At 37.0% G+C, this 144,179-nt stretch overlaps 2 protein-coding genes and 18 non-coding genes across 21 annotated transcripts; 19 read left to right on the top strand and 1 right to left on the bottom strand.

Annotated features, from left to right (window-relative positions):
* Positions 1 to 33,888: 33,888 nt before the first annotated feature.
* On the top strand, positions 33,889 to 33,970 carry TRNAL-AAG. Its single transcript has one exon. It is a non-coding gene; the product is annotated as a tRNA-Leu (tRNA).
* A 1,076-nt stretch (positions 33,971 to 35,046) lies between these two features.
* Positions 35,047 to 35,128, top strand: TRNAL-AAG. The gene has a single exon. It is a non-coding gene; the product is annotated as a tRNA-Leu (tRNA).
* Positions 35,129 to 35,607: 479 nt separating this feature from the next.
* TRNAL-UAG lies at positions 35,608 to 35,689 on the top strand. The gene has a single exon. It is a non-coding gene; the product is annotated as a tRNA-Leu (tRNA).
* A 495-nt stretch (positions 35,690 to 36,184) lies between these two features.
* Positions 36,185 to 36,266, top strand: TRNAL-AAG. Its single transcript has one exon. It is a non-coding gene; the product is annotated as a tRNA-Leu (tRNA).
* Positions 36,267 to 36,761: 495 nt separating this feature from the next.
* On the top strand, positions 36,762 to 36,843 carry TRNAL-AAG. Its single transcript has one exon. It is a non-coding gene; the product is annotated as a tRNA-Leu (tRNA).
* A 699-nt stretch (positions 36,844 to 37,542) lies between these two features.
* On the top strand, positions 37,543 to 37,618 carry TRNAL-AAG. Its single transcript has one exon. It is a non-coding gene; the product is annotated as a tRNA-Leu (tRNA).
* A 493-nt stretch (positions 37,619 to 38,111) lies between these two features.
* On the top strand, positions 38,112 to 38,193 carry TRNAL-UAG. Its single transcript has one exon. It is a non-coding gene; the product is annotated as a tRNA-Leu (tRNA).
* A 493-nt stretch (positions 38,194 to 38,686) lies between these two features.
* Positions 38,687 to 38,768, top strand: TRNAL-UAG. Its single transcript has one exon. It is a non-coding gene; the product is annotated as a tRNA-Leu (tRNA).
* A 493-nt stretch (positions 38,769 to 39,261) lies between these two features.
* On the top strand, positions 39,262 to 39,343 carry TRNAL-AAG. Its single transcript has one exon. It is a non-coding gene; the product is annotated as a tRNA-Leu (tRNA).
* Positions 39,344 to 39,847: 504 nt separating this feature from the next.
* On the top strand, positions 39,848 to 39,929 carry TRNAL-UAG. The gene has a single exon. It is a non-coding gene; the product is annotated as a tRNA-Leu (tRNA).
* A 493-nt stretch (positions 39,930 to 40,422) lies between these two features.
* On the top strand, positions 40,423 to 40,504 carry TRNAL-UAG. The gene has a single exon. It is a non-coding gene; the product is annotated as a tRNA-Leu (tRNA).
* A 1,443-nt stretch (positions 40,505 to 41,947) lies between these two features.
* Positions 41,948 to 42,029, top strand: TRNAL-UAG. The gene has a single exon. It is a non-coding gene; the product is annotated as a tRNA-Leu (tRNA).
* Positions 42,030 to 42,522: 493 nt separating this feature from the next.
* Positions 42,523 to 42,604, top strand: TRNAL-AAG. The gene has a single exon. It is a non-coding gene; the product is annotated as a tRNA-Leu (tRNA).
* Positions 42,605 to 43,108: 504 nt separating this feature from the next.
* Positions 43,109 to 43,190, top strand: TRNAL-UAG. The gene has a single exon. It is a non-coding gene; the product is annotated as a tRNA-Leu (tRNA).
* Positions 43,191 to 43,683: 493 nt separating this feature from the next.
* On the top strand, positions 43,684 to 43,765 carry TRNAL-UAG. Its single transcript has one exon. It is a non-coding gene; the product is annotated as a tRNA-Leu (tRNA).
* Positions 43,766 to 45,210: 1,445 nt separating this feature from the next.
* Positions 45,211 to 45,292, top strand: TRNAL-AAG. The gene has a single exon. It is a non-coding gene; the product is annotated as a tRNA-Leu (tRNA).
* A 12,374-nt stretch (positions 45,293 to 57,666) lies between these two features.
* On the top strand, positions 57,667 to 57,748 carry TRNAL-UAG. Its single transcript has one exon. It is a non-coding gene; the product is annotated as a tRNA-Leu (tRNA).
* A 555-nt stretch (positions 57,749 to 58,303) lies between these two features.
* On the top strand, positions 58,304 to 58,385 carry TRNAL-AAG. Its single transcript has one exon. It is a non-coding gene; the product is annotated as a tRNA-Leu (tRNA).
* Positions 58,386 to 71,782: 13,397 nt separating this feature from the next.
* Positions 71,783 to 101,018, bottom strand: LOC591275 (coiled-coil domain-containing protein 186). The gene is made up of 18 exons (XM_790844.5): positions 100,727 to 101,018; positions 98,256 to 99,602; positions 96,910 to 97,039; positions 91,660 to 91,788; positions 90,285 to 90,497; positions 88,445 to 88,564; positions 87,842 to 87,946; positions 86,593 to 86,691; positions 85,819 to 85,905; positions 85,345 to 85,487; positions 84,377 to 84,557; positions 82,416 to 82,490; positions 81,473 to 81,637; positions 78,877 to 79,069; positions 77,584 to 77,740; positions 76,358 to 76,427; positions 72,751 to 72,900; positions 71,783 to 72,124 (listed from the first exon to the last, which is right to left on the bottom strand). The coding sequence occupies exons 2-18, from the start codon at positions 99,539 to 99,541 to the stop codon at positions 72,029 to 72,031; spliced, it is 3,399 nt and encodes a 1,132-aa protein (XP_795937.2). The 5' UTR covers positions 99,542 to 99,602; positions 100,727 to 101,018; the 3' UTR covers positions 71,783 to 72,028.
* A 6,217-nt stretch (positions 101,019 to 107,235) lies between these two features.
* On the top strand, positions 107,236 to 131,692 carry LOC105443091 (carbohydrate sulfotransferase 15-like). 2 transcript variants are annotated; one of them, XM_011675908.2, is made up of 8 exons: positions 107,248 to 107,597; positions 117,714 to 118,031; positions 119,920 to 120,163; positions 120,702 to 120,848; positions 123,450 to 123,582; positions 124,047 to 124,191; positions 129,599 to 129,743; positions 130,565 to 131,692. In XM_011675908.2, exons 1-8 carry the CDS (start codon positions 107,463 to 107,465, stop codon positions 130,750 to 130,752), a joined length of 1,455 nt encoding a protein of 484 aa, XP_011674210.2. In that variant the 5' UTR covers positions 107,248 to 107,462; the 3' UTR covers positions 130,753 to 131,692. The 2 variants fall into 2 exon arrangements, with proteins under 2 accessions (XP_011674209.2, XP_011674210.2); XM_011675907.2 differs by lacking the exon at positions 130,565 to 131,692 and having other exon boundaries at positions 107,236 to 107,597; positions 129,599 to 130,100.
* The last annotated feature ends 12,487 nt before the right edge of the window (positions 131,693 to 144,179 follow it).

Genomic DNA, 144,179 nt, shown 5'->3' with positions numbered 1-144,179 from the left:
CAGTCGTTTTTTTTTTTTTGTGTGTCAGTATTATTCAATGCCTTGATAATTTTTAATAAAAAAAAAATATTATTATTTTTTTGTTTTCCTTTTTTTTTTGGTGAAAATAAATGCCCATTATGTGGCAAAACACAACTACCTAAATCTTGAATCCACCCTGGCATATAGTTGGTCTATAATAAAAGTATTGAAGGAAACTGCGTCTGTGAACATTTTAGAAATATCCGAAATAGGATAAGAAACTTCTCAATTTCTCAAAGTGCTAAAAATCAATATAAAAAGGGGAAGTCTGTGATTTACCTTGCGGGTACCTCTCCCATTACTTCTGTTCTAAAAAATTCTAAAAATGTTCTATCATCTCCGAAAAAAAAACTATTCGATTACACTCGTGTCCTAGATCTATCGTTGGAAACACATTTTTACAAACACCCTCTGTAAAATAGATTTACACCTTTCTTTTAAAAATATAACCAAGGAAAATTGAAATTCGTGGAATTTTATAATACAAAGCAAATGTGTGAAGTGCTACCAAGGCAAATTACAGAGCTGACATTTTACGTCTCGGTGATAACTCTACCAATCCATTATTTTTCTAATACATTTCGGATAATCGAATTTTCGTAAAACTCTCACTGATCTAGGTCTCTATATATTTGTCTTTAATTTAATCCATTCAATATCAGGGTGGGCTTCTTCTCTCACGGTCGTCACGGAGATACTGCTTCAAATACATATCCATGTATATAGTTGTGTTGTGTCTAGTGTAAAAGCCACTGGACTATAATGATCAAATGGATTACGGTTCGAGTCCCACCCGCAGGACATAATGTCTAATGGCAAGACATGAATCTACATCGCCTCTCTCCACACAGGAGATGATTGTTACATGAGAGGATTGCCGAAAGCTGATGTGACTGTTTTGCCCCCACATCCCTACATGCGTGCATATTAATGGTGCAAAACAAGTGGATAACTCCCAATGGAGTAGAGATGGTGCACACTGGTATGCAGGCTTAATATCTAGTGACCTAGTGATGATCATTAAACAAAAAAGAATAATACAAATAACTGTAATGTTGATGATACTACTACTATACTACTACTACTACTACTACTACTACTACTACTACTACTACTACTACTACTACTACAATAATTCGTATTATGTGCTCTAAAAATGTACATAATATAAACTTTACATCACCGAGAGTACCATTTTTGGACCAGAAAGTCAAAAATAGGCAGTATTGGGTTTATATCCCTCACATGTTACTGATGCCTAAATCTACTGATCAACTGATGACCATCTACATGGAACCATACATAGAGAAGAAAGAGAACAGAACAACAAGCAACCGAATTAAGAAGAATAGACACAAGAAAAAGCAAAACAAAAGTATTAAAAGCATCTCAATTATGAGGTTGCGCGCTCTCGTGAAATCATGTATGACCTATGTCTCTCGAGAATCAAACAGGTTTCCATCAGAAAGATAAAGTTTGGTTTTCCCTAAAGTGGACTATGCACCATCCCACAAGATCGACCTCTTTGAAACATGAGTCCTTTGTTTACATGAAATATTGTCGGAGTTTTCAGTAACATGGAATAATGTTTATCTTTCTCCTAATGTGGCGCTTGCGTTGAGCTGCAACATTACTCAATACCATAATTTGTTTATGTCCTTTGTTATCACTACATAAAACATTGATGTATTGAACCGCTTTCAAGTTGTGCCTAAAAATCAATCCATCAAAAGGATTTGCAGAGAACGATTCTGATGTATCATAATGTGTGATTAATTTCTAATAATGCCCGCATGTATGATTATGCTTAGCTCCTGCATGTGATTAAAATGTAAAGCTTCCGATTTTATCGCAATTAAATAGACTAATGTATTTGGGCCTTGTCTCTTTAGAGTAATTAGGAGACGGTTATCGCTAGGAAAACATAGACTTTGCTCCTAATCGTTCTGGCTTGTTGCTATCTGGACGAGTAATTAATTAATTGTATCCCGATTAATGCGTTGCAAAAGTATATCGGTCCGTATAGTTGATCAGTCATTCTGATTAATATGTGGCCAATTATATCTTAAAGCTTATCTGCCATAGTTTACAGGAGGGATTAGACCGCCCTACAAGGTCACTGGACAGGTGGTTATCTCATCAACTCAGCTCTCAGTTAACATAAGAAAAAGAGGATCATGGGGGATCAATGGTCACCGATTAGGCATTGTTTGTTATATAGAGGGCGCAAGTAGCTACAAGTAGTGCAGTGGGCCTTTAAAGGGAATTTTCTTCAAATATAGATTTTGAAAATATTCACAATCATGCTCCAATTACGTTTCAAAATGTTACCAGTCATGTTTGCGACTAACATGTAGTTAGATAAATGTGTATTTCCATATTATAATTAGAATCTCTGTCGATTCGCGATCCCGTTAATTTTCCGGCAATAATATTATTGTTATAATCATGACGTCAATTTTAAATAAGCACTGTTAACTATAGAACTTTGTCATTTCAAAAGTCCATAACGGACAAATATATACATAAAGTGTAGGCAGATTGGTATAATAGAGTCTTGTGGTTGCTATTAATCACATTGCAATCTTGTATCGATGTACAAGACCTGAAGCGGGACTTCGATTTGCAGCGTCCTCCCAAGAGTTATTAAAATTGATAATATACGGGTAAACGCCATATCTTATATTCGTAAGGAAGCATCAACCCTCCTGGCAAAGTTGTGACCTTTCGCCTTGGTAATGAAATAATGGCCTTCGCTTCTGTTTTGTTTTGGTTCTTTCTTCGTCTTCATATTCTGTCTCTTCATCCGTACTGCTCAGGATACAGGTTTATGAAAACATGAATTGATCAAGATCGAAGGTCGAGAGGAGTTCTGGACAAGTTACATAGTTTGAAAGGATCTATTTGGAAGTGTAGCTTTTGTAGTACATAAACAATTGTTTATTTTGAGCTTCTAGTATTATTAAAGTATTTGAAAATGATTTAATCCTACTGAAAATCACGATCATTGCAAATATCACAACACATAAAAACAAATTATATGTGGGACTATTCCGAAACCCACACACACACACACACACACACGCACGCACACACGCACACACACACACACACACACATACGCACCACACGCACACGCATGTGGATTGAAAGTTTGGTCCAAACAGTATTAATAATCATATACCCCATACTCCATATAGCCATACTCTACAGACACACTTCAAATGTCATTCCATTCGAAGAGCAATCCTCTCTGGGGCAAACAATAAATACTTCTTCACAAGAAAATAAAAAGGGAATATTAACGCTACTACAGTCACAGTTCACTCTTACCAGAATCAACCTTCTCTTTGATTGAAACACGCTCGTACCTCGGAAGCATCGTGCACTTGAACGTAATTGAGATGGCAATACTTTTTCTCCAATCAATTGAATCAAAGAAATTACTGTTTAGGGACTCGTATCATGAGAACAAAATCTCGCCCATATAATAAAGTTACTACGAATCATGAAACTCAATCGAGACTAAATTAGTATTAAGCTCCAGCTTCAAAGATGAAATGATTCAGAGTAGGAATTCAGTTCATACTTGACTTTATCAAGACTAGTCTTATGAAATAATCAAGATTGCCCCGTCAGACCTTTAATAGAAAATATATTAGGCCTGTATGTAGCTTCATTCTTCGTAATGGTATTGATATTTATCATCAATCAGTTATTAAAGCCGAATCGTATGCCAAAGTCGAAACAATCCGAGGGAGAAAGAAATTATCCAATTATTTAGAGTATATTGAACTGGCGACAGATGGCACTGAAGACATCGCTTATCTGCCCTATTTTTACCTTATCACAAACTTCCTCTTAAGCTCCCTAAATGATTACTATTGTATCTAGGCAAAGGTTCAGGACGGAGTAAATCGAAAAAAAGGAAGGTTAAAAAATATACCAAATAAAATCACGTTTTTAGCTGAAATGACGATATAATCTAGGGGTTTTAGTTTGAATTGTTGCTTTTTAGGGAAAATCTCGTGAAGACTATTACTTCAGTTGATCTCTCATAATGGAGCGTGCAATTTCTATTTATTTGACACTGTAAATCGTACTCTAATCACACATAAAAGCTACACACAACTTTGCGTTATGTTTTCCTTCGCTCTCTTTTTATTATACGTGTCTGTCTCTCCTCTTCGATTTGTCTGTCTGTCTGTCTCTTTTAAAAAAAATCTTTTCCTCTCTCTTTTCTTTCTTTTTCTGTCTTTAATGTACTTTAATCCACCGTTACTCTCTTGCAAACAATTTGAAGCGATGCAGCAATGCAACTCGCACATAGATTAAAATTCATAACCATTTTTTCATATTTTATTCAAAGTCGGGAAGAAGTAGAAAGTTGTTGATTAACAGTCCTTAATAAAAGTCAGAGTGATAGGCAGAGCAAGAGAGAAGTGAGATACAGAGATGGGGAGAAAAGAGAGACACGTATTTATGAACATAGAGAGCATGAAAACAATATGCAAAGTTATATGGAGCTATTTTGAAAGAAGTTAGTGTGAGACAGAGAGAGAGAGAGAGACTGAGAGAGACAGACAGGGAAATGGAGAAAGATAGATAGGGAGAATGAGACAGATTGAGAGATAGAGAGAGAGAGAGAGAGAGATGGTGAACGTTAGAGAGAGTGAGAAAGCTTGATATAGAGAGACAGAGAGGTGGAAAAAATAAAGAGCTTAAGAAAGATGGAGAGAGAGAGAAAGAGACGCGGAAAAGATAGAGAGAATGAAAAAGGGTGGAGAGAGAGAGGGAGAGAGATAGAGAGAATGATAAAGATGACGAGAGATAGATAGAGAGAGGTGGAAAAGATAGGGAGAATTAGAAAAGGTGGTTAAAGAGAGATAGAGAAAGATGGAGAAAGAAAGAAATTGAGAGAGGTAGAAAGAGAGAGTGTGATGTTCTCTAAGTAAATCAGAGGTAGATATGAACTCACTTTTTTGTTTCAATAATACAAAAGTTTCGCGAGTCATTTGCTGTTGTCTTTCTGTTTATAGTAGTCTAATTATCGCTACCCACGAAACATTCGTCGTTGCCGCAACAGTTTGTAATGCTTCAAAAACGTTTGTATGAGGCTTAAAAACCTCGAAAACCTTTTAAAGTATTTGTAAATGCCAGAAAACACAACCAAATGGCGATGGTTTTTTCCCTTCTCAATATAACATTATTAAATGCTCTAAAGCTAGAGTGTCGAGGCAAAAACGATTCATAATAATGAGAAAAAAAATCCGAGTCAAATACGCAAAAATTTATTGAAATAAAATGCTGCATTGATTATTGTCATCGAAATTATGAAATGAAGTTATGAAATGACAAATTACAAGCGTTTTTCCACTCATGGTGACTGACAACCGTTATTAGGCAATCATCAGAATAGTGTCAAATCACCCATTTAAACAAACTTATGCATCTTTAAGAACCTGTCAATTGATTAAATACACATGAGGCCATGCGTGTTGCTCGTTTGTTTGTTCGTTTGTTGTTTTTAAATCGAATTAATACCTTTTACGAGAAAACCTGTCTTTAGCGTAATGAAATGCAAATATGGGAGCCGGTTTTAACTGCTATTCATTGCTATACGTCGGGTGACGTGTTGCCAGTTAAAGTAATTAAGAAAATACTACTCATCACAAAGAGCTGATAATCCGTTTGTTTAGCGCGTCCTTGCTGCCTAATCAAATTGATTCCCTGTAAACAATGACGGCCTACCTCGAGAAGTCGGTGCCCTTTGCACTCTAAATTAACGATCACATCAAAACAAACGGCTTTACTCGGATTTGGGTCACTGGCTGAAGACCAGGTGTTCTTATTTTTTTGCAGATTAATTCAGCTAGCAAGCGCTTCGCATAACGATCCGTTTTCGTGTTAGTCGTGTTTTCGTAGACACATGAAAGTTACATTCATCCACGGTTTCTAATATGATCCACGCTCGTTGGCGACAAGTTGGCAAAGCCTTATAAAGTGAAACACCACCATGATCCAAGGCATTAGCTCTCTTATGGCGTTATGTTAAAAGTGTGTAGGTGTACTTTTTTCTTGGAGGTAAATTCAACTAGCAAGCGCGTCATATAATGGCCAGTTTTCGTGGTAGCCATGTTATGGTAGACACATTAAAGTCACATTCATCCATGGTTTATAATATGATCCACGCTCGTTGGCGACAGGTTAGCATGGCGTTAAGTAAAACACAACCATAATCCAATGACAAGGCTTTGCTGTCTTATGGCGTTATGTTAAAAGTGCAAAGGTGTACTTGTTTCTTGGAGATAAATTCGTCTAGCAAATGCTTCGCATAATGACCCATTTTCGTGGTAGCCGTGTTATGGTAGACACATGGAAGTCACATTCATCCACGGTTTCTAATATGATCCACGCTCGTTGACGACAAGGTGGCATAGCGTTAAGTAAAACACCGCCAAAATCCAAGGGCAAGGCATTAGCTGTCTTATGGCGTTATGTAAAAAGTGCATCATACGATCACGTGACCCCTAGCCAGTCACGAATGCTCTTTTTATGAGCGCCGCAGAAGAACCGATACGAGTTATGGTATACCGGCAAAGTATTGTCGTCTGTGGGATAGTGGCAGGATATAGATGTCATGAAGCGGAAAAAGTGGAATTTATTAAATTCATCTAGGGAACAACCTTACTTCATCTTACTTTAGTCCTTCTGATGCAACTCACTTCAGGCGCGGATCCAGGGGGGGGGGGGCCGAGCGTGCCTTGGCCCCCCCCCCCCCGCAAAAAAAAAAAAAAAGGAGAGAGAGAGAAGGAAAAGAAGGGAATGAGGAGAGAAAGGGGAAAAAAGAAGAGGAAGAAGAAAAGGAAAGAGGGAAGGAGATCGGGGGGAGGACCTGGCTCCCCCCTCCCCCCCCCAAATAAAAAAATAAAAGAGAAGGAAGGAAAGGGAAAGAAAAAAGATAAAGAGGAGATAAAGGGAAGGACAAAATAGGAAGAAGAAAAGAAAAGAAGGGGGATATCAGATGCAATTTTCCCGCCAACAAGTTGTGGATCGAGGGGGGGGGGGCAAAAGACCCTAGCCTTCCCCCCCCCCCCTCCCCCGTCCCCGCTAAAAAAAAGAGAGAAGAAAGGAAAAGAAAAAAAGGTGAGCTAAAAGGGAACAAAAAGAGGAAGAAAAAAGGAAAAGGGAGAAAAGAAGCGGAGATCAGTTGCGGTTAATCCCGCCAATAATGTGTGAAGCGGGTTGGGGACCAAAATGACCGTGCCCCTCCCCCTCCCCCCTCCAGCAAACCTAAAAGAGAGATAAGGAAGGGAAGGGAAAGTGAAAGAGGAGAGAAAGGGAAAGGAAAAAAAAGAGAATGAAGAAAGGTAAGGGATATCAGTTGCAATTTTCCTGCCAACAAGGTGTAATCGGAGGGGGGGGGGGGGTTTGGAGAAATAGAATTCAAACGTGGTTTATTTATAATTCCATAACGGTGGTTAACAAATAATGCTGAAATGAGATAATTTTCCTCACTTCATGGGCTTGTTGGAAAATGAAAAATTCCTAAATTTACAGCCAGGCAAGAAAATGCTTCTTGAGATGCCTACATATCAGGGCCCTCGGAACGGCGGGGATCGGGATCCTCGAGCCCCTCCTCCACACTTTCTTTGAAAAAATATATTAAAGAGAAATAGAAAGAAAGAGAGCGAGAAAGAAAAAATAGTTAACTGCCAGTGTCACATTATAATGGGGTATCAAAATATGCTCATCTGACCATGATTAAAATTAATGCCTAAAATCCTAAGGGCTCTGCCCCCTGGATTCCACCTAGGGCCTAAGGCGGGCCCTTAGATGCTCATATGACGGTCATTTAATGCCTAAAACCCTTGATTTCTGGGGGCTCTGCCCCCTGGACCCGACGCCAAAGAGTGTCCTGCTAGTGTCACAAATAATAAGGTATCAAAAATGCTCATCTGACCGTAATTAAACGCCTAAAACCCCTAAGCTTCTGGGGGATCTGCCCCCTGGACCCAACCAAGAGCCCTTAGGCGGGCCCCTCGATACTCATCTGACCGTAATTTAGTGCCTAAAACCCTTGAGATTCCGGGGCTCCGCCCCCTGAACCCCAAGCCAATTAGTGACCTGCCATTGTAACAATTAGGTATCAAAATAATGCTCATTTGACCGTAATTAAATGCCTAAACTCCTGAACTTCCGGGGCTCTGCCCCCTGGACCCCGTCTAGGGCGCTAAGGTGGACCCCTGAATGCTAATCTGACCATAAATTAAAACCTTAAACCCCTGAGCTTCCGGGGCGGACAAGGTATCAACATATCGTCCTTGTTTTCACGAAGTGACGGTAGTGAGGAAAATCGTAACGCAAAGTGAATGCAATTTTTTTTCACTACCGTCACTTCGTGAAAACAGCGATATGTTCATCTGACAGGAGGCGCGTAGCCAGGGGGGCGGCGGGGTGGTCCCCAAATAAACGCCGGCCAAAAAAGAGAGGAGTGTAAAGGAAGAGGACGTAGGAAGAAAAGGGAATAGACAAAGAACATATTTGAAATTCAGACAAGGATTAAGAGTCGAGAACGAATCGTCTTCTTTCTCTAATGAATTAATGAAACGTCAAAGCGGGGGAAGGGCAGGGGGAACTTAATTCAGACGAGGATAATTTTCGGGAACGGTACAACGAATCGTTTTCTTTCTATAATAATTGAATGAAACGTCGAAGCTTCCGCGCTTCGCGCGGAAGGGGGGGGGGGGGATTGAATTAGACAAGGATTAAAAGTCGAAAACGGTACGACGAATCTTCCTCTTTCTCTAATGATTTAATGAAAAGTAAAAGCTTCCGCGCTTCGCGCGGGTGGGAGAAACTAAATTATTTTCGAGAGCGAACAACGAATCGTCTTCATTCTCTAAAAAATTAATGAAACGTCAAAGCGGGGGGAAAACTGAATTTAGACAAGGATTAAGAGTCGAGAACGGTACAACGAATCGTCTCCTTTCTTTAATGATTTAATGAAACGTAAAAGCTTCCGCGCTTCGCGTGGGAGGGGGGGAAACTGAATTTAGACAAGGATTAAAAGTCATAACGGTACAACGAATCGTCTTATTTCGCTAATGATTTAATGAAAAGTAAAAGCTGTATTCAGACGAGGATTATTTTCGAGAACGGTACAACGAATCGTCTTCTTTCTCTAATGATTTAATGAAACGTAAAAGCTTCCGAGCTTTGCGCGGGAGAGGGGGATGAATTAAGACGAGGATTAAGAGTAAAAAACTGTACAACGAATCGTCTTCTTTTTCTAATGATTTAATGAAACGTAAAAGCTTCCGCGCTTCGCGTGGGAGGGGAAAAACTATTTTCAGACGAGTAGGCACGTACGGAAGGGGGGGAGGGGGTTAGGGGGTTGACCCTACCTCCTTCGGTTTTTTTATGTGTGTATTTTTGAGCAACCCCCCCCCCCCCCCCTTTTCTGTGATTTTTTTTAATTTATTTTTTTTAATTAAAAAAAAAAAAAAAAAATATGCCAATGGCTGACTTAAAAAAGGTGACCTCACCCCCCCCCCCCCAACGGAACAAAATGTCAAATTTTTTAAAATTTCGAGACCAAAAAAAAAAAGTGTCCTCTTCCCCCCCCCCCCCCCCCCCCCCCCGCTTATTTAGCGGCTGGCTGAGTCGTTACGATTTTTTTCGGACCAAAAAAAAAATGGGCCCCCCCCCCCCTAAGAAATCCTGGATCCGCGCCTGACTCACTTACGGAAACTGTAGTCAGAGTCTTGCCCCGTTTCAAAATGGGTGCTTTGACATCTGCTCTGGCGACCATCGGCGACAATTATATGTAATTTGTCAAAGGTTTAGTGCTAGGGTTAGGGTAACGATTGGGTTTTTATGTTGGGTCTAGGTTAATAGTTGGATATTGTCTGAGTCAAAGGTTGAAGTTATGAATTCAGTTTTTATAGCACATCGACGCAGAGCAGTTCATTGTCGTAGGAGTATTAAAGTGTAGCACAACCTCTATAATGATGAAGTCGTGTAAGAGTCTACTACATTGTACTATTAACTCCAGGGGGTGTTTCACAAATATCCTATATTGAACCTATCTCTAAGTTGGACTTAACAGTTAGGGAAAGCCGTTAGTATCTTTGAAAATATTATGTAAAAGTTATTTCAAAAGGCATAAAATGTTGATTCAAATCATTCATAATTTCTATTATCAAGGAGATTTCATGTTCTTGATGTGGAATTTATGAAAAGTCTAAAATACTTGAAATTTTGCTTTTGAATATACTTTTATTTAAGGCTACAAATGGCTCTCCATAATTTTTAAGTCCAACTTAGAGTTAAGTTTGACTTAGGATCTTTGTGAAACACCCCCCCCCCCCCTCCCCATTCTTCAATATATTGGCTACCCCACTCCAAAACAAAAAGTGGGCTACGCTTTTATAATAATAAGAATGGAAAGCCTGTCAGTGCGTTTTAGCGTATAATCATTAATAAATATGTAGAGATTGTATCTCCACGGTAAACATTCTGTCGACACATTGTTTAACATGCTTTTTGCACACGGCACCCTATTACTCTTGCTCATTTTGTCGAAAATGTTTGCTTGTGTTGCTGCTTCATTGTATAGAAGAAGTGAAGACGATCAATAATGTATGTCGCGGATTAAGTACGGATGAGGCGAGTCGCTTTATGATTGAAATTCATACTTAGTCATCATAAAAATCATACTACTCAACTATTAAACCCGCTTTTATTTCAAGAGCGAGCATATTTAATATCCCTGTAAAATCAAAATAATGGACCGACGTGAGTTGAATGCGTGACCTTGTATTTTTCTGCATATAGAAAGCGAAAGTTGTGTAGTAAAGTGGTTTTCGAAATATCAAATCTAAAATGTGGTTATTTCACCCTCCGCTTCTCTTGATGTTCATTATACGTTTATCAACTTGCGTCTGAAAAATGTCTTTAAAGTCACCAAGGCTATGGCAAACAGAATCGATTTCTACAGCATACGAATCAATCGACCCGATATATCGACAGTTAAAACCCGCTTTCATTTCGAGGGCGCGAGCATATTTAACATCCATTTAGTATAAAATAAAATATAGCATGGACCGATGTGAGAAGGACGTGACCTTGATTTATATGCATACAGAAAGCAAAAGGTGTGAAGTAAAATTGGTAAAAAGGATTTTAAGACAACCACACACGTTACGACCCTCCTGCGATCCGTTTTCGAAGAAATGACAACTATGTTACATATAGAAATCTAAACAAACATCATCTTCCCGATAAAGGTTCTAAATAATGATACGAATACTGACAACGTGAATCGTATAACATTTTACTCTTCTAGTACAAAAACAAATTAATACATACAAAACACGAATTAGCTTCAAATCATAGCCAATCGCACTTTCTGGTTTGATGTCACCACGATTCTCCTTCATGGAACATGGAATCCTTTGAATTTTAGACTGTATTAATCATACGACCATTCAGATAGTCGAATGCTCACATCAAATGCTCGTGCAGATTCTTCAAAAATCGGATCATAGTCAGATCGTATAGACTTTATAATCAATTTAAGCTCGATCACACAGTCGATTGTTTCTTGTCGCCTGTTGAGCCACACGTAATCATTATTTAGCTATGTACACACACAATCCCTTCGACAAATATTTTCAGAACTTTCAGCGAAGATATTAAATAGGACGTTTTGAAATTTAAATGATACAAATATTAAAAGCAGGAAGGAAGAGTGTGGATGTAAACCTCTGTGTCATATTAACATGATATGTTGTGCAGGCCGTGATTATGTAAACATACGACAAATATGTATACAATTTATGCAGCATGTAATACGTAAAACAATACATCAATCGGCTGAAATGCTTATGCATTATGAACATTTTTAACAAATAGTAAGGAATAAATTAAGTCAAGGTAGACTTCAAAAGTAGTATCAATCTGATTTATTTGCAGTAGAGTAGGAAGGGTATGCAGTGGTAGATTTAAAAATAAAGTGAATTGAAATAATTTCACAAAACATCTTGGACCCGATGTTGTAGAGGTCTTAATATTCAACTTATAGCACACAAACTAATGCTCAAATAATGATTAGAAGCAACATTTAGGCCTATGCAATAATTGCAATGAACTGTAATTACTCTATATTTTAGTTAACGCTGATTTTTGTTTTGTCGCAGTCAGTATTCAATTTACTTTGATGGAAGCTTTTCGCAATGCCAAAGCATATAAGGGCCTATATATGTCAATTACGATATGAAACTATTTTCATACAATAAATGCATTACGTAGAAGGTCTTTCAAATCATACAAATGCCATTTTGTAAACAAAATGCTAAACACACGAATATCATTAATAACAGGAAATGAAAAATTGATAGAAAATGATGAGAGATGCAAAGACTTTTGCGGATAATGATTTTTAAAATATCTGACACATTCATGGAAAGCGTGTGCTTAACTTACCGAACTACGTGTAAGAATCCAAAGGTTTCCAATCAAATCCAAAAAGATATCAGTGCAGCACAAAGAAAATCTCCAAAAATGCAAAGAGTAACAAAGAGCAAACCAAGAGCAGTCCCAGAAACACGTTTATATTATCTCGAGTCAACATCTGAGTGAGCGCCACTGAACAAGATGTGGGGCTGAGATGAAGATCTTTAAATCCGCGCCCGCACACATCTCCCAGGTCCGTCCGTAATTCGTGCGCTGTCTACCGTTTATCTTATGATCAAACGCACTGATATATTATTCATATATTCAGTCCTTTATGAGCGTGGAGTTTTCTAACAAAATGCAACAGATTTAAACGCATTGTCTTAAAAGTTTCGACGTGCTTGATGTATAATGCATTGGTGAGAAAAATGGCGAAACTTTTAATAGGTGTATTCCTTCGGGGTTTCTTTCTGTTGTTTGGAAGCGATTTGAAATTAGTTTGAATCGTAAAGCAAACTTTTGCTAGGTCGTTTATATTGTAACTTTGGGAAAGTTGAGCTGCCGTTGTTTTTTCTGACTATCATTTTGCATGAATAATTTGGAAAGCTTGTAACTTCTTCTGTTTCGGAAAGAAAATTGAGCTGCCGTTGTTTTTTCTGACTATCATTTTGCATGAATAATTTGGAAAGCTTGTAACTTCTTCTGTTTCGGAAAGAGAACTATACGTCATACATGGCCTTAAGGCAGTGTTTAACACTCATTTGATTTTGGGGCGGTGATTGACGACATGGAAGGGATATAATTTTTGCAAAATCTTGAGTCGGAAGAGTCAGACGATATAAAATGCAAACGACAATTCCCCTGGGACATTATCTACAAGGCGAGTCGACGACCGAATGGTGTTTTATCCTCTAAAATCACTTCGGCATCGTCAATACCGCAATGTTTGGCATTATGAATGCGAAAATATGGATAAATGATGAATTTTATGGATGGCGCCGGAGGGATGAAAGATGTAAAAAGCAATTCGCCAAGGAATAATCATGATAACATGACGATAATAATGGGAAGGATAATGACAGCATTATGACCGTGGGTATTTCTTCAATATAATAAAAAATATATTTAGCGCAACATTGATCACATTACAGTGTCTGAGTAGACAAAAGCAATCAATATTTATTAGATTTCATATATGACCATCTTAAAGGGGTGCACTGTTATAAAATGAAATCATTATTTCCTTCACAAATATGAGAATCATGGGCAACGTCTCTTTAAATGAATGACCGTTTCTCCCCTCTTCACTTTATCTTATGAATTACCTTTTAAATACCGTCAATACTACTGGGCCAGAAGGGATTAGACCACACAGCGAGGTCACTGACAGGTGGCTTTCTCATTAACTCAGCTCTCAACTAACATAAGAAAAAGAGGATAATGGGGGACCAACAAGCACCGATTGGGGAAGTTTTCTATATAGAGGGAGCAAGTAGCTACAAGTAGGACTGTGTGGCTTTAAGGGCTCTGAAAACATGTATGTAAGAGAGTTTTAAAAAAAACTCATAAAATTTACACTGCCGAACACCAAAATCCAGGTAAAGAATTAAGTGTGATTATATCCTGAAGTTTTCGTAATCGTGAGAAAATTTGATGCGCCAACAATTAGGAAAAAGGCGCCCCTCAAACGATCTTTGGAGATAATTGCATTTATACTAAAAAATATACAATTCCGCGATTCCTGCAGCAAAAAAATCACATGCATAAGTTCGAGGTCACCTATAAAGTACGCTATCCTATGAAAGATATAAGAAAAATATGGTTTCAACAATTGGAATTAAACTACCAATGAAGACCAGTTGAGTTGATCTAAAGTGTGTCGCCTCCTTTGTTAATGTTTTGCATTTTGTCAACGATTCGGTAAAGTTTTCTTCATTTTGAAAATGTTTTGCTAATTCAAACAACCCTATAGGATTCATGAGGAACCTTTTCTACCGCAGAATCTTCAAATTAGAACACATTCGAACATATTTATTCCCCTCGGCATACAGTCTTGTCACCAAAAACCCCTCAAGTGTACCATGGGTACATAGGACTGCATCAATTCTAGCTACCTAACGGAAAATTGGATTAGAAACGGCTGAATTCCCAATGCTCTTGTCATGTTAAACGAAACGTGTTTAAAGATCTTATCCACCCGTTCACCCTAAGGTATCTGGATGACGACTGCACACTAATGAATAAAGTACGTGCTCAGAATACGAGAGACGGTTGAATCCTGCTTTCTGGGTTGCCAAACATCATCACATGCGTATTTAAAGGAGCCTGGGGGCGGGGCATTTTACCCCTCCTGGTAGATTTCTGACCGAAACAAGGAAAAATAGATACTCTCCTTATACCAGTAGTTAGCAGTTTATGGAATAATTGTATTTAAATTAATAGTTGGAAGACGTGAAATAAAGAGACCTAAATTCGCAAAAGAACTTCTCTCTTAACAATTGTCTTGGGACACCCCCCCCCCCTAACTGCATTGGAAACCCATTGGTTTAAATGGGTTTGTGTAAAATTGTTAAATTTGAATAAGTGTATTTAAATTAATAATGGAAAGACGCGAAACATAGAAAACTAAGTTGTCAAAAAACCTACTTTTTCCGTAGACCATTCATTCTTCGCCACCCCTTCCCCTGCAACACAAATCCGTGGTCCTCGAATATTGGATTCTTTTCCTGAAAGTAGGATCGCGGTAAGCGAAATTGGTTTGCCCCTCCTGAGGCCAAGGACTGGCTACGTCACTACGAAATATACAAAGACCATTCGTGTCTACATTTGCACTTGTGTCTACATTTGCACTTGTGTCTACATTTGCATTGCGATACCGCGTTTGCTCTCTGTCTCTTTGGCATGATAGATTTTCGATTTGTTTTGGTCCTTGATCTGAACTGCACTTCACGTTTAAGGGGGGGGGGGCTAAAATATGAACGGATCCATTTTAAAGGAGGGAGGGTGAATAGTAGGTCAAGTAGGTCTCTGATCTATCGCAGCTTAAAGTGATCCGGTAACTTTGTCTTAAATCCTTGATTTAGCTCATGTTGCAATGATATTAATAAACCTTTAGGTCAGTCAGGAACCCCATGACTTTTACAAGCCGATCGCCTCTCTGATTCTCAAGATATTTATTATTGAAAATCAAAATCAAAATCAAATTTTGCGTTTGCCGAACGGTTTTCATAACACTACAATCTATTGGGGAAAACGAGTAGGGTGAAACCGGTGTCTCAAAGGTTTTTTCTTTTTTGAGGCACTTCTTGATCATTTTGAAGCGCAATTTTTTAGGGCTTCAATATAACACTATACCACAGACACTGATACCAGGTAGGGCCGTGCATTTCAGATTTAACATTGTTAAACGATGCTTTTAATGGAAGGGGGGGGGTACTCGCTTTTCCGAAGGTTCATTTCATTTACAGGAAGAGAAAATGGAGAACATGAAGACAAATGGTGACTATATTATGCATTACATGCAACCACAATTTATGAGTTAAATTGCATTAGAAATTAACTTTTAGGGTATAAAGTTTACTTTTCTTTTTAAAGCTCTTTCGCTTTGCTCCCTCGCACAACATTGCTTCAGGATCTCTTATTCTTATCCCTGTATTTATTAATCGCCATACTCTCGCAGCATTGAAGAAGTGTCTGAAGACAATTCTTTTACATTATAATTAGTCCTAATAATTTTACTGTAGGCCTTGTCCTGTAGGCATATGCCTAGTACGATAATGTATTACTGTTATTTCTTTGAAAGTTTTTATGTTGTATGCGCTTTTGAAATAAAGAAAAGGCGCTTTATAAATGAAATGTTAGTATAACTAAACAAAAAAATCTTTAAAAAATCTATTCCCATTGTATTAGGATTGGACAGAGGTTATAGTAACAAACTAAAGAAAATAACGGGAAGTTGACAGGATAATAAGGTCTTGAGAATGTATATTTTGCTTTCCTTTCAGAGTTCGCAGTAATGGATGTTTGATGCAGGTAAGTGTGCACTGTTTTCCACTGAATTTGGTAAAGTCCATCAAAATCTAATTGATATATTTTTAAAATGCATATAAATGGGCATTATCGTAGTGTAGCTGCAGTGGCGGATCCAGGGGGGGGGGGTTGGGGGGTTGCAACCCCCCCCTTGGGCGGCCAAAAAAAAAAAAAAAAAAAAAAAAGGGAAAAAAAAGAAAAAAAAAAAGAAAAAAAGAAAGAAAAAAGAACGCACGCTGGAGAGAAACCCTTTCAAGTGCAAATATTGTGAGAAGATATTCAACTCATCTGGTAACTTAACCAAACACATGATAACTCTGGATATAACTATGTATTAAACTGTTACTTGATTTAAAAAGACGTTATCATGCACTGCTTTTTATGGTCTCCATTGTGTTAATAGATGCCAGGAAAACATCACTTACGGGGTTCAAATAAACACCCCCAAAAAAATCGGCTCGCCGCTTCGCGGCTCGTGGACGATGCTCCGCATCGTCATTATTTTGGTCAACCCCCCCCTTAGCAAAAAGCTAGATCCGCCCCTGAGCTGTCATTGTTATGTACCGTAGCTCGTGTGTCTTTTTCTCGTTTTGATAAACCAACCTCCTTTGAAGGTGATCCCTAAGGATGCGGCGGAAATCCATCGTCTTAACATGCTCAAAGATAGACGATAGATTTACCACTTCTCAAATCCTCCCTGTAGACTTGAAACACTCAATCGTCAATTTATGTAAATGTGTGATGTTTTCCTTTATCACTTTTTTCCATCTAATATTCTTTTTTTCATTTATCCAGACATGTACCTAAGGATTTATAATATCTTTTTTTGTAGTACCTTACAATTTCGCATATGCAGATAAAAGCACACCTAGATCTATAATCGCACGAGGATTGAAAATTGTTCTGTTGACCTTATTGTATCAGCCATATTTCTTATAAAAGGAAAATGCCTTTTAATAATGAAGTGATAACCCCTTGTCATGGTACTATCGCTCCCTGCATTGGTGGTATCAATTGTTCCGTGCAGTGGCGTACGCAGGATTTTTTCAAGGGGGAGGGTGTTTTAAAATCGGGCCCAAAATTTCGCAACGACTCAGCTTTATTATTTTCCTCCCGAAAATGTGAAAATCGCGCCAGCCAAAAAGTTGCTCAGGGGGGGGGGGGGGGGGGGGGGGGGGGGGGGGTAATCGGACACTTTTTTTTTTTTTGGTCTCGAAATTTGAAATTTGACATTTTGTTCAGTTAGGGGGGGGTTAGGTTACCTTTTTAGGTCCCCCCTGCGTACGCACCTGGTTCCGTGTAATACGAGTTAGGACATTTTCATGGGGGAATAAACTATATCATTCGAGAAAACCATTGGTCTGGACAAATTTGCTATTTTCCGTTCAAACATGCTTGACATAATCGTTTATCACTTTACATTTCAAAAGGGGATTTCTGTTCACTTGGTTGAATATAAATATGTTGCGAATTGGCACAAAATAACATTGTGTTAAAGGGTGAAGTACTTTTTTGGGCTAGGCAGGTCATAAACGCGTAATTTTGAAATGGGGATGACGTCTCTTGTCTGATTATCGACTTTCCAAATTCCAAATTCTACACGTTGGGCGAACCGACCGAGCAGCGTTTTGACACAACTATTACAACAATGTAACTTGGTAATCAAAATGTATTAGATGAGATGTATGACGAATATCACAAAAAGCCCAACTGGCTGCCCGAATGTGAGATGATCATTGCCCGAGAATTGTAACTCCAAATATTATCTGAGAATGTAGACCTCTTTCACTTCGTACCTCTATTTGCCAAATAAAATTACCACTGTCTGTCTTTTTAAAACCTCCAAAGGTATTGGAAGAAAAATATCGCTATTTGCAATATATTGGCCTTACACCATTTAAATACCCCCTCTCACACACACACACACACACACGCACACACGCACACGCACACACACAGCACACACGCACAACAAAGTCAGTTTTAAAGTTAATTAATTTGGAACCACTGTACATTACGACTTTTGTATTCAATTTTTGTATTCAAATCATCAAATTACTTAAAACAATATGCATTAATTTTAATAATACTTAGTTTCATCGAGCTTCATTACATTTTCCCTTTGTTATCATTGTCTGTCATTCCTCAACACTCCTATCTTCCACTGTATTTGTGTTGCTGGAGGTGCAGGCAACGCTGAACGCTAATTCGTGTACAAATTAAAGTTAATTCCTTTGCCGGGAAGTCATATCCAACATGAAATCCATAGGTACAACCAAATCATCTCCATTTCCGAACGTAATTATTGTTGCTGCCTTGAGATTGTTTAGATCAATTTAAGTTGTAGAACAACATGCAGAAAATTAGGTTGGTATTTAACTCTTTAAATCACTCACTCCAACATAATACATATGGATCAATACATTTCGTGTTTAACAGTGATTTCTCAGACATAGTTTCGTGTTTTGTATTCACTCATGGAAAATTAATTGTAACAAGGTGGGATCCCTTAACATAACAAAATCACAATCAATTGAAGGTCAAATATAATAAATGATTATCTTAAACCAATTGAATTTGATTTAGGCGTGCAATATTGCTGTCTCATATTTATGAGCATAAGCATATGCGCATAAATGTTCAAATATTACTGGCCGTGAAATGAATTCAATATTAATTATCATATTGTAGGCAAACATTGTGAGATAATTTACATCATCATAGACGTGTAGTCATAGTCTTACACGTTGTCGCAACGGGGATGACGCCTCTTTCTCGGATATTAACATGTGTCCTATTCTGTTATTTACGAGAGAGTGAAAAGAGCACAGAGATTACCCTTTATTTTGGTAAAATCTTGTTCAGCAGAAAAAAATATCAACATTTTATATTCGGGCATCCTTGGATAAATATGAGGTGACGTTTGTCAAAATATTGAGGTTTCTCGAAGGCAGTGCAGCCTCGTAAGCTAATGCAAATGTTTCTGCCAATAAAAATATAGGAGTATTTCCGTTTCCTCTGGACGATAATGTTCATATATCTCCAATCTGTAGTAGATGTGGACACATTTAATCTTAAATTGTATTCAGCCTATTTCTGATATATCTGAATGTTGGAAATGTTGAATGTTTGGTATGTTAAGGCCAGGCTATTGGCGGTCCGGGCGATGAACGGTCCATGAGACCGACGAGTCGTCCTGTAAGACCGACAGTGGTCTTGTGACTCTTCTGACAGCAGTTCTGAGGATTCACGAGTCCGAAAATCCCGGATGTTGACAAGTCCGTATCGCAGTCTTTCGCTGAACCTCTATGTTACAGCCAGGCTTTCGTCGGCCCGGGAGACCAACGGTCCATGAGACCGACGAGTCGACCTGTAAGGCTGACCGTGGTCTAGTGAACCTTCTGACAGCAATTCTGAGGATTCACGATTTTAAAAAAAAACCGGATATTGACAAGTCAGTATCGCAGATCCTCTGATAATCTTTCAGAAGGTATAAGAGACCGACAACCATTATAGCGGGCTCTCGATCGGACTCTTTCTTGTTGATTGACGGTCTAATATGCCGAAGTGAAACTGTGCCGTAACTCTTTCATAACAGCGGCACGTCTGAGTTAATCCTGTTAATTAACGGATAACATTGGAAGAGGTTATTTACAAGGATGAGATGAAATGTCCGCAAAAGTCTAGCACCCGGATAAAATATCTTCATAATTCACTTCAATACTCAGGGGAGCCATTTACTATTTTGAAAGGCATGTTGATCGAACTAAATTTGCTGACAACTTTTCTGAATTTTCCCCCGCGGCAAGAATAAGCTTTGTCCTAATTATTTACTGACAAGGCGGGAAATGGTCTAACTTTGCATTCAGAAATTGTAAACCTGTTTTAGCAAAACACCAGATCGAGATTATTGAGATTTATGAAATGTACAAGATTTACATCGCAATTTAAAAAATCAATTCGGGCCATGACCTTGATGACGAAACCCTTCTCAAAAACTCAAACACAACCGTAGTGACGGAAGTGGAACCCATTACTAACTTTTAAAATATATTTGCAGTCATCTCTAACCGACTTCTTACGTTTTCATAAAAACGAAAGAGGAAACTAAGTGCCATACATATTTAGGGCACATTTATGCCACGTTCGCTCCAAGACCTTGAAAGCGGAATCGGAATGCATTTGCATTTCATCTTGTTAAATATGTACCGTGTGCCTTTCGTATGGTTACAAGAAGGTCAGTGCGCTCTGTATGAGAGTGCAGTATCTTGTTTTAAATTAAAACTTTTGCAGAACATCCGGAAAGAAGAAATCTTATAATAGATGTGCAGTTTATCGTGCGATGATTGTGGAATCAAGTTTCTCTAATTCTTCACTGTTTAAAGGCCTATTGCCAAGTGCCCCAAATGCTGAAAATCATTGCAAGATTCTATTCATTTTTGGATGCCAAACAACTTCTAGGAAAACATTCTGTCAAGATTTCGTAGGGGTTGCAAATTTCACAGCTCGAAACTAGGGGAATACAAGTTGGCATACCGATATCGGATAACTTGCTTTGCATCAACTTAAATCAAAGAGTCCGGTTAACTTATTTAGGGGTTTTTCAAGATGTCGTATGACCTTCAACAAGAGTTTGCACGAATTGTTATTGATTGACATAAATCATGTTCCTAGATTATACGTGTGGATGACAAATACGTCATACTAGATAAATTTACCTCTCTAATGTTGGGAATTTATAAATGGTGAATGTGACGTGCGGTGGAAACAGGGTTTTATCTTCCTAAAGTCAAAAAGCTACAATGACAACCTTTTGCTCAGAAATATCACTTGCCTAGAGACATTACGGTGACCCTTTTAAAGTTCTAATGGTTCATCTGTTGCTTCGTAATTTGATTGATTGGTTGAAATTCTCAATGATTTCATTCTGACGAATTACGATATAAAATGTTGTACGGTAGAATATAATAGACGTACAGTAATCATGGCAAAGAACGCGGTGACCGAAAAGCGGAGTCTGTGCATTGGAAAGCTAAGAACAAAAAAGAATATTGTTAGGACATCGTTGTATGTAAACATTTTATTGCATAGCAGGACTAATGAAATATCGTTGGCCATGAATGTTCAAATGAAGGTACCTGTATTATTATCATATTTCGTAAGGAATGACAAAACCCCTAATCATACTGCTATACACACTCCAAAACAACCGATAAAAAACAAAATATTTGCAATTCGAAGTAATGTAATTGTATGGTCGGGCTATTGTAGGTCCAGTGTCTATCTCACGTCGATGTGACTGGGATATAAGCGTGGCTACTCTAGAATATGGAGACCTTTCTACATGTCCTATGTTTGAAAATATGAGGTGATTCCGAGGTCAATCCAGAATGTGTTAACTACGAATTGTTCTATTGCTTCGGGATGATGTTTACATCCAGGGGAACGTCAATTACACCTCACACCCGCAACCCTAATCTTTCTAACCTAAAAAGAACTCATCAGAGAGATTGATGGTGCTGGATAAGAAGGATCTTTGCCCTTTCTTTTAGCAGCTTAAGCGAGATTCTGTTTTGTCACCATATCACGATGAAAGTAATTACAACAGGACAGAAAGATTTTGTGATCCATCATCACCGTGAAGATGAATTTAAAGGTGGAGTCCAATGTGAAATATGCTCAAACAGTAACTGAGTTTGTAATGTTGGCGAAAAAAATCTCAAAAAACATGCAATGAATGTTAAAGGTTAGAAAGAGATACATCCAAATAAAAAAAAAACGTTTTGATAGACGGTTTATAACGTCTGAGAAGAATGAGGACGGGGACATTAGAAAATGTAACCCACAGTCGGGTGTTTCTACATTCATCGACAATTTTCTGTATCTTGTAATAAAAATTTCTTATTTAGAAAGTCGCTTTCAGGAAGTAATAAATGGAGCAACCAAGCATTCTTGAAAAAAAGAACAGTTCTGCGGTGAGTTTCGGCCATTTTCTTTTCCACAAAGTTAATACCCTTAAAGATACTAGGTCCCTTTTGCAGCCAACATCAAATTCTTTAGAACTTTGCAGGAATTATGAATATGTCATGTATGTCCTATCTGTGAAATTTAAACATTAGCGGTGTCCTAGTATTCAAATTATTCAAGGAAACCCGTTAACCTTCTAGACTTCACTTTCAGACACTATTGAGTGACTGACTGACATGTTTTTTCTTTGGTAATAAAATACATAAAATGAGCTGTAACAGGTACATGATCATTGGCTACATCAATAACCCGCTACCAAAATTAAACTGATTGAATCTTTGTGCAGCACAAAACGTACCACCAATCGGTACAAGGGTCTAAAAATTAGACTACTACTTAGGGGATTGCAATCACTTCAGTCGATTCGACAACTAATGGTTTTTATTTCCCCACTAAAAGACATTGTCAAGCCCTTTCGTTTTGAGGGAAGTTCTAAATTAGTATTGTCTTTCAAATGCCATTGGAGTTTAACCTTTTCATTTTTTGGCCTGCAAATGGGACATAGTACCTTTAAACCAAGCTGATGACGTGAATGAAATGTACCAGAGAATTAGTAATATTACAGATCATGAGTAATGGAAAATATGCAAGGTAATTTTCCAGCTTGTAAAGATTTTCGATAATCCAAAGAATCTCTCCTTTTGATCAAGCTTTGTTGCATCATTGGTACACTTTCTATTATCCTAGTCTTTTTCAAAGAATTCACTCTTCAACGTTATATTTAAAGGTCCACTTTGTTAGGTTTTGAAACTAAGTTTGAGAACAGACCGAAACTTTTGACCTCCTTTGTATTTTTTATTAGGCGGAGGGGGCGTAATACTTTGGTGCCTAAATGAGCTATCTGTTGAAAATTTGAAACGATATGCGTTTCATAACACTATGTATCACGGCATAAAATCATTAAACGGAATGCAGGGTTCCTTTATCTGACTTTTCACATGTGAAAGTGGTGCCCCTTTATTGGTAAGCATTTAATCTTGGTTCGCTTCATGTGGCCTATTTAGCTGTCCATATCAGCTGTTCAAAATCAATTTAAATGCATCAGTTTTTGTTTTGAAAGAGAGACATCATTACCCACCATTTTAGAAACCTGATAGCTTCAAACTATCATACTACATTGGCGTAGTGAGGGTCCAGCCATTAAGGGGCACTGATGTCTTGGGGGCACCACATCGGTTTAGGTATATCTAACTGGGTTAGTGATATGAACAGGACATCGACTTTGGGAAAAGGAAAGACACGTCGTTTAATTTTGTTTTCACTTCCTTCTTCCTCTCTGTGAGTCCAATAATCTTTACAGTCGGAGAAAAATGCTGTTGAATATCAAGTTTAACTTGGGGGAGGGACCTCTCGAAAGGACTTATTTGTGCAGAGGTGTTGTAAGAGGGTTGGATGGGGCGTTGCCCTCTCATTCAAAAATGTTTGCATTCAAATTGATTTTTAGCCCACTGCTTTTAACCCCTGTCGACAATTTTGAAAGTAAAGATGTTGTTTGTTTATTTGTTTATTTTTTGTTGTTTTCTGCTTTTTTGCATGCATGTTTGTCTACAACGTTGGTCCGAAATCGGCATCGCCCCCTTTCATCCCAACTGGTGAAGAGACGCCCCTGATTGGGTAGGTGCTTACCTTACCGACCATCAGCTTAACGCTCATGTTACAATCAATCATGATGTCGTTTTTATTTTGTCCCTGATGAGGGCGGAAAAAGAGAATAGGGACTTTTAGATTTGCACAACAACAACGTGGATTGCTACGATCGACGTCCTTTTAATGCACTGCCTTGAATGTCACACGTATCAGTCCACGCAAATCTAAAAGTCCCTAATGACTGCCCACAAGCGCAATCATGTGACTTCCTCGGAGGATAAACAAGAAACAAAGACAACCAAGTACACGATACCTCGTGGAAAGGTTAAGCTTTCATTAAGTTTCCAGGAACAGATATTTTAGCTTTTTGTATTTTTTTCTTGGAGAAACTTAATACGAAAGAAGTACGGCCTGGAGTTAAAGTCTTCATTACATTATTAAGGAGGAAGTTGTATTGTTGTCAAATGCCCTCAGGCAGTGAAATCGATTCTTTTGTTTTCCTTCTTGCAGTGGCATATCAAGAACTTGTTAATTAGAGAGAGCTGATCTTCCACTAAGAGGGTGATGGTGCAAAATGATAATCCATGGATTGCTCGTGTGCTGTATAGATAATGGGTAAAATGGTACTAATTTAATTGAGGGCTTGTAAATGGTGGGCGCAGCACAGGATTGGCATCACTTGCCCGAATATGAATATTGTATGAACTAAATTTTTACCTCCTAGCGAAATTTGAATGAAAATGGAATATCGTCTATATGTAATATACTACATGCAGATATGATATCAAACCTATGGCTTACTTCGAATTATCGTGTCGGGTTTGGTCGGGTGTTCGTGTTACCCGACCTCTTGTGAAAACGTGCCCCTTAATTCACGAAATGTCAGGGGTAATGTTTGTAAATAAAGCCCTCTCATCTACAAACAGTCTGGTCCAACTTAACCGACAATTTGTGAAAACTCTTTGGCGAATCTACGAAAGGTCGAGTGATCTTCTGCATTCGTTTCACGAAAGGCCTTGTAACGCAACCACCCAATCAGACGTGATGATCCGATGATTCGGAATGAGCCAAAACCTATACAGACAGACCATCTCTCTCTGTCGCGATATTGACAATTGCCCAACTATCAAATTTCATCCCCTCACCCTCTGCCCCCCCCCCCAAAAAAAAACAACAACAACAACAACAACAACAACCTTATCCTTATTACGCCACAGAGTGACGTATCATATGCTGCATCTTTGGACAGGATTGGAACTATCTCCGCTTACTGTGTCAAGAAAGAAAACAAAGATCCTTATTATATGGGTTTTTAAAGTAAAGTTATCGCCTGCGGAGGGTTGCAGATACACACAGTATCGCCCTAGTTATACACCGACGTACCAACTATTAGCCGACGCCATTTGGGGGTAATGTACTTTGTGTATTCGTTCTGCTGTTGGTTTTCTGTCGGTCTTGTCCACATGACTGGGATAAGATTGATGCAATACCTCGATCGCCGGCCGTGCAGAAGTGTGGGCTACAGACCAACTTTCCTGTGAAAACACTTGTAGGGTCATTGGAATTCAGTTGACGCTATCGCAGTTATCTTGTACGCCATTGAGGATTTTTTTTTCTAGGAAAAAAAAGCAAACCAAGATAAATAACAACATTTATTCATTTTTAATTCTCCTGAGAGCACAAGCCCATTTTTGGAGGAAAATTGTCGGGTGCAGTAAATATGTTCATCGGCCCGTCGTAATAAATAATATTGTTTACCGAAATAAAAATGAACTGAATGAACAGAGGGTGAGAGGGAGAAGAGAAAGAGAAAGAGAGAAAGTGAGAGACAGAGAGTGCGTCTGTATTATAAATGCGACATCAGATAAAGGGAGTGTCTCCATCTCAGCTCGTATTCCAAGAAGGAATATTTCAACTCATAATAATAAGAATCGAGTTCACCTTCTCTTTTTTCTCTTTGAATGTATCGATGAACATGTACGTTTTCTCATTATAATTAGAACACCGAAGAGATTATTTGATCGTTGGCCTTCATTTCCATGTTTTACCATTCGCGGATGAGTAATAAATCTCGCATTCAACGCTCTCGAGGGAAAATGTTAAAAGTACCGTGAACCAAGATTTGCATCGAAGTTAGTGGAAGAATCAATGACAATAAAGGAATCAGAGACGGTTACGCGCAGCTAATTGAGTTCGTGTTCAGAAATATAAATGCTTAGTGGTTGGTTTTAAAGTACAAGTAACTCTCTTGGGTGCGCATCCATTAAATCTCTGACACGTGATAGGTTTAGACATACTAGAGATGAGCATAAAATATATATTTCTTTATATATATATATATTTTTTTTTTTGGTGTTTGTTTGCTTTTTAACAATCGTGCCTGTTTTTCAACAGTTACGCAGAAGGGTATCACGAATATTTTGTTTAAAATCAACCGTGATTGGTAAAGTCTTGGGGTAGTTTTCTGAAAACTATGCTACTTTATTAGTTGGTAAAAAAAAATTGTCATGACAAAAAAAAGTAGGGAAAGCCATCGGTTAACGTCTGCCTAAAGCTGGCTGCGTTCGCGTAAATGTACAGGAGAATTTTGTACAAGCACAAATGTTAAGCACCAATGTTAAGAATCAAATCGCGCGCAATTTTAGTTTAGTATGGCATTTAACAACGTTTTCCTTAACATAATCGACAACATAGTGTTCGAAATAATCATGGGCCCAGAGTTTCCCAAAATACATCAGCCAATATCATTATTTTTAATATTCATGAATCCGAAGGTAGAACCACATAAATATACTATGAGTCTCCTATACTATTTGTTCTGAAAACTGTTTATCAAAATCAAATCTCGAAGCATTTTCATCTACTCGAAAATTAGGCCTAGTTAGGATATGCATGTATCTTTTAAATCAAGTAGATAAAAAGTAACGCAATAAGGCAGTAACGACACACAGAACGAGCTAACAACACTTTACGCACACACATACACACACACACACACACACACACACTCGCACACAACAACAAAAACACATACACACCACACAATGATATTCCATTTCAAGGTTAAACGTGTTACTTGAAAACTATTCCAACTCAATTGATATGATACGACATTATTCATGTGGCGCATCGTGGCGACATCAATCGTCGGTGAAGTGTCTAGAGATGTAACGGGATACCACACTGCTTTGACAGCCGTAACCACGTAACGATAATCTCAGCCCTCTCCTGGTAATCGAATTTCTGTCTTCTCATATGACCATATGATCAACCACTTGATAATCCGTGACTAAGTGCTAAATGTTATAACCATGCAAAATACTACTGGTGAGTTACGAATACTTATTAAAACAGAAGGTAACAAAATATATCAGTTAGGATAGTTAGAGATCCATGTAGGGCGACAAGCAAGAGTCAACATAACGTAAACAAACACACGTGTAAACCCAAACACACACACCCACACGCACACAAAATTAAATCAACCATTTCAAGCTCCTCTTGATGCTTTGACAGCCGTAACCGCATAACGATCACTCCTGCCCTGGGAATAGAATTTATATCTTCTCATATGATCAACCAATTGATAACCCGAGACGAAGTGCCAATCGTTATGATCACGGATTTTTGACTTGATTCATCGAGACAGGCTGTATCATAACTATCGCGGTTATCATGGGAAGCATCTTCCTTTCTGTCTCAAGGTTTAAAAAAAACCCATGATACTCTCTCTTTCAGCGTCAAGGGATGAAACAATTATGTAACTCTTTGAATTATGTTGGCTAAATAAACACAGCGTTTTTCATCCGGGGTGCCGCAGGACATCTCCGGTGGTGCCGCGAGAAAAAAAATTATATATCTATTTTTTGATACATCAAACGTCAAATTCGTGAAAACAAATATATTAGAGACCGATATGTATTATCATGAAGAAATAATATTTTAATAAAAATTAAGTGTATTTTTTCCCGCACTAGTTCGCAACATTATGAAACAGTAAACTATGATTTCAGGCATTATAAAAGCGCCTGATTACCCATACAATTAGCCAATGAGGTTCCAAAATATCTCTTTGACAGTGAGGTACCCGAATATTGTCATATTCGGGCAGCAAGGTGCCCGAATATATCTTATATTTTGTTATAATATCAATATTAAATTGTGCACCGCGCTCGTTCGCTTTACTCGCTCAAAAGATGTAGAAACAAAATGGTTGAGCATCGAGGTGATGGCATATAATATGAATTTTGTATTCATATATTTGGCAGCCAGGTGCCCGCATACATAATATGTTATACTGAAGATCAAGAAGAGTCGAATACCGCCCTACAAACAAATTTACCCTTTACCCCTCTGTAACTACAAAGATAACACAGAAAAACAAACACAGATGTTATTTTTCGTTTTGCCATTAACTTGTTTTGATATAATGGGGTCGATAGAGCTGTAATGTTAATAACATTAAGCGATCACGCTTTGTAGGCATGACCCACCAATCCGGCTATCCTCTTTGCTCCAACTAATTGCTTCAACAGCACCAAAAATAAGAAGAAATCAGATTTACGTATGTAAAAAAAAAATCCAGAACCTTGCCAAAAGCGGCCTATCCTCGTAACAATTTCCCTGTTCTTAAAGAGAAGTTTAATAATCAAACCCAAGGGTATAACAGATTAATGAGAGACATATGCCTTCTATAAGCCGACTTTATTTATTCATTAAACTGATATCTGCGAAACAAACGAATAATTTTATTTATTTTTAAGATCAAGAGAGACATATTATGGCTTGTTCTATAAGCCGACTTACTTCATTAGATACAGTGACATTTGCGAAAAAAAACGTATAATAGCTGATTTATTCATATTTTTTAAGAATAATGGAAAATCGTAGTGACCGCATATGTTGTGATTTTTAGTAAAGTAATTTCCGGTTTATCATAATTAAGCTTCTTCAAAATGTTTACTTTAATCAAGTTTCTCTGAAAAGTGATTCCATAACTCAAGATAAGGGTCAATTCGTTGCTAATATCCCTCAGGGTAAAGTCGATATATTCATTATGGAGTGAGCAAACTAACCTCTTTCTGTTATGAGTAGAGTGCATGTAGGTTGAATATGCTTGGATATTTCTCAGTAAACCTAAAATTCTCTCTGATTAGTAAGACGACGCCGGGACATCATTCTTTACCTTCCTAATGATTCCTGCAGACGGACCAGACGAAGTTAATGCTTAACAGTATTCAGTAAAATCAATTTAGGTCAAGTTTCATTTAGGAACCAATATTTCCATTTTCATTACTTTCGACCAAACTCAGATCATTGGAAGATTCGTTTTAACGAACCACCTTCCTTTTTGTAATGCATTACCAATATTAGGCTTTATTTCAAACTCTCCTGTTTAACATACATGGTCATAAGTTTACAACAACAAAAAATCAAGTCAATAAAAACTAGTGCGACTTAAATACTGCACATGTTTCTAAAAATATCTGTGTTAAGTTGATTTGATTTTCAATTCAATTGTGTTTTCTTCTTTCAAACACCACTGCCGTTAGAAGTTCGTAGATTTGAAAAAGCATGGGGATCATCTTTGTCCTTGAAGGCTTCCGTCTCGCTTCTGCCCTTACCGAAATCTGGTTGTTTATGCGAGAATCCAATAACCTTTATATCCAATTCTTCGAATCGAGAACTACTTACTTGTTTTTTTTCGAAAAGGACAGGTATTAGATGATGTTGACCTGCATTCTATCCCTCTCTCGAGGGGATGTCTTCTTTTTTGAAGTTTCAAGAGTTTGTCTGTCAAGATGTCACAATTCCAGAAAGTTGTGAGGTCTCTGTACTAATTGTCTACGACTGGTGATCATATTAGATCATCGTCTTTGCCGGGGAGTCTTGTTTGATGTGGTATATCGTGAATTATGGTTTATGACGTCACGTTCCAAATCCTGTTAGACCGTTCTGTTGTCCTTGTGAATGTCTAGCATTGGTTATGCTGTTAAATGAGATGATGTCCTGGTTTATTGACGTATAATGACTAAGGTCTGTCAATATGTCACAATTCCCGTATATTGTGAGGTCCACTTATTAATTGTCTGCGGCTGATGATTATATTAGAAAATAGTCCTTTGCTTAGATGTTTTGTTTGTGCTTGAGTATTCCACTATGATTGTGTGTTTGTATCGATTCCGGAACGTCAGACAATTGTGTCACGTAAATATACCTACGATTGTTGATTCAATCATATTAGATGATGGTCTCTGTTGCATATGTCTTGTTTGTCGTGGCATTTCAAGAATAATTGCGCGCTTTTATCTATGCCATAGTGATCCAATCATATTTGATGAAGTTCCCTATACGGGTGTCTCGATTGAGGTGATACTCTATGGCCCGAATTCACAAAGGAGGTTTGTCGACAAACCGACGTTTATGTTCGTCATATGACGCGTTTTTACGCGTTTTTTTTTTTACAAACCTGGTTTTTAAAAACGCGTCGAAACGCGTCATATGACGCACAAAAACCAAGGTTTGTCGACAAACCTCCTTTGTGAATTCGGGCCAATGTGTGTGTCACGTTGCTACAATCCCAGATAAATGATGTCTTTGAAACTGTCTGCAATTGGCGGTTCAATAATATTCTTCGATCTTTTATGTTGGCATGTCTTGTTTCTTGTGATATATTCTGAATATATATTTTTCACGACGTTACAATACATGTGAAGATACAATAAGATTTTCAGGTGATTTTATTGCCCTTGCAATAGTCTTAGATTGATTATCCCTTCAAGTTAGATGATGGTATCTGGTGGGGGATGTTTTTTTTTCTTTTCTCACAGTATTCCGAGTATAATAATTGTGTGATTGTATCGATCCCAAAACGCCAGACGTTGGGATTTCTGTGTAAATACACCTAAGATTGGTGATTCCGTCAAAATTAATTATGGTGTCTCATTCGTGGTGACACCATCGTGTGCCATATTGCTGTAATCCCAGACGACCGCGTCTATGAGACTATCTACAAATTTGTTATCCCATCGTGAAAATGTTCCATGTGATTGATGTCGATGTCTGTTGTGATATATGTTGAGTATTATGCTTCACAACGTCACAATATTCTGGACACGCCGTGTGACGTGGTTGCTCTTTATATAGTATCTACGATTGGTTATCATGTCATCTATGTTGGGGATATCCGTCACGGTGTTTGTTGCCTGAGCATGGATTTATCTGTCAATGTGTCATAATTCCCGAAGATTGCGAGGTCACAGTCATAATTGTCGGGGCTTGTGATCATAATAGATCATGATCTCTGATGGGATATCTTGTTTGTTGTGGTTATTTGAGTATAATTGTTGTATTGTGTGTTTGTGTCGATTCCAAATGCAAAACGATTGTGATGTCTGTGTAAATATATCAATCTGTTTAATAATCATTCAACAGTGTTCTATTAATCAATAAAATCATAAAATTTTTACAAAGATTATCATGCTCAGATACAAATATTTATTCTTTAAATTAGATAATCTTATATCCATTCATTAATATGCCATCCCGGCGAAGCATACAACTCTGAGTTCAGATTGTAATCATTATTTCCAAAGATATTGCAAATGAATACACTGAACTTTACAGTAAATGAAGAATATCTTATATTCGATCCTTAAATCTTAGATTTCAGTGGACACTATTGTTAGTTTGATTTGAATCCAAGTAAAAGAAAATCTTGTGAATCCTCTTATCAATTTTCTATCGATGTACGCTCTTTATAATATTCCTAAAAGATTTGTCGGCGGACGTTCGAAATGCAACAAAAAGATACCTGTAAACTCTTACAAGCTCTTATTAACAGATAAATGGGACATGACCTCTTTCAGCATTACCTTTCTATCCGTTTGTTCTTAAGAGGTTGCCTATCATACAGTTTAAGTCTGCTATTGAGAGATATCTTCTCACACAAGTTATTTATGGGAGCCAGTGACGTAAACTGAGTCCTACGATTGATGGGAGGGGGTGATGTGACGTCGGGGAAAGGAAAGCATAATGGTATAACTATGTGAACGTAATGTGAGAGGACACGTCCAAAGATCCGGGGAGGATGTGGAATATTTTATTCGACCATTTCCTTTTTGGCAACTCCCTTTCTTTAAAATATTCCCCTCTTTTCATGTTTCTATTCAGAAGTTATGAGGCAAGAGCCCCATGCCCCCGTATCTATCCCACCGATGACAGATATCGAACTCCCCACGCCGACGTGACCTTAAAACGCTACGCCCTCAAGCAGTTTTAAAGACACCATTACAGTGCAAATATTTGATATAAAAATGGAGCTTCGTATATTGGACATCAAATAAAGTAACGGTTTCCGACGGTGTTAGGCCGGTGAAACTGACCAGCTGGCCAATAAAGAGGCCAAATATATCACCAGTGGATATGATGGGTTCTTGTCCTCTCGACGTGATTCCCGAGTTGAAACTTGATGCAGGTGTATCTAGAAATGAACATGTCTGAATGATGTTTTTTTTTTAAACTAAGTACAATTCCACTTTGCCCAAAAATCTACGTCTAATCTAAAATGACACCCAAACCTTGCGTGCGTGTTAAAGATTGAAAAAACGCCCTCTCTCTAGTAGTTTACTTCAACGGTAATAAACATCATACAATTATATGCTTCAGTACTTTTAGATGCTTAGGTAGGTCTGTATGCTTTACATGATTCTTCTACGTAAACTGAATACAGAAATCTATAGAAGACCTTATATTGTGATCCCAATTAAATTGATGGGCCCTGAATTTTGTTTGTTTTTCTTTATTTTCATTTTTTTATTTTACAGTGACTGTAGTCTTGGGTGGGTTTGAACGCAGGCACCTTGGCTGACATTAAATGTCCACTAGGTAAAGGAGAGTTTAATAGTACATTGCTGATATCACCAAGGAGTCTTGTGGCACAAGCAAATTCTCGTGAGTAGGTGCAAGACATTTCGAAGGCATTCATGCCGGGAGGTATCAGAGCCACAACATATCCTCGAGGAAAGCAACTTGATACCTTGTACCTACGGTTACTGAGGATTGACGAGGATAACGGCATAATTGCTGGACATTGAGATTTTAGAAGCTCTCAGGAGAGGTCAATGGCGCCATGCAAGATTGTTTTCTCATGGGAGATCTTTAAGTGCAACATTTGTCTTCAGAAAGTGCTGCTAGCCAGTGTCGTCAGACATAATAATATAAATGGGGAACGATAGTTTGCATTGTAAATGAGAAGGGAGTTACAAAAAGACATACATTTAGATGAAACAACGGGGAGATAGAAAAATGGAGAAAGACAAATTTAACAGTCCATTGAGTTACCATGTGCATAATTAAATTGAATATGAATACAGAATAAAACTGCTTCGTTGAACATATTTTGTGTACTGCTGACAATTTTCATGGAGGACAAATTTATTTCATGAAACAACATAACATACCGTCTAAGCATATGAAACATGGATGTTACCTCTGGCACCTACCTAGAAATGCATTAGATCGTAACCAAAGGGCCGACATTCGATATCAATAGGGACTTTTAGATTTGCGTGGACTGATACGTGTGACGTCCATTCAAGGCAGTGCATTAAAGGACGTCGATCGTAGCAATCCCCATTGTCTTCGTGCGAATCTAAAAGTCCCTAATACCTTGACACGGTCCGGTAACCACTAGGTCATGCTTATTGCGGGTCCATTAGGAAAGAGAACCGTCCGATTATAACCGTCCTTGGAATCATTCAACAAGGTAGCGTGGCCGAGCGGTCTAAGGCGCTGGTTTAAGGCACCAGTCATTTCGATGGCGTGGGTTCGAATCCCACCGCTGCCATATTATTTTAAAAACTGTTTGGAAACAAAATTCATTTAAAAAGAATCCAGAAATTTAATTATGTATTTCAAATAAATGAAAAGGAATTTCGATTTTCCCAAACTGTTTTTTTTTAATTTAGTGTTATTCATGTTGGTAGACTATTTATTAGTGATGTACCTGATGTTGCGACTGACTCTTTCATCTCTTCTTGGTAATTGATTTATTACAAAATATAAGTTTTTCTTTTTCATCAAAGAAATATTTAGATTTTTGTTCTGTAAAATAAGTGGTTATGTTAGAAATTATCATCTAGAGGTTATTTTGTAGTACTATAATACTAATACTTAATTTGCTCGATCTCACTTCTCCCCCTTTAACCTCTCACCTACTGTACTTTTCTCTTCTAAAGATTTAGCTTCCTCTGTTTCCAATATACTGTGTCACAAGATCAACCTGAACATTGCAATATGAGGTAACAATGAAACCCAAATGATATACATTTGTGTATGTGCACATCAAGGTAGCGTGGCCGAGCGGACTAAGGCGCTGGTTTAAGGCACCAGTCATTTCGATGGCGTGGGTTTCAAATCCCACCGCTGCCAAATTATTTTGGAAACAAAATTCATTTGATAGAATCCAGAAATTTAATTATGTATTTTAATTAAATGAAAAGGGAATTCGATTTTCCCAAACTGCTTGTTTTTGTTTAGTGTTATACATGTGGGTAGACTATTTATTTGTGATGTACCTGATGTTGCGACTGACTCTTTCATCTCTTCTTGGTAATTGATTTATTACAAAATATAAGTTCTTCTTTTTCATCAAAGAAATATTTAGATTTTTGTTCTGTAAAATAAGTGTTTAATATAAGAAGTTACCATCCATAGGTTACTTCATAGTACTATACTACTTACACTCAATTTGCTCGATCTTCACTTCTTCCCCTTTATACCCTCACTATAAATTGTACTTTACTCTTTTAAATATCGAACTTCCTTTCTTTCAATATTAGTGTGTCACAATATCAACATGAACGTTGCAACATGACATAACAATGAAACCAGGATGAGATCATTTGTGTATGTGAACATCAAGGTAGCGTGGCCGAGCGGTCTAAGGCGCTGGTTTAAGGCACCAGTCATTTCGATGGCGTGGGTTCGAATCCCACCGCTGCCAATATATTTTGAAAACTGTTTGGAAACAATATGCATTTGACATATAACAGAAATGTGATTGTGTTTTTTCAAAAGTGAAAAGCGAATTTGATTTTCCCAAAACTTTTTTTGTTGTTGGCGATATACAAATCATGTAGGTAAACTGTTTATGAGTGATGTACCTCAAGTAACGTATTACTCGTTTATCTCTTGTTGGTAATTATTTTATTTGAAAATATTAGTTTAGTTTTGTTATCAAAAGAATTGTTTTTAATTTTGTTGTGTGAAATAAGTGTTAAATGTGATTTCCTGATACTTATACTTAATTTGTTCGATCTTCACTTCTTCCCCTGTATACCCACACTAACAGTACTTTTTCTCTTTTAGAGATTTAATACTTTCCTTTCTTTCAATCCTAGTGTGTCACAATATCAACATGAACATTGCAACATGACATAACAGTGAAAGCAGAATGGAATCAGTTGTACATGTGCACATCAAGGTAGCGTGGCCGAGCGGTCTAAGGCGCTGGTTTTAGGCACCAGTCATTTCGATGGCGTGGGTTCGAATCCCACCGCTGCCATTATTTTTTGAGAACTGTTTTAAAACAATTTGCATTTGACATATAACAGAAATGTTTTTTTTTGTTTTGAAAAGTGATAGGCGAATTTGATTTACCCAAAACTTCTGTTGTATGTTATACAAATCATGTATGTAAACTGTTTATGAGAGATGTACCTGATGTTACGTCTGACTCTTTTATCTCTTTTCAGTAATTGATTTATTAAAAAATATCAGTTTACTATTTTCAAAGACATATTTTGAAGTTTGTTCTGTAAAATAAGTGTTTCATATGAGAAGTTACCATCCATAGGTTACTTCATAGTATAATACTACTTACACCTAATTTGCTCCATCTTCACTACTTCCCCTTTATACCCTCACTAATTGTACTTTACTCTTCTAAAGATCGAACTTCCTTTCTTTCAATATTAGTGTGTGTCGCAATATCAAATGACATTGCAACATGACTTAACAATGAAGCCAGAATGAGATCATTTGTGAATGTGCACATCAAGGTAGCGTGGCCGAGCGGTCTAAGGCGCTGGTTTAAGGCACCAGTCATTTCGATGGCGTGGGTTCGAATCCCACCGCTGCCATAATATTTTGAAAACTGTTTGGAAACAATTTGCATTTGACATATAACAGAAAGGTTATTATGTTTTTTTGAAAAGGGAAAAGCGAATTTGATTTTCCCAAAACTTTTGTTTGTGTTGTACAAATCATGTAGGTAACTTGTTTAAGAGTGATGTACCTGATTTTAAGTCTGACTCTTTTATCTCTTGTCAGTAATTGACTTATTAAAAAATATCAGTTTACTATTTTCAATGAAACATTCTGATTTTTGTTCTGTGATATAAGTGTTTAATATGAGAAGTTACCATCCATAGGTTACTTCATAGTATAATACTACTTACACCTAATTTGCTCGATCTTCACTTCTTCCCCTTTATACCCTCACTAATTGTACTTTACTCTTCTAAAGATCGAACTTCCTTTCTTTCAATATTAGTGTGTCGCAATATCAACATGAACATTGCAACATGACATAACAGTGAAATCAAAACGACATCATTTGAGATTGTCGACATCAAGGTAGCGTGGCCGAGCGGTCTAAGGCGCTGGTTTAAGGCACCAGTCATTTCGATGGCGTGGGTTCGAATCCCACCGCTGCCATTATATTTTGAAAACTGTTTGAAAACAATATGCATTTAATATAATCCAGAAATTTAATCATGTTTTTTTAGTAGGTAAGAAGGGAATTTGATTTTTCCAAAACGTTTTTTTGTTGGATTATACATGTAGGTAGCCCTAAACTGTTTATGAGTGATGCACCTGATGTTTATCTCTTCTTGGTAATTTAAATATTTAAAAATAAACGTTAACTTTTGTCATCACGAAATATTTAGATTTTTGTTCTGTAAGATAAGTGTTGAACGTGAGTAGTTATCATCTGTAGGTTATTTCGTAGTACTATGATACTAATACTTAATTTGCTCGTTCCTCACTTATTCCCCTTTATACCCTCACTGTTACAGTACTGATACTGGAGAGAATAAGTTTCTTGTGTTCGTAGCTGAAGTTTGGTGCTCCTCAAGGTAATTATAATGTGTCGATATATATATATATATATATAAATTTGATAAGTATATATATATATATATATATGTTTGTGTAGAAAAGCAAAGGTCGTAAGATCAATAGGAAAAGATCTATTTCCGTTTGAGTTTGCGAACTAGGAAATAATACTTTTTCCTTTCCGACATTGAGCGTCCGTTCATTCAACCCTGGAGTGTCATAATATCAACATGAACATTGCAACATGACATAAGAATGAAACCAAAAAATGAGATTATTTGTAAATGTGGATATCAAGGTAGCGTGGCCGAGCGGTCTAAGGCGCTGGTTTAAGGGACCAGTCATTTCGTGGGTTCGAATCCCACCGCTGCCAAAATATTTTGAAAACAATTTGGAAACACAGTTCATTTGATATAATCCTGAAATTTAATTATGTATTTTAAATAAATGAAAAGGGAATTCGATTTTCCCAAACTGTTTGTTTTTGTTTGGTGTTATACATGTTGGTATACTATTTATTAGTGATGTACCTGGTGTTGCGTCTGACTCTTTTTGCTCTTCTTGGTAATTGATTTATTAAAAAATATCACTTTTTCTTTTTTATCAAGGAAATATCTTGATTTTTGTTCTGTAAAACAAGTGGTCAATATGAGAACTTATCATCTATAGGTGATTTCGTAGTACTAATACTTAATATTGCTCGATCCTCACTTCTTCACCTTTATACTCTCACTAACAGTACTTTTTTCTTTTGGAGATTTAGTGTCCGTTCTTTTAATCCTAGAGCGTCACAATATCATCATGATCATTGCAACATGACATAACAGTGAAACCAGAATGGAATCATTTGTTAATGTGCACATCAAGGTAGCGTGGCCGAGCGGTCTAAGGCGCTGGTTTTAGGCACCAGTCATTTCGATGGCGTGGGTTCGAATCCCACCGCTGCCATTATTTTTTGAGAACTGTTTTAAAACAATTTGCATTTGACATATAACAGAAATGTTTTTTTTTGTTTTGAAAAGTGATAGGCGAATTTGATTTACCCAAAACTTTTGTTGTATGTTATACAAATCATGTATGTAAACTGTTTATGAGAGATGTACCTGATGTTACGTCTGACGCTTTTATCTCTTTTCAGTAATTGATTTATTAAAAAATATCAGTTTACTATTTTCAAAGACATATTTTGAAGTTTGTTCTGTAAAATAAGTGTTTCATATGAGAACTTACCATCCATAAGTTATTTTATAGTACTATACTACTTACACTTTATTTGCTCCATCTTCACTACTTCCCCTTTATACCCTCACTAATTGTTCTTTACTCTTCTAAAGATGGAACTTCCTTTCTTTCAAAATTAGTGTGTCACAATATCAAATGACATTGCAACATGACTTAACAATGAAGCCAGAATGAGATCATTTGTGAATGTGCACATCAAGGTAGCGTGGCCGAGCGGTCTAAGGCGCTGGTTTTAGGCACCAGTCATTTCGATGGCGTGGGTTCGAATCCCACCGCTGCCATTATTTTTTGAGAACTGTTTTAAAACAATTTGCATTTGACATATAACAGAAATGTTTTTTTTTGTTTTGAAAAGTGATAGGCGAATTTGATTTACCCAAAACTTTTGTTGTATGTTATACAAATCATGTATGTAAACTGTTTATGAGAGATGTACCTGATGTTACGTCTGACGCTTTTATTTCTTTTCAGTAATTGATTTATTAAAAAATATCAGTTTACTATTTTCAAAGACATATTTTGAAGTTTTTTCTGTAAAATAAGTGTTTCATATGAGAACTTACCATCCATAAGTTATTTTATAGTACTATAATACTTACACTTAATTTGCTCCATCTTCACTACTTCCCCTTTATACCCTCACTCATTGTACTTTACTCTTCTAAAGATCGAACTTCCTTTCTTTCAAAATTAGTGTGTCACAATATCAAATGTCATTGCAACATGACTTAACAATGAAGCCAGAATGAGATCATTTGTGAATGTGCACATCAAGGTATCGTGGCCGAGCGGTCTAAGGCGCTGGTTTAAGGCACCAGTCATTTCGATGGCGTGGGTTCGAATCCCACCGCTGCCATAATATTTTGAAAACTGTTTGGAAACAATTTGCATTTGACATATAACAGAAAGGTCATTATGTTTTTTTGAAAAGGGAAAAGCGAATTTGATTTTCCAAAAACTTTTGTTTGTGTTGTACAAATCATGTAGGTAACTTGTTTAAGAGTGATGTACCTGATTTTAAGTCTGACTCTTTTATCTCTTGTCAGTAGTTGACTTATTTGAAAATATCAGTTTACTTTTTTCAAAGAAATATTCTGTATTTTGTTCTATAAAATAAATGTTTAATATGAGAAGTTACCGTCTATGATCTGTAGGTTACTTGATAATACTATCCTACTTACACCTAATTTGCTCGATCTTCACTTCTTCCCCTTTATACCCTCACTAATTGTACTTTACTCTCCCAAAGATCGAACTTCCTAAATCTTTAAATATTAGTGTGTCGCAATATCAACATGAACATTGCAACATGACATAACAGTGAAATCAAAATGACATCATTTGTAATTGTCGACATCAAGGTAGCGTGGCCGAGCGGTCTAAGGCGCTGGTTTTAGGCACCAGTCATTTCGATGGCGTGGGTTCGAATCCCACCGCTGCCATTATATTTTGAAAACAATTTGGAAACACAATTCATTTGATATAATCCTGAAAGTTAATTATGTATTTTAAATAAATGAAAAGGGAATTCGATTTTCCCAAACTGTTTGTTTTTGTTTGGTGTTATACATGTTGGTATACTATTTATTAGTGATGTACCTGGTGTTGCGTCTGACTCTTTTTGCTCTTCTTGGTAATTGATTTATTAAAAAATATCACTTTTTCTTTTTTATTAAGGAAATATCTTGATTTTTGTTCTGTAAAACAAGTGTTCAATATGAGAACTTATCATCTATAGGTTATTTCGTAGTACTAATATTTAATATTGCTCGATCCACACTTCTTCACCTTTATACTCTCACTAACAGTACTTTTTTCTTTTGGAGATTTAGTGTCCGTTTTTTTAATCCTAGAGCGTCACAATATCATCATGATCATTGCAACATGACATAACAGTGAAACCAGAATGGAATCATTTGTACATGTGCACATCAAGGTAGCGTGGCCGAGCGGTCTAAGGCGCTGGTTTTAGGCACCAGTCATTTCGATGGCGTGGGTTCGAATCCCACCGCTGCCATTATATTTTGAGAACTGTTTTAAAACAATTTGCATTTGCTATAATCTAGAAATGTTATCATGTTTTTTTAATAGGTGAAAGAGAAATCGATTTTCCCACACCGCTTTTAGTTCTGTTGTACATGTAGGTACCCTGTTTATGAGTGATGCACCTGATGTTACGTCTGACTCGTTTATTTCTTGTTGGTAATTAATTTATTTGAATACAAGTTTAGTTTTTTATCAAAAGAATTGTTTTGGTTTTTGTTCTGTAAAATAAGTGTTTCATATTAGAAGTTTTCATTCTAAGTTACTTCATAGTACTATACTACTTACACTTAATTTGCTCGATCATTACTTCGTCCCCTTTCTACCCTCATTAATTGTACTTTACACTTTTTAAGATCGAACTTCCTTTCTTTCAATTTTAGTGTGTCACAATATCAACATGAAATTTGCAACATGACATGAGAATAAAACCAATATGAGATTATTTGTTCATGTGGACATTAAGGTAGCGTGGCCGAGCGGTCTAATGCGCTGGTGTAAGGCACCAGTCATTTCGATGGCGTGGGTTCGAATCCCACCGCTGCCATTATATTTTGAAAACTGCTTGGAAACAAAATGCAATTTGATTTAATCCAGAAATGTTATTGTATTTTTTGATTAAGTGAAAATGGAATTCAATTTTCTCAAAACGTTTTCATCATGTAGGAAAATTGATTATGAGTGATGTACCTGATGTTACTTCTGACTCTTTTATCTCTTGTTGGCAATTCATTTGTTTGAAAATATAACTTTACTTTTTTACCAAAAGAAATATTTAGATTTATGTTCTGTAAAATAAGTGTTTGATATGATAAGTTATCATTTTTAGGTTATTTCATAGTATTAATACTTAATTTACTCGATACTCACTTCTTTCCCTTTATACCCTCTCTTACAATAATGATATTGGGGAGAATAAGTTTCTTGTGATCGTAGCTGAAGTTCGGTGCTCCCCAAGGTAATTATAATGTGTCATCATATATATATATATATATATATGTTTGTATAGTATAGCAAAGGTCGTAAGATCAATAGGAAAAGATCTACTTCCGTTTGAGTTTGCGAATTAGGAAATAATACTTGAGTGATTCACCTGATGTTACGTCTAACTCGTTTATCTCTTGTTGGTAATTGATTTATTTGAAAATAAAAGTAATATTCTGATTTTTGTTCTTTAAAATAGGTGTTTAATGTGAGAAGTTATCATGTATAGGCAACTTTATAGTACTATAATACTAATACATAATTTGCTCGATCTTTACTTCTTCCCATTTATACCCTCACTTATTGTACTTTACTCTTCTAGAGATCGAACTTCCTTTGTTTCAACATCAGTGTGTCACAATTTCAACATTAGCATTGCAACATGACATAACAATGAAAACAGAATGGAATCATTCGATGTTGTGGACGTCAAGGTAGCGTGGCCGAGCGGTCTAAGGCGCTGGTTTTAGGCACCAGTCATTTCGATGGCGTGGGTTCGAATCCCACCGCTGCCATTATTTTTTGAGAACTGTTTTAAAACAATTTGCATTTGACATATAACAGAAATGTTTTTTTTTGTTTTGAAAAGTGATAGGCGAATTTGATTTACCCAAAACTTTTGTTGTATGTTATACAAATCATGTATGTAAACTGTTTATGAGAGATGTACCTGATGTTACGTCTGACGCTTTTATTTCTTTTCAGTAATTGATTTATTAAAAAATATCAGTTTACTATTTTCAAAGACATATTTTGAAGTTTTTTCTGTAAAATAAGTGTTTCATATGAGAACTTACCATCCATAAGTTATTTTATAGTACTATAATACTTACACTTAATTTGCTCCATCTTCACTACTTCCCCTTTATACCCTCACTCATTGTACTTTACTCTTCTAAAGATCGAACTTCCTTTCTTTCAAAATTAGTGTGTCACAATATCAAATGTCATTGCAACATGACTTAACAATGAAGCCAGAATGAGATCATTTGTGAATGTGCACATCAAGGTATCGTGGCCGAGCGGTCTAAGGCGCTGGTTTAAGGCACCAGTCATTTCGATGGCGTGGGTTCGAATCCCACCGCTGCCATAATATTTTGAAAACTGTTTGGAAACAATTTGCATTTGACATATAACAGAAAGGTCATTATGTTTTTTTGAAAAGGGAAAAGCGAATTTGATTTTCCAAAAACTTTTGTTTGTGTTGTACAAATCATGTAGGTAACTTGTTTAAGAGTGATGTACCTGATTTTAAGTCTGACTCTTTTATCTCTTGTCAGTAGTTGACTTATTTGAAAATATCAGTTTACTTTTTTCAAAGAAATATTCTGTATTTTGTTCTATAAAATAAATGTTTAATATGAGAAGTTACCGTCTATGATCTGTAGGTTACTTGATAATACTATCCTACTTACACCTAATTTGCTCGATCTTCACTTCTTCCCCTTTATACCCTCACTAATTGTACTTTACTCTCCCAAAGATCGAACTTCCTAAATCTTTAAATATTAGTGTGTCGCAATATCAACATGAACATTGCAACATGACATAACAGTGAAATCAAAATGACATCATTTGTAATTGTCGACATCAAGGTAGCGTGGCCGAGCGGTCTAAGGCGCTGGTTTTAGGCACCAGTCATTTCGATGGCGTGGGTTCGAATCCCACCGCTGCCATTATATTTTGAAAACAATTTGGAAACACAATTCATTTGATATAATCCTGAAAGTTAATTATGTATTTTAAATAAATGAAAAGGGAATTCGATTTTCCCAAACTGTTTGTTTTTGTTTGGTGTTATACATGTTGGTATACTATTTATTAGTGATGTACCTGGTGTTGCGTCTGACTCTTTTTGCTCTTCTTGGTAATTGATTTATTAAAAAATATCACTTTTTCTTTTTTATTAAGGAAATATCTTGATTTTTGTTCTGTAAAACAAGTGTTCAATATGAGAACTTATCATCTATAGGTTATTTCGTAGTACTAATATTTAATATTGCTCGATCCACACTTCTTCACCTTTATACTCTCACTAACAGTACTTTTTTCTTTTGGAGATTTAGTGTCCGTTTTTTTAATCCTAGAGCGTCACAATATCATCATGATCATTGCAACATGACATAACAGTGAAACCAGAATGGAATCATTTGTACATGTGCACATCAAGGTAGCGTGGCCGAGCGGTCTAAGGCGCTGGTTTTAGGCACCAGTCATTTCGATGGCGTGGGTTCGAATCCCACCGCTGCCATTATATTTTGAGAACTGTTTTAAAACAATTTGCATTTGCTATAATCTAGAAATGTTATCATGTTTTTTTAATAGGTGAAAGAGAAATCGATTTTCCCACACCGCTTTTAGTTCTGTTGTACATGTAGGTACCCTGTTTATGAGTGATGCACCTGATGTTACGTCTGACTCGTTTATTTCTTGTTGGTAATTAATTTATTTGAATACAAGTTTAGTTTTTTATCAAAAGAATTGTTTTGGTTTTTGTTCTGTAAAATAAGTGTTTCATATTAGAAGTTTTCATTCTAAGTTACTTCATAGTACTATACTACTTACACTTAATTTGCTCGATCATTACTTCGTCCCCTTTCTACCCTCATTAATTGTACTTTACACTTTTTAAGATCGAACTTCCTTTCTTTCAATTTTAGTGTGTCACAATATCAACATGAAATTTGCAACATGACATGAGAATAAAACCAATATGAGATTATTTGTTCATGTGGACATTAAGGTAGCGTGGCCGAGCGGTCTAATGCGCTGGTGTAAGGCACCAGTCATTTCGATGGCGTGGGTTCGAATCCCACCGCTGCCATTATATTTTGAAAACTGCTTGGAAACAAAATGCAATTTGATTTAATCCAGAAATGTTATTGTATTTTTTGATTAAGTGAAAATGGAATTCAATTTTCTCAAAACGTTTTCATCATGTAGGAAAATTGATTATGAGTGATGTACCTGATGTTACTTCTGACTCTTTTATCTCTTGTTGGCAATTCATTTGTTTGAAAATATAACTTTACTTTTTTACCAAAAGAAATATTTAGATTTATGTTCTGTAAAATAAGTGTTTGATATGATAAGTTATCATTTTTAGGTTATTTCATAGTATTAATACTTAATTTACTCGATACTCACTTCTTTCCCTTTATACCCTCTCTTACAATAATGATATTGGGGAGAATAAGTTTCTTGTGATCGTAGCTGAAGTTCGGTGCTCCCCAAGGTAATTATAATGTGTCATCATATATATATATATATATATATATGTTTGTATAGTATAGCAAAGGTCGTAAGATCAATAGGAAAAGATCTACTTCCGTTTGAGTTTGCGAATTAGGAAATAATACTTGAGTGATTCACCTGATGTTACGTCTAACTCGTTTATCTCTTGTTGGTAATTGATTTATTTGAAAATAAAAGTAATATTCTGATTTTTGTTCTTTAAAATAGGTGTTTAATGTGAGAAGTTATCATGTATAGGCAACTTTATAGTACTATAATACTAATACATAATTTGCTCGATCTTTACTTCTTCCCATTTATACCCTCACTTATTGTACTTTACTCTTCTAGAGATCGAACTTCCTTTGTTTCAACATCAGTGTGTCACAATTTCAACATTAGCATTGCAACATGACATAACAATGAAAACAGAATGGAATCATTCGATGTTGTGGACGTCAAGGTAGCGTGGCCGAGCGGTCTAAGGCGCTGGTTTAAGGCACCAGTCATTTCGATGGCGTGGGTTCGAATCCCACCGCTGCCAAACTGTTTTGGGAATTTTTTTGTTTCTTTTGTAAATTTGATTTTTGTTATTGGAGAACTTACCGAGATAAGCTGCTTTGTCTCCTTTTTATAAAGAATGCACCACATTGAGATTCACCTTCCATTGTGGTATTTTTTTTTAAATCAACTAACTATTGTATCCGAATCATCATTTACACTGTGTAAAATGTGGTTCAATACGAGTTGCAATTTTTCTTCAAGATATCTTCGTTCGGAAGTGTCAAATTTTAACACTCAATACCAACAAAATATAATCATTCTGAATATTTGTGTTGTGCCATCTAGAACTTATCTTTATATCTTTAACAAGAACCTATAATATACATGCTTTGCTTCTTAATAGATTCCCCATATTTCACAATTTTATTTTTCTATGTTACATGTCTATCATTGTTTTATTATAGATTCTCTTGTTAAATCCTATGTGTAAGACAATCTTGTTGTGGAATGTGGAACAATAAAAAACCAAAATATTTACATTAACAATAAATAAATGAAGACGAATTAAATCTGAAGAATAAATCTGTTATGACCCGGTTCGTGATTTGAAGAAAAGATCCCTGCAACCCCCAACCCCAAAGACGGGATGATCATTCATTTCAAAAAGCGGTGGAAGATACCCTCATACCCAATCCCGCGTGACGATTCTAATAAGAAACCGTCGCTTAAGTTTATCATAGAAGAAGAAAGAAAAAAAAAATCGTTCCAATTATTCTAACACACGCCTCCCTGTTGGCAATACGCTGAACCAAGCAAACCGAATAACCTAACATGAGAAAACCCGTCCGTACATGCCAAGTAATCCTAAATACCTCGCCTCTTCTTCTTAGTTGTTTCCCTTTCTCTTAACTTGACCATCGCGTATCAGATGGAGCATGGATGAAAGCTGATTCAGGAAGATGTGACGTCACTCGGCGAGAGTTTATGTTTGCAGTCGTGATCGGAATCTTGTGGCATCAGGAAACATCATCGATTTTTTTTTTTGGGGGGGGGGGGGGGGGAGGGGGGGATTTTTTAACTTGACCACCGAGAAATTTATTGTGCAGATAAGAAGTGGAAATCAAACACTAACTTACTCCAATTTGTCAGCGATGCTATGGTTCATGAAAATGAACAGAAAATAATCAAGGGACTATACATAAGGTTGAAAGAATGGTATTCATCATTCCTTATTGATCGAGAGTTCACATGGCATAATGGAAAAGAGTTTACAATTATTATGAAATTGCCGAAGTTCATATGACGTGAGGAAAGTCCCTTTCAAAAAACCATGGTGATATTAATCAAAACTTTAGAAAACTATAATCGCTGTTTCTGTCTCAGCTTGTTTTCTCTACCTTGCCTTTTGCACTTAAGATCTCTCTTCCGCTCTCCCCTCTCTCTCTCGCTCTCTCTCTCTCACACACACACACACACATTCTCTCTCCTCTCTTCTATATCTCTCTTCTCTCTCTCTCTCTCTCTCTCTATCCCTCTCCACCATCTTTCTCTCTCTCTCTCTCTTCCTCTCTCTCTCTCCCCTCCACCATCTCTCTCTCCCCTCCACCATCTCTCTCTCTCTCTCTCCATCTCCCTCTCCACCATCTCTTTCTCCATCTCCCTCTCCACCATCTCTCTCTCTCCATCTCCCCCTCCACCATCTCTCTCTCCCCTCCACCATCTCTCTCTCTCTCTCCATCTCCCTCTCCACCATCTCTTTCTCCATCTCCCTCTCCACCATCTCTCTCTCCATCTCCCTCCCCACCATCTCTCTCTCTCTCTCCATCTCCCTCTCCACCATCTCTCTCTCCATCTCCCTCTCCACCATCTCTCTCTCCATCTCCCTCTCCACCATCTCTCTCCCTCTCCACCAGTCTTTCTTTATACGTTTTCCTCTCAACTATCTACCTCCCCTCGTGTTCCCTTTTCTCCCAATCCATTTCTTTTTCTCCTGATATCATGTTTTTATCTCTTCCAAATTATGCTGATAACCTTCACGAAGTCATGTTCGTACGTGTAACTGGGGGGAAAGGGCCGGTGGGGTTCAAGGTTTTGAACAATCCCGCGAGCCTGATATAATTACATTTATAGATAGCAAATATCCTTTGAGGGCGAAATTGAAATATCTAGCACAGACTAATACTATAAAGAATATGATCAAGAAATCAAGAAATGCATATTTTAATGCGAACAATAGTTAGCATGAGTAAAATAAAAAATTATCATGGCTCTGAAAGAGGCCTCAAAAGAAGAGAGGGGGAGGGTAGTGGTGATGTCAATTGACATAATACAAGTTGTTTTCACTACTTCCTCCCCCCCCCCCCCCCCCCCCCCATGGCATGGGAAACATCATTGATTGTATGACTACATTTCCACGGGCTTCCGGGAGGACAACCCCTAATAATTATACTCATGTTTATCATATTTCCGGGGAAAAATTATGTCCTAAATTTTCCTGGCTTTAAGAGGAAAATCCTGCTCACTACATAACTATCTTCTGTAAGTTCGTTTCGGAAAGGAAACAGACTGCTAGTTTTTTTAATTTTTTCTAATTTCTAAACACTTTCTTTTATATATTGTGAGTTTCTCATGTTCCCTTGAAGTGCTCACATTAATATACAAAGAAAAGGAACCAAGGGCCTGTTTCATAAAACGTGTTATCAATAAAAAACAAGTTAGAATAACTTTTATAATCTACTGAAATCGTTGCATCTGATTGGCTGAGATCAAATATGTCATAGACATTTAGCATTTGTTATTGAACTTATTGTATGACACAGGGCCCAGGTCAGTTACTTCAAAAGTGCAATACAACGCTGATCATCATCATGTTTAAAAATACTCAGGTTGGACGGGGACACTCCAGCCTCCTCCTTTCTCGCTCCACACATCCATAGTTATAATGATCTTGTCGTACATAACTGTGAGAAACACAGTCATGTACACATTAATTTCGCTGTAAAGCGATATCATAATATTCCTTAGAGGCTTAGACAAATCGTTTTACACTGAATAGATGAACTATCATACAACAATGTGAGAGTCTGTGTGAAGTATTAAATATGATATTGAAAACAAGCAAACTTGGTTGTGACTGGCATAATTTACAGAAATGTACACAAAATATATACATGTATACAGCAGGAAGTTGTTCCACACTCATGATCGACATGTTCGATGGCGAGTAATTTTTTTCTTCAGAGATCGGTATTCTTAAGGAAATCTCATTCACACCAAGTGATTTAAGATTTAATTATGTTAAACAGCCAATGAGACAATGAGCAAAACCCTTAATTTTACCTCGAATTATCAATATAACTCATCGTGTAATGTTCCAAGCTATGTCTTCAAAAAATATACTATTACCCGGTCATTGGATTCATTGCTTGCCCGAACACACTGTGTGCAAAATCTCCACTCCTTGGGGAGCATTCCAGCTAGGCGTTACAATGACACTCAACAACTGCTTGACCAACAATGACGGTCGCATCCTACCGCGTACCCATTTGATACCTGGGTGGAGAGTAGCAAGAGCAGGTTAATATAAAATGCTGTTGTAAATTCTTCCCCAATCGGATCGCAGTCAGATCGTGGTGTGTTAGCTGAGCCTTAATTAGAGTAATAGGAATTCAGTAAGAAGAAACCTTTAAATGCTGAATCCCTTATTCAGCAAATATGAAACGATACAGTTGCAGTCATCGTGATTGCGATCCTGATATTGTAAGAAGAAAGCAAATGCCGATACAAGTACTATAGACATTTGCATCCAACCATGTCATAAAGGGCCCTCACACCACGGGGACACACGTTAAAGGCATCGTTTAACAATGGTAAATCTGAGATGCACGGCCCTACGTGTTATCAGTGTCTGTGATATGGTGTAATATTGAAGACCTAAACAAATTGCGCTTTAAAACGATCAAGAAGTGCCTCAAAAAAGTAAAAATCTTCGAGTGACCAGTTTTATCATACTCCTTTTCCCCAATAGACTGTAGTGTTTTGAAAACCGTTTGGCAAACGGTTTTTAAAATGTGTTTTTCCAATCATAAATATCTTGATAATCAGACAGGCGATCGGCTTGTAAAAGTCATGGAGTTCTTGACTGACCTAAAGTTTTATAATTATCATTGCAGCATGAGCTAAATCCAGGTTTTTGTTTCAGAATATGAGACAAAGTTACCGGATCCCTTTAAGTCTACATGATTGCCAACTATGTACCGATTCTCTTACAGATTTTGATTTCAATGTATACCTTCTAATAGAAACAAGAACAACAGCATCTACAACTGCAATGATAATGGTGATGATTATGAAAACAATAACATTAGTTACACTGACAACGATAATAATAAGTATAGCGATGAAAATGGTACTGATGATGGTGAATAAGAATATCGAGAAGACAATTATGATGATAATAGTAAGTAGTAGCGCGATTTCACTACTACTAATACTACTACGACTACTACTTCTATAACTACCACTATTACTATTGCTGTCGCTACTACTACTACTACTACTACTACTACTACTACTACTACTACTACTACTACTATAACTACTACTGCTACTACTACTACTACTACTACTACTACTTCTACTACTACTACTACAACAACTGTTGATAATCCTGCTACTACTACTGCACTTCTAATACTACTATTACTACTACTACTACAACTACGACTACTACTACTACTACTACTACTACTACTACTACCACTTTGATTACTGATAACCATCACACATATATCTATATTCCTACATGACTGCTATTCGTTTGGGATCAAGTCATTCGTCCGTAGATTAATTGTCAGATTTTTGGTCAATTTGTACCAGAAATAATCTTGTCCTCTCACGTCCTCAGTCCAGTGGATGTAGGGTCTGCCATCACTGAGGTACAACCTCGCCAAGAATGGCATTTCATCATCCGGGATGTCTTCGATGAAAACCACGACTACGAATTCCGTCAGAGTGTCACTCACGTGGTCCATGGCCGTCCGGAACTTGAGTATGAACCAGTGGTCGTGCACAGCAGCTCTGCTAAGCACGATGATGGTCTTGTAACTATGGCTCACCACGTAATCGACGGAATCTAAGTAATGCATACCTAGTACAAGGTCTTGGTCACCAAAGACGTTCCTTTGAAACTGTGGAAGTCGTTCTTCGAGAGCCGGTCGGAGCTGTTCGCGAATCCATTCTTCGTCATTGTCGTAGAAAATGATGTTCACATAAAATTCGAAGTCATTGTGGTCTCGAGCGTCCCGCATCTCTTTATACCCAACTGCAGCCAGTTTCAAGAGAAATAGTTTATACCTCAGTTGCCAACGGTAGTGAAACAAGAGCACGCTGATTACAACCAAACCAATGACGGTGAGGGGAATCAGAAATAATAGACCATTATTCGTGTTACAGAGTTCATTTAGATCAAAATCAAGCAGGGGTTTCTCACGAAGAGGCTCCAGAGATGCTGACGAACAAATAGTTTTTTCCTTGTTTTTCAGGCGTATAGGTTCATTTAACCAATCAATAAGCCACTTTAGATCACAGTTGCAATAAATTAGGTTCATTGATAGATCAAGTGATGAAATAGAGGAAAGGATCGGCTGGAAAGTGTTATGATTAAGGCGTGTTAATCTGTTGTTGGCCAAGGACAGATTTGTGAGCTTACAGTTATTTGAGAACATTAGCTCCTCTAAGTATTCGATACGGTTTCCTTCAAAGTTGATACTTTTTATTTGACCCAACCCCGACAATACATCATCGGGAATATGACGGATCTTGTTTCCCTCCAATCTCAACTTCTGAAGCGATTTCAACCCCGAGAAGACAAGAGGATGTAGATTGGTAATACCGCAGTAGGCTAGATCTAGCTCTTGTAAAACAGAGAGTTGCTGGAATATCCCAGGCGGTAATTCATCTATCAAACACAGCAAATGGTTACTACTCAAATCCAAATGATTAAGGTCCAATAATCTATCGAAAAGAGACGCGTTTGCAGTTGCATTCCATATGTCCCACATGTCAAGCCGAGAGCTTATTATGTTTAAATTAACAAGGGATTGTAAATATTGAAACGATTCTCCTAGTCGAAAAGGAAGCAAGTATGAACCAAGAGCGTTAAGAGAAAGTGATTTTAATATTGGAGTGTTCAATTCAAGAACAGTTACACGACTTCCCGTCAAATCAATGGTTTGAATACTGTCAAGTCCCGAAAAGGCCGTCAGCTCAAAGACAGAAAGGTATTCGTTATAGCTCATGTCTAAGACAGTTAAATTTTCTAAACCAAGAAATACAGATGCAGATATTGCTGTAAACAGATTACTGGATAAGTAAAACTCTGATAAGTCCACTGTCCAAGTCTGATTGCGAGGATTTATATGTCTAACTTGGTTGTGTTTGATTACCAGTATTTTTAACGCATTCATGCCGTCAAAAAAGTCTGGTTGAATTTCGTCTATGGGAAGATCGTTATAACTTAAACTGAGTTCTCGGAGTTTTGTTAAGTTTGAGAAAACTAAAGGATAGAGGCTATTCAGTTTGTTGTATTCTAAGTTCAGAACAGAGAGAGAAGAATCGCGCAGTGGATTGAAGAAACCTTTAGGAAACGCACCAATAGAACCTTTATGGATTGTGAGCTGTTCGATGTTTGATTTTGATATTCCGAGGATGATGTTCGCTAACACCTCATTGCTCAACGGATAGCCACCTAACTTAAAAATGCGAACACGTAGTGATGCGATCACATCGGGGTCTACTAGTTGGATAGGGTTTACTCTAAGATCTAGAGTATCAGTGCGGCACACAAAGGTGAAATATCTCGCCGTGATGTATTGTAATCGATTAACAGTCATGCTTACAGTGTCGGCCATGCCACAAGAACTTACATTGATGAAGGAGAGCCGGTTGTTGGACAGATATGCTTTATGTAGATGAGAACTCCAATTAAGAAAGTCATTGGGGAGCGACCTCAAGTTTGATGACTTTAAATCGAGAATGGAAAGCTGTGGAGACATCATAAAGACGCCTGTTGCGGGAAGCACAAGACGCGGGTTATGTGATAGAGACAGATACATTAAGCTCTTAAGGGGGTAAAAAGCGGCGGATTCTATTGCTCTTACATCGTTACGGGAAATGTCCAAATGGTTGAGTAGAGAGTATACTTCAAACGAGGAGTTGAAGAGTTTTGTGATATTGTTCTGAGACAAGTCAAGCACCTCAGTATCCTCAGAAAGATTCTGGGGAACCGTGTCCAGGTCTTTATGGTGGCAAGAAGCTTTTTTCAGTTCAAGAATCTGATCGCATCCTTGGAAAGATTTGTCCATATCCAGTGTTAAAGATGTTATCGCCGAATCTATATCGTGTCGATGTAAAGATTGAAAGGACGAGCCGACGAGGAGACAAGCGACAAGCAATGGGTACAAGATTGAGCCGTTTGCCATGACGTCAATATATCACCTCTGAATAAAGAAAGGTACACCTTTGTCGGATGACAATATATCGCTCTTGATTATTATACTAACGCAAGCTCATAGAAGCATAAACAAATTGTTATCCTTTGCTGCAGACAGTCAGCCTCATTTTGTGAAAAGGCGCTCAGATTATTTTTCCTTAAACAATTGTGGTTATCATAATTATTTTTAATTAGCAATCAAAACTAAAGTATAGGTTTGGGAAACAATTATGAATGTTTTCAGACGAAACCGGAAATCATGTTTTATTTTGGATAAACATATTAACACTAACCAGTAATAAAATCACATGCGAAACCACTTGAGATATTCTAACGGTTATGTATTAGAGAACAAATGGGGAAATATTTGATTTCAAATGGAAGATAACACAGACATTAAACTTCTGTGCACTTGTATAACATGCCTACTAGTGTACTCACAGGTGGCTCATTCCTTTGTAATGTCGACAATTAATATCTCAAACTCTTTATTCAGAAATCGTACAGAAATGCCAATATCATTACACGCTCTTTCTGTTTTCAGTTATGTTAAAGTTTTTTATTGAAATACCAAATACACAAGAAATCGCAGATAAGAAATGACGGAATTTACGTGATTAATATGATAGAACGGACAAAATGTCTGAAGTAGGCGTTCTCGTCATACGCTCGTATGACCTACCTGATCATGCCGATGAAGGTTAAAAAAGAGTATAATTGTGAGAAAGTTGTGATACGGTGGGGAATTATTCATAAATACCATGAAATAACTATCACTACCACCCCCCCCCCCCCCAAGTGCAAAGAAGTATAAACAAAGTGTTATCTTTTGCTACAGATAATCAGCCCAATTGGGAGCTGTGAAAAGGCGCATGGATATTTGTTACTTAAAAAAGTGTGGTTTTAATATTCTAAATTAGTAATCAAAACTAAAATACAGGTTCAAAAAACAATTATGAATATCTTTTAACGAAACCAAAAGTCATATTGTGCATTTTCGGTCAATACATTTAAACATTTACAAGTAATATCATTACCCTCAAATCTTTAAGGATTTATGGCAAATATTTAAAGCGACAAAAATGAACAGGAAGTCAGAGCAATTAAAAAAACTAGTCGATCCTCATATCTCCCCAAATCAGCTCACTTTTTAGACAATAATCATACCCTTATTAAACATTTCATTATATATCAGACGAGAGCTTTTCAATAAATCGATGAAAAGTGGTTGCTCGTTCTGGCTACTTGGATTCCGCGTACGAAAATAATATAGCGCAGACTAGTAAAGTATAGGAATTGCCCACATATTGAAAAGCTGCTACTAAACTTTAACGTTACAACTCCAAAAAACTGTTACACAATTTATCCTGGTTCAATATGCAAGTTCAAAAAATTATGTGCCTAAAATTAAGTTTTATTGAGTTAGATTTATCACATAAATGAGTCATATATAAACAATTAATGTAAGGCAACATAAGGACAGAGCTGAGATTTATCATAAGGTTTCTGATGGGCAAGGCCAAAATGAACGTCATCTTGGAAATTAGAATTTTAAAAGGATTACTCTGCCCAACCAGTTCGTGCTTACAAGTAGCTAACACACGCGCTCTCAGCTTGCAGAAGTGCATATGATCCGTGTGATCGTGGACCAAGCGTCTTCTCTTAATCCAGGGACGTGCTCTGATTGGCTACTGTCTTAAAGATCACGTGGTTAATCAGGCACCGCGGGTAGGCTTGCTACGATACGCCGTGGTTTACACTACGTCCAATCAGCTAGTGCGTTATGTGATTTATTCATTGCAAACAGTACAAATCTTGAGATGTCATTTATATTTATTTATGTCAGATGCTCCCAGATTGTAAAAGGGGGGAAACATGTCGTCAACATCTATGATATTACAGTGAAATATGCATTCTTCCGATTTAAATTAAAGTCCCTAGAGAAGAAGAAGAAAAAGAAGGGGAGAAGATATTAAGAACATGTTTTATTTCTACCCCATCTTATGCTCTGCCATTATCTCAATGATGTTTATATTGTGCATATTCCAAGGTTTTAATATAAATTTGTAAGCTATTGATTGGAAATGTATATTTAATGTTCATTTGTGTATATAAGATGATTGCGTGATATTCAAATTTTTAATGAGGTTTCTAATGTTGTTTTTTTTATAATCTTTTTGCTTGCATGGAGATGAGTAGGAGTTTGATACACTCATGTATTTTGTTGATATATCAGGAAAGAGAAAGAAACAGTGTAAAAGGAGAAAGAAAATATGCATGAAGAGAGATGGGTGTATAAAGTTAGAAAACAAGAATGAATGGATTAAATTAGAGAGGTAAGAGAATTTGTTAAAGGTAGAAGGAGTAGCAGGAGGAGATATACAGTGTATATATTTATGTACATACAATGTATACATATATATATATATAGAGAGAGAGAGAGAGAGAGAGAGATAAAAAGAAGGCATGGCAGAAACAGGATAGAGAAAGATGGTATAGAAGTCTAAAGAAATTTTACTTGGATATCTTAGTTGACAGCAGTTGAATAAAGAAGATAGTAAAAGAGTTATTTTTGGACTTCTGCTATTCAAAGTCAAAATATTTTTTCTTTTCTTTTCTGTGTTATTCACAAATTTGGCGTGTGCAGCCCCGCTCCCTACCCGACCGCCTCCACACACACACACACACACACACACACACACACAAACACCCACACACACAAACACACGCGCACGCACGCACACACGCACACACACACGCACACACACACACACACACACACACACAATAACAAAGAGGCACAAATCGCGGGAGAGGTATTATTTTCATTTAAATACTGCATGTGTGTACTAAAGACAAACCAGATTAAGTTCGGCCGGGGGTTACGTACGTTCGTCGTACCCTTTCCTTTTCCGTGATATCCCCTTGATCCCTCTCTGAAAGAACCGATCATGCAGGGCGTAATCCAACCAGACAAACCAAAAGACAAGAGGATTGCCTAGGGTCGTTATCTATTCGAAGCGAGTTTGTTTGGTTCCCATACTTCCGACGCAGGGGAATCGATTCAACTCGATCTTCAAGTAGGTGCTCCGGTATAATAAATGCTCCGGCGACGATTGCTCCGGGCCTTATTTTGTCAAAGATGTAGAATTAAAGTTCATGTTGCCAATGAGTCTGCTTTGAGTTTCGTGTGTAGGTAGGGAGTAATTGGTGTAGGTCTGAAGTCAAGGATCCTTTTTGTGTGGGTAATTAAGCCCAGAGCAATATTATTGTCCGCGGAGCATAATTCCTTAAACCGACCATATAAGATTCAGGAAGATCAAGCCTTCTTCAATACAACGGATATATAGGATAGGTAGCGCGTGGGATCGGGTGGGGTCGGGCGGGGTGCAATATCCAATTCAACAGAATCATAGATTACAGGGCACACTAAACTGAGGGTGCATGGTCAAATCATATAATTTCTTTTCACCTTTGAGTGTATCTTCTTCCTATTTGTTATTGTAACAGAATGTCTCGGACATTTTGGGGAGTATGAACTCATTCTATATTAATACTGAATAGAAATGTATTATCGTTATATATTCTCCGATTCCACAAGATAACGGGGGAGGGGTGTAGTGAGCACTTTTTTTTCTTTTTTTTTCGTGAGAAAATATTTAGCGGCGACTTAACCGGCCATTTTTTTTTACTCAACACCCCCCGCCCCCCTCCCGCCCCCTTTGAGCAACAACAAAAAAGTTACTTTTATTCTTTTTCTTTTGACAGGGGGCGTTTTTAAACCAATTTTGTTGGCCAGTGAGGGAGCCCAACCCTCCGGGCCCCCCCCCCCCTGGATCCGCCCCTGACCTATTAGAAATTTCATTTTCTATTTGTTTAAACCGCAGCCATGGGGTGGCACAGTCATCATTGAGGCAACGGTCTTGCTCGTTAAGAGAATGGGGCCATCGAGAGAGGGGGGCATATTTTTTCCACGTTGCCTTCCTCCTCACTTTCTTTCTTTCCCCTTCTTCTCCACGTGCAACCATACCCCCTATTCTACGCGACTGTCTGAACGTAAATTTGATTATTCAGGAACTAAAAGCGGATGTTTGGTATCCTGGAGTTGAACATCTATAAACTAACTTTTTAGTGCACTTTAAGCAGTTTGAACAATAATTTTTATTTTTTGTGCATTATTTAATGTATACAAACAATACAACGTGATAGGTTATTGTATTGCTAATATATTTATTTGTAACAGACTTGTGAACATTATATTATGAAGAAAAAACTACTGTGACTTAATTTAACCGCAACAATTAACTTTTACTTTTAATAGTTTTTTTTCCGGTACTTTCAGTTTTTAAAACATTTAACAATGCTTTATCGATGCCAAATATTGAAATACTTTCACATTCGACTGCAGCAGCTCCATAAGTACATGTAATATGTTATGGAGAGAACATAAAGCGAGTGTAACTTCATTTAAGACTAACAAGTTATATAAAATATATGTTTTACGGCACATTCTTCCTTAAGAATATTTGAAAGGTACATCAAACCTTGCATATATACATAAATGTTCATACAAATAATTTAATTCGCAAGGTAGTGCGATGTCATTTGAGGTATATTTCATTTGACAAGAATAGATAATAAAAAATGAGATGTGAAACAATTGTCGCTATTCTTAAAAGGTGAAACCGCAAAGGAAAAGATCTGGTTATTCAATCATTTAAAAAAAATGAACTCCCGTTTTATGATTTGCAAATCTATGATACTAATTTGCTCGATCTTCACTTCTTCCCCTTTATACACTCTCTAACTATACTTCTGACTTCTTTTGTTCTAATGTTAGTGTATCACGATATCAACATGAACATTGCAACATGACATAACAGTGAAATAAGAATGAGATCCTTTGTGAATGTGCACATCAAGGTAGCGTGGCCGAGCGGTCTAAGGCGCTGGTTTTAGGCACCAGTCATTTCGATGGCGTGGGTTCGAATCCCACCGTTGCCACTATATTTTGAAAACTGTTTGGAAACAAAATTTATTGTATATAATCCAGAAATTAAATTATGTACTTTAAAAAAATAAAAAAGGAATTAGATTATCCCAAACTGTTTGTTTTTGTTTGGTGTCATACATGTTGGTATATTATTTATTAGTGATGTACCTTGCGTCTGACTCTTTTATCTCTTCTTGGTTATTGATTTATCAAAGAAATATTTTGATTTTTGTTCTGTAAAATAAGTGGTTATGTGAGAAGTTATCATCTATAGGGTATTTCGTAGTACTATACTACTTATACTTAATTTGCTTGATCTTCCCTTCCCCCCCTTTAAACTCTCACTTACTGTCCTTTTCTCTTCTCAAGATTTAGCTTCCTTTGTTTCAATTTTACTGTGTCACAATATCAACATAAACATTGCAACATGCGTAACAATGAAACAATGAAACAATGATGTTCTACCTTGCACATCATGTTGATATTGTGACACAGTAAAATTGAAACATTGCAACATGACATAACAGTGAAACCAGAATGGAATCATTTGTCCATGTGCACATCAAGGTAGCGTGGCCGAGCGGTCTAAGGCGCTGGTTTAAGGCACCAGTCATTTCGATGGCGTGGGTTCGAATCCCACCGCTGCCATAACATTTTGAATGTCAATGTTTGTTTTGATGTAATTAGATTTGTTTACAAACAGTCTTTTTGCTCTCATGGCCATGGTTTTCTGAATTTTTGTTTTGAAAAGAAATATAATTTGAGAAGGAATGGTAACCATCAAGTAAAAACAATTGTACTGAATAATGGACATACAATACAATGGACATGCTGGATGAGGAAAATGAAGCACAATTTAGAAATAAAGCTCGATGCAAACTTTGAGTGCACAACAAACATTTATATCCTGAAGTAAAACTATCTGCAAACAGATCGAATTGACGGATCTAACAATGCAATTTGACCCATGATATATAGTTTTAACAAAATCAATAATATGATTATACAGGAAATATCGTGTTATTGATTAAAAAGGACTCATCCTAATATGTACAGAGAGGGAAAAGGTTCCAACTTCCATCTTCCTTGGATTTACCGTTCAAGACGAATAGTTCCACATCGCCTGAAGAGTGAAATATAAACTCCTTCAAATTGTCAAGCTCCGGGGTCAGGATGTTTCAGACAGATAGATGGAGTACATTTTAGTCGACCCCTCATCTCAATTTTGAAGAAGGTTCGTTGCTTGTTCTTCGTACTGTGTCGTATTGATTATTAGCTCCTTCTAAAATATTCCCTTTTAATCCTGCGTTGCGTCTAACCATGCTTTCAATAATAATGATAACATTCTAGTGATATAATTTACTGCGGAAAAAAAAATATTCTGTGGCATTTTAATGATAAAGGTGGGGTAGGCAGGAGCAGATATGGGATTCTGGTCTGAGGGGTAGGGGCAAGAGGCGACGCAACGCCACGTGGTTTTCGACAAGCAAAATTATTATCACAAATTTCGTTGTTTCAAATTTTCAATTCCATTTTGCATCTAAATTTGAAAATGGAGCATTTTTTCTTGCGTGTACTGGTTTTGTTATGTCAGTCTATAGAAAATGTTATAAAGTACCAATTTTCCTGGTAGAGTCGGATTTCGACCATAATCTGATCAATATCATATTGTGAGAACATAATATATAAAAATGCACTGATATCAAAAGTTAGAGTGCATGATACATCACAGAGTCAGATTCTCATGAGGTTTGATCAATCGACCAATTTGGCGCCTCTCGTGTCGTTCATCACTAAAGGTCAATAGGGCACTCTCATCCGACCACGGTCCCCTGGTCGTCGGTGGTCAATGATCTCCTAGTCGAATCACCGTACGGGTTAAAATTTGATGTCATTGATTTAAGGTGAACAAGTACCCTGATTATACAATGAGAGATAGTGGCGTAACATGAATCCGGATCTTGAGGGGGGGGGGCACCTGGAATCGTGGGGGTAGGGGCACCGGTCATACTCGTTTAAATAGGCCCCTTGATGAGGGGGGAGGTAGGGGTCTATCATTTACGTTCATATTCCATTACTCTTTCTTTTATCTACCTCTCTCTCTCTCTCTCTCTCTCTCTCTATCTCTCTTCGAGGAGGCGCGATAGCTCAGTGGATAGAGCAGTGGTCTCGCAATCCGGTGACCCGGGTTCGAAACCAAGGCGATGCGCTAGTGCCCTTTGGTAAGGCATTGATCCTCACTACCAGGTCCCTCGGAGAGGACCTAAAGCCGTCGGCCGTCTGGTTGCCTACTTACAAGCAGTTATGCTTTCTTAGCAGTCAGGTAAAAATAACCATCACTAACTATCACTTCTCTCTCTCTCTCTCTCTCTCTCTCCTTCTTTCTCTTAATGTCTCTTCCTCACACTTTCTCTTATATCCTCCGTGAAAACTATATATCCCATCCTCACTCCGCGCTCTCTCTCTCTCTCTCTCTCTCTCTCACCCTCTCTCCCTCTTCAGATCTATTTGAATTGCAAATGACCTGTATATGTCACATTCAACAGAAGATCGTTTAACCATCTAACAATCGCCTAATTGCTCGTTAAGAATCGTACTTAGACGGAAACTGTGTTGTGCATGTCAAAAACAAGGCCTTAATGGGAACATAAATCACATGATGACCTTTATCTTGAGATAACCCATTTCAAAATGGGACTCAAATGGCATCCACTTCTTAAAATGCCCGGATTGATGGTCCCCTGGCGCTGATGTACCTCCACGACCTGATTACATGAGTATCGTGTGAATATAGAGTTTAGGGGATTAAAGGGGAAGTCCACCCGGATTGTCATCTTGGTTTGAATAAAATCAGAGAAATGACAGAAACCAATTCGTGAAAGTTTGAGCAATATCCGATTAAAATAGGAAAGCTATGAATTTTTGAAGTTGTCATCAGTGAAACATAATTTGGCGATACCGTGACGTATTTTGGAAGCTCCTCTCAAATTTGCTCTGTACAGAAATATCACAAAGTTTCGTTATTTTAAATATCAATAACGGAATAAACTTGTTTTATACAGGGGTCTTTAAAAAAAAAAATTGAAATAATTATAATTACTTAGGGTGAATATAATTATGTTTGGAAATTTAGTTTTTGAAGATTGTTAGTACAGTGCAAATGGGAGAAGACCTCGCAAAATACGTCACAGAGTATACAATTTGTGTTTGATTGATCGCACCTTCAACAATTCATAACATTCTTATTTTTAATTTAAAAAATTGCTCAAACTTTCACTGACCTGTTTATCTCATTTTTCTGCTTCTATTTAAACCAACTTAATGTGAGGGTGGACTTCTCCTGAAAGGGATTGGGTAACTTTGTCTCAGATTCTGAAACAAAATCCTGGAGTTAGCTCATGCTGCAATGATAATCATAAACCTTTAGGTCAGTCAGGAACCCCATGACGTTTACAAGCCGATCTACTGTGTGATTATCAAGATATTTATGATTGAAAATCGAAATCAAATTTTGCGTTTTCCTAACAGTTTTCATAACACTACAGTCTACTGGGAAAACGAGTATGGTAAAACCGGTCACTCAAAGATTTTTATCTTTTGAGGCACTTCCTGATTACTTTGAAGCGCAATATTACACCTTATCACAGACACTTACATGTATAACACGCAGGGCCGTGCATCTCAGATTTAACATTGTTAAACGATGCCTTTAAAGAGGCGACATAGCTCTTTAGGGAAATATACCTTTTGGCATTTGCATTAGGAAAACGTAATCACACTCATTGGAATGATCGACCACTACGGGAAGCAAAGTGTACTGAAAATCGACAGAAAAGCCCGAAGACGCCATCTGGATGCTTATTTTTCTTCAACAACTATATCCGTTTAATGGTTTTCCTTTTATCGTTAGTTGTTATAAATAAATTTCATGAAGCATTGTTTAGTTTCCTATCAAGATCGAGCGCTCTTGGTGTTAATTCACTCCCCCAGGGTCAGCACAAAATAGTTATCCGACATGATTGTGCTATGGCACCAATTATTGCTCCAGGTTTTACTTCGACAAAGATATAAGGCTAGAGTGGGGGTTTTCATAGGATTTCAATTTAGGTTTAGCGTTTGGGTTAGGGTTAAATACAATATTTGGTCCGGTGCTGGAGCCGTGCATTTGATAATTGTAGGAAATTTATTGCGGAGCTATTGTTGATGGAACATATTGGATAAGCCTACAAACCGATAGAATCTGTTTAAATTTAAAAAATGTATAAATATACTAAATCTAGAGTACATACACTGGCGTCAAATGGGTGTCATACTGTCATATGATCACTCTTAGCAAGTCAATAGGCTATCTTTGATTGTTTGCCTGCATATATGTGACAACATTTTACAGTCTGTTTGTGAAATTAAAGCTTCTAAGATTTTTCCTATCAATAATGACATGTTGAAACTTTTAGTGTTAAAGATGAAGTTGAGTTCTGGTCATGCGATTGCATTGTGAAAGAAACGGTGTGGAATCGACAAGAAAGGTTGGTCATCTAGCATATAAGAATGTGTATTGCAAGGTTCTGGAATCATCAAAATGATAAGAAATTTGGCCAAGTCTTGGTAAAGTTACAAACACTGTACACAGAAAGATGTATATGGGACTACACGAACACGTGGCGTAAAAATCCTACCCTGGATTGTTACGATGTTACATGACATATTTAGAATATGAAGGCATTTGAAGAGCTATGCTTTTCAGGGAACATGTCTTATCTGATGTTCTTCCACACTTGCATAATAAGAATGATAACGCTCACAAATTATTGTCCACCTCTTCCCAGAACTCAACTTTCTCTTTAAACTTTGTAGTACAAAATAAAGATCAGAGGGATCTTTTTTTTCGTACCGGGAGCGGACTCATCACCTTTCTCGATCCATTTAACTTGTTGGGAAATTAAGCTAATGTGTCTGTGCCTGTGGCTGTGAGCACTGTGAATATTTGGCGAGTCAATTACCCGTATACTAAATGAAAAAGGTATCATCAATCGTGTAGTAAAGCTCCTGCAAATGTCAAAGAGCCTATAACCATTTCATGGTGTGCCATTTCTGCTTCAAAAATATTTAAAATGTGTAACATTTTAAGAACATATTATTTGAATGACAGATTTCTGTAAATTTTGTTAAATAAAACTTCATAACAAATTGAGTTCAAGCAGAGTTTCCACCACCAAAAAAAGAGATTATTCAAAGTTATGATTGCAAAAACGTGTTGTCACCATACTTCTGTGACCAGGGGGTCTCAATATTTCAGGAATTCCAAATTTTTATTTTTGTTTTGTTTTGTTGATATTTTGATTCGATCTCTTGTTGTCCTAAATTTGTGATAAAAACTGTTTCATTGAAAAGAGCAGAGCATAGTCACATATTCAATAACCTCATAAACTGAAATTATCTGTAATTCAGAGAAAATATCACAGAACGTGGAAAAAGAAGTTTGTAACAAATTCTCTAAAGGAATTGTATTAAATGACAGTTAATTTCACAAGATACAAGAAAGTGTGTTACCGGAAACTACTATCTATAATCAAGGAGAATAGAACACGTAATCATGGTATAAAATGGCAAATTTTGTCTTTTGGATTTGTATTATAAGTCTCTGAATAATAGCTGAAACCAGCTGACAGAGAAACACCTCGTGAACGAGGTTTACATGTATTTATGTAAGTATCATGATGTATTGAAATGAATCTACTTTGTCAATTATGTATTCCTTCCAATTATTCATGGTGTTACATATCTGACAGAATTATTCCTAGCAGTACCCTTTGTTATACACCAACATGTCAGACAAAATGTCAGACGTGATTAAACTTTAATACTAGAATACTCTAGAGTTTGACTAAAGATGTCTTTCCTGATAGCATGATTCTAGCCAGAGATTGATTACGCAATTTCTATCTAGGTTTCAAGAGCAGGCGACGTTGTTTTTTTCAAATGTAACCCAGTTTTCTTTTCTTCTTTTATAAAGATAACACGGATCGGGTTTTCCCGCTCAGCTGGTAAACTAGATCATGTCATGGAAGAGGAAATATTGTTCGATGTGATAACGATACGGGCACAATATCGCTTGTGGGGGAAGGGGGGGGGGGGGTCTATTGCCCTAATATCAACTTTGATGTAGGCCTATTTACAATTTATAGTGGGCGAGCGAAGCGAGCGAGTAAAATATACTGACACTTTCTGCGAAAATCTTGTCATAAAATATGTTAAATGAAGAAAAATTAGCAAATACATTGCTACTCGAATGCGAGGTGACGGTTGCTTGAATAATGTTAAATCCAAAAATTTCGAGGGGCCGCAGCTAGGTTCACAGGCCCCTCGTCCGTCTCCCCGTAAGCCTGTGTTTACAGTAAGTTTTAAAAATATGACTTTATGTTGCTAAGTTTCTCTTTTTATAGGCATAACAATTGATTTTCATTTTCATGAAGGGGAATTCACTAAGGTAACCATGAAGGATGCATACATTTGAAATTGGGTTAATTATCAGCGTGGAACCAACGATGACGTGCGTGTGTGAGTGCGTGTGTGTCTTTGTGAAAACTGTGTAAAAACTCAAATGTTATGCTTTTGATGGAAATATGTTCATGTTTATTCAGGGCCCCATGGAAGACCTCTACCTATCGGTGAATGGGCTACCCTGACAAAAGATTAGAAATAAATAAATAAATAAATAGATAAAACATGGAGGTCATTTGGGAAAATTTGATTATTTAATACATAAGAAAGGTCATATATTGTGAGGTTTGGAAATCATCCACGAAGAAGAAAAAAACAAATCAATTTTTTCTGAAAGTAGCATACACTGCAAACAGAAATGTGTATAATGGACTACACACAGTCATGTGTCGTGAAAGTTTTGTTCAAACACTTCAAGTATTTCCTGCCTTATTTCGAATATGAGAGCATTAGAAGTGAAATAGTTTTTCAGGGGACATGCATTCTTTCAAAATGACATAAAGGCAATCAGAAGGCTTGGGATTTTTTCTACTGACTTAAACGTACGGATTGTAGATGATGCAATTGACACCAAACTTATGTCACACATCGCCATGATGGAGTGCTGAGACAGGTTTTAATGACGTCATTGACGAGGTCAAGACACTATTCTTGGAGAGAATCCAGCCAACCTCCTCTTCCAGTTAACCAAGGATCATGTGTTTAAGAATGTCTCACTTCTGCTGATTCCTTTCTCATCATGATGGATCATGGACGCAGGAGTAGAGGGGATAATGGAGGGTGTGCTTGAAGTGCTTGAAAGGGTGCTACAGGGGTGCAGGGTGATGACTGGCACGCCCCCCTCTCCTTGAGGCTTTTGAAGGGGTGCCGTAGGGGCAGGCGCGTACGCAGGATTTTTTCAAGGGGGGGGGGGGTTAACATTTATAAAACGAGCCGAAAATTTCGCAACGACTCAGCCAGCCGCTGAATAAGCGGGGGGGGGGGGGGGGGGGGGGGGGGGGGGGGGGAGGGTAAGAGGACACTTTTTTTTTTGGTCTCGAAATTTGAAAATTTGACATTTGGCTCCGTTGGGGGGGGGGGGGGGTAAGGTTACCCTTTTAGGTCAGCCATGGGAATAATTTTTTTTGTTTTTTGTTTTTTAATAATTAAAAAAAACAAAAAAAATCCAAAAGGAGGGGGGTTTAGGGGGGTTACGGGGGGGGGGGGTTTAACCCCCCCCCCCCCTGTGTACGCGCCTGCGTAGGGGTGCTGCAGGGGTGCAGGGTGATGACTGCCACCCCTCCTACTTGAGGTGCTTGAAGGGGTGCTGCACGGGGGTGTTTCAGGAGTTTGCAAGGGTGCTGGGTCTTTATTTTTAAAGTAAGAATTCTTTACACTTTGTTTGAATTGAGTCTGATTAAAAGTTCTCACCTCTTTTGATTCCTTCCTTATCATAAGGTTTCATGGACGTATAGGTGCTGGTGTAAAGGATGGTGTGATTGGGGTCCTTAAAGGAGTGCTACAACAAAGGTGCTGGGCGATGAACCCCGTTCTCCGAGCGCTGGATATATAGAAATGTTTTGCAATCTGTTTTATTCAGTCTGAATTCTACATTCCGAATTCCTCCTCCCGATATTTCGTAAAATTATCTTCTCTCTGTTTCACCTCAACCTTTTTTCTCTGATTACCACACCGTTTCTCGTCTCTCCCGCTTGCATTAATGAATTTCACTTCTCGCATGTAAAGTGGCTCGGATTTATTTCCTTTTTGCTCATTAAATCATAACCATGTTCAGGTAATCTTGACAGACACATGCACCGTAATATATAGAATTCGTTGCACAGTTTGCTGAACCCGCTTTTTACATGCTTGTACTTTTTGGCATCCACTCAATGCCCATAGCCCATTTTGTTCACCATTAGACACTATGTGAGCCTCTTCTTTCATATTCAGAGAATAGTAACATGGTATTTTATCATTCCACACGGGTTCACTGCCCATCCACACCCTTTTAGAAATGCGCCATCCCCTCTCGGTGGCTTAACCAGCCATCGAGAGGGCACTAGTATTATTAGGGGGGGGGGGTAATGTGGCACCTGTATTCCGACGTGAATAAAATGTGAGAGAAGAGAGAACAAGATGTTGAGAGCGACTGCGTATCAGAGTATGCCTCCGCCTGTCTGACCTAATGAAACCTACTTTTGGTTTAATCTGTCCATGCTCGTACATATATTACTTGACACCAGTTTGGTCGACAATTATGTAATAAGATATTTTCAGGGAATTCGGACACTTTCATGACCCTGTGATCTTCCGCGTTCGGCCTCTTACACCCAAAATCCAATCAGTTCATCCTTACATGCTCATTACACACCTGATCCAACCAAGTTTGGTTAAAAATCTGTTCATTAGAAAGAGTTGTCGCGGTAACGAAAAACGGGAATGATGACGGACATACAGACGGACAACCACAAAACATATTGCCTTTGGCGGCACGTTAAAAAAGGCAATTGTGTGGGAGTTGTCGTTTTGTCTTTTTTCACTTTGCCTTTCCAACCCTATCTCTCTCTCTTTCTCTCTCTCCCTTCCTCCTCTCCCGGCCCCCACCTCTCTTTCTCTGCCCCCTCTCTCCTATCTTATATCGTTCATAAAATAAGACCAAAGGGCCTCAAAATGGCTAATTATGTGCAACTATTTAGCACACTGTGGTCTAGCATAACTCTCTTCAATCTGGCATGACAATCCAGATTTTTAGAATTCTGTTTATCATTTATTTATCATTTTTTGTAGGATTCTTCTTGTTGTAAGCGCTTTGGGCCCGCTCTGGGAAAAGGGCAGTATATAAATAATAATCATAAATTAATTAATTAAAAACATAGAGACGACCGAAACGAAAATGTAGTTTATGGTTTATTTTGAATCTAGATCATTTAATGACTAAATTCTAACATCCATGCATGTTCAGAATCAATACAGATCAATACATGTATAATATGTATACATCATTAAATTATGGTCTTGATAAATCTATACATGGTTCACATAATTCAACTATAGCTCATTCATGTATAGTGTACACATTCCTTCATTTCAACAAGGATGGAAATTTTGTTACAATCGTCACAATTATCTAGACAGGTAATACATGTACTCATCACATCGGAACTTTCCAAGGACTTTATGAATTCAACCGAGAATGAATAATTCAATTTTCGAAATTCCAATTTTATATTTCTTTGAAGGGTCACAGGTTTGGAAAATGCGGAATGGTAACATGTGAAAATCAATACAAGAGGACATAGATGTAGTTGTTTGAAAAAACTGGTTCTTCTTCCTCACAATAATTTGAAAACTGCATCACTGAAAAAGCCATGTACATGTACACTGAAGGATTCTTTAAGTACATATGTCTCACATATGATGATATGAATGAAATTTCATAAGACTGTAATATTTACTGACATTATTGTAGCTTTGTTACTTATGAATCATAAACTTCCTGAAGAGTTGAGCATCAAAATTGTAATTAATGTAACAAATAAACCCTTGGTTGTGCAATCGGTAAAGTAGACAACTTGCTGAAAATGCGCGCAAATCTGCCATTCAAGGATCTAGGGTCGGCCTATCTTGCTCTACTACATGTACATATAAGCCATGTCCCGCCATAACTTGATTAATTTCAACTGAGCCCCATACTTCAGAAAACAGCCAACAATTCAGCATTAACACTGTTATTAATGCAATTAAGGCTTCTGGCCTTCTCTCATTTAAAAAAAGCAAATGGTCAATGAATTTGCAGCTTGCCTGGGAGAAAATCTAACATGAACATTTGATATACCGGTGGACACCTGCTGAACGAATATCATAGGCTTATAATTAGTAAAGAAATTTTCTTGGCAAAAACATCAGACTTGAGTTAGAGAGGAATGCAGAATACCTCAGTCTGACCATAGGGACCAAGACAAGACCGACAAAAATACCAACTATCAATCACATACATGTAAATTTAAATGGCCAAGAATATGGAGGTTTTGGAGTCTGTTTGGTAGCTAGTCTTTGGTATGACCAACAAAATTCAAATTAAATGAAAATATGAAAAAAAGCATGAGTTAACAACCACATGAGATTCTTTTCCATATCATTATGGGAACGTACAACAAAAGAAATTCAGCAGTCGGTGCTTACGTGCGACAATGCCAACCTACCAAGTCTTTCATCTTAGGCTAAGGAAATTTTTACATTTCTATTTCCATCAACAATCAAGGAGTCAACCGTTTCCAGGACCTGACATTGAACACTTTAGGGTCTTCATGTTTAGGACATATCCCAACGACCAATGATGACATTGCTGCATCACTAACAAATAGTTCTTTTATGCTATAGTTTAAATTAAATTGACATTAAAACATTTAAGACAAACTCATAGTGGTTTATTATGATACAGAACCCTGTCACTGCCAGTGAGCAACCTCACAAAAAATTAAAAGCGAGAGGGAGACGTTGTCACCAGGCATATTATAAATAAATTGAGGAGAAATTGAAGAAAATAAACAACTGAAGTTGGATTCAAGGTACCGGACTGGTTTATCACTAAAAAAGAAAAGTTGCCAATTAGTTCCAACATAGCTTTCAAAATTATAAATACATTTCTTAATTACTACAAAGAAATCTCCTTTCATCATAGTGATTATATTGCTCAGCCAAATACCTTAGAAAAACATTTCACCATTAATGAACCCATCATGCAACTATTTGGTAAAAATTGTTCTCTCGAAAGAATATACCGGTATGAGGAATACATAACACAAACACATACAACATTTACAAAGTAATTCTGACAATAATGCACACATCCCAAATATAATCAAATCAATGCCGAGTCATAAGTTATCAAAAGAAATTGTGGATATCAATTAAATAATACATGAAAGTGGGTACATAATTTCTATTATTAATCATAAGTGTTATGTTTCATTTTTAGAACTCACCAAATTATACATGAATCCAATGACCGGGGTAATAGTATATTTGTAAAGCGCTTAGAGACATTGTATTAAGCGCTATATAAAAGCTAAATATTATATAATTATTACATCACAAAGATACATGCATACACCATTTTGCATGCATAATCACTGTAGATTACATCTTCCAAAACAAACCAGAAAGAAGAAGGAACATGTGTACATAGTCATACTTTTCAATTTGAGTAATAATAATAATAATAATAATAGCTAGTTCTTATATAGCGCTTTTCAGGACCGAAGGCCCTCTCAAAGCGCTTTACAGATATATATATATAGCAGGATTATGAGTAGACCAGTTAGGAGAAAGCACTTGTACAGGAATAATAGTGGTGCCTCCCAGAGTTGGGATGAATGACAAATACCTAAATACATTCTAGCTGCGGGCCTTCACTCTAACACCTAATCACATCATGAATTGAATACTGAAAAGTGACCATTCAATGCCACATAATAGATGGTCTCTTTGAGCAGATTGAACAACCATTAAGATTTCAGTATAGCATCCAACCTTGGGTGGGGGCAGAGCTAAAACAACATTTTAAAACAGATAATTTGTCCATAAGTACATCACATTACAATAAACTAAATATATAGAATATAAATTTACAATACCAACTCTCATATGAGATTTGCACATATTCAACCAAAATATATATTTTCTTTGATAGTGGTTCAGAGTATCTACTTTCATTTAGCAATTTGGGGATAAATTTGGTAAAAATCCTAAAGCACACTGTTCAATACTTTCATTCATAATGACTTTATCGCTACATTATTTACTCTACCTAGATAACCCGACAAAAGAGTTTCCCATCTGTATTTACGTGAACTGAATTCTGACCGTTCCAGTACCTTCATTCTGTCATTAAACAATTGAAAAAATAAATATACTGTACAAAACTGGTACCAACTTCCTCAAAATTTATCATCTAAAAAAGGCCTCCTCTCTAAAGTACCAGGTGCAGCTAAATATTTTGTACATATCAACAAATAATAAAATTTCATAAATGTAATGCTTCCTGGGAGAAATTTCAATTGTTTAAACATATTTGAGGCTTTATACAGATCGATCAATCAATCTTTATAATACTGGGTGTAAGCCAATAATAAACAAATAATATAAGAAATAAGAAAGATAACCAACAGTCTTTTTATGACTATACCAACAGTCCTTTTCAGTGCTAACAAACCCTCCAGAAAGATTACCGAGAGTCCTTTTCAGGACTCCTCAATCCTCCCTCTCTCTCACATGGTGCACCCGCAAGCCTACTGTATAAATAATACAATGTTATCAAAGACTATTCACTGGACAACACTCAACATTTCCTCATATAACTTTGTATTAACTTGTAGGCCTAGTAGATGAATGTAAATTTAAAAAGATAAAGAGTGATATTTAAGGACAATCTGATAAGCCTCAATTAGTACTGTGTAGAAAAACATAAATCGTTCTCGTTAATTTTATGGGAGTTTTTATTGACCGATATTACAGATCTGACTTGCTGCAAAATGAAAAAGACAGTAACATCTGCCCACTCAGAGAAAAGCAGATTGAGAAAAACATATTTTATGACACTAGCTTAAACAAAAGAGCGGTATAAAACAATTCCTTTAGGGGGGGGGGAGGCGCTGACAGGTTTAATGATAGAAGAATGGACTTTGTGTTAATGAACGCAATACATGTAGATTGTAATAGTACATATACACTATAGTTAATGCATGAACAGAAAAGGCATAATAAATAATTACATGTATATAAGCAAGCAGGTTAAAGGAACATACAGTAGTGTATTCAAGTGAATAACCTACTTGGAATGCTACAGATAGATTTTAAGTCATTATGTAGATATACATGTCTGAAAGATTTTGCATGGAATGAACATTTTATTTGAAGTGCGAAAAGGCTAATCGTCCTTCGTGTCCAACCTATTCATAACATTCATAATTGCAGGGGAAAGTGTTCCTGAAACATGGTACAGTCAAACCTGCTTTAGTGACCACCTGTCTACAAAGACCACATTTTTGGTTTCCCTTGAAAACGGTTTCTCATTGAGACATGTACTAAAGGAACCTGTCTACAAAGACCACTTTTTTAGTTTCCCTTGGGTGGTCGCTATTGACAGGTTTGACTGTACAATGATAATATATATGATATATAATCAAAATATATGATGTACCATCAGGCCTCATCCAGATACGATGCAGTTTTTGTATGATGATATAAAGTTTGATACACATCACATTTCTGTATCTTATAACACAGAGTTCAGTAAATATGCACAGAAACCTTTGTTGCGCGAAGCTGACAATCATATTACACATTAAATAAAGCCGTGGCTGTTTAATGCCTCATATCTGAACGAACCCATAGTGTAAAGACCGCACAGACATGCCCACAAAACCTCTTCATAGTACACACTGACTATTCAAGGTGGCCTCAGGTTGCATCATGTAGAGCATTTCTCCTTTTTAATTTCACGATTTGCCATTGCCTGCTGTTTAAACAGGTCGAGCTTGTAACTCTTGTTAAGGAAAGGCTCAAACTTGTAAGATTTCTGCATCTTTCCCAGCCGGACATAATTTGGTTTCGGTATGAAAAGTATTCTCGTAGACTCCAGCAAACATGAATCTCCCTGACTTACATGTCGCATTCTATGGGTAGATCTTCTTGACCGACCATACACATGAGGGGTGAACTTCTGAAGGACTACATTGACTCCCACTGGACAGTGTCTCTCGACTACCCACCGTTCTTGAACGAGACCAAAAGTAGTTGATTCAACTTCATTTTCTCCGACCAGCGTTGGGGCGACGACTTGATTTGAACTGTGCTTCCTCAGACAGTCTGGCTATCTCCTGGCCAAGAGTGTCAATGTTTTCCTTCGATGATGAATTCGAAAAAATAAATGAAATTGAGCACATTCTTAAATCTGAAAAACTTCTTATACATATGTGTATATTTTGAAATACATACGTACATGTTTAGTAAAGTCATCTATTAATGATATTTTGTTTACTTCAAACCGAAAGTGAAAACTGAAAATGATTTAAGTGTATGTAGGTGTTTTTCTTTCATTGCACTATACATCATTCATTGCTTTTCTACATGTATCTAGACAAATAAAGCTTAGTTTATATTAGCATACTTGAAGGAGGGGCAAGCGGGATGGGGGGGGGGGGGGCAATTTGCCCCTCCAACCAAGAAAATAAATTTTCAACCAGTTTTTATATTCCAGTACTTAGCAGGTCTGGAAATCATTTTGAATGTCCTTCGTTGTCAGATTGCATGTGGAATCACTCAAAGTTCAGATATACAGTATTCTCCATATGTACATATTTATTCACTTTCTTCCCCAAGTAAGTCATTTTGGGCAATACCCCCTCTGTTATGAAAACCAGTGCTCTTAAAAGTGGTTCTATTTAATACTGAACTACATGGATCACATTAATCTAAAATATTTTGCCCCTGCTACATAGGAAAGGCTTTAACACTGAATTTGACTCACCTTAAGGGTAATGTTTTTGAGGAGTGTATCCTCTAGTACTGTTTGAAGCTTGCGATTGATCTCTAACGAGAGGTCAAGGGTCATATTGGGGTCAACTGAATGTGATCCGTAGAGGGAGGACATGATGCCACTCTTTTTGGACATCTGAGCCTGTCGGATGAAAAAAGGGGGAAAAAAGAGAAATGATGTTATGAACGAAACACGGTCAGAACCATGGAAGATAAATATCATCTCTAAATATAAGGTTATCCCCTGAAATGCAAAGATTGCATTTGTGTATTCAGTAAATACATCTACATGCAGTTAGGGTTCGCTTCCCTTAATCCTCTGGGAAAGCATAGAGACATAATGTCACATGCTTAGAGAGGGGAGGGCGAAAATACACTTTGATACCGGTACACAGTTCATGCCCCTCTGGTTCAATACAAACAAACAATACCACCCTGTATATCATTAGACAGTATTATAGTGTGATTTTCACAACACAAAACAAATACTCATATGCATTGAAGCTGTAGGATGTTGTGCAAAAATATTGAATACATAAATAAGGGTCAAATATACCTATAAAGCCCTTTCATTTCTTTTTTAAATCAAAAAAGTATTGAAGCGGCTCAAGTTAATCAATCATTAGATGATGACGTCTTGATGCAATAATGTACAATCATGTTTTCCTACATAATAGAGCAGCTTTTCAGGATAGAATATTTCAGGTTCAAGTAATTTGACATAACTATACTGTAATATATGGCTTGTTGAAGTACAATTAGTACATTTCACAGCAGCTAAACACACACAAAATAAATTGAAACAAACATAATGTAAAACTGACACTGCTCTGGATAATCAAAAACTAATTATACATGTACATGTAAAGTACATCAAACCATCCCCAAGAAAATTCAACTATTTCTACAAAAATATTTTTTAAAGCATTTATGAAGTTAAAAGAAATGTTATAAATTAACATTGTATCTAATTATCTATGTCATCATAGCTGTTTTCTGGTGTACCATAAATTTGGAATCACTCTAACACTGCAAACTTTCTATCTAAAAATATGTCAATTACTAAAAAAGAGAAACAGGAAAACAACAGAAACAAAGTACAAGAAAATGGCACAAGTGAAGAAAAATAAATACTATGAGGTTTGGTATATAGACAACAAAGCTATAGAGGGCAACACAGAGAGTCATCAGACAAGGAAATGTACTACAATGCAACATGCAAATATTGAAACATTTTCAAGGCTACTCAAAAAAAAAAATTATGACTTTTTAAAAAGGGGATGATACACAGCCAGACGTTTTAAAGGGCAAGCCAATTCAATATTTAGCAAGATTTGGACAGATTCTGCTTTTGAACATTTGGATGAATTGATGTTTGAAAAGAAAATAGGGAAAATGTTATTTTTTTTATGTGAATTGCAAAGCCTGTGATTCTAATTTCAATAAACAGCTGATTATTGTTGGAGCAAGAATATTAGAAGTAGCACTTTATGAAAAACCATGCAAGCTGATGCCAGTGCTAAAAGATCAGGTCTGCTCATACAACAACAAAAGTTATTCTTTTCAAATAATCCTGTTAATTATGCATTAATTTTCTTCTTTTTTCATGATATGATCTAATATTTATCCCAAATGATGCTACATAAGATTTTCTGAAACCTTTAACCTTTCTTGATAAAGAATAAATAATCAACCATATATAGTGCAGTTCAAAAATTGAAAAAAGAAAGAAAAAAAAAAATAAAGGAAAAAAAAAAGAGATATCATATACATTCATCATGAACCACTTAGAATCAATGAAATGAAAACAACAAAACATTCCAGGAACTCAATAATGCAAACAAAAAATGGGAGAAAATCAAATGAAAAATGATGATTATTCCTGCGTGACCTTACCATGGTTTTCCGTACAAGTTTTTTCTATGGCAGGCATGGTAAGGAAATGAATGGAGAGAGTTAGGGAAATAAAAATATGATAAAAAAAAGAAGAAAAGATAGAAAGGTGATGATGGTACAGGCATATACATGAGCTCCGAAATCCTCCTTATGTCAAGATTATATACACACTTGATCATGCTTTTAATGAATCTATAATCATCCTCATTATTGACATTGACTTACAGTCCACACAAATTGTGGACGTTTGCATTCAACCAGCATTTTGGAATAGTGTGCACAACAATATATATATATTTTTTTAATTTTGAATACTTTGGGACTGTTCTGAATGCATGAACTGTTTTGTACGATCTTCCAAATTACGGTTCAACAGGGGTCAAATCTGCCGCAGTAATGTTAAACATGTGGACCTGTCCATAATATATTATTTGTAGGATGACAATGTAAATATGACTTGGGTTTATGACAGTACTTGCAAGAAAGAATATTAGGCTTGAGAGCAGCACTGGTATTTAAACAAAGTATAAAGCATTGCTGTGCACAACTGGCAAAATAGAATCATGCATTAATTTAGTTTCCATTCAACTTGCAAGGCTTTCTGGGGAATATAACAATCAAATTCTTTAAACATGACATGACATATGAATAACAAGAAGTAGGAAAGCACATAATGGAAGAAGAACATAACAACCTATTAATTTTTACCCATAAATTCTTGCTATATACTAATGCACCTAATACTCCACATTGTTGACTTTTATATATTAATATCTTATTAATATTAGTTTCCAAAAGCCTTCCCAATGAATTTATATACACACCAATCCTTCCCCAAATGATGATGAGCAAATAGATGTAATATGAAAATGAATTTGTTAATAAGAAGAATATTTATTCTCAAACAATACACAAAATAAATATTTTCTCTCAATGCAGATTCTATCTTTTGCTGTTGGTCGAGTTAAGACCTCTACAGCTATTAAAGGAAAGTATTGATTTGCAGCATGCTCATATGTTTTTTTAAATATTTATATCAGCTTGCGGATAGCTGAAGCGTGAGCGGTGCTTAAAGATAAAGTTGACTTCTGGTCATGCGATTGCATTGTGAAAGAAACGTTGTGGAATCGATCAGAAAAAGTTGATCATCTAGCATGTAAGTATTGGTGTGTACTGCAAGGTTCTAGAATCATCAAAATGATTGGTAAAGTTACGAGCACTGTACACAGAAAGATGCATATGGGACTTCACGAACATGTGGCATAAAAATCTGTCCCGATTTTATGACGTTACATGCCATATTTAGAATATTAAGCATTTGAAGAGCTTTTCAGGAACATTGTTTATCTGATGTCCTTCCACACTTGCATAATACAATGACAACGCTCACAATTTTTTTTCCACCTCTTCCCAGAACTCAACCTTCTCTTTAATTATTGCAAAGTCATTGTGAACGTGCACACTCCATGTAAGATGATGACATCAAGTTCAAATGTAGTTTTTAGGTCGACAACTTCCAAATTTCAAATCTTTAGATCTCGAGTTTTTAGAGAGCTGTTACTCCTCAAATAGACCCTAAAAATATCATATATTTATATCATTGTGAGCTATTTTTTACAAGCTTTCTGTTGATATATAAATCATCTATTACATTTTAAGCTTCTAACAGGGTCTACCGGGGGATACAACATGAGAGGGCTTACTTTGTTTTCATCGCTGATGGCTGGTATGAGGGCACCTACTTCTTCTCTCATGATGTACTGCTGAATAATCCTGCAGAAAAAGGAAAAAAAAATCATTATCTCATTATTATACACAGCTCAACACTATAATAATCAATCTACATTTGCCACTCTCAACCCAGGTGTTGGATGGGTACCAGTAGGAAGGAATTCCTTGAATGCTGTGTGAGCGCCGAAATCGGCAGCCTAGCACAGCCGGGTAATATTGGAAGGCCTTGAGCACCTTGCATGGTGAATATGTGCGCTATATTTATCCAATATTATTGTTATCATTCTTATAAAGGGTGAAGGTGAATGATCCTCTAATTTCTGAAGTACCCCCACATTTTATCTCCATGTGTTTTTTTTTCTTCTAGTGATATAGCTACTGTATGTTCCTTATTCATCTTTCAAATACATGTATGTGCAATATTCTTTAAAATAATCCACTTTATATAACAACAGGTATGGAATGTAGTACAAGTGTCATAGTAAGATGGTTTAAAAAGAAGACTGGAGATATAACAGGCATCCTTAAGCATTTAAATTGCCGTTTACAGATTCATAACTTTCTTATTCTTCAGCAAAATTTTCTCAAACTGTATACTTCTCATCTCTTTCCATCAGTCTTCTGTATGCTTTTTTTAAAGCCAACTTACATGTCATATTAGAGTAGACTTCCTTGTTATTAACCTAACCTGATCTGGCGCACAAACATGTACGTTTCTTTAGATACAGATGGACTTTGTATGAAGTTTTTGCATCAACTTTCAAATCCAATATTGTTTTCACCACCCAGAACAGATTATCTTAACAAGCAATCCAACCCTTATAATAAGTTCATTTTTATGAAAGCATAATAATAAGAAAAACAGAATGGCGAAAGTTGGAAATAAATCGGACGAATCATAAGTTAAAAATATTTGAAAAGACCCTCCTGTGTCCTACTCTTTTTGAAAAATTGAAATTTGTATTCATTTTATAAGTTGAAACAAATGGGGAAAGTAGTCCACCACTATATCACAGAGACATTGTCCATTGAGTCAATTTGAAGAGCCTATACCTATAGTGATTAAAAATTTAAACAAATCATAACTTTCTCCATCTTTGTGCGATTTCATTCAAAATTTCACCAGTAACATACTTCTCCGACTTTTAATACTCTGGAGCAGTTTGTTATCAAAGCTGGATTTCCATTTAAATCTTACTTGGATTTCTTCTGTAATTCTTCAATGAGTTGACAGTTGTGTTCCTGGAGAAACTCAATTTTCTCTGCTTTCCTCTGCATCTGCTTCTGAAGCCTGACGATTCGATCCACCAGCATGGCCTTGTCGATACCAGGGAAGTCGTTACCCCCGGCTATCGCTATGGTGTGGTCCTGCAATCACAAAGATAGCAAAAGGGCACAACACACACATGTACAGTGTAAGGTGGTGAAATATAATAGACTCAATATATGTACATGGCCGGAATGCTCCTCAGGGAGTGGAGAATGTGCATGCATTGTGTTTGATTAAGCCTGAATCAGATGACAGGGGCAATAATATGTACTGCGCCTAGAAACAAAGTATTAGGTGCATTATAAATGTGAGTTATTATTATTTATTATTACATGTATATATGGTAGTGGTAATATGGGCCCTGTAATATAAAGAGTTGCAATTGATATTCAATCACAACTCTTAATAAGATGGGGACCTGGCCTGTTTTATCTGTTTTCTTGCTTGGTTTCTGTATGACAGAAAGTAAAAGCAGGAGGTAATATTTCATTTTAAATGTTTTGAAAGGGTTTGAATATGTTGCGCTTACTATAAATGTGCACCATGACAGGAAGATGCAAGCATTTTATAATTTATAAAAGTAAATCTCTCATTATACAAAATAGATTCTTCAATAAAGGATTATCATAGTTTAAAAGGAAAGTTTTGAAAAAAAGTAGAGGCTTACGATTTTAATACTGTGATTTCAGAACTTCATTTTACAGAAGGTCATAGACTAAAAGCAAACTAATCAAATGAATGCATTTGTTCTTTATACAAAGAATTTTGTACTCTCAATGCCTATTAAACACACTTTTTTTTCTAATATTATTATCTAAATACAACACATAGGGTGGTATTCTCGCAAGCGGACTAACATTAGTCCATGGTTTAATCCTCCGACTAAGTATGGAACGCTAAGTGTCCATTTGAATATATTTTTGAATAATTTGATGTCCCTAAATTACCATGATAACATAACTATTTCATAGTTATATTGTTGTTTATTAACTACAGTATGTTATTAAATTTCATTTTAATTTAGTGACCGATGCAATTATTCAAAAACGTATTCATATGAACACTTGGCATTCCATTACATACATAGTCGGTGTATTAACCATGGACTAAAGTTAGTCCGCTTTCAAGAATACCACCCATAGGGTTTTGCTTCTTTTGCCATCCTTCGCACCTGGCCTGATTGAGGGGAATCATCCTGCCTGCCGACGCTTCCTCCCCCACTGCTCCCTGACGAGATGTTTACTGTACCACCGTTGAGGGCGCTGTTTCCCAACGTATCCAGGGATCCCGTGGAGCTGGTCCTGGACTCAGAGCTGAAGTTCTCCTTGTTGCCTGGAGCGCCGCCGCCACCGCCACCGTCGGACTCCAGGGCTTCTATCCTCTTCTTTGCAAGGTGAAGCTGACGAGTTAGATCCTGAGAAGGAGTCGAATTTTGAATTGGATTTGGATTTGGATTTGGAATTGGAATTGGATTTATAGTTGGATTTGAAAAGGTATTTATTAAAAACCACATGGCAGCTCAACAGTTGAATCGAATGGAATTTACATCACAAAAAATTCAAATAAATGCAATAAAAAGTAAATATGATAATATTTGACATCAAGACTAATACATAAACAACTAGATGGAATTCGACTGCGCGCAGTCGAAAATGATGCCTCCGTCAAAGAGCAATTTTACAAACCAAAACAGAAGAAATTTTTCGAATTCAAGTTCAATTGTAATCTATTGAGAGGTTCTCAGAATATCGTGATTACAAGCAATTTCTCATATACATATATGACCCTTTGATCTTTGACCTCATGACCCTAAAATCTACTCAGTTCATTGGCTCTGCAAGATGTCCTGAGTTAAATAGTAATCCATCTGTCAGTTCTAATGAGAATGTGTTCACAAGCTATTTTTGCATACATAATGAGCCCATGACCTTTGACCTTTGACCTTATGAACCAAGAATCTACTCAGTTCATTGGCTCTGCAAGTAACATACATGACCTAATTTTGGCAGGAATCCATCAATCGGTTCTTGAGATAACGCGATCACAAGCTGTTTTTGCATACATAATTTGCGCTGTGGCCTTTGACCTTTGACCTCATGACCCCTAAATCTAATCAGTTCATCGGCTCTGCAAGATACATACATGACCAAAGTTTGGCAGGAATCGATCAATCGGTTCTTCAGATAACGCGATCACAAGAACGGGACGTACGTACGTACAGACGTACGTATAGACGTACGTACGTACGTACGGACGGACAATCCAAAAACATAATGCCTCCGGCTACTTCGTAACGGAGGCATAAAAAGAAATACATCTTAGGGATAGTAAGTAAATCAAGATAAAATAAGGTGGATTGAAATCAAAGAGAGTAAAAATGCAGGTTATGTGACACATGCTCTTATGATAATTGTCTCCAGTCAATTTTGTATACCAACCAATTTCCTAACTTTGACCCTGGATCCAAGACAATTATCAAATCTAGGCTAACTCTACACCTCATCTAAAACCAAATTACAACTAACCTCTCAACACAACTCTTTGTCTTTGAAGAAATAAGTGCAGCGTTTATTCATACGATGTACTTGCCAACCTTTCATAGCAAAAGTTATTAATCTCTCAAGGTAAAATTGTGAATACTCTCTACACTCTATTTTGTATACCGTACTGTTCACACAGAATATCTCAGAAAGAAAGAGGATCTAGGGTTCAAAAGAATAACTTCCAAGAAAACAAAACAGTAATCATTCCTTCAAAAATTGGAATGGTTGGCAGCCATGCTAAATGTTGCAAGATGAAATGTTGGATCATCATTTTAGAGCCAACATGTACAAGAAACTACAAGGAATAATTTGGCATTTCCATGATAAGACGCAGGGCTGTGATGAATTAGGTCCTGAGATACAGGTGTAGGTGGCATCTGTATGTCTCAATTTCACAATCTTATTTTGTGCCTGATTTGTAAAGTATTAGTCAGGAGGTGTAAATGACTAGTGGCTGGTAGTCCTAGGTGATAGGTGTCCTAGAATTCTTGTTTGCAGCTAAATGCATACCAGCCAACAGTTGAAAATGAGAATTAAGAATTTTTAGCACAGTATGTCTTTGAAAATAAGAAATCTGTACCCTTAACAGGCGTTCGCACATGCAGCGGCAGTGTAACTGGCAATACGCGGTAAATCTGTGCAAAAAAGCGAATACAAATTCGCTGCTCAATCATGCAGCCCTTCAACACACGCAATACGTGAACTCTCACATCGCGGCATATGATAAAACAAGCTTAATTTGGCTTAAGCAACACACACACAAAACAAAAAAAACAACAAAAAAAAAAAAAAAAAAAATCAAAATTTTGAAAATCCGGGATATCCCGCATTTTGGGGTCCTAAAAATCCAGAAAAACAGGATATTCCAGATTATTTGGGAGGGTTGACAGGTATGTAAATGTAGAAAGAGATATTTGTGCCATTTCATGTTATCATAGCAGGGGGGTTTTTCACAAAGATCCTAAAGTTGGACTTAACAATTATGGAAAGCCGTTAGCATCTATAAAAATATTTTGTAAAAGTTATTTTAAAAGGCATAGAATGTTGACTTGAATCATTCATATTTTCTATTATCAAGGAGATTTCATGTTCTTGATGTGGAATTTATAAAAAGTCTAAAATACTTGAATGTTCACCTTTGAATATATTTAATTTTGAGGCTACAAATGGCTGTCCATGATTTTTAAGTCCAACTTAGAGTTAGGTTTGACTTAGGATCTTTGTGAAACACCTCCCAGGACAGTAGACCAAAACGTAAAAAACATCACACACACCTTGAGATTTGCAGCATTTTTTCTCTTGAGTGTCTTCGTCTCATCTTTGGCATCGTCTAGTTGAACTTTGACCTGATCCAGAGTCTTGGTCTTCTCACTGAGCCGAGCCGACAGCAGGGCTGCCTCTCTCTCACGGTACTGCTTCTCTTGGTTCAGGTCAGCAGTCTATATGCAATGAATAGAACGTGACCAAAGTTGAATCGAATATGGCTTTAGATCTTCAATGTACAGTCAAACCTGTCTATAGCTATTGCCCAAGGGAAACACAAAAAGTGGTCTTTGTAGACAGGTGGTCACTTAAGCAGGTTTGACTGTACAATGAAACATGCTTCAGTAACCACCCGTATAGGAAGGCCACTTGCCTATAAAGACCACATTTCTTGTTTCCTTTGTGTAGTGTTTCTCATAGAAACTTGTACCACAGGAACCTGTCCGTAAAGACCACCTGCCTACAAAGACTGCGTTTCATGGCCCCCTTGAGTGGTCTTTATATACAGGTTTCACTGTATAAGGGATTTCACAACAGACATGACAATGAGGGTGAATCACTCTGGGTTTTACTGTATGCAGATCAATTCTCAGTTCAGGTGTTTCAAAATAATATTTTGCATCGTATCTTAGTGACTGTTTGAGATGGGTGAATATTAAATTACTTTGGAGACTTCTATAAATTTAGGTCATTATTCAATATTGTATACAGTTGTACATTTTTGTAATCATGAGAGTTTATTTCTCATAAGACATCTGTAAAATAGGAGACAAGTAATGCTTTAATACAAAGTAAAGAACTTAACAAACAAAGAAATTATTAACCAAAGAAATACTTAATGTTTTAATTCCAATTTTGTTATATTTTCTTCTTTGAGTATAAGACATACCGGTACGCTTCCCACAAAGTCATATCATAATATAGCCAGGAATAAATAGAGACAGTTCCGCTTACCAACTGTGAGACCTGTGACTTTGCTTCTTCCAATTCTGAAGTCAGGTTTCTGCATTCTTCAGTTAGCTTATCAACCTGACAAAGTAAATTTGAATAAAAGTACAGATCTAAAAAGCGAAGACAAGGTGAACTCCTACACATTGAAGGGAGGCTCATGAAGTTGTTGCATTATGAAAGTTTAAGCAAACAAGGGAAACGCTCTCGGCAGTCTCGCCTGCATAACGCAATTCAATATGATAAACCAGAACGTCAATGACGTAGCGCTCATCCGCATCTCACAACAACAAATATCATAAATTTTATGTAGTACACTTTTGAACTGGTCAAAAAATTAAAAAATTTGATGCCCTGGAAGGAAAGTAATTCCATTTCATTTGCATAAAGTACCATAAATAATCAATGGAGCAAAATCTCACAAATCTGTGTAGAAGTTTAGTGTGCCAAATTTAGCTCTACCAGATAAGGCAAACCAAATCAAAATCGGTCAAGAAATGAGGGAAAAGAAGCAATTTTAGTTATTTTTTAGGAATAAATTTGCATAAATTACCATAATTAATTAATGGAGAACAATTTCAAAATTCTGTGTAGAAGTTTAGTGAACCAAAGTAAGTTGTACGATATAAAGCAAACCAAATCAAAATCGGTCGAGAAATGAAGGAGAAGAAGACTTTTTTGTGATTTCGAATAAATTTGCATAAATTAGCATAGATAATGAATTTCACGATTCGGTGTAGAAATTATAAATCCCTTTCCTAGCTCTATCATATGAAACAATCAGAATCAAAATCGGTTGAAAAATAACGAAGAAGCATTTTGAAAATCTTGATGTTGATGCCACAACAAAGTCTAAGTTTGTTGACCTTAAATGACCTTTAACCTTAACTTAGTGACCTGAAATTCTACTCACATAATTGGGGCGACTTGATAACCCTATAGTCCAAGTTTCATTGACTAAGAACTTATACTTTCAAAATTATATCAAAAATTCAAAAACTTAACCTTAGGTTAAGTTTTCGATGATGATGCTACAACATAGTCCAAGTCTGTTGACCCGAAATGACCTTTGACCTTGACTTTGTGATCTGAAATTCTACTCACATGATTGGGGATACTTGATTACCCTACAGTAAAAGTTTCATTGACTAAGAACTTATACTTTTAAAAATATATCAAAATTTCAAAAACTTAACCTTAGGTTAAGTTTTTGATGTTGACGCCGTCGCCGTCGCCGTCGCCGTCGCCGCCGCCGTCACTGGAAAAGCGGCGCCTATGTCTCGCTTTTTGCTACGCAGGCGAGACAAAAATGGGGAAAAGTGTATGGATGAATTAACATCACCGAATGCTCCTGTGTCTGTAATGATAGGGGTATACAAGGTCTGTCATTTTTTCTTCCAATAAGTGTGCAGATTTTGTGGGTGAGTCGTGGTATAGTGATTCATTCACTTGAGGCTCAACACAAGGGTTGAGGGTTCAAATCCCAAACCAGCTCTCATTGTCCTCTGGCAAGACATTAATCCACATTTGCACTTTCTACCCAGATGTAAATGGGTACCTATTGATCCAAAGGGCTACATATTTGGACTCTCAGCTATGATTTGATTAATAATGTTGGAGCACCAGGGGAGTGTTTAACCATGGAAGGCCATTCATGCCACTGGTTGCTCTCACCATTATGATCTTTCGATAATATTTTTTCCTTCAATAATGAACTATCAAAAAATGTTAATTCTGTAGATTTGTGACCTTGATTTGTAAGTCCTTGAGAGACCAATGCCAGTATTATGGTGAGAGAAAACAGCGGCATGAATGGCCTGCCATAGTTAAGTCCAACTTAAAATTGATCTTAGTCTTTATGAAACACCCCCAGAAGTGTTTAGTTGTGATAGAGATGTGCACTATGTAATTAAAGTAGACATCATAATATTAAGTCCACCTTTTCGTTCTTCCATCATGGCGGTTACCTTGGCACTGAGTACGTTATTATCCGAGTGAAGACCGGCATTCTTGGTGGTCATCCTCTCTGTGAACTGCAGGAGCTCGGACTCCTTGTCCCTGCTCCTCTCCAGCTCAGACTCCAGGTCCTTCTCATCCTCCTTCCTGGAGGCGATCGTCTTCTCCAACACCCCCACGTTCTCCTTGGATCTGTAGGAAGAAGGGTAGTGGGAATGAGGCAAAGAAAAGTCGGAAAATGAGACAAAGCCAGTGAGCACCCAAATCGGTAGCCTAGCAGAGCCGGGGTAATATTGGAGCGCTTTGAGCACCTTTCAGGGTGGATATGTGCGCTATTTAATTATCCAATATTATCATTATTATTATGTAGCATTCAAAAGGCCATACCCCATCCTTTTTGAGAACTTGATTATCCTGTGAAATCCTGTGAGATGCTTTTATGTGACATATTGTATTTGTTATTGTTTCACACAAAGTCCGCATTGAGCATTTGATTTCAAGTGGGTTCAGTGCCTTTATACAAATCTTGTACATTATTATTATTATTATTATTATTGTTATTGTTATTATCATTATTGTTGCATACCAGGCATCATTTGCCCGATGTGAATGTCTTTGACACTCTGTGTGGGAGTAACAGTGTACAAAAACAACTGCAAAATATACAGTGCAAACACTGATTGTGTTAACTCACTGCAGCATCGGCTCGTTACCTCCAGAGGCTCATTTAGTGCATGCAATAATGAAAGTGAAATATAATGCCTTGCATGCACAGGCATGAGGATACGCCATTAAAATCTGGGCCCTGTTTCATAAAACTTGCTACCAATAACAATACTCATCTTCTATGACAACTTTGCTCTCAGCCAATCAAATGCCATGATTTCAGTAGCTTATAACAGTTATTGTAACTTGTTATCGATAACAGGTTTTATGAAACAGGGCCCAGGTTTGACTGTAAATGCAGGGTTTGACTTACTCGTCTAGTTTTCTCTTGATTGACTTGAGATCATCCATCTGTCTTGTGAGTTTCCTGTTCTCTTCCTTCTGTGAGTTGAGGAGACCTTTGAATTGGGCCAGAAGGCCCTCGGTATGCAGTCTCTCATCTTCTAGACATGTAGCCTGAAAGAAATATGTAAGCAATATTTAGATGTTATCATTATACATGTATAGTTCCTTTCATTTGTATTTATAAGTATTTCTAGAATATTGTGTATGATTCTTCTTTAAATTTATATGTTTTTAATGTTTTGAATTCTGTGAATTAATTTGTAATCTAGCCTTTGCTGCAATGAGTGAATAAAATACCTTGAATTGAATTGAAGAACAACTGCATGGAATAACAGCATTTGATGATGATGATTGTTTTAACTGCCTGCTATTATAGACCGACTAGTAGTAGTTTTCACATTCATCACAACATGGATGTTATTGCAACACAACTCTCATTTACCTTGACTTTCAATGAGTCCAGCTCTGCTAACGTATCGTGATGAGACTTCTTCAGTGAAGTCAGCTCCTTCAAACGTGTGTTATGAAACTGGGTATGGAGTAAATGTATTAAAGCACAGTTATATATTAACCATTTACTTGCCACGAGTGTCAATTGGCACACTGGTAGGTGATGGTAGGATTAACTCATGGTATTGATAATTCAACATCTCAAAAAGATGTGGACCTTGAAAAACACACATCTCAAAATATGTGGTAAATATTTGTTGGAATTTTTCCATCAAAAAGATGATGTGGAACACAACGAGTTGAGAAGAAATTATAACACATCTTGATTAACTATTAAACTCTTTGTATGAAATACAATGTATGTTATATAATGCCTAAATCTGAAAAAGCATCTAAACCACATTAAACAAAGCAGAAAACCCACAGATATTGTATAGGCTAAAATAATTAAAGCACAATCGACATTCTCATATTTTTTTTAAAAATCTAATTAATAGAAGTATACAACATATCATCACACAAAACATCCTGTAGGGAACCTTGAAATATACTTCACAGAGTTGCCAATTTGTGTTTGATTGATCGCAACTTCAAAAAGTCCACAACTCTCTTATTATCAATCAGATTTTGCTCAAACTTTCACCGGCCTGCTCCTCTCGTTGTTCTGCTTCATTAAAATTAAATTAGTATCAGGGTGTACTTCTCCTTTAAGAGTTAGAGGGGTCATTTAGGGAGGGATTCTTATTTTGGGGGATTTTAAAAGTACCTCCATATGGTCCTCTTTTTCTTGAAAGTGTATTTTGAGTTCCTCTTCCTTCTCCTTGAGTTGTATGTCAAGAGAATTAGATCGGATCTCCTCAGATTCCTGTAAATAGGTCAAAGTTGTACATAAAAAATTGATCACATTGACATACATCATCAACATATCCACACACAAACTACAAACTACAAACTACATTTGCCACACTCAACCCAGGTGATGTAAATGGGTACCTGGCAGGAATTAATTCTTTGAAAAGAGCGCCGTAATGGCAGCACAGCTAAACCCGAGGTAATAATCTCCAAGTTTGGAAGCGCTTAGTGATTGTAATAAGGGTTATATAAAACTGAGTATTATTATTTATTATTTTGTATAAAACCAAATCTAATGATTGCACCATCTTTGGGTGAATTTAGTTCATGTTTCAATCAGAAAAACTGATCAAGGTATTAAAATATAGAAGAAAAAAAAGTCTCAATAGACACAGAGTTTCTTTACAGACAGCCACTAAAGCAGTTTCCACTGTATTTTGTTTTGGTTTAAAGTTGAGTTCTGGTCATAAGATTGCACTGTGAAAGAACGTTGTGGAATCGATCAGAAAAGGTTGATCATCTAGCATATAAGTATTGGTGTGTATTGCAAGGTTCTGAAATCATCAAAATGATAAAAAAATTGGCACAGTCTTGGTAAAGTTACAAGCACTGTACATAGAAATATGTATATGGGACTACATGAACATGTGGCATAAAAATCTGTCCCGATTTGTATGCTGTTACATGCCATATTTCGAATATTAAGGTATTTGAAGAGCCATGCTCCTCTGGGAACATTTGTTATCTGATGTTCTTCCCACTTGCACTATCTACAAGGGAAAGGTGGGCCTAAAGCAAGAAGACTACATACAAGTATCAACAGGGTCAAGGTCAAGAAGAAACCACCAACACTCAATAGAAATCCCCTTTGCCAGACTTATATAAATACTCCTTTTTCCCAAGAACTGGAAGAGCATGTAACGCCCTCGACCAGCAGTCTGTAATAGCCACATCTGAACTTTAGAAACACACTTTAGCATGCATCACCTGCCATACAAGTTAGCGACATGCGGAATACCGCCCTGCTGACTCCAAATTCAGAAGGATAATGCTCACAAATTATTTTTCACCTCTTCCCAGAACTCAACCTTCTCTTTAAACATGGAGGTCCTATTAAACACCGATGTCGGTTGCCATGGAAATTGATGATTCCTTTTTCCTACCTGGTAAGTACGAATCATCTCCTGGCAGTTCTTCCTGATCTGTTCAGTCTCTTCCTTGGCCTCCTGAAGTCTCTGCTCAGTCTTGGAGAGCTTCACCTTCGTTTCCTTTTACACAAAATGAAACAAAAATATTAATAATAAAAATAATAATATGTCTTCTTTACCCGAGGAAGCCTCATCAGTATCAATACTGTTCTCCCCGAGGGCCCTGCAATCGTATTATTACAACGGAAAGAAATTTTATTTTTTCCCTTAAAATAGAGTTAGAAGCAAATGAGAGGTTGAATTTTGAGATTAAATGATATGATCTTCATAACCTTGTTTTTTGTTGCTGTTGTTTTAGTTGTTTATTTCTTTCTTTTTTTCTTTCTTTCTTTTGAAATTCACTGTCTAATCTATATGCAGTGGTTAATAAGTGAATGTTCATCATTTGTTTATTTAATTATAATACATGTATATCTAAAGATTGACACGATACAAATGTACCATTGTATTTCTGCATTATTGAAAATCATGCTAATCAATTGAATAAGAGTCAAATGTAACATACGATAAAATGCATGGTGAATGAACATCAAATAATCACCACTGACAGTTCAATACCTTATGACTTTCTAGCTCTGTCTTGAGTTTATTCTGAGCCCATTTGACCTTGATTCCTACTGAGGAGACATCATCCTCCATCTCCTCCTTCTCCTTTTGAAGCTTGGTAATCTCCATGTCCTACAAAGAGATACAAAAAAATGAACATTATATTAGTGTGCCATCCTCACTAACGTAAGTCACGAAAATCCCACCGCTGCCACCATGTTACATTATGCTTAAGGGGTTTATTTAAACCCACTCTGCACTACTTATAGCTACTTGCTCCCTCTATATAACAAACAAGGCATAATCGGTGACCATTGGTCCCCCATGATCATCTTTTTCTTATGTTAATTGAGAGCTGATTTTATGAGATAACCACCTGTCCAGTGACCTTGCAGGGCAGTCTAGTAATCCCTCCTGTTTACAGGTGTTTTAACATGTGAAGAAAGTGTTTATAACAGGCATGAGGGGTTTATTTAAGTGTTATTCTTGACTCGAACGGAAGAGAGCTAAATACAGGTGTTTTAACATGTGAAGAAAGTGTTTAATAAAAGGCATGAGTGTGCCCTCTAACTGAATATACATTATAGTCTGTCAGTTGACTAAAATAACATATAAACAGGATACTGTTACATTACAAATACATCAAAAATTTAAGAAAAAACATGGGGTAGTCTCGATAAATGAATCACACTTACATGTATTCATGTTTGACAAAGCATTTGGTTGGGTTCTAGGAGTGAGTTGTATGTACTACAAACTAATTGAATCACAACTCATAGAATACTGAATTTTATGACTTGCAAAAATTTGTTCCATGATAATTGCTTTAGTTTTTCAATTTTGGCATGTTTCTGGGTTTTTTTCTTCAATACTTATCAGGAAAAAAAAACACACTGTACCATCTGGCCGACAAATTCACAAAAATCTAGCATCTGCCCAACAGACACATGCAACTACCTGGACCACTGGCCAGCAACCTTGGTTCTTGGTTCTTGGTTGGTTGGTTGGACCTCCAAAATACTTAACTGGAGGTGCGGGTAGGGTGTATAATTTGTACCTTCTCAAGTAACAATACTATCCCCTCCCCAGCACATTCCCCTACAGTATTTTTTCTTTTAATTGTAATAAAACTGTCCCTGGGGTACATGTTGTTATCCTAAGAGGTGGCTTTCTCGGGGAGAACTTGTCTAGGAGATTGTAGTCGAGGGATTATTTTCCTAGTATCTTGAAACAAGACTGGTAGAACAGTGGAAAAAAGGTTCAAAGGATAAAAAAGATACCTCAGAATCCCAATGGATTCTCATTTTTTTGACACCCCTCCCCAACAACAACCAAGATTGCCTAAATTCACAACCCATATTCTGAAAAGGAATTACTTCTGCACACACATAAATAGGAGTCATTGAACTCATCATTTGTTTTCTTGGTTGTCTTGCAGTCTGTACATGTACAGTGTATTTCTTCCAACTCATTCGGTGTAATATTATTATGGATCTTGGACAATTTCCAGTATAGCTGATAGGTGTTATTCATTTCAGTCTGGCAGTAGAGGTCAATCACATCAGACACGATGAAAAGCAATGTCATTGTAATTCAAGAATTTAAGACCTTTGGAATAGATTAAAATCCATTGTGTGGCATTGTTTATATCTATAGTTCCTCAGAAAGAAGATCATATCGAGGGTTCAGCGACACAAAGTCTTAACTCCACCCAACACTCCATTGAAGTCAATGGCTAGTGAAACATAGACTTATCTCCTTAAGGCCCAAGTGCTCAGTGACACATGAACCACTTTTTCTCAAAAATGGCCAAAATGGAGTTACGTCAAATCAAATCTTAAGATCAGTTTACCTTTGCATCCAGATCCCCTATGAGTCTGGTCCGTTCTGCTTTGAGTTGCTTATTGTGTGTCGCGATGACCTCTAGCCCATGACCCGCATCTCTTCCCTTCTTGTCTAACGCCTCCTTGGCCTTCTTCAAGTCCAGGTTCTCCTTCTCACTCTTGGCATAGCGGATGACCATGTTCTCTTTCTCCTTCACAGAGTCTTCGTACATACGCTTCACCTGAAGGTACAAAGGCAAGGGGAAGAGAAGATATTAAGACCGACGTGAATAGAATCATTTCCTATTGAAATAAATAAAAGATTGTCATGCTTATCAATCTTGTAAAGCATACATGTAGGAGTTGTGTTGAGGCTATCTCCCACCAACCATTCAATGAATCTGGATACAGACAAACAAATACAGGTAAAAAAAGGGGAAAATCCAAACAATTTAAGGTTCATGTAAACTACAGACAATTAAAAGACAATGATGTTTAAAATTAAACCAGTCATTTTTTTTTCCTAAATAGATAACATCTCGGCTTTAAAAAAAAGTATGGTTTCAAGGACTCCAGCTCATACCTTCAATCCTAGAATCAATGATTGAGAGAACTTAATTCTTCATTAATTCTGAAGAAATTAGAATAAACTGAGGTCTTTAAATTGAAATCTAAATGTATTCAAAGGAGCATGTACAGTAGTTGTATTTGCGCGTGTAGTAATCTTGTCCTTCAAATGTTGAATAAAAACAATAATTCCAGAGATGCATCTCGTTCAATTAAAGCAGGACTGCACTACTTGTAGCTACATGTACTTGCGTCCTCTAGCAAACAATGCCTATGATCCCCTTTAAAGTGAGAGCTAATTTGATGAGATAACCACCTGCCAGTGACCACACAGAGAGTTCTAATCCCTCCTGTCCAAACTGGTGCAGATAGGCTTTAAACACAGAGTCAATTCTTCAGATGAGTCACTTCCTATGGACTGAAATATATACAACCATGACCTACACATGTACAACTGACTTTTGAAAGGCTACATTATTTTATTTTAAAGGTAGGAAGAAAATGTCCCCTTGACAAAAAAATACACTGAATTTTCATGTTCATAACATATACTGCACATACATGTACAGTATACATGTACGTACAAAACAAGGTTTGAATTTCAATTAACTTAATTCTTCAATTTGGATTCAGGTGAAGCCATTTCCTCAATTTCCCATGATTCTGATTCATAAAAAGAGAATGACTCTAATCATCGGAGCTTGCGCTTTTTCTCTCACGAGGGAATTTGAAAATGAAAGTTATCATGTCCTGTGTTTGACAACAGCTACAATTTAATTTGAGAAAAAGTAACAGGAAAAAGGACAAACAACGAAAAAGAATAACCATTGTTTATACCTGGTCGACTCTTTGCACCATCTCATGTTGTAGTTGGTTGATAGCTTTCTTGGCAGCTGAATCATGTGATATTTGCCGATCCCTGGCAGCAGCAATCTCTTTCTTCCTTTGCTCCGCTTCTTTCTCAAGCTGATGGACAGAAAGTAAAATGAGAAAGAAATATATATTGATTTTTGTAAATATACCATTACTTTAATACTGCATGCATACAAACTGTACATGTACATGTACAGTACAGTATGCCTGTGACACATGTACCTGAAAATGTACTGTATGAGACAAGTAAAATGCACATGCATGACATGAATACTGTTTGTCTGATATTTTTTCCAGACATTATCAACATATATTCATCAATTTTATATTCCGATGCAGATCAATCAACTATGTAAATAGAATTACTTAATTATTTAACTACATACGTACATCATTGCTTTGAAAAGTAATTGTCACTGTTCTACCTCATCATGCATTCCCATATCATTATCATTGTACAGTTATTATAGAAATAATTAAATGCAGGAGGCTCGCATAATTTTTTTTTCTTTGTATCACTAGATACAACACTATTTAAGCAATGTTCTGCATGCCCCTCCATCAAATTCTCATCTAGAGAATTTATTAGTTACGAAAGTATGAAATTATTTCTGGAGTATCCGGACTCCACCACTGAGTGATCATGTTGATATTTTTAATATATCATTGCTTAATTAACCCTCTCTTAATTACTGAAAGTGAAACCAGATATTGCTATATTTGCAAACCTTGTTGATTCAAGACTTAAGTGATCCCTAATTGATACCTATATTAGCTAAATTAGATTTCCATGAAAGATCAATTTACAATGTTTCCATTACCACATGTAATATATTAGTCCACAGGCGTTTGTGAATACAATGTAGGCTTTATACACATACAGTAATATGGAGCATGTTATAGTTTATAGTGGATTGTGTGGAGCTGTATACTGTATGTGCATGCTAATTAAATTGCCACACCATATTTTTTGCATCTTACAATGTAAAGGTTATTTTACAAACAAATATGGTTCTTAAAGGTAAAGACCAGTATTGGAAACGCCCCAATTTCAAAAAATGAAATGCAAGCTCTTATTACCATATCATGTGAAAGAATATATTTTTGGAATAATACATGATGATAAATATGTTGACGGGAAACCGCCTACTAATTGATATATTTGGTAAATTAGTGGATCTCTCGCCTGCTGAGAGATACAAATGCATGTGTCGCGCACGTGTGTGTAGTCCCATATACATCTTTCTGTGTACAGTGATTCTAACTTTATGAAGACTTGGCCGAATTTCTTATCATTTTGATGATTCCAGAACCTTGCAGTACATCTATGCTAGATGATCAACCTTTTCTGATCGATTTCACAATGTTTCTTTCACAATGCAATCGCATGACCATAACTGGTCTTTAGCTTTAAACAAAACAAAATCAAAAACATATTTGATACAAAATCAATAACACATGAAGACAATTTTGCGCGAAAGGAATACAAATGGTCATGACCTGTACAGGTGTATGTTAAAAAACTGTACCAATACACACATGTACTTTATGTACATGTAGCAGGCCTGTAGTACTACTTCTACAACTATTATTTATTTGACTCATCATGCTCATAACCTGCTATTATACACTGTGCATGCAAACATGTTATATTGAGGTGACCTTGAGCATACAATAACAAATACAACTGGATTCTCAAGTTTAATCTAGCACTGGTTGCTTTAACATTTTATGTTGTCCAATCTTACATGTACATGTATATAAAGTAGAATGCACAGTTCTGAAAGTTGCTAAGTTGCTCTGATGTAAAATTTTAAAGAAAACCTCCAAATTTATATTACTAGGCTTATAAATGTTAAATAACATGAGCTTTACAGAGCAATCGCGGAACTCCAAATCATCAATGGGCATAATAATACAATGCCTTGTCTGGTCTAAAGATGAAATCATTGATTAACTTCAGTTATCCTTTTAACTAGTTCGCACCAATCTTTTGTGCAAACACTACAGTCACACACACACATCAGAATTTGATCTTTCCAAATATGCATCAACAGGCTATATTTACTTTGAAACAAAGCTAGCTGTACGGCATTCCAACGTGTGAAAGAAGACAAAGGTGTTGAGAATGATTCTCATAAGGCCAAATAACTAAAACAATGTGTTTCTCGTCCAGACTTTAAAAAAAAAAAGGAGGCGGCAGGGCATTACTATTTACTATATATTTTGCAATTTTTGCTATTTTTCCAAGATGAATGCTATGCTAATCAAGGCTGGCCAACCCTATTTATTCAAAGATATTGTGCTACATGTACATGAGAATTATGAAATATTTGGAATAATGAAAACAAGCTTATTTACATGTACTGTAATATGTTCATATACAATGTATGTCAAAATAGGCTAACATTGGCACTTGCTAAATGAATATTACTTGTAGAGTTTTACATTACAATACAGTTTATACACATACAGTACATGTACAGTGTATGGACATGAATGTACATATCAAATGTCATCTCTTTTTTATGTCAAGTGTCTTCAAGTAGAAATCAGGTGAAATTGAACACAGGGGTTTGAAGTGGACAGGCTTTTATTTCGTGTTATGTTACTGTTGTTTGTTTGTTTGATGCTTTTTTTTTTTTATTCCTTCTTCTTTAAAAAAAAAAAAAATCTATTTTGACCTACCTTCTTTTTAAGTTAATTGTGCTGTTAAACATGTACAGTACATACAGTGTAAATAATTAAACAAATTAACATACACTGTACTTATTATGTTTGTAATGATGTGCAGTTGCTTTTATTGTAATGTGTATTTTTTTCTTGTATTATGCACATGTACAGTAAAACCAGTAAAATAAGAATTCCTGAATGCATGGAAAATAAATGGCAATTCAATTCGATTAAAAAAAAACTTAAAAATTATTAAATTATAAATAAAAATAAAAATAGAATTAGAGCTGATCCCGTCCCCTGTACATGTATGTAAAACAATCATTTGTGAAGTTGTCATCTTTTAACACATTGATTTAACACATAAAACGAGGACAGGTTAACACCATCATACAGTACATCATAGTAGCTCATAGTACAAACTAAATTTACTGTCTACTGTATACAAACATGTACATGTACGTTCATATTGTGCATACAGTGTACATACATGTACATGTACATGTGTACACTGTAGGAACTGAGTACACACATCGGGCATGTGTACAAGATTTTGTATGATTATTGATCTGTTATTCTCTCTTTATTCATGGTCAGTACACCTCTGTACAGTGGGGCCTAGATGTATAACCTGCATAGACAGTCTGTACATGTACACTCTCTATTATTATGATGTCCATCACTACATGTATGCATCACTGTATAGTACAGTATCCCTTCGATACAAAACTTTACAGCACCGGTATCACAGTTAAAGGGTACAACTGTACATGTACATGTACCAATCACCAAAATTAGAAATTTGTTTACAGCTAGAATATGCAAATCAACCTCAATTTTTGTTATCCTGCATACCTGTTGAATACGAGGCCCTACACGTACAGTACAGAGCAAGGAATTTTAAACCTATTTTTAACACAGTGCACAAATAACACACAAAACCGAGATCATTTCCATTACTACTTAGGTTAAAACACACTGCACACTAACATATAATTATAAAATGGGTCTTTCCTTTTCTGAAGAAAAGGCAGAAATAGGGTTCTAAACATGTACATGTAGTAATCAGTGCATATTAAATACCCTATGGTATTAATTAACACAAAGTGGGGGACTTTGAACCCAAATACGAAAAGCAAATTCTCCCAGCATGACTAACAATTAACCCTCTTGGTTTATGTAGAGCTTCATACATGTACCGTCAACAATGTCTCCAAGTGCTTTACAGATTATCCCAGTCATTGGATTCAGGCTTGCCCACACACAATGTACACATACTTCCTGGGGAGCATTCCAGCAAGGCGCCATTTTACAGATGATCACAACGCTGAGCCAAACTACATGTACAACGACTCTCACATTCTACGGGTACCTAATTAACATCCGTGCAGAGAGAGTGGCAAAAGCGAATTAATGCCTTACCAAAGGACGCTAATGCAATATTGCAAGGCTGGAATTCAAACCCCTGACTTGAATTGAGAGTCAATGAATGAACCACTATACCGTAACAATGCATGCAGCTGTACTTGCCAGGTGGAAAATTGCCTTGATCTCCACAAACCGCAACATCCAACAAATGCTTTGGCTGGCAACAATTGCTCTGGTTTTATTACATCAAATGTACAGAGTTCGGGTTAGGGTGGCAAAAGCCTTCCAATAGGGTTTTAGGTTTAAAGGGATCGTTTAACAATGTTAAATCTGAGATACACGGCCCTACATGTACGTGCTATCGGTGTCTGTGATATGGTGTAATATTGAAGCCCTAAAAAAATTGCGCTTCAAAATGATCAAGAAGTGCCTCAAAAAAGTAAAAATTCTTAGAGTGACCGGTTTTACCATACTCGTTTTCCCCAATAGACTGTAGTGTTATGAAAACCGTCAGGCGAATGGTTTTCAAAATTTGTAATTCCAATCATAAATATCTTGATAATCAGACAGGCGATCGGCTTGTAAAAATCATGGGGTTCCTGACTGACCTAAATGTTTATAATTATCACTGTATCATGAGCTAAATCCAGAATTTTGTTTCAGAATCTGAGACAAAGTTACCGGATCCCTTTAACAGTTAGGATTAGGGTTATTAAAGGTTACATACATGTACAACCCTGTACATTGTACATGTAACTAGGTATAGTGTCGGGTCAATGATTTAACTTAGGAATTAGTTTGCAAAAGGTTTAGAGTACCGAAGTGTGACGTCATGGTTGCTGTTTCCAGACAATTTTGTGCTGAACAATGGCGTCGTGATCACACATGCCCCAAACACTAAATTTACCTTGCTCCAGGCCGATGCTTGAATTATTTCGGGGTGAACCTCATGCTTAAGCCCCGTCGTTAAGAATCAGTAAACCTGGACGAGCAAATATGACCTTAGCCCTTCGGTGCTCTATTCACCAAGGAGCTATTATCGCAGGAGCATGTGTGTGTCATCTGAATACATCCCATTGGGATGCCATTCATGGGCAGAGACAAATTTTGCTCCATTTGTATACAGTGTATAGTAAAGAAATCGCTGGTGAACAGCCTGTGCAGATAACTCACCTCCTGTATCCTGAGAAGGTGTACTTTCCTGACTGCCGCTGTCTCTTTCTTGATTTCCTTCGCCGCCTTTGCTCGTTCCTCTTTGAGACTGTCTTGTTGATCTGCTTTGGCATGAGCAGTGGCCTGGAGGCTTTGGGGAAAGGAAAGTAAAATACCAAAAACAAAAAAAAAGGGTTACTTCTCATTAATTTAAAGATGTTTGATTGAGTGTATGCATCCTGTGTCTGTCAATTTGTTACATTACATAATATTATATTAACCTACATGTATCTACCATGCTATATCTTGTATGAATCTGCATAACCAGAAAAAAGTAACGTCTTGCAAAGTGCCACACTGAGTTGACACTTGAGTATTGTATGACATCTCCACAGTTCTTCTTCTTTTCTCTCTCTCTCTCTCTCTCTCTCTCTCTCTTTGATGTTCTTTCAAAGTTCTTTGATTATCTTAGTTATGAGTTACAATCAAGATTTAAGTTTTTCTATCTATACTCTTGCCAAATGACATTAGTGCCGGGCTGGGATTTGAACCCTGTACCTTGTAATCTGCAACCGGGTGACTTATCCACTAGACCACAACACCTCTAATAAGGTGTTTTGATATGTAATTCCAAGGTTTTGCAACTTTAAAACTTTTTAGTACGATTAGATTTTAAAGTTACTATGTCCCTTTTGCAGCCAACATCAAATTCTGTAGAACTTTACAGGAATTATGAATATGTAATGTATGTCCTATCCATGTGAAATGTAAACGTTAGCAGTGTCCTAATATTCAAATTATGCAAGGAAACTTGTTTACATGCTAGACTTCACTATCAGACACTATCGAGTGACTGACTGGCTTTTTTTTCTTCTTTGGTAATAACATACATGTACATAAAACGAGCTGTAAAGGGTACATGAGCATTTGTCTACATGTACATTAACAACCAACTTCTTGTAATGGCCAAAATTAAACTGATTGAATCTTTGTGCAGCATAAAACGTATGATCATTCGGTACAATGGTCTGAAAATCAAACTATTATTTACTGGCTCTATAGATCTGAAGTCGATTTGACAACTAATAGTCGTTACTTTTCCACTTAAAGAAATTTTCAAGCCCCCTTTTTTTAAGGAAAGTTCTAAATTAGTATTATCTTTCAAATGCCGTTGGAATTTAACCTTTTCATTTTTTTGGCCTGCAAATGGGTAGTACCTTTAAAGGTGTAAACTGATTATGTAACTTTTATCAATTATTTCATCTTTACAATCTCCACAGAAATTATAGAAATAAGATGCAATTTGCTATTGAACAAAGCTACTACTACAGCATTAAAACAGGTACCGGTACATGTATGTGTATTACCTTTGTAATTCTGCTTCAGCATGACAGTACTTTTTCTTCCACTCTTCCACAAGTCTCCTCATCTTGATGATGTCATCATCCCCCTCAAAGCGCTCCTCCCCGTTAACCTGAGAACTACTCCTCGTCTCACTACTTGGAAGATCTTTGTGAACTGCAACAGCACCGACAGTTTTCTCTGGCACAACCTCATCCAGCTCAGCAGCTAATTCTGAGAGCAAATCATCCTCTACATCGACGGCAGTCTCGGAATCACTCTTAGTGACCCCTGGGCTGGTAGACGGATCCGACTTTGCCTGGAGCTCATTGGGAGCAAGGCTTGGCGGATGAAGAACTGGCTCTTTGTTTGTCTGAGGTGGGGTAGATTGGCAGTCGTCCGAGTGGGGGACGAGGATGCAACTTTCTACTACTGGCGAAGATTCAAGGGTGTCCTTGGTTTCTATGGTAACAGAGGAAGATGCTGTGACTTCTTTGGAATGTTGGATGTTGTTTTCAGATTTATCGCCACCATCTAGAGGTGGAAGTATCCTGTCATCAGCGGCTTTCACCCGATAACTGGCACTGCAATCTTCCTCCTCCGCCTCTTCCGCTATTTCTACGCTCCCTCCATCACTGCTAATTCTTTCACTGAAAACGGGATCTGACTGCAACAAGCCTTTTCTCTTAGTATCACAACTACTCAGGCTTGGATCACTTACAGGGTCAGAGATCTTAGATTGATCTTTACTCGCTTCATCACTTCCAACACTCACATCGTCATTAATGCCATTGCAGTTCATGTTGTTATTATTAGTGTGATTAGTTTCTACGTGTTCTGTCTCTTCTTTTTCAGAGTTTTCATTGGAAATTACTTTCTCTCCAAGATTGGCATGTTCACATATATTGCTTTCCGAATCATCTGTACCTTTTCCTTCGACAGATATTTCTGGACATTGAACATCTGGAAGTGTGTATTTAGCTTCTTCTGATGAATCTGGTTGTCCTTCCATTGTCATTTTGTCTGGCACCAAATTTGATTCTCCATTGTTGCTTTGGTTTGTGTTCTCTGTACATATACATGTACCATCCTCTCCTTCCAATACTGCTCTATCTGTTTCACTTTCCATGTTTAAAGTTTCACCATTTCCATCCTCTTCTAAAGGTAGGGGTGCCTCTGGCTCAGCAGAATCCATGGCAACCGTCTCTCTGACCTCACCGTTTTTCTTGTTATCGTCAGACACTCCCAAAGGTTTTTTATCGTTTGTCTCATCACCTGGAGGGTTTTGCTCCATCGGATCAGCCTCCTCCATGTCTCTGTACCTTGCACTTCAACTACTGTATGTGTGAAAATTACTGTTGTGTTGTAGAAACCTGCAGGTAAATAGAGAAAGATAAAAATTGTTGATGTAATTACATCTGAATTATTCATCAGTCAGACAAAATTTAATTGTAACTTTTTAAAGCAAAATGTGTTGCATGTGTTTTGCTATTACACACAATTTGTAATGTTGAGTTACTGTACATATCCAATCATCTTCATTTTCAATAACATTCAAACAAGAAAAGCAATTACATTTTAAACCTAAACAGTCTATAGCTAGATTAATATAAGATCAAGATCTCCTAATAATTGATTTGTGAATAATTGTGATGTTCACCTTATATTGTCTCTTGTAACTTTGACTTTGAAAATGAGATGCCTCAAAAGAAGAAAAGAAGAATAATAAAAAATAAATATTCACATTAAATGATTATCATCAATTGTAAATGTTACTGTTAGCTGTTAATTACTTAATCATTTTTTGAAGGAAGACGTCTTGCTGTAAGCCTGTATTTTTGGAAGAAACAATTTTTTTAAATGATATTTTTGTGACTAGATCTATATAAGTAAATCAAGATGTAGACCTATGTCTGTGTTTTGATTTAAAAGCAAGGAGACATTTCTTTCACTCTTTCACATTCATGAGTGATGAGTTTATGAATTATTAATATGACATACGAGTTACGATTGTCCATTAACTACTAATCTAGTTAATGGACAGCCAGCCATAGCATAGGTCATAATTCATAAACTTGTCACTCATAAAAGTGAAAGAGAGAAGAGAATTACATGTATGTCTTCTTGCAAAATCTTGCTTAATCAAAACACAAAAGGTCAAAGTCAAGCGTTTATTTTGATTTTGTTATGATGAATAATCAATTTAATGAACAATTTATTTTTAGATTTTATGATTTGCTGTAATCATGGTAGATCTAATCAGGCAGCCAGGACCCCAGGTAACTTGATGCATTATCCGATTTACAGTCAATCTACAGCACAGTCACTCACTCAGCCAGTAGCTCAAAAAGCAGCGCAAGCGGTTTGTGCCTCAAAAACCTAAATAGTAAATTGTCAATGTGCCATCAAATTGCACGGGCCGCAGGCATACAGCCATGCCAGCAGGCGCAGGGCCAGTAACATAACAGTCAGTGCAGTGGCCGGTGACAACTTTAACCGACTGACAGTTCACATCGCATCCACTACTACACTGTGCGAATGATGTGCAGTCAGCTCAGCTCAGATTCAGAAGAATGGTGTCGATCCAAACCATCAAGTTCATTCTCACCTCCACACTTTTTTGACAAAACATGAATTGTTCATCATGTCATGAACAAACGCCTTCCAAATAGACCCACCCCATCTCTGGGATTATGCGTACAAATGCAGCAGCTGTCGTGAACATGAACAATTAATTAGTCCGTGATAGGGTTTCAATGAACTCTATTTTTGGCCCAGCGAATGTCCCTTCGTCATCGATCACGTGACTACTTTACTTCCGTATTTACGTATTGCTATGTTTATGGTAAGCGAAATGTAATTCATCTAGATTTAGGGAATAGTGTCCCATAAATCAAGCTAGCTTATTATAGGGTCGGGCGGGCGGGAGGGAGTTCGGTTCTAGAAAAAAAAGAAAGGGGGAAGGGGCTCCAAAGGGCTACAATGGTTCAGACTTTAGCATGAAAGGCCAGCGATTTTCTTTCTTTCTTGCCGGGCAATGATAGCGATCATAAACGAATTGCTGCTACTATAAACAGGGAAGATCAAATTTTGCATCTCACCAATGCACTAGCTATCATGGCAAACTTACATTTTAATTTTGCGACAGAGCACAGAGACCGAGCAGGAACATTTGCATTCTGTGGTCTGGACACTTTTGAGAAGACAGGAAAATTTTATTTCATTTCTCAGTTCTCTCAGTAAGGTTAGGCAGCTTTAAATCATTAATTTATGTAGATACTCTTCGGCGATGATTCGTCTAAATAGACCAGTTCGAAGATGGCACATGATGACCCCCCCCCCCCCCCCAAGTATAATCCACATAAATTCTGGGATGACGTTCCCACTGATGATTTCACAGGAACAACATCCCTCTATCAAGAAAGAAAACAAATCGAACAGTCCTGTATTTAAACATTGTAATGGTAGGCCTATATACTATAAATGAAATGTAATTTTTTGTAATTAATATATTATCAGGGATGATCTGACGACTTTCTCATTACGTGGTCCAAGATACAGCTTCAGTATGCAGTTGTGTGTGATTGTTAGAAGATTCAGCGAGAAAGAAAAGCAAGCGAGCAAAAATTGTAAGATTTGTGAGGTTCAATTGAGACCGATTAGATCTTATTATTTAGATGAAATCTCCAATCATGATGGGGTTTTATTAAAGCATAACGAAAGAATGAATGAGACCTTCAAAAAGTTACGTAATAAGCTAGAACTATACAAGCGAGCACGTTTTGAGGAATTATGATCGAGAAAACATTGCTCAGCCGGTTTAGATTATGGGCCCATGTGTTAAGCATCGAGGCTATGGAGAATATATTGTTTCAGGGGAGATGAGGCATAATTATGTGCAACCACTCCTTCTTGACAGAACATCTTGCCATATATGCAATATACCAACTTATTGTTGTATTAACAGGACATCTATATATAACCCTACATGGTACATCATTTAAAAAAAAACTGGTATATTAACCTTAACCATAACCCTTTAATACCCTACATTCAAAACAGTATAAGTTAATTAAACTAATGAATAATGATTAAACCTTTGGTTTATTAGGAGGCCTCTCAGTTTCATCTGCCTGCAGACGTACGTATTATAAAAAGCGCGCAGTACTTCTGTTTTTTCAATCACGAAAATGTCTCACTGCTAAATACTTCCTCCAAAACGGATTTTTGAAATCTCTCATGAAGTCGACAAGTCTCATTTATTATCCCATTGCGTGCAGTGTTCCTGGCAGTGTTTATCCACCAATGCACTCGAAAACATGAATTATTTATATAATACTCTAAATTGATTAAACATCAAACTAAGACCATTATAGGGAGGTGAAATTAAAAATATTAATAGGCCTACCATGATATTTCTATGTACTGTCTTTATTCAGGATACAGCTATCAACATCCCTCACGTCATCCATATCTTATCTATCTGGTTCTTACTCTCTCTCTCTCCCCTCTCTCTTTCTCTCTCTCTGTCTCATTGTGTCTGCATGTCTACCTGTCCTTCTTAGCATCTGCCTTCTCTCTTTCGACTTTCTGTCCTGTGTATCTGTCGATCTCTGAGTCTCTCTTGCTCTTTCACCTCTATACGAGTCCTCTGTCCTTCGAAATCCCTCACGTCATCTCCCTCCAACCTTCACCCTTGGTCTTTTATTCTTCTTTTAATATCATTAATTATCTTGTCTTCTTTAATCAACATTTTCTCTTTTTTATATTCGTGGTCTTCTTCTTCTTCTCGTGGGTCTTCCTCTTATTGGAGGCCATTTTCTTCTACTTTCTTTTTTTCTCAGTTCAATTGCATGTATATTCATAAATGACAAATTTGATATTTGATATAAGTATTAGCACTCACTTTAATCGAGCTTCACCGTTGTTGTGTTTATTGTTTATTATCACTATATAGTGACGTTGTCAACTATGTATAGACCATTTCCTTTCAATTTTATTTCTCTTTTGTTTTTGTTGCATTTTAGCATTGCATATTGGCCTCGAATGTTGGAAAATGGGTTTTGAACAATTCTCGCTACCCTAAATAGGTACGAAAATCTCGAAATTCGCGAGACGAGGTAATTTTCACTCTCTCGGGTCGTCACTACAACTTCCGGTATAGAGTCCCATCCCGCTGGCGCTAGCGCCTGTGTTCGCTGTGCAGAGTTTTCACGCACGCTAAAATCGATGCCAATCAGTGTAATTTGTACAGATTATAATATGCAATGGAAAGCTTCGGGCAGAATTAGTGACTTTAGCACAAAAGGCCGTTAAACTCTACCGTGAAAGAGAGGGTTGTGATCACGAACGCCTGCACAGGAAGCTGTAATGTCGAAAAGCTATCCCATAATGCAATGCGCGTTTTCAGGATTTTCCCCGGATCTCGGCAGAATCGCTATTTGGGGTAGCGAGAATTATTGATACACATCACTATGCCTACATTATTATTTTTTGCGCTTTCTCATCACTGTATTCATAAGTTTATGATCACCTACTTATCCTATAAATCATAGTAATATTAAATTCGGTTTTCATCAATTATACTAAATAGAGGTGTTTATGCCATGGCTCATTGATTGGATAATCGTGATGATGTGTATGCACACTCGTCACAATGGATTTTATCATTGTAAACGTGCATTTTAATTTCATTTCACAGCAAGCAACAGCAAAGTAGGAGTGAAAGCTATCATGTAACCTTTTGTAACAAAACGCAAATATTTAAAATCCGAAAAAGTCATATTTGATTATTTTCTAAAAGTAATGGAGTCTGACCAATGCTGAGCACATAAATGCCTATAATATCACCACGAAAGCAGTATTACATAACCAACTATTTATACTATCAGAAGACTAGGAATAAATTTATGTTCAATTTAATTGAATAAATATTTCAAAAACTTATTGCACTTTACACGATACATACGTAATTATTGCATGGCTTTGTTTTCGTGTGATACAGGAATATATTGCTCTCGCTAAGACAATATTAGATTCATCTTTGACTCGTCCAATATTGTCATAGCTCGAGCAATTTGTTCTTGTATCACTCTCAAGGCCATCCAATATCATAAAATTATTTTTTATGTCAAACATAATACACAATATACCCGACTTGGCATAAACTAACGTCTCCGGTGAGAATACATACATGCTATGTAAAAAGAAAAGATGACAGTCCACTAAGCCAAGTCACATGCAAGGTGAAAGAACAATTTATTCATGAATCACTCTCCAGGCCATCCAATATCATATAATTATTTTTATGTCAAACATAATACACACTATATACCTGACTTGGCATAAACTAACGTCTACGGTAAGAATACATACATGCTATGTAAAAAGAAAAGACGACAGTCCACTAAGCCAAGTCACATGCAAGGTGAAAGAACAATGGAAAAGGTAATTCATGAATATTGCGGGGAATATTGTCATTTTACGTGTGTTTCTCATTTAAAAAATATCGTTTTAGATTTAGCAAATGTCATTATGCCCCCGTGGCTACGTGCCTGCATAATAGGAGTAGAGGGTCGCTATCCATTAAAGATACTATTTCCCTTTTGCAGCCAACATCAAATTATGTAGAACTTTGCAGGAATTATGAATATGTCATGTATGTGAAATGTCTGTGAAATTTAAACGTTAGCAGTGTCCTAATATTCAAATTATGCAAGGAAACCCGTTTGCTTGCTAGAATTCACTGTCAGACACTATTGAGCGATTGACTGGCCTTTTTTTCTTCTTTGGTAATAACATGCATAAAACGAGCTGTAAAGGGTACATGAGCATTTGTCTACGTCAATAACCCACTTCTTGTAATGGCCAAAATTAATCTGATTGAATCTTTGCGCAGCATAAAACGTATGACCATTCGGTACAATGGTCTGAAAATCGAGACTATTATTTACTGGCTCTATAGCTCTTTAATCCATTTGACCACTAATAGTCGTTATTTTCCCTTAAAGACATTTTCAAGGCCCATTCTTTTTAAGGGAAGTTCTGAAAAGTATTATCTTTCAAATGCCGTTGGAATTTAACCTTTTCATTTGTTGGCCTGCAAATGGGACATAGTACCTTTAAAGGAGCGGAGGTTCGCTATTCATAGTACAAAATGAGGGTCGCTATTCATAAAACAAGAAGAGGGTCGGTATTCATAATACGAAATGAGGGTCGGTATTCATAAAACGAAATGAGGGTCGCTATTCATAATACAAAATGAGGGTCGCCATTCATAACAGGAGATGAGGGTCGCTATTCATAATACGAAATGGGGTTCGCTATTCTTAAAACAAGAAGAGGATCGGTATTCATAATACAATATGAGGGTCGCAATACAATATGAGGGTCGTTATTCATAATAGGAGTAGAGGTGGCTATTCATAATACGAAATGAGGGTCGCTATTCATAAAGGAGCGGAGAGTTGCTATTCATAATACGAAATGAGGGTCGCTATTCATAATACGAAATGGGGTTCGCTATTCATAAAACAAGAAGAGGGTCGGTATTCATAATACAATATGAGAGTCGCTATTCATAATAGGAGTAGAGGGTAGCTATTTATAATACGAAATGAGGGTCGCTTTTCATAAAAGGAACGGATGGTCGCTTGAACACTTTCAGACCTATTTTGGGATGGGATGTACTAGCCCTCGTAGCAACAAGTGGGCAGAATATAATTATAAATACAGAACAAACACAGGAAAAACCGGAATGCAAACATAAATATGCATGAATGTTCAGAAAAGTTAAACATTAATTAATTTGAGAGATGATAAATTTAAAGCAAGCACAGAAAATGCATGTAATAGTTATTCAAGTCTATGTATACATGCATAACGGTTCACACACGAAATAAAAAGAATCATTTACTTTGAATAGCCAAACCAAAAGCAAAAAGAAAATACAATAAAGGGAACAAACCAAACGAAGAGTAAGGCTGAAGTGAGTTGTCATGAAACAAGATAGATAGAACAAACACATCATAATAACACATCATACACATTGAGAACAGGAATAGATTGTTTGTTTTTTGTTTTTGTTTAACCATGTTATAAATCTTGATGGAATTTAGTATTGTAAAAAGCATTATATAATATCCCATGCTCACTGACTCCCAACGAGTTTGAAATAGGGTCTTATTGTCGGGGTCATATCGTAGGAGAAGTTTGTAATCATAAAGCATATATATATCTTACTGTCATGTTGTTATTCTTTTTTCTTTTCTTTTTTTTTGTTTGAAAAGTAAAAGGAAAAAAAAAAAAACACATTGTAAAAAGTATTACCAGTATTATATTCCAGAAGAGACATGCAGTAGTAGGTTAATCTTTGTCATTCCTGGTTGTGAATAGCGACCCTCATTTTGTATTATGAATAGCGACCTTCATTTCGTATTATGAATAGCGACCCTCTTCGCCTATTATGAATAGTGACCCTCATTTTGTATTATGAATAGCGACCCTCATTTTGTATTATGAATAGCGACCCTCTTCGCCTATTATGAATAGTGACCCTCATTTTGTATTATGAATAACGACCCTCATTTCGTATTATGAATAGCGACCTTCTCCTCGTTCTATGAATAGCGACCCCCTTCTCATATGATGAATAGCGACCCTCTTCTTCGATTATAAATAATGCACCTTATGAATAATGACCCTAATGAATGGCGAACCTCATTTCCTGTCATGAATAGCGACCCTTTTCTAGTACTATGAATAGGAACCCTTATGAATATCGAACCCGTTTCTGATATTATGAATACCGACCATGTTCTTTCGGAATAGCGATCCTCATGAATAATGACCGTTATGAATAATGACCCTTTTATCAAATTATGAAAAGCGGTCCTTATGAATAGCGGACCTTACGTATATAGCGGTCCTTATGAATTGCGACATTGGCCCAATTCTACACCCTTTACATCCTGCAGAATTCGTACCGTATATAGATCTCAGTTACACCACGAAATGCAACGACAACGACAACGACGATGACGGTGAACAAATATCCTTACGTCACCCACGTTGGAGGGCTGCGCCTGCGCACTATATATTTGTGTGGACATAATTTTGGCTCAGCTCACAGAAAACGTACAGCCGATAACCGTACTACATGTATATTGTACCAAGGAGTTACCAGCATATAGGCTCGGGGCTCGAGAAAGGGACGAGAACTGTGAGAACACTAGATGTGCAGTGGAAAGACCTCCCAAACATATAATTTCTGCTTTATTGATGCCTGCACGGCTGCACCTACATCTATGCTAGCTAATTTGTTTGGATTCTTTCATCAATCTTTCATCATGAGGACCCGCATGAGGAAAGTAAGTAGAAAAGACATGCATGTTATACGACGGGCATTTTTATTATTGTTCTTGTATCTTTGTTTATATTCAATTTGCATCATTTATTAAAGAAAATTTGTTTAATACATTATATAAAAAAACTGGTACAGATACTTCAAAGAAAAACCCACAGAATTACCATTACGACTATGCACATTTTAAGAGGTACAGAAACTATATAGACAGGTTATGCATGATTTGAATAATATTCGAAGACAACGATCAGAATTATTGGAAATTATGTTGGATAAAAAAAGATAAGCGATCGATAAAATAATAATCCATTTACCAATGCTGTTAAAATATTCATGTGTTTTTTTTAATCAAGCGGAACTGTAGAAAACAAGAAAGGAATGGCCAATAAAGCTGACACTACAAGTGTACCGAGCACAAAACGAAAAATTATTGTTACACATTCTTTAGTGAAAAGGTTGATGATCAACGTTTAGGCGGGAATTTTGTAGATTGTTTAAATATCATCAAAATGGTCTTGATTATTCTTGTCGTTGGGTTGTTTTTGGGTTGTTATTGTTGTTGTTGGTGGGTTTTTTTATCTTTTTAATGAGCTAGTACATAAAATAAATACTTCCACGGGCAGTTCTTTATCCTGTTTCCTTATGGTGCAAGATGAAATTACGTTTATTGTCATGGCCTGGGTGATAATTGGAAAGTAAAGACAGGATATTTTGTTATATTTAAAATCAAAACAATATGACGTGTGTTGCATTGAGGATACAAATTCAAATTCAAATATTCAAATTTATTGTTCAATGATTGGAAATTCGTTTCATTTGCATTTCGGTACAAGATTACAGATTATAAACATCAATAAGATACATATGGATACAGAGTAGAACGTTTAAGTTGAACATAGGTAACAACAAATGCGATAGTTCAACGTGCAGACTAAAATTCGATTCATAATTCAGAGTAAGTAGTTAAATTCAATTCATAGTTCGGATTAAATTAAATTCGCAGTTCAGATTAAATACAATTCATAATTCAGATCGAATCCATTTCAAATCCCGATCACATTCAATTCGTAATTCAGATTAAAATGAAATTAAAAAAATCAGATCACATTCAATTTATAATTCAGACTAAGTAATTAGATTAAATTCATAATACGAATTTTGCATTACGAATATTCCCCGTTAGAGAATTTCCGAGTTTCTTCTCCTAAACTTTCAAACGAGCCTGGAGAAGGACCTCCCGTTCGTATCAGTTCCGAATCCATCGACTGACGCGTTAATAAGACCTGTTAACAGAGTCTGGCTGAAGAGAAAATGTGAAGGGGGGGAAAAATCGACGGCACATAAATTCATGCATATGTGTTTGAAAAATTAATTTTCAGCTTTAAAAAAAAATGTGTATAGACAGGTACTTTGTTTAAGAGATGGATTTATGTAATTCCATAATACTGGACAGATGTCAACATTTTTTGTGCGAAAGCTGTTCTTATTCGAGGAGTGTGGAAGTGCTTCGACTGTCTATAGTGGGATATGAATGTATCTCAATATTTTTTTGAAAAATGGAGGAAATCGGGAGAGAAAACTCGTTTTTAATTATAGTTGTGTTACCCCGGTCCGGGGGTAAATAATATAAATTCTGAAAAAAGAAATGAAGAGGCTGGTCAGAATTGGTGTTTACTGTGAAGCATCATGTATAGAACTCTTTAATAACATAAACAATAAACATGGAATAACATATTCCACTAATGAAACTAAATACAAGTAATACGGATTAAATATGAATATGAACACAGTTGTTCATGAACAACATTGGCATAGGCATCTGACTGCTTATCTTCTAATCTGAACACGGCTAACTGTAATTGTAGACCAAGGTGAACCAGTTAAAAGTAGGTTTGTGTCTTTTTACACAATAACCTTCTCCAATATCCCGACCTGTCTATAGTCGCAGTAACCCTAAAATCCCTTTCTAAAATAATACACAATTACTTTCTCAATTCTAGCAAAACTCTTCTCTATATGCAGGGACAAAAGTATAATAAAAGATACAAGGAATATATTCTAACAAAATTACACTCAATCTTCAAATATGATATTAACAGGTAAAGAGAGAAACCAGAAATGAGAGGGAGTAAAAGAGAGAGACATGAGAGAAAGAGAAAGAGAAAGAGAGAGAGACTAAAAATGCATAACAACTCATTTATCAAAGACCTGAATCTTGAACTATGAATCTAAATTCTCTCTTTTCTACGATATTCCCTCATTTGTCCAGTTGGTGGACTGCTGCTGACCACAAGTCATTAGTCATAGCATGTCACAGTTATCGCTGATAAAGACCAGAGAAACTTCTCCCAATGCACAGACTATTGAATTGGTATCAGGATTAACTTTACTACTACTCTTGTATAGTGGGGTATGAACTCGTCACTATACATCTCACATTAAGCATACACACATTATGAGGTGTGTTCACACTAGTTGGTTTAACCTGACTTAGTATGAATATATAAAGATTTACTACTTCTACTACATAATAATACGACCATTATATAATCTAAATGTTTCATAAACATAACTAACACCATACAATAGATACATGTCACGTAGATACATATGTTAAGCCTGCATTTCTCATGATCAGTCTGGTTTGATAAAGTACACTTAATTGGTTCTAATATCACTAATAACATTCACTTCATCATTAAACACGAGTTGCAGCACAACAATGTACTATATGAATTGAACAATAATAATTAACTTAGACAGACAGAATTGAAAGAGATTAAAAGTTGTAGTTTCTTGACTGAAAAAGGAAATGAAGAGGCTGGTCAGAATTGGTGTTTACTATGAAGCATCATGTATAGAACTGATGCTATCAGGCAGAAACCACTGACATGACCAACGCCTTCGATTTGGTTTCGTTTTGGGGGATAGGTAACAATATGAGTCACCACTTCTTGGAAACAGGGGTTGGGTTTCTGCATCTTTGCAGCAAGCAGTGAAGAATGTGCAAACTTTTTAGGATACTGGTGTGTAAAATATATGACAATACTAACAAGATATATGTATACAAAATTTTAAGGGAGGCCTATTTTCCAGGGCCTTACAGTTGGAAAATAAAGATACCGAGGTACCAAAAATATGAATCATCAATTTTAAGAATGTGTTAATGGTTAGTGTGGGGACGAAAGTAGACATTATGGATTAATTTTAATGCACGCTTCTGCAAAATTAATATTCGATCAATTAAAGTCTTACAAGGATTTCCCATTTCCCCATGCTAAAATCCCATAATTTAGGTAGAGTAAGATAAGGGTTATATGTGATGATAGAACCGGTAAATGAAATGTATTTTGAACATGATTTATGATACCAATGTTTCTTGATGATAAAGTACAGAAATAATTAATATGCACTTTCCATATCAATTTGCGATCAACATAAATTCCAATGAATTTAGTACTTTGAACAAATTCTAGTTCGATACCATTAGTTTGATTAGGACCAGAAATATGATCGATTGTGTTGCTAAATATCATATAATTTGTCTTTTTAATATAAATGATAGTTTTGTGGCATACATGTATCCAACTTTGAACCAAAACTTCTTCCTAGTTAATTGTATTTAGGAGAGTTTGTGAGTCATGACATGAGAGAAAAATATTAAAGTCATCAGCAATAATATGAGGATAAAATATTAGATTGAAATCATTTATATATAGTATGAAAAGAAGAGGGCCAAAAGAAGAGCCTTGAGGCACCCCACAGGTAATATTTTTAATTGATGACTGGAAGCAGGCGCGTACGCAGAGGGGGGGTTGGGGTTAAACCCCCCCCCCCTTGAGTTTTGTTTATGTGTATGTTTTGTGTGAACCCCCCTTTATTTTATTTTTATTTTATTTTTTTTGTGTAATTAAAAAAAAAAAAAAAAATTATGGCAATGGCTGGCCTAATATAGGTGACCTTACCCCCCCCCCCCCCACCGGAAAAAATGTTATTTTCAAATTTCGAGACCAAAAAAAAAGTGTCCCCCCCCCCCCCCCTCCCCCCGCTTATTCAGCGGTTGGCTGAGTCGTTGCGAAATTTTTGGCCCGATTTTAACCCCCCCCCCCCCCTTGAAAAAATCCTGCGTACGCCACTGACTGGAAGTTATTTACAGAGGTGTCTTGAGTTCTATCTGAAAGTTAGCTTCTAATCTACTCAAGAGCCTTCTTCCCTCTGTCACCGCAGTGAGACAGTTCATTAAGAAGGATTTTATGGTCACTAGTATCGAACGCCTTTGAGAAATCTAGAAATAAATCTATTGTGTGATAAGATTAATCAATTGCACAAACAATTTATTAATGAGTGTTAACTTAGCATGACTTGTGGATGTTTTTTTCTAAATCCTTATTGAACATCACTAAGTAAATTGTGTTGTGTAAGGAAATTTATAGTTCGTGAAGACACAAGTTTTTCTAATATTTAAAAAAAAAGAGGTAGGTCAAAATATTGGCCTATAATTTTCCTGTTCACGTGAGTCAACTTTTTTCAAATATAGGTATTACTTTAGCTCTTTTCATCAAAAAGGGGAACGTCACCACATATAACAGAGAGGTCAAATTTATGGGTTAGTGGGATGACTATTCCGGAACTAATATCTTTGCAGCAAGCAGTGAAGAATGTGCAAACTTTTTAAGATACTGGTGTGTAAAATATATGACAATACTAACAAGATATATGTATACAAAATTTTAAGGGAGGCCTATTTTCCAGGGCCTTACAGTTGGAAAATAAAGATACCGAGGTACCAAAAATATGAATCATCAATTTTAAGAATGTGTTAATGGTTAGTGTGGGGACGAAAGTAGACATTATGGATTAATTTTAATACACGCTTCTGCAAATTAATATTCGATCAATTAAAGTCTTACAAGGATTTCCCATTTCCCCATGCTACATATTACATATGGATGGAAAGATTTTCTCTTAAAAAACACGAATAATTTGCTGAGAAATCATATAGATTTCATGGAAAGGCGTAAAATGCAATTTTTCAAGACCCTTCTTAGACCCCCGAACGCCCCTGAACGTAAGCCAAACGCACGAGCGTAGCGAGCTCTGAATAGTGACGTCACACACTGGACAAACATCTCAGTACCGGCCGCATACCGGAGTCGCGCGTGTTTAGTCTGCAGCTAGCCAGCCGTGTCCCGTGTGTGACGTCACATATATTGACGCTCTACAAAGGACCGCTGAAGGCAGAAAATCTGGATCTCAAAACTAACATTTTTGAGAGTTGATTACTGCGGGCCCCAAACATATTTTGAAGAGGAGAGTTGTTGTATTTGATCAGTAAGGCTTCCCCTTTGCAATGATATGAGTTTTGCATCAATTCAAAACACTTTTGATTCTTCGTGTGCCTACTTTAATCTTTTACCGGGACAGTAAATAGAAATTCAGGATTTCGACGATCTAGAAAAGAATATTTGTTAAATATTTTTTATATGAGATGGGGATGACATGTGCAAGATTAGGTCATATAGTTATAAATGAATCATTGAAACTCTCAGCAATAGAACTAAATCATATGTTTTGACAAAAATCTCTTGAATATCCTGCTTATTACAGTTTCTATTAAGGGCATTGTTGATTAGCTACCAAGTGTTTTTAATGTCATTTCTATGAAATTCAAATTGTTTAAAGAAGTTTTTGTTTTTTGCATTACGTAAAATGCTAGGGTAGGGTCCTCGGGGGGAATTGTCCTCGGGGGGGGGGGGTAATTCTCCGGATGGAAATTTTTCGGGGGGTAATTGTCCTCGGGGGGGGGGGGGGTAATTCTCCGGGGGGAGTAATTTTCCGGGATGATTTCTCAGGGGGTAATTGTCCTGATACGGTTCATTACTTATCCATGTTTCGTACAAACCATGAATTGAACATGGAAACTGTTGACTAGACATAACGGATTTCATATGTTCACTATTTTTACTCACGCTTCTAATATTGAAGGGGATCAGTGAGAATTATTTTCAAACTCTGAAGAATTTGAAACAAAATGATTCACAGTAGAATATCGGGAAGATGGGGGTGCGGGAAAAGGGTCATTTTGGTCGGCACAATACTTAAACTCCGGGGTCAAGTCCATAAGTTTTCTGCCACAGTCAGCTTCATCAAAATTTAGAAAATTAACAACAAGTGAACCATTTTCGTCTGAATTATTTAGTGTACGATGAGAATCATATATTGAGAATAATAAGTCGCCGTCTTGTAACATATACAATGGGAATATATTCATATCATTCGTGCTGTCTTCTTTAAGCTACGTTTTAAGGCGAACATTAAATGGATTATCAGTTTCGGAAAGTTACTCCGATGAGTGACTCTCGGGGAAGAGAAGTAAAGCCCCAGTCCCATATAAAGCCGGACCAGCACGGACGAGCACGGACCACTCCGGACCATCCCGGACCATGGTCTGGGGTGATCCGGGATGGTCCGGGATGTTTTGTTCAAAAAAGTGTGATGCTTTAAAAGCTACAGTCCCATATACGTCCCGGACCGTCCCGGACCATCCCGGACCCCATCCGGGGTGATCCGGGATTCGGTCCGTGTTGACACCGTGTTGGCACCGGGGTGGTCCTGGATGGTCCTGGATGGTCCTGGATGGTCCTGGATGGTCCTGGGCGGTCAATAACTCACTCCCGGACTGCCACGGATCAACACGGACCGCCCCGGCGCCACTACGGATGACCCCGGACCCAGCACGGTGGCTACACGGATCACCCCGGATCAAACTATTGTCCCGGACCGTCCCGGACCACCCCGGCAGTTTTTGACCGTCAAAAACATCCGGGGTCGACTCCCGGACCGCCCAGGACCATCCAGGACCATCCAGGACCATCCAGGACCATCCAGGACCACCCCGGTGCCAACACGGTGTCAACACGGACCGAATCCCGGATCACCCCGGATGGGGTCCGGGATGGTCCGGGACGGTCCGGGACGTATATGGGACTGTAGCTTAAGGGAGAAGGAGAAAAGGGGTGTACTCTTTGAAGCGTATATATAGAGGGAAGAAAATGAGAGCAAAGAAAAGCTAAATATAATGTAATACTTGTTTTGGAACAAGTATAGTTGGGCTGTTCAAAGTGCATACCACACGTAGTTAGTGAGATTGTGATCCGTGACATATTTGACCTTTGACCCTAATTTACATAATAAGTAATTAAGATAACATTGGCATGATTTGACCTTATTTTTTTTAAATAATCCTCTTATTCAGGTAGTGTGCCAAATGTCAAGTCAATACAATGCATAGTGTTAGAGAAACCATGTACAGTAAATTTGACATTTGACCCTAAAATCTAAATAACATAAATACAATGAAATATGAATTTTCTCGATGTTGTGTTTTTTTATGAAATATCTTTCTTACCTATCAACTTGCAACATTTCATATCAATTGCGAATTTCCTAAAGGAGTTATATGTCGTTTCGGTAAAGTGAGGGCCTTTCGCACACTTTAATTTTTTTTTTTTTTTTTTTTTTTTTACACGCGATGTTTTCCTTTGCATGAAAAATTACTTTCTTTGCCTACCAAACTTACCATCCGTTATTCAGAGGCATGATGATTTAGATAATAAGTGCGATTGACTATAGAATTATAAATTCCTTCACTTAAGTGAAATATAAATATATACATTCAATAAAAATGCAAACTTTTGGTGAAAATATAAAAACTGTTAAAGTTGAATTTTAGCTTCTTTCTTTATCATCTAACACCATTCTCCACGTCTCTTTCTCTTTCTCCATCTCTCTCTCTCTCTCTCTCCCTCTCTCTCTCTTTCTCTATCTTTCTTTCTCTCTCTCTCTCTCTCTCTCTATATATATATATAGATATGTAAGGGTTATATATGGTGGCTCCTAAGGGACACGCAAACGCAAAATTTGACGTACACCTATGCAACAAATTTGTGGATTTTCACGTAAAGACGTCAAAATCCACAAATTAGTTGTATATAGGTATACGTCAAATTTGTGGATTTACAGGTCAACTTGAAAATCTACAAAATTGACGTATACCTTTGCTTGGTAATTTTTTCAGTAAGCTGAGCACCATGAAGATAGGAGCACATGGGTTTGTCGATCAGCCCCTAGTTACTGATAAAGGTATCTCATACTCAGTCCAGATTCACAGTCTTCTAATTGCAGACCCTACACCTATACTTATTCAGTGTAGCGTCGTTTGCAGGCACAAACCCTGTCAGTCGTAAAAGAGTGTCTGCACTATAAGACTACCATAGGCCATGTAATATAGCTGCTCCTAACACAACCAGTAGGTAGCTGGAATAGGATCTCTCAAGGCACAATTATTTTTTGACAAAGTGTCAAATTAGGGTCTGTGCTTGCAGACTATTTTCAGTGTGTCTAAAGACTCACTTGTTATTGTTTTCAGCAAGAAGAGGACATTGATGCACTTGGCAATGGAATGCTACAGGTTGCAATGTACATGACTTGTTATTCATTCATTATCAGTATAATTGTTTGAGGACAATCAGATGACTAATAGAGGTAGTTCTGAAACAGTAACAATCAAAATTGGCACCATGTGGACTTAATTATTTCATTGATTTAGTAACCAACAGCAAATAAATACGTATAGGCCTACAATGATTAAAAAAAAAAAATTTCATGACGGAATCGTATATATAAATTATATATTAAAACAAAAGGAGGGAAATAGAGGAGTAAGAGAGAGGGGAAAAAGAAGGTGAAGAGAGAAGGATAATGTTAATAGAGAGCAGTGGCTCCTAAACATATACAATTTCAATTCAGACAAATATAGACAACAAAATCACAAAGAAATACAAATAAATTGAATTTAGCTCAAATTGTTGATTGTCTTCTTCTCTCATTAACGGCAATTACTTCCGTTTGTGCATCTTGTTGCCATTTGCCCCCCCCCCCCCTCCCCTCCTATCACACCCTTTTATTCTCTCTCTATTTCTTTCCATATCCCTCTATCTCTCTCTTCTTTCTCCTAATGTCCCACCACTCTCTCTCCCTAGCTTCTCTCGATCTTTTCCTCTTTTCTCCCTCCCAATCTGTCTCTCCCCTCTCTCTCCTCTTTCTATCCCAATATGTATGCCCCTCTCTATTTCTCTCTCCCAATATCCCGTTCTCTCTCTCCTCTTTCTCGTTTCTCTCTCCCAATCTGTTTCTCCCCTCTCTCTCTCTCTCTCTCTCTCTCTCCTCTTCATCTTTCTCCCAATCTGTCTCTCCCTTCTCTCTCCCAATCTGTCTCTGAAAATAATCTGCAAGCACAGACCCTAATTTGACACTTTATCCAAAAAAATAACTGTGCCTTGAGAGAAGCCTAGCCCAGCTACCTACTGGTTATGTGCGCTTATCTTCATGGTGCTCAGCTTACTGAAAACATTTCGCGTCCAATATTCGCGTCTGCGTGTTCCTTTTGGGCCGACGCAGACGTATATATTTGGCGTATACCTATGCAACAAATTTGTGGATTTTCACGTCAAAGACGTGAAAATCCACAAAATTGACGTATACCTATGCAAGGGTTTTATTGCCTCTTTACGTCCAAGACGTGAAGAAAAAAAAATCTGCGTCCAATATTCACGTATGCGTGTCCCTTTTGGGAGACGCAGACGTGAATATCGGACGCAGATTTTCATGTCTGCGTGTCCCTTTAGGGCCATTGAGTACAGAAAAACGAAAAAATTAACAAGCAAAGGTATACGTCAAATTTGTAGATTTTCACGTCTTTGACGTGAAAATCCACAAATTTGTTGCATAGGTATACGTCAAATTTGTGGATTTTTACGTCTTTGACGTAAAAATCCACCGTTGTTGCATAGGTTTACGACAAATTTGAGGATTTTCACGTCAAAGACGTGAATATCCACAAATTTGTTGTATAGGTATACGTCAAATTTTGCGTTTGCGTGTCCCTTAGGAGCCACCATAGTAATCATCCACTATTGTGGAACAATGGGAACTAGACTGCTGCTAGACAAAATCGCAATGTCCAATGCGTATTTCAAAGGTGAGGCAAACAGGAATTACCAGCAGCAGCTGCAGCACTATGTCACCCAACTTTCATTATTATATTCCCCTCTCATAACAGCATAAAGTGACGTTTGTTGTCATTTTGGTGATCATATTCTGCGTGGTATTTGTTCGGGTATACACTGAATCCAGAGATGAATCACCGAAAGCGATTGGCCAATCTATCCAGAAGGAGTATACCAAGGGCAGAGGGGAACCACATGACCAGGGGCGTGATACACGGGTTCGAATTTCTCCTATTGCTGACCCAGACTTGTCAGAAGATTTGAGTAAAGTGGAGCATGGTGGGATAGGAATGGATGCACATACCTCACCCAAAATCCAAACGCCATTGTTACGTCATATTGCTTCTGACATCATCAGCATGAAACCCGATGTGAGTATATTTATGCATTCACCATATCTATATATATATGGCAATGTAGTGTAAACATCAGAGAAAGAGAAAATAATGTAAAAAAGAAGACGACAGAGGGTGGGGGAGGAGAAAGACATAGAGAAAGAAAGAAAAAAGGAAGAACGAGAAACTTAAATTTACACTTACTTAATGCATTTCCGATGAGTTGGCTCGACATGTGCCTATAAGAAGTTTGCGGACGAAAGTACAACAATACGAGAAAAAAAGTTCTATTAAAACGAGTAATAGCACTGGCGGCTCTTTAAAAAAAAACTCTCATTAATATATCTTCAGTACATGTGTCATTACTGCAAAATAGTGTACATCATATTGTACATCGTTCTTCTAATAAGTTGAAGTATACGATTAACATTTTCCCGGGGAATTTTCAGGTTAATGGCATCCCATGTTTTGGACCTTGCAGCTTTCATAGAAATTATATCTGGACTGTCAAAGGAATAGTTTGACAGGCATTTTTCGAAGGAAAAGAAGCACCTTCTGTTTAAAATTGTAATAGGAGCATATATCAGAGGTGAAATTGGCATTTATTAGAATGGGAGAAGAAATTATTACAAAGAAAAATGGGGGGGGGCACCGTGCCCTCCTTCCCCAGGGAGCACTGCCTCTGTCCAGGGAGTAGTCCAGAATCTGGCCTATTTAATTTTGATCTCCACCATACCAACGCTACCTCTCCCTACTTACTTGCTACTAGCCGATGATGGCGTGATCATTAAATTAGGACGCCCTGCGAAAAAATAATCTGGCCTATTTAATTTTGACTCCACCATACCATCGCTACCTCTCCTTTCCATTTTCTTCAAAAATGTTATTTAGTTCATTGTATTGTTGTTAATATAAGATTATGTTTCCTTTAAATAATATTTAAAAAATACAATTTTTCGTCAAAACTGCCAAGTGCCTTCTGAGCTGAATCTATTCAAACAACGACTGTCAAAAGGATAATTTGCTGGAATGCACGTGAAAGAAAAGAAGACTAACGCTGAATAAACACACTGTTGTAACTCACGGTCTACTTTCATGCTAGCTAGTTTATATTTTACAAAATAACAGCAGCATAGACCTCATCAGTGTTTATTCATACGGACATAAAAATGCATAGATATTTGATACATAACAATGATATTGGCTGCAATAAATCCATATATTTCTAGTTTGTATAGTTTAAAGAAGAGACAATTAAAATTTCATAAGCAATAAATACTTGCAAAAAGACTACCTTCTCACGACCGATCAAAGTGCAAAACAAACTCGTTTCTCTACGGTCTCAAGAGATTGACACTTCACCCACCAATCAGCGCGGCGTAAGCATGATGGTGGGCAGTCCATAGTTTAATGGCTCTCCGTTGAAATTTCAACTAGAGCTACTAAAGTGAGGTTTTTGTCTGTACGGTCCTCAAGTTTGTTGATAACGCCATCTTCGACGGCTTGAATCAAGTGTGTAGGGAAATAATAAAGGACCGTGCATATTCTGGACTATCCAGGGAGGCGCTTCACAAAACTTTTCATCAGTGACAAATAACAATTTGTGTTATAAGATACTGAAATCCTTGCTTCTGATTGGTTATCAGCAGATTTGTCACTGATTTTTGTTATTTGTCATTGAAAAAAGGCTTTGTGAAATGCCCCCTGGAGTAAAACGATATGTAAAATATATCGAAACGTCGATATTTTATATAGAGCATGAGTGGGCCATGTTTAGAACCAACTAACCCTGTCGAAAGAATACGTGGTTTTACCTCAAACTTCGCTCAAATCTATCTTCACCATTAACGTCTTCAAAGATTACCAAAGAATTACAGGCCTCAATAATTATTATACGTATACTTTTTACTCTCCAAACTCGCAGATTTTCGAGACAGTTCCTCGTCAGTTTTTGCCGGATTACAAGAGTCCATGTTGGTTCAACAAACAGAATGAACTCTACTGCTTGCCATATTTCTATATCATTGGCGTGGATAAATGCGGTACGACAGATCTGTGGGATAAGATCACCCAACACCCAGATGTCCTGGCAAGTGTCCCGAAGGAACCACATTGGTGGGGTAAACGTAGGCATGGATGTGAACAACCCCCAATTCACCAAAAGGAAGGTAGGCTTCAGAACTCGGCTTACATTGTTCTCCAATGGATAAATACACTATATATATACGTCATGGATTATATAAGAAATTAGAGGACATGATATTTACTGTCGTTTCCACGACTCCATTCAATTAAGCCTTTGTCAGAGTATCATCACCCCCCCTCCCCCACCCCCGCTGTTATTACCCTTCCACAAACAACATAATGTGTTTAAGCTGATTAAAGACATTACAAAGACTGATTTTCAGTAATTTCAATATCTATATAATTATGACGACATTATAAAAGTTCTGATGAAAATTATGAAGAAACGTTAATACCTCAGTCACACTCACACCACCGGGGCCGACACCAAACCGAACAATCAATTGTATTACCCCCCCCCCCCTCCCTCCCCCTCTCTCCCTCACCCTCCCCCCCCCCCCCCCCCCAGTAGCCATAAATCAGTCTGTTTGGAGTCGGCGTTGAGTCGGTTTGGCGGTCGGTGTGACTGAGGTATGTGACGCGAATAAAACCCCTTCCCGTATCTTTTTCCACTTTAAACAGCGCGACAAATAAGCAAGATGATAGGAGAGAAAAACGACTCGTCTATTGAATGGTATCTCAACTGGTTCAAGACTTTTGGAGTTAAGTCGATTGAGTCAAGTCCTTCTCAGAACGCTGACGGTGATGTCACTTTCCCCAAGGTTTTCTGTAAGTTATCAGGACGTCTCTGTAGTTCTACCAGGAAGCTGTATCATGGTTCTACTTTACAACTCGTTTGCATGGTAATGTGTCTCGAATTATATCGTGAAAGCAGGGGGGGGGGCGTTTCTTTGGGGCAAAAGGGGCAACTGTTTGTCACAGGAAGAGGAAAGTATCAAAAATTGCCCAGAAGAAGAAAACAAATCTAAAATTCGCATCATAAAATTTGAGGAAAACTGCAAAGATGGAATAAAGGACACAACACACATGTGAGCCTACGTACATGTAAGGTCTTAACCCTAATAAGGCCGTGGGGGCATTATGCCCCCCCCCCCCCCCCACCTCAACGATTTTTCTGATTGTTCGGGAACGCATATGGATGGCGCCCCGCCGCTCGCGAACTTTTTTCTTTCGAGTCTTGCGCATGTTTTAAAAGATTTTTTTTTGAAAATCGGACCTACAGTTACAAGGTCACGTTACCTTTTATCTTTGCATGTCAGCCCGAAAATCGCTCATTTTTGTGATTTGTGTACAAAACATATGGAAATGTCATTTTTCCTAAAAAATAGATCAAACGTTGGTTATTGGGTCTTGTTCAAAGTTTAGGTTTTTGTTTTGGGAGTCAAAATAGTTGAATTGTAGTAAGAAATGGAATAAAACAACAAAAACAATAAACTACATAAGTTCAAAAAACAATGAAATACATAAGAAATTATCAAAACAAGAGATAACATAAGGAATAATTTAAGCTGGCTCTTCCAAATTTGTTTGTCGTATTATTATTCCAAATGGTCTAATGAATATATTAAGTGAAAAAGAATGCTTAAACATGAATAATATATGATTTATGGGTAAAAATGTGATTTTATGACCTTATTTGCATAAATTACCATAAATATGCAAATGAGTGAATTTTTCAAAAAATTAAAATCATATTATTCTATATACTTTACTTGACATGCGTGCAAATTTTCGCGGAGATCGGCTGTTTCACGGCCGAGATCTTAAGGGAGGCCATAATGCCCCATGTGGAAACGTTTGCTTGGATTTGTCTCATAAAAGAAGTTGACCACAAACCGACTCCCACACGATGTCGAGTGCTCAGAGGTCACGGGCCACTGGCTTCATCGGGCAGGTAGTTCCATAATTTGAATGGGTAAATTAACTATTACAAAATGAGGGGACACATTACATTGTACACAACAGTGGTGAAAATGGGGCACTTATTATAACAGAAAAGGAGCACCTCTCAGATTTGAATAGGCAATTATCAGAGGTTAAGGGGACACTTATCAGAGGTGTTAAGGGTCACTTATAAGAAGGCGAAACAGGCACCTATTAGAAAGAAAATTGGGCACGTATCTGAGTAGAATTGGCAGTTTTCCTTTGTAAAAAGAAGCACTTTCGGGGGTACTTCAAAAAGTGGGGGCCTGCTGTCCCCTGAATATATTATGAACCAGTGCGTGAATGAAAGCATGAATGAATGAAAATGACAAAATGAAATAAAGAGTGAGTAGTTGATTGATGGATTGATTGCTTGGCCACAAAATTTCTCATTTCAATTTCACTATTTCATCACAATTTTTCCCATTCTCTCTCGTACTATTTTGTCTTCGATTATCTTTGTCTTATCATCAGGCCTGTGATATGTGGGTGTTGGGGTTCCTGCAGCAACTGTAGATGTAATGTTTTAGTGGGTGAATACAAATTCATGGAAATTATATGAAAATCTTCAAATAATGAATCACCATCTCTCCCCCCCCCCCTCTTTTCGAAAAGAAAGATACCAAAGAGAAATTTTAAGATTAGAGAAAAAATAAGAGAAAGGGAAGAAGAGACAGCCAAAGCAAATAGTTTAACAGACAAAAGGTAGATGAAGTATAGGGGTATTGAAAACATGGTATCAATATTTTAAAAAATGCTCCTTTCCCTTTTTCTTTCGTTTTCCTTGTATTCTTATTTGTCTTTATATTTGTTTTTGTTTTAAAATATTTTCATCTCATTCTTTCTTCCTTATTTTTTCCCCATATTGCTTTAGACCATGTTACATTTCAAGACCTTAACATGCATACCTATTGCAGAAAGGATGATTATGTTATGAATGGGTATAATCTAAATGCACAGCAGATCAGGAGGGATATTTTTTTCACTCGGTCATTCTTTTGCCGCTGGAGGACAAGAATCTAACATCGTTTTTTTTTTTAAATAGCCGCATTTGGCTTGGCTATACTAGAGGAAAAACAGTAATGATGGAACAAAGCACATAAGAACAGATGTAGGCATATACAGATAGGGAATCTGCTCTGTCATATGTGTTTTTATAAGAGCTTAGGCTACAGCATATGAAAAAAGGACAAACATGATAGTAGGGGTATTTGAGATATTGTGGGAGGGGTATGAAGTCATCCGGAAGGATATCTCATTTTGTTGCTGAATGGGCACTTTTCTCGGTTTTGGAAAATATGGGGGAGGAGGGCACCAGCCAATTACATGTCTTTTTCTATCTACTTGTCCGAATTTTGTTCGACATTGCGCCTCTTTTTTTTTCTTCTCCAAAAGCCTGAATCCACTTCTCACTAATGTTTACTGTACTCCTTTTCTTCATGGAAGGCGATGCATCCATCAGTACGTGTTTTAACATTGGGAAACCTTGGGAAGAAGGGAACTATACCAATGCTGACCTGATCCACGCGGTCCAACCACAGGCTAAAATCGTCATGATCATCAGAAATCCAACTCAAAGGTATCCCGATATGTTGAATTTTGTGCATGAAATTAATTCGAAGTGTAGGGGCTTCCTGGAAGGAAACATGTTTTACATAGAAACTAGTAAAACATATATACATTTTGTTTTTATTGGGGGAAGGATTTGGTAAAATTATGTGGTTTATCGACGGCGAAGTGACAAAGGAAAGGGATAGAATTGGAAGAAACAGAGAGAAAATTTTTCTTTGAATTGTATTTGAAAATAGTAAATGGCGACTTGTATATGTTTTGTACACAATACTCATACAATTCTTGATTTTTGTAAAGTAGGTTAATACAGAAAGAGGCAAAAGACTAGTCACTAATCGTCAGAGGGTGATGTGATGGGCCATCAGGCATTAAAAATTATCTATATGGAGGGGGTGGACTCATCATACTGACTTGACAATCTAATTATATCACATCAATAAAACCCTCATTTCTTATCTTCTCCTCCATCAGATTTTTTTCGGGGTTCATGTACAACAGCATGTACCGAGATAAAAGTTCCGCTGCCCTTGACCTCGAAGTAAAAGAAAAAATCCACTGCTTGACCAGCTGTCTGCAAAAACATTCGGAGAGATACTGCGTTTTTACAAAGACATGTGTAAGTTGACCATCCTACTATGTCATCTCTTGATCGAGTTCTGTTCTTTTCTAGTGTAAAGTAACTAGGTGGAGAAACCCGGATTCTCTGATGTGAGCGGGGGGGGGGGGGGGTGGTAATCACAAGTCCAAAACAACAAACAAAAACAAGAAACACACCTTAATGTTAAACGAAAGAAAACAAAACAACAAAAGAAAAGATTTGTAGAGGACTGGTGTCGCGTGGTATAATCGATATGTCACCGGACTGTGGATCACATAGCCGTTTGACAAGGCCTCGTGACCCGGGCTATTTTCCGTGCCAATCAGCGGCTGTGATGAGTCTAGCCGGCGACGAAGAGAGATATAGAGACCCGGGGTGAACGCGCGATCGAGTGTAGTCCAGACTCTGTACCGTTTTCGTTTAGCGCACCCAATCAGCTGATAAAATAACACACCCTCAACGTTGAAAGTAGACCTAGCCATTCCTCTAAATCTGGACCTCGCCTCTGTACCGTTTTCGTTTAGCGCACCCAATCAGCTGATAAAATAACACACCCTCAACGTTGAAAGTAGACCTAGCCATTCCTCTAAATCTGGACCTCGAATCGTGTGGACGGAAATTTGGGGATTGCGCGATCAGTGGAGAGACCGCGCTGTGTGTGGGGGATAAAAAGAACGAACGGACTGAATCTGGACTAGATCGAGTGGCGTTATAGCCATGAGGCCTTTTGGATTCTGGCTTTTACTGCTCTGCATGAATTATTCATAACTTTGGATTCATTGACCAATCAGAGCGGCCATTTCCCAGTTGGCTTCGTTCGTGATTCGTTCATTATCAAAACATGCAAGAAAAGGTAAAAGACGTAAATAAGTTTTTTTTAAGAGAGGAACATATAAATGACAAATACAAAATATCACATTCAAATCTATTTTAAATGCAAAATTACAATAAAATAGGAAGCATTTGATGACTTAAGCTAACAATCATAAGTGAGATAATTGGACTTTCCCTGTAGATGAAATGAACCAGTCCAACTTGTTTTCGTTTTAGCCACTTACCTCTACCTCTGATAGAGGTCAGTGCTACGTAGGGTTGTGTGTGTGTGATGGATAATATATTTAAAAAAGATTAAACTCGTTTTAGATATTCCACCGTACTATATGGAAATGTTGCAAGAATGGCAAGAGACAAGTAATTTAAGATATTTGGAGGGTTATATTAATCCAATTATTTTTAATAATCAGAATATATGTATAAATGGAAAAAGTATATTTGATAGATACTTGTTTGAAAGAGAGATTGTTCAACTGAATCACTTGGTTGAGAAAGGCCATGTTAAGTCTGTTAAATATTTTATGAACCTCGGTATGAAAGGTAATAATTTGATACCCAGGTTATGGAAGAATGATTCAGGGTTAATACAATTCCTCGAGGTTGATTTGATAAGCTGTAATACTTATTTCCATATTTCTAGTAAAAAAATACAGTTTGTGGATGTAGGTTCAAGAACAATTTATGATTATTTTATCAAAGCACTTCAACAAACGTATGATTTGCAGGTAAGGGATGGGCAAAATGATTATGATTTTATAGATAAAGAATTAAAAAATATATTTGTGAGACCAAAAATTACTATACTCATTAGAAAACAACGAGAATTTCAATTTAAATTACTGCATGGAGCCATATACACTAATGAGCATCTTCATAGATTTGTTTTTGTAGGTGATAATTTATGTTCGTTTTTTAAGCAGGAAATAGAAACATAGAAACATTTATTTTTATCTTGCGGGAGCGTTCAAAGGATATGGCAGGCTTTAATACAACTTTTTGAGTTAGATGAAATTAAAGATTTAGAATGGCGAGATATAGTTGTTGGGTTGGTAGGTAGTTCACATAGAATAAAAATGTGTAATACTATCATTTTCATGGTGAAGTATGTTACATTTATGTCAAGATCGGGGGGGGCGAGTACTACCTTAAGAAAAGATGAAAAAAAAAGCATTTTTAAGTATAGGGATGAGGAAAAGAAAATAGCAATTAAAATGGGAAAGCTGGAATCACATTTCTTAAAGTGGGAGCAGCTTAAGATTAATTAAGATTTGTTTTCTTCTCCACCGTGAGCGTGTTAAAAGGGTAACTCTATTTTGCGGCCTGGATAACTTATTTAGTATATTTTTCTTGAGTTGAGAATGTTAGCAGACATCCACTGAGTGAGTATTGTGGGTGTGTGGGGGTGGGTGGGTAGGTGAGTATGTGTGTGGGTGGGTGAGTATGTTTGTGTGATGGAGGGGGGCAGGGAGGAGGCAGGATTGTTCCAGCAAAATTACCTCCAGATTTGTTTAATTTTTTGGTTATTATATATAAGTAAATAACATTTACAATTGACATATTATGTTTAGGTACTTATACGTTTACTTAGTTGCTAAGTTATATATACTGCAAATAAGTTTGTGTTTAATTATGTTTATGTAAAAGCATCAATATTGAACACGTTTATTTTATTCAATTGTATGTTATGGTTTGTATTACACATTTGGAGAAATAAAACAAAATTGTTTAAAAAATATTTAAAAAATATGCTGATGTCACGCGATGATACGCTCGCTGATTAGACGCTCATATTGCTCCGGTTGTCTCATTTTCGCCAGCACAAACATAGCTAGTTCGCGTATATAGCAGACGGCAATCGGCGGATCAGACGACACTTGATAGTGATTTTGTATGTGAGATTGCTTTACTAAATATAAAATACAAGAATCTTTTCCATATCTTTAAACTATCATTGATAACTGATAATTAAACAGTTAGTAAAATAAACCTATACCAAACTACATAATACAATGAAATACTTGACTGAAAGTAGGGAGTTTGATGTGGCGCACAATTGCACCCCTCTGTTAATAATCGAATAGTCCATGGTGTTCATGAATATTCATGTTTTTGCTTATCTCGGCAAAATGCTTGCCTATACATTGCTTGTACATTTGTTATATAGGCAATGACGAGCTTGCGAGCTATTTTGATCAAATTACGGTGGGTGAACTTTCAAAAGTCAATGGGACATGAGGGTTCCAATGAAAGAGATAGTGATAACGTACGTCGGGGTGGATGTGCTTCTCGTTTAAACAAGAAATGAATTTTTAACGATTTTTTTTTTTTTTTTTTTTTTGGGGGGGGGGGTAAAGTCCATAGGCTAACGCATGTTAGGCGGCTGGACTCTGCCGATAGGGGGGCGTTCTCAAGTGAGACTAAACGGAGCTATATGACCATTTTGGTAGAGAATTCCAGTCGGAAACAAAGGTTAACATAAGAAATCCAAACCAGATTTACTAAAGGCCTCTTGGCTGACGACACTCGCTTTAGCGTTCACTCGGGGTTTCGCTTTTAGTCTCTTTTTAGTCGCTCGGCGTCTATGAGACATGAGGCCTTGTCTAAAGGCTATGGATCACACGGTTCTCTGTTCGAGTCCAAAACGTGGCACTAATGTACTTTAGCAAGATATTAATCTCGAGTTGCCACTCTCCACCCATGTACTAAAGGGGTCTCCGCTAGGATGCTACAGTTGGATTGTCATGACTTGTGTGCGCTTATTAAATTGGCGTCTGACCGAAATACTTCCCAAGGAGTGCAGCGTGCGTACTATCATGTGCGGGTTATAATAATTACCATGTAAGCGCTAAAAAACATAGAATCAAGCGCTATACAAACGTGACTACTATTATTATTAAAGCAAAACAAACAGGAGAAAGGGACACTACACTTTAAAGTGACTCGGTAACATTGCCTCAGATCTAAAACACAATCCTGGATTTAGCTCAAGCTGCAATTATAATTACAAACCAAGTTCAGCCAGAAATCCCACGGCATTAACAATTAAGCCGATCGCCTGTTTGATTATCAAGATATTTATGATTGGAAATCGAAATTTCATTTTTCGTTTTCCTAACGGTTTTCATAACAATACTATTGGGGGAAATGAGTAGGTAAAACCGGTCACTCAAAGATTTTTACATGAGGCACTTCATGATGATTTTGAAACGCATTTTTTTGTTAGGGCTTCAATATAACACCATATCACAGACACTGTAAAGCCATGCATCTCAGATTAACACTGTTATACAATGCCTTCAAGATGCCTTTTACTCCAAAATGCCAGGACAATCAGTAAATAAAGGTATGTCAGGGAGGATTTTGCAAGGGGGGGGGTTGCTCCATGCCTCCTAACCCCAACCATTGATTATCCATTTCGAGAATAATCGATTCTCCGCATTCTTATGCCTAGGTCACATTCGCTCTACGGCTTGGATACCGCGGCCTTACGCCCCCGAAATCGAGAGATACCTGCGGCGGCCGCAGGGAATCTGCGGTGGCTCCAGGGACTCAGGGTCACCCTAGGGCGTATCCCTATCTTTACAGACCGTACAGGTCTAGGTTCGCCATGGCGATTAGACACGCCGTATATGATGCCGTAGAGCTGTTCCACGGTGACCGTATGTCGCGCGTACGGTGGCATCGCGTTTTATATACTGCAGGGGTGAAGCGGTAGCATCAGTCTGGCCACACGGTCGCCGTATGGTCCCCCTTCGGCCGCCTTGCGGGGCACCTTGCGGCTACCTTGCGTCTGCCGTAGTAGTTGTCAAAGACCTACAGCCGCCGCAGGGAAGCCCTAAGGCGACCATGCGTCATCACTTCAAAGGCCGTACGGCAGTCGCAAATTTTCTGTCTCCACAAATTCAAAATACGCCGTGCGGCACTGAACCCTAACATAATTATGTGACCGCTACCGTGTGTGTGACCGTGGGAATGATGCGGCGGCCCTTATATATACGCTATTGGCCGTAGATATTTAAGACCGCTCGGCCGCCGCGGCAAATATGACCGAGGCATAAGCAATAGCACTTTACTTGTCCGTCTAGTCACTTTTAAAAAGGCAAATTGTAACTTCCTACGATGCATATAAAATGCTAAGATGAAAATTTTGTCAAATGAGTTTCTTACAATTAAGTTTGATTGATTTAAAGGGAGGCTTTACTACTTCAGCCAGAAGGGATTAGAACACACAGCGAGCCAGCGAGGTTACTGTGACAGGTGGCTATCTCATTAACTCAGCTCTCATTTAACATAAGAAAAAGAGGATCATGGGGGACCAACAGGCACCGATTGGGGAAGTTTTCTGTATAGAGGGAGCAAGTAGCTACAAGTAGGACAGTGTGTCTTTAATTTTTCGAATATAGTTGCTATTTTGTTGTTTGTACTTTTTTTAAATGTTGCAGAAATAGAATATAGAATAATCTTTTCTCCAGACAAAGCCTAGTGTTTTCCATTTTATTTGTATGTTAAGTTTGTTTTTGTTTTTTACTTGAAACCAGGTATTCAACTGTTAACAGCATTATTTTATGTTATCCATGCTTATGATTAACAGGAGCCGTTGAACACTATTTACTTAACACTCGTGAAAGACTGGATGAGAGTGTATGGCCGTGATGGAGTCTATGTCTTAAGATTAGAGGACTGGCGTAAAAATTGCGCAGAAGAACTTAAGAAACTCATAATATTCTTAGAACTTCGTAAGTATACATATTTCGCTCATTATTTTGTATGTATTGTTTCATTTGCCTTTTGGTTTAAGATGTTTGTCTTTTTTGCGTTGTTCTTGTTGTTGTTGTTTTGTCTCGTTCGCCGCGTAATTATAACGTTCTGCCTATCCCAAGCAACTTGCATCCAACAACACTTAATTGCATCACAGAATTCAAAATGACAAAATTAATCCACTCAGCCACCTGCCAATCTGTTAATTATATAAATTTCCGGAATAAATGATCGGGTAACTAAAGTGAATGAATATAATGAAAGTGAATGTGATAATGAGAAAAAATAAAGGAGATGGTGAAAAACACAACTGTAAAATCCATAAAGCAATAATATCTTTTCGACGATAATGGTGACCTGTTTAATATGTGCCTGTCTAATGATTCTAATACGCGTTGCACAGGTGACGTCATTTACCTGACGCTTACGAATGCATCAACGGCTGACACGGTCAATGGCGTGCCGTGTGCAGGCCCGTAGCCACGGGGGGGGGGGGGGGGGGGGGCACGGGGGGCACGTGCCCCCAATACATTTCCAAGATCGGTTGAAATCTTTTAGACCCCTCCCCAGGACGTCGATCAACTACATGTATGTGCCCCCCCCCCCCCAAACATCAAACTCTAGCTACGGCCCTGGCCAAGTGTGAGATTGTGCAAATTAAAGTGAAAAATTGACGTGAATCCGGAATGATGTCTCCTGTGCAACGGGCATCATAATCAACGCAAACATCTGCTTCATAGGTATACTATCTTGATCATTTATCGTTATCATGAATGTTTGATCTCTTCTTCTCTCGCAGCTGCTCTCCCAAAAGATGAAATCTTGCGCATAACGAGAAGAAAGACATTGAACGTGAATGCCCGGAAGGCCCAAGGTCCTGCTTTGTGGAACACAACTCGCGATCTCTTACAAGATTTCTTCAGGCCATTAAACAAACGATTTGCCAGTTTTATGAATGATACGAGGTTTCTGTATAATGAGGGATGACAATCCTAAACACACAAAGGATGTGTTTCACCCGGCGATGGGGGGGGGGGGGGGAAGTACCACCACTGTGACCAGTACTTGAATTTACACATATTTTTTTTATGAGGATACAATGCGCAGCCATTTTTTCTGACACATATTTTTCAACATCATCATCAGTTTTTATATCAGATGATATTGCTAAAATGACAGTTCAGTTGAAATAAGGCAGAAAAAAAGTTGGAAGAAATAAAGACAGAACAAAAATTCAAGTGTATGTGGGTGTCTAGGTGAAGTATATTCCGTCGATTCGTTCTGTTCATGAACTGGTCATCTGCATTAATTTATATAAACAAACAATTAAAATCGTTAAGACCCTCATAATGTTTATGAATATAAAATATTTGTTCATCGAGGCTTTGAATGAATAAAGAGAAGCAGAGTGTTTGATATTGTCAGGTAAAGCATTCCAAATATCTGGACCGTGGTGTCTTATCGAATTATAGGCCATAATAACTTTTGGGTTAGTTCAATGGCATTCGGATGCGTGTTGTGTAGGATAAGAATGTATATTTCTATTATACACACAAATATTTCGAAATGCTAATGGAAAAGTATTTATCCAAAATGTATACATAAAGATTGCAGTTTGAAAAATGTGAATATCAGCAATTTGTAATGTTTTTAATTCATAAAATATTGGATCGATATGGGCTGGATAATGTAAATGTGTACAAATACGGAGTACTTTCTTTTGGAGACGATAGATTTACATAATTTTCATCTTATTACTATTACCCCATTTTACCTCGACACAATGAGACATGTATGACAAAATGAAAGAATTTAAAGCATAAATAGTGACTTTTGTAAAAGATAATATTTTAATTTATATAGAATGCCTATGCCACTCGAGACTAACATGCAATTTTAATCAATCGTAACACCTCAAGAATGTTGTAACTTCTTTTACAATTGTGGACATATCATCTATAAAAATATTATAATGAAGTACGTGTTTGAAGTGTATGCTTTTGAAATAAATATAGTTTATTAATATTTAGAGAGAGTTTTTTGGGTTTGACCATAATGATAATTTATTTCATTCTAAATTTAGGGTTGTAATAAGAACGTACATGTATGTCAGGAGTGGTGATGCATTAATGCACGGTGGAAATAGTATATGTTTTATATTTAACATAGGCTTAGGAACCGGGGGGGCTGGGGGGCGCAGCCCCCCCCCCCCCCCCCCCAATATTTTTGGCGGGGCTCTTAGATATCATTGAGCCCCCCCCCCCCCCCATTTTTGGTGGGGCTTAGATATAATTGAGTCCTTAGCGGCTCAGATACCATTAATCCCCCAATATTTTAAGTGGGGCTCAGAAAGCATTGAGCCGCCCCCGATACTTATTGCGGAGCTCGGATATCATTAACCCCCCTCCTCCCCAATCATTATATTCTAGGCATGAAACTCATGTATACCTATAATCTACAGACTTACCATTCAAATATAAACATTTTATAAATATTTATTTGGGGAGGGGGGGGGGCTCAGACATCGGATCTCGGATATCATTAAGACCCCCAAATATTTTGGCGGGACTCTGATATCATTGAGCACCCCCCCCCCCTATTTTGGTGGGGCTCAGATATCATCAGCCCCCCCCCCCCCCCAATCGTTTTTGTTAGGGCTCGGATAACACCACGGAGCCCCCCAATATTTTTGTGAAGCTCGGATAACATCACGGAGCCCCTCGATATTTTTGAGGGGCTCGGATATCATTGAGCCCCCCCCCCCCCAATATTTTGTACGGGCTCGGATAGGCTATCATTGACCCCGCCCTCCCCAAATATATTTGCACACTTAGGTTCTGGACTGGAAGCTTCATGCGTTTCTATAATTGGACTTGAAAACTATTACCCAAAACTTTGTCTCCAGGAACACAAGAAGACAACACTTCTTTGGCACATTTGTCTGAGGCTGCATGTGAAAGAAGCTCCTCAAAAGAATAAAAGTCTGAATTTTTTCGCCTTGATTACATAGACGAGGAACAAAGAATTTATTTCCAGGTGCAAATTAAAGACAAAGGAGGATCTCAGAATTATATTTTTTGGGTGGTGCCACATTTCAGTTTTTAAATATGTCCGATTATAGGCATGTGTGACAATACAAGTTTTGTTTTTCACGTTCCTGGCGTATAATATTTTTTCCAAAGGTGTTAAATGTGTTTAATTTTAACACCTAGTACTTTGTCTAACTTAATAAAAATAAACTGAATATCTCTCGATTCAACGATTTCTTCAAGTAGGCCTACTTTTATTAATTTCTTCAACTGCTTAAAAGACAGGCTACACATGCTTTTTTTTATTGTAGAGCTGTAGTATGAACAGGCTACTTAGTAATTCACATTTATAGATTGGTGCACATCATTATGCTTGATCACCCTCTCCTATCTGTTTGTTTTCATTCCTCTGTTCGTCATATTTTATTTGCTACCTATGATAGTTGAATATTCATTATTTCCTTTTATTATATAAATGAACATGTAAATACCTATATATGCAAAATAAACCCCCTGAGGTTTAAATTAGTAAAGCCCAGGGCAGTTCAACACAGGCAATCATGGAGTTAGGGTGTCTTCATCGAAGTGTCTCTGTAAGCAGGGGCGTCTCCAAAGGGGGGGATGGGGTGCGACACCCCTCCCCCCCCCCCCACCTGTCAGGATATTGTCGGTAAAATTGCGCTGCCGTCGGGACAAAAGAGAAAAGGGGAGGGAAAAGGGAGGGAAGGGAAAGAAAAGAAAAAAGAAAGAAAAAGAAAGAAAAGAAATAAAAGGAAAAATAAGACAAAAGAGAAAAGGGAAACAAAAGAAACGGGGAATGAAAAAGAGGAGAGAGAGGGGGAGGTAAGGGCCTGAGAGAGGAGGAGTGGGAGTAAAAGAGTGAGGGGGTGTTGGGTGGAGTCGTCTTGTCGAGGGAGCAAGAAAGTCACGCATACATGTAAATATGTTGCTGTGTCGGGTCAGCTGTGTCGGTCTTCTTGCTCGATCCTCGTGTACTATATCAATGCAGAAGTTTGAAGTCAATGAGATGTATAATGTCGGTCGGCCAACAAGTTTTTTTTTCCCTACAAACTGTGACTTTTTATCCGCTGTCACGACTTCGAGAGTGACTACAACTACAATACTTGTATTTTCTCGAGGTTTCACTTTCCTATAATATCAGATAAAGAAATCAGAGTTTAAAATTTTCGGGAAAACTAAATTCAAACTAGGATTAGGAGTCAACAACGGTACAACGAATCGTCTTCCTTTCTCTAATATTTTGATGAAACGCCAAAGCTTCCGCGCTTCGCGCAGGAGGGGGGGGGGGGACTGAATTCAGATAAGGATTAAGAGTCAAGAACAGTACAATTTTATTTATTTATTTATTTAAAAATATTTATACAGGATGACAATATCAACCAAGGCTGTTTTTCATATTGGTCCTGTATATACATACATGGTAAAATACAAACAATGAAATACAATATATCAATGAAATACAAATATCATTGAAATATGCAAAACATGAATAGATTATTGAATATTGAATAATATAACATTTTATAAAATAACCAGCAACTGGATACATATATTTACATTCAAAGGTTTACCCAGGATCACAAAAAGAATGATTTGAAACAATGTACGAAAAAAAAAGAAAAAAAAAAACTAACAAACTTGTATTTATTACAGTAGGGTAAAAAAAAATATATATATACACACATCCATGAGGATATTGGTTATTTACAACATTAATGAAAGTACAATCTTTTATAAAGGTATTTAAATGAAGAAATAGATGTAGAATTATGTAAGTTAATAGGTAATGAGTTCCAGATAACTCCTCCTGAGTACATAAGACTGTTCTTAAAGCATTCTAGATTAGGTTTTGGTAATATTACATTTGTTTTGTCAGCGGCTCTAGTATTTAAGTTATGTCTATCGCAGACCATTTCAATAGCATTACACAGATGTGTTGGTGCAATACCATGTACAGATTTATACATTAAAACAGCTAAAAAATAATTTCTCCTTTCGTCAAATGATTGCCATTTCATTAATTTTATTAAATCATCACCTCTAACATTTTCATAGTCATAGTTGGATGTAATTATACGTGCTGCTCTCTTTTGTAATCTTAAGAGTAACTCTTTATTTTGCCTTGAGCAATTTCCCCAGACTGTGCATGAATAGTCAATACATGGTAAAATAATTGTATTATACATGAGCTTTAAGGATTTGACATCTAAAAATTTGGACATATTACGTAATGAGAACAGTTTCATAGAAATCAATCTGGTAAGTCTTTTAACATGAATATCCCAAGTAAGGTGTTCATCAATTTCCACCCCTAAATATTTAAAATTATGAACCTGTTCCATTTTCGTTCCATCCATGTATATATTCAAGTTATATGCTTTACGTGTACTTAAAAGCATAATTTTGGTCTTTTCAGCATTAACTTTTAAATTATTCTGAGTATACCATCTATGTATTGAATGAACATCATTTTGTAACAATATGGTTAGTTCATCAATATTTTTATGAGAAGTATATATAACAACATCATCAGCAAACATATTACAGGTACATGTCTTCAAAGACTGAGCTATATCATTAATAAAAAGTAGAAATAAGATTGGTCCGAGGACACTCCCTTGGGGTATTCCATTTGATAATGTCTTTGAGTTTGAGAGTATACCATGACAGAAAACCATTTGTCTCCTTTCAAACAAATAACTACTAAACCATTTCAACTGTTCATCCTTTATACCATAACATTGTAGTTTCTTAAGTAATAATTTATGGTCAATTGAATCAAAACATTTGGAAATATCTAAAAAGCACGCAGCTACTAATTCTTTTTCATTAAAAGATTCCAGCCAATCATCTATAGTTCTATGAATACATGTATTGGTTGAATGGTTGGGTAGAAAAGCTGATTGATCAATAGAAATCAATTCATTCAAGCGAAGATAATTCAATAATTGTTTTTGGATGACTTTCTCTAAAATTTTAATTACATGACAGGTTACAGATATTGGTCTATAGTTGGTTGGATCATCTTTTTTTCCCTTACCCTTATGTATAGGTGTTACTTTTGATATTTTCCAATCAGACGGAACTGAGCCATTTCTTAGACTTGCATTATATAGTAAAACCAATGGTTTAGATAGAACTGATGCTCCAATACAAAGCAATTTAGAATCTACATTAAATAGGTCAAGATTACTTACATTTCCTAATTTGCATAACAATTCATAAACAACACTTTCCTTTAGTCTTTGAAATTCAAAACTTTAAATACATTCTGGATGTTTCCAGCTAAAATCGTCATTTTTTGGTTTATTCATTTTTCCAACTGACGTAAAAAAATTGTTCAATTTATCAGCACTTAATTCATTAGGCAATACATCATTTTTACGTTTCCTGCCGGTGATCTTATTCAGCTCACGCCATATTTTTTTACTATCTTTTTTACAATCTCGAATAACATCCTTGGTATAATCCCTCTTATTATCACGTCTTAATCTAGTAATACGGTTTCTTATGCATTTATAATCTTTTTTTATTGCTGGGTCGATATCAGATTTCCTCTTTAAAAAATCTCTTTTATAAATCAATTGGACTAATTCTTTTGAAATCCAGGGACAATATCTTTGTTTCATACGCATAGTTTTAAGAGGTGCATGTTTATCACATACCTTAGTAAAAGTTGATTTCCATTTAAACCATTTTTCATCAATATTATACGTATCATCTTCAAAATCAAGATTACTGGTATCAAAGCTTCTTTCTAAGTCCTGTAAAAAAACATCTCTATCAAATCGTTGATAATCACGAAAAGTAACCTCTTCGTGATTATTATGTTTGGTCATTGAAAAATTTATGCATGTATAGATGAGATAATGGTCACTTAATGAAATCTTTGCAACATTGGTGACAGCATGTCTTTCAGGTATCGTAGTTAAAATATGATCTAAACATTTTGAAGAATTGCTTGTAACCCTAGTAGGCTTTAACACTAATTGTGTCATGAGAAATAAGTTTTCAATCAAATTAATTGGATTATTACATAAATTATGGTCTAAGATGTAATCATAATTAAGATCACCTAATATTATAAGTTCCTTATTTTCTTGTGACACCTTTTCTAATACATCCAATAGATTATTAAAATATGATACATCAGAATTTGGTGGTCTATAAATACAAGACATCAATACTTGTTCATGATTAAAAAACATTTCAAACCAAATACCTTCCAATGAATTACTTATTAGATCATGTCGCAATGTGTATGGAATAGATTTTAAAATATATACACAAACACCACCACCTCTTTTCTTGTTCATAGTCTTTGGTCTATCCTTACGAATTATTACATAATTGTCTATAAAAACATCATTATCATTTATCTGATCATAGACGTAATTTCTATTACGTCTATGATCTGATCATGTAGCCATGTCTCTGAAATACATAAAACATCAAATTTTATTTTCATAAGTAATAATCGAATCTCATCTATTTTATCTAATAAACTCCTAACATTTAAATGTCCAACTTTAAGGCCATTATGTTTAGATAATTTAAAGTTACATTTGGAATATTCATTACTATGTTTTAGATTTGTGGTATGATGAACATTATCAGATATATCATTAGCAGTTATAATGGAAACACGGTTATCATATTCATTCTCCTCTTGAGCAGTTACAGAGTGGCCATGATGTACTGTGGCGCTCTCTTCTTGGCCTAATGTTCATATATAACAGTTTTTTTATCTTGTGACCATACTCGAGACAGTTTCTGCATTGCAAAGGCGCACCATGTCGACAGCTTAATGCATTGTGGTTTGGTTCTCCACAGTACTCACATCCTGGTCCTTGAAGTACTGAGGCATATGTAGGGCGGGGCATGAGCTCCTTTCCACGACCCAAGTCTGACGATCTGTGCCAAGGTGCTTGACGTTGATGACTTGGTGGGATGAGCGGATCCACATATGACGGTCCCATGAATTGATTTTGTGAGGATCCATTGGCATAATAGTTCCAGCGTGGTAGGCAGGTCCATTCATGGTGGGGTACATGGGGTCTACGCGTTGTCTTCTCCAAGGTTGACTGGGTGGAGGCTGGCCCAATGGTGGTCGGAATGATGAGTTCAGGGGGGCTTGAGCAGAGGTTCCAGGCAATTACTGATACGGTGGTCTACGAAGTTGACTGGGTGGAAGCCGCGGTTGAGCCATTAATGGTTGGGGAGGTGGGCCTTGATGTGTCTGGACCGATCCAGAGATGGATGGAAATACAGGTCCACGCGGGTCCAATTGTTTCGGTCTCTGTGGTGGTTGACGGGGAGGAGGTAATCGTGTTCCCGCTGTCATGAAGGAAGTTCTGGGGCTTGAAGATTTTTGGTTGACATTCTCATTCTGAACAGGGGGAGGGTGGGCAGGTCGTGAAGATGGCTTTTCTAGGAGGGCGTTAACTGCATGTTTAAGTTCCTTGATATCTGAAGCTAGCTGATCTAGGCGTTGTGGGGTGCATCTACATTTCATGCATAGCGGTTCTCCAGGTGGTGATTGCAGGCCACATAGTTGACATACTACTGGGCATGACGGTGGGATTGGGCTTGGAGGTCCAATACTGGAATCAATCACTGAGTTTACACTATCGTTCAAAAAAGATGACTCTTTATCCTGTGTTTGAGGGTCGACATGTTGTAATATGAAATGGCGACCAATTTCGATGTTCAAATTTGGGTATATTATGCTTAGTTCACCAAGATAGAAGTCATTCACATCTATTTCATCTGGAACAGTTAATCCCCGATGTAGTAGATTAATAACATACAAAATAGAGGTTTCAGTGATATTCTTTGGTATAGTCTATAACGAAAGTTGTCGGTTCCCGACCCGGTTCACCTTTATACTTGTTTGTCGTTATCTTGGCCATGAAGACTATACATCGATTGTCACATGTGGGAATGTAGTATAATTTATGGCGTCGATCTAAAATTCAAAGACAACCTATACGACGTTCAAAAGTACTTACATGATGAAAAATTCTCCCTTTCAGAGTTTACAATACTCCTTCTGATGTCAGTGTTGTGATATCGTCAGATTAAAGTCAGTTCAGTTCATGGAATTCATATAAATTGCACGGAAGATTCTCAAAAATTCGCGGTAGTTGCGCCCTCATAAGCGAGAATGAATCAAATCGTCTTCTTTCTCTTTCTCACTACCGCCCATCCTGCTACATCCTTCGCCCCTCCCTAAAATAAGATCCTAGCTACGCGCCTGCATTGAAATATGATGCTGGCTAAGTTGACGAAATAATTCGTATATTTATGTCGTCGAGGAAAATGACCATTTTCGCATGTGCAAATAATATCGATAATTCATAGGAAAAATAATTCAGCCTTCGGCCCCGGGTTTATAGGGTTAGATTTGTATATATTGGGACATTTAATTTTGTCGGTATACGTGGTGCCTAGTTTTGTCGGTAATCGTTGGCCTCTACACCCCCCCCCCCCCCCCCACTGAAAAAGGCCTAGCGACGCCCTTGTCTGTAAGTTTAGAACCACGCCCTTTGCCTACCCGCTCAGGCCACTCCTCATTATCAATTCATTATATCGAAAAATTTCGGCTCGCGCTTTGCGCTCGCATGGTTTAACTGCATATGAAATTTCGAACGTGATTAGCGTCCTAGAACCTCCGACGCCATATTTGGTTAATCTATTAACCCATGTTAAAAAGATTATTTCAGGGGATTTATTTAAAATAAGGGATTAGAATGCAGTGATTTCTGGGGTGCAGGATTTAATCCATAAAGGTGAAGCTAGTGTTGCATCGGTTTGCACCCCTTAAGGTGCAGGATTGAACTATTAAGGGTACTAACATGTCCCCTTAAAGGTTCAATCTGGCACCCTTTTAAAGGGAGCAGAATTGCACCTTTTTAAAAAGGATGCAGGATTGAACCCCTAAAAGTGCTGCCAGTGTTGCATCGGTTTGCACCCATAAAGGTGCATACTTAGCAGTAAAGCAATGGGTGACACACTGTAAAGCAAAGTGTAACATACATTGTGGCAAATGGTGGCACACTGTAAATGAAAGGGTGGCACACTGTAAAGCAAAGGGTGACATACTGTAAATCAAAGGATGACACACTGTAAGGCAAAGGGTGACACACTGTAAGTCAAAGGGTGACACACTGTAAATTAAAATATAACATACATTGTGTCAAATGGTGGCACACTGCGTGACAAACGGTGCCATACAAATTGGTAAAGGGTAACACACAATGTGCATTCTTTCACAGTTTAGTCACTGAGTTCACACTATGTGACAGTGGTGTAGCGTCGGTCCAGCCAAAGAGGGAGCACTGTCATGAATGTTTTCTTTCTTTTTTCAGGGGAGGGGGTGACACTGGTCCTACACGAATAATGAAATGCGAACACCGCTATTGATTAAGAAGAGGGCGCGGGAGGGGAGGGGGTCTTTTTATCATATTTTTTCTTGTCCTTTTTCCTTTCTCTCTCTTTTTCCCCTATCCTCTGTTTAATTACATTATCCGAACATGATTTCAGCAACACACGGTGGCATTCAGTAAAGTTTAGTTCAGTACGATTTATTTCCATTAAAATAAAAATAAAAAGAATACATTTTGTTTTCTTATAAATTATAATGCTAATAATACAAAATAAGAAAAACGTAGATATCATGGTATGACAATGCATGCTTTGTAGAATTGATTACAAGAAACATGTTGTAAAAATTATAATGGAAAAGAGTGATTATATTTGAAGTGGGCAATTGACCCATCTTTTCTACGCCATTGATCTCAGTATTGACTAGTTGAAGAAAAAGAAAATTGAATAGTTTTGTATGAAGCAGGATAAACGTTCTAGGAGGGACTGCTCTAATTCATTTACTTTCACTTTAACAGTTTCACTACTATTTTTAAATATGGGGGCATTCAGTATTGCTTATTAGGCCCTAGGTTAATAGCTCATTATGCGTCGCCTATGGAAAAGTAATGATAGTTTCTTTTGCCAATTAATTCCATTATGTATCTCTTTAAATAGGTATATCGTGCAAGCAAACCCAGGTGGAGGTGTTGTTGTCTAGCTGTTCATTCACTAGACTCTCAATCCGAGAGTTAAGGGTTCGAATCCCAGCCGTTACTAAGGTCTTTGGGCCAGACATTAATCCATATTTGCCACACTCCGCCCAGGTGTAAATGGTTATTTGGCAATGTTGGGGTGCTAATAATTGCACGGCACGCTGAAAAAGCAGTAACAATACTAATGTGGTAATTACTGCCATTAAAAATAGTTACAGTGTAGAAATTCTTAATATTATTCATTTTTAAAAACGTGAACTAGTAATTCACATATGAACATTCCCGGAAATCCATAAATAAATAACCCTACATTGGTGTCTCCAAATATATACTTTTTTTTCGAAAGTTCAGAATGTAACATATCATTATATGCATTGAAATAGTTTACCGAATCGTTGTCAGAGAATCTAATAAAACATTTACTAGATTTTTTTTGATTTTTTTATTATTGTTTTAACATATAGGATAAACAAAACAGATATAATTTAAACTAGACTTTAATTCGTCACTTTGACGAATTAGGTGATACGTGCTATTTTGTTATCATGAAAGTGTGCCGATGACGATCTTATGATAATGATCATAAATACGATAAAGACCATGATTAAAAGTGGTATAGCGCACCCTTCAGGTATTCGATAGAGATTTGTAGAATTAGGATTTCAGAAAAAGTCGCCTAACACGCAAACTAAGAAAATTCTGACATGCCACCTTTAATTGAAATTTTCACTATGATGATGTCATCGAAATGATAAATGATGTACGTCTATATTGTAGATAATTTATTAGCTACACCGTATCAAAATTTGGGAGAACATAGAATACAAATCAGCGAGATAGTGCTCAAAGATCAATGTCATGAAGATTCATGATGTGAACGAAATTCACCTTCCTTAGGCATAAAAAGTTAAGAAAATTCTGAAATGTGGCCTTTAATTGAATTTTGTACTATGATGACGTCAATAAAATAAAAAATAGTGTGTATTTATCTTGAAGGCAATTGCCTCAACTACAAGATACCGAAATTTGGAAGAAAATCAGTCAATAATATGAGAAATACACTAAAATTTCCATAAATATAATGACGTCATAATATGCAATTTCGTATTTTGACTTTCAAGGCCATTATGATGACGTCAAGATGTATTTAATGGCCAAATGAGCTAGGAAATCATATCTCCGACTCATACTCTATCAAAATATGAAAAAAAACTTGGCAGTCCCTATTCATCCCAATGGACTTTTTATAGGTATGTTTTTGTCCATATATACTATGAAATACATGAGCTAGCGCGCACGGATATTTATTTTGAATGGACGCTCATTCCGTTATTAATAGTGATAAAGAGATGAATAAGGTATCAACATGCTTGGAAAAATGTGCCAAACATGATGACAGAGAAAATTTGGCGATTATATGTTGCAAAATGCCAGAACGCGCGAAAAACGCGCGCGCATGCGCGTTTGAGGGATTTTTTGTCAAATGCTCTATATGGCTTGAAACGTATGCAAAAAAAATTTGGGATGATTTGGAGCATTTTAAATTTTTGCGCGCACGTAAACGCGCGCACAAACGCGTAGGCGCGGATTTGCGCATGTTTTTTAGTCTGAAATTGACCGGAAGGATATTGATCTTATTCATGATAACTATGAATGAAAAATTAGTTTCCGTTATGAAGATATGATCATAAGTTGATTTTCACAAAATGGCGCCTGGATGACGTCACGATGATTTTGTGTCTTTGAAAAGTTGTGCAGTTCTAAGTTAGACTAAGATCTATCATCATTGAAAGTTTCATGACAATGGCTTTTGCCATTCTTGAGATATCCTGCGAACAAAATTGAGGAAGAATAATAATAATTTCTTCTATACAGACACAAAATAAATACTAGACTTTAATTCGTCACTTTGACGAATTAGGTGATACGTGCTATGTTGTTATCATGAAAGTGTGCCGATGATGATCTAATGAAAATGATCATAAATACGATAAAGACCATGATTAAGAGTGGTATAGCGCCCCCTTCAGGTATTCGATAGAGATTTGTAGAATCAGGATTTCAGAAAAAGTCGCCTAACACGCAAACTAAGAAAATTCTGACATGTCGCCTTTAATTGAAATTTTCACTAAGATGATGTCAACGAAATGATAAATGATGTACGTCAATATTGTAGATAATTTATTAGCTACACCGTATCAAAATTTGGGAGAACATAGAGTACTCATAAGCTAGATAGTGCCCAAAGATCAATGTCATGAAGATTCATGATGTGAACGAAATTTACCTTCCTTAGGCATAACACGCAAATTAAGAAAATTCTGAAATGTTCACTTTAATTGAATTTTGCACTATGATGACGTCAATGAAATAAAAAGTAGTGTATTTATCTTGAAGGCAATTGCCTCAACTACAAGATACTGAAATTTGGAAGAAAATCAGTCAATATTATGAGAAATACACTAAATTTTCCATAAATATAATGACGTCATAATATGCAATTTAGTATTTTGACTTTCAAGGCCATTATGATGACGTCAAGATGTATTTCATGGCCTAATAAGATATGAAATCATATCTCCGACTCATACTGTATCTAAATATGAAACAAAAATGGCAGTCCTTATTCATCCCGATGTACTTTTTATAGGCATGTTTTTGCCCATATATGCTATGTAATACATTGCCTCGCGCGCACGGATATTTTTCTTGAACGGACGCTCATTCCGTTATTAATAGTGGTAAAGAGATGAACATGGTATCAAATTGTTCAGAAAAATATGAGAAATATCCTGTCAAAACAAATATACAAGGAATTATTTTTCGTTCGGCCGTGACAAACGAAAACGCGCAAAAATGCGTGTTTTGCACGATTTTTTATGAAATGCTTATAATGGCCTAAAACGTATGCAAAAAAAATTTGGAATGATTTTGAGCAATTTAAAAATTTAAGCGCGCGTAAACGCGCACATCTAGGCGTGCGCGCATTTTTGCGCGCATTCATTGACCTGAAATTGACCGGACGGATATTGATCTTAATCATGATAAATATGAATGAGAAATTCCTTTTCGTTATGACGATATGATCATAAGTTGATTTTCACAAAATGGCGCCTGGATGACGTCACGATAACCTGGAGTCTTTGAAAAATCACGCAGTTCTAAGTTAGACTAAGATTTATCATCATGGCAAGTTTCATGTTTATGGCTTAATTCATTCTTGAGATATCCTGCGAACAAATTCATGGCAGAATAATAAAAATAATAAAGAAAATCTTGACGA

Source organism: Strongylocentrotus purpuratus, unplaced genomic scaffold (genome assembly GCF_000002235.5).
Source record: "Strongylocentrotus purpuratus isolate Spur 01 unplaced genomic scaffold, Spur_5.0 spur5_scaffold_15, whole genome shotgun sequence".
In the NCBI taxonomy this organism is placed as follows: domain Eukaryota; kingdom Metazoa; phylum Echinodermata; class Echinoidea; order Camarodonta; family Strongylocentrotidae; genus Strongylocentrotus; species Strongylocentrotus purpuratus.
This window is presented reverse-complemented; position numbering and strand designations above follow the sequence as displayed.

What these genes read in the sequence shown, in the direction of transcription:
- LOC591275 (XM_790844.5), bottom strand. Translation starts at nt 99,541, where the DNA reads ATGGAGGAGGCTGATCCGATGGAGCAAAACCCTCCAGGTGATGAGACA. An exon ending in AAAATGCTGCAAATCTCAAG is followed by an intron (nt 79,070 to 81,472) that starts GTGTGTGTGATG and finishes ACTCCTTCTCAG; the next exon opens with GATCTAACTCGTCAGCTTCA. An exon ending in CCATCAGCGATGAAAACAAA is followed by an intron (nt 72,901 to 76,357) that starts GTAAGCCCTCTC and finishes TTCATCCGACAG; the next exon opens with GCTCAGATGTCCAAAAAGAG.
- LOC105443091 (XM_011675907.2), top strand. Translation starts at nt 107,463, where the DNA reads ATGTGCAGTGGAAAGACCTCCCAAACATATAATTTCTGCTTTATTGAT. An exon ending in TGAGGACCCGCATGAGGAAA is followed by an intron (nt 107,598 to 117,713) that starts GTAAGTAGAAAA and finishes CTCTCATAACAG; the next exon opens with CATAAAGTGACGTTTGTTGT. An exon ending in CCCAATTCACCAAAAGGAAG is followed by an intron (nt 120,164 to 120,701) that starts GTAGGCTTCAGA and finishes CACTTTAAACAG; the next exon opens with CGCGACAAATAAGCAAGATG.